Below are 143,114 nucleotides of genomic sequence, written 5' to 3'. Positions count from 1 at the left end.
GCTGACCAATAACAAATGGGAAGGTTTGCTCCGGCAGGTGGGCGGTGCTTGCTTTTGGCTCGACTGACTCATTTTACAGCTAAATACATTAAAATATGTTTAAGAAAACCTTTGAGGCGAGAAACAGGTAATGGTAATAATTCTTATTTGATCAGCGCTGCCTCGTCACTCACACACAACACCAGTGGATCCTCTTCGCTGGTCACCATCTCCAGAGTCTCATCCAGTTTTACAGAGTTCTTCTTATTTTTTCTGGGGTGAAAGAAAATATTTAAAAACAGCAACAAATGTGCGTTTATGTATGAAGATTATCCACAAACAAAACTATGAATTAGCTATTTGATTTAAAGCTGTACCTGAGGCATTGTGTGGCCACACAGCAAAGGACTGCTGAAAGAAGTATCCCAATCAAAAAGGCAATGATGACTTCCAGCCGTGAAACAATGTTTAATATTTCATTGAATTTACCTGAAAATTAAGAGAAACAAGAAAAAATGTCTTTCCAATTCGTTCTGAATGAATATACATGCAATAGTTGTTCCTTCTGACCGCTTGCCCAACTGTTGTCTAAGTACAAAAAGGTCACAGTGAAAATGATATAATGCTGAAGTTTAGTTGAGAACATGTACCCGCTTGTTCCGACGTGTTGGATCTTAGGATGGTGAAGGTTTGTTTTGCTTCCCCATGTCCATTGCTGCTGACACACTCAACGGAAGTGTTGCTGAGGTCTTTTGCAGGTAGGATGACGGTGCTGTTGACTGTGTGGTTTGACACAGATGTAATGACAGAGTACTCTGTGTGTTTCTTCAACAGCGGCCATGTGATGGTGGGTAAAGGAAAGCCTTCAGTGATACACACACAATTCAGGACCTCCGACTGAACCACACAGCCAGAGTTTTTTAAGATCTTTGAAAACACTGTAAAACACAATAAAAGCAGAATCACAAGAAAATTCTGAAACGTGAACATAAACTTCATTTTCAAGATTAGTACAATCTACTTACAAATCACTGTTACTTCAGCGTATGTCGTCACAGTCGTGTTCAGGTGTTGTGCTGTACAGATGTACCGTGCAGAATATTCTGTCTTCACATTCGGGATGACAAGTGTGGCTGATCCAGTGTCGCTCTGCAGGTCAGTAGCGGGTCCGTTGTACAGGTGTGTGTTGGTCCATGTGATATGAGATGGAGGAAAGCTTTCAACACTGCAGGTTAAATTCAGAGCGTCTCCCACCTCAACAGCTGTATTCCCTGTGATTACAATGTTCCTCATATCTGTGAAGCACATGAACACAATATTTGAAGTTTAGATACGATAAAGGTTGAAAACAGATTTAAAGATTGTTGTTCAATTAAAACTATTTAAAAAATGACCACATTATAATACCTCACAATATTTATAGACCATATACATGAATTCTGGGAGTATCTGTCTAATATGTACATCAATGCAAATATAACAAGTCAAGTAGTCCTGATGGAAAAGAAAAGCAGCAGCCATAATGTATGTCTGTAAGACTGTATTAAATATAGTAATACAATAATAAATTCAAAATACAAAAAAATCAGAAAAAGCATACAGCAGTGTATAAAGTATATAATTAATATGAGATATATATAATAAACAAAAAATATAAATTTAAAAGAATTTCTGATTGCGTTTTCTGCAACAGTTTAAAAAGAAAGAAAATGAAATACCACTGGAGGGCGCCACACTCTAAACATTGTGTCTTTAACAGAGAACACAGTTTGTTACATCCTTAACATGTGGCTCCAGTGAGGCTGAGAACCTTCACATTGCCTCCATAGATCCAAGGACTATTTAAAATCATATTAAAGACGGAACATTTCTTCAGCCGTTAAAACAACAACATATATTTGAAGAAAGGAAGGGAATTTGGCAGGTTTATCAAGGTTGCTCTGATACTTACAGTTACCCAAGAAGAAAATACTACAAGAAATGTTCTGAACAGTTGTACAATGTACTTACACACGACCTTTACATCTACAACTTTTCCCATCAGTGTGTTGTTCAGATATTTTGCTGTGCAGATGTACAGTCCAGAATCTTCTTTTGTCACGTTAGAAATGGACAAAAAGGCCAATCCACTTTCTTCCTTCAGGAAGGTCTCAGTGCCGTTCTGCAGATTTGTTTCTGTTCCATTTTGCATGTTTTTGTCAGAAGATTTAGTCCACACGATGAGAGATGGAGGAAAGCTTTCAACACTGCAGGTCAAATTCAGAGTGTCACCCTCCTTCACACTCTTAATCCCATTCATTTTAAGTTCCTTCACATCTGTGAGACACAAGAACACTTGATGTTGTAAAACTCGACACAGATCAGAAAACCATCATTAAAACAAATACACATGCTACTCACAGGTCACATTCAGAGTCAATGTCTCCTCTGCAGTGATGTTGTTTGTGAAGCTGACCTTACAGGTAACGTTGGTGCCGTGGTGTTCAGCTGAAGAGTTAAAGGTCAGAGTTGAGCTGAGTCTCTGTGTGACAGCAGTCAGGTGTTCAGTCTTGAAAGCAGTGAGGTTTCCTGTGATGTGAGAGTCCTTCTCTCCTGCTCCTCTCCACGTCCAGGTGATTTTGGGATCAGATCCAGAACAGAGACCAGGAGCAGTGCAGCTCAGTGTGGTCTGCTGTCCCTCTGCCAGAGGAGGAATCACCACTGTGGGCTTCTGGATCAGACCTAATGGAAGAGCAGGAAGACCACGAATGGAGTCAGGTGAGCAGCCTGAAGGTCCGTCACTTAAATTCAGGCTAAAATAATCAGATACTTTGTTTAACATTTAAACGGGACAATAAGAAGGCGTTCTATCAGGTACTGCTGCAGTTACTACTGGTTGCCCACAGAGGTCGACAAATGCTAAACATTACTTCATGCCCCGTTAAGATTATAAATACACCAAATATGTTGGTGCAGTTCATAGGCACACACATGAACATCTTCACTTTATATATTTGTTGTAGCTCTCCATACCTTTAACAGAGACAGCTGCTTTTGAAAAGAATGTATATCCATCTGTGTTCCCATACAGAACACCTTTAACTCTGAGTCGATATGATCCAGAGTCTGACACAGTGAGGTCGTTGATGATGATGCTGCAGTTCTTCTGACTCACTTCAGGCTCCAACAGTGAAATCCGTCCCATAAACCTGGACTGAATGTTGTTCTTCTTGTTGGTGTGGAATACAATGTCAGAATCGCCACATCTTGATTTCAATGGTTCACATTTGTACCAAACTAAGTGTTGGGGTGTAAAGCCTGAAGTTGTACTGAAAGAACATGGTATCACAACACAGAGTCCAGCCTCTGCTGTTATAACTGCTTCACTAAGAGTCATACAGAATCCATAGTCACAGCGTGTTGTCAACCCCACTGATGCATCTGTTGATGGAAACAGGGGGAAACAGTTTATTCCAATTTTGACAATACACAATGATATAATACAATTAATTTATTAAATGGTGAAGGCTACTACAATGACTGCATTTGTTTTAGAGGCTATAACTGCTGTTTTAACAGATTAATTCACTATCAATCAAGTTTCCAAGTTAGTTATTAGATGCTGTAAGGAATGCTACTAATGAGTTGGTGGAAAAACTGAATGCTTGTAATTCCAGGAAAACATTTATTTAAAGGATCATAGCAAACTATTGTATCTATTTTGTTCATATACTTAATGTTGGCATCATAACAAGATTATAATAAAGATGCATACCCATTTCTGTACTGCTGCCTGTCACAGTGAATAGCAGAATCGCCCAGATGAGAACAAACATCCTGATGTGATGCAGTCAGTCTCTCCCTCCACAGGACAAACTTTACACTGAAAGTGCAGGAAACATAGGAACTGAACCAAAGCAAGCTCAGCAGCTGACATCGTAGATCTTAATACAGTATGTTGCACGTTCAGTTATTCCTTAGTTGCGAGATTAACACACTTTACCCAGAGGTGTGACTACTCTGACATTTCTTATGGTAAAGAAAATTGTGACATCGATTCTCAAAAGAACCTATATACTGCAAGTTAACTTTTCTACAGCTTCACAGCTTTGCCCCCCCCCCCTGAATCATTTACTAACCCTAACCCTGAATGCACCAACTATGATCCCTGAGCTTTCTTTCTTTAGCAGAGTTTACCTTTACTTTGCCAGAAAATCAAGGAATGTGGAAAAGCATTTTTATGATACTAGCTAAGGAAGAATCAGTTAAACAACTTTTGTTTACAGTCCAAAAGGATATTTAAACATGTTTTACCTCTTTCTGTGTCGCTCTCCTGCTCTGTTCTCCCCACAGTGATCTCTGCTGAGCGTTTCTGCTCTGAACTGAGTCTTCTTCTTCTTCTCCCTTTTTCTATTTCTTCCCTCTTTGTGCAACAACAAGATTTCAGGAAGTTTCCCCACATACCCTGAGCAACCTCTTCTGCGACTTACGTGCTTTTGTACATTCATAATCTCATAACACAATATGTTTATCTTATCTAATGAAGAATTTGCACCTTTTACATTGAATGACGATTTTTTTTTTTACAGATCCTCTGCTTGACTGAAGTAATGTGAACATTTTTGAAAAGGGAAGTACAAGTAAAGTTTTTATCTCATTAAAGCCTGAGAAACAGATAAACCACAAGCACTGAACACGACTCATGTTTTTATAACACTTTTTCGGAAACAGATTTCACAAACTACTTCACAATAAAAGTATCAGATTAGCTTCACCCTGGGTGATGTGGTAACCACATTTAATTAAGCAACTACGGAATAACTGAACGTGCAACATACTGTCAGCGGTGAAGCTTCCTTTGTTTCAGTTCATCTGTTTATTGCACTTTCAGTGTAAAGCGAGACTGACTGTCACAAGCATCAAATCAGGATGTTTTTTCTCATCAGGGTGACTCTGCTTTTCATTGTCAGAGGCCACAATGCTGACACAGGTATGCATCTTTATTGTTGTCATGATGCCAACACTAAAGATAATCCTAAAAAAAAATGGTCATCAATAATTTGCCTTGATAAATGTTTTGAGTTGCTTCCACATTTTTCCAGACTGACTTTACCAGTTAATTCCTCACAGCATGTATTGACACTGTCGTATAAGCCTTTCTTCATCATTTAACAAATATCATGCAGAAAATACTGGAGAGCTTGCCAGATACATGGAGGATCGGGATGACTGGAAGCACCTAGAAATATGGTGCATTGGGAAAATCTAAATATTTTCTGTGCCTATTTTTTTCCCACTTTTTGCATTAACAGGTGCATCAGTTTGGAGAAGACCAGACTGTCAACATGGATTCTGTATCACTCTTAGTGAAGGAGAAATAACAGCTGAGGCTGGACTCTCTGTTGTGATACCATGTTCTTTAAATGCTGGTTTTGGCTTGATTCCCCAAAATATAATTTGGTACAAATGTGAACCAATTAAACAAAGATGTGATGATTCGGACATGATATTCCACTCCAACAAGAACAACACGAAAGTTCAGTCTTGGTTCAAAAGACGGATTTCACTGTCGGAGCCTGATGTGAGTCAGTGGAACTGCAGCATCCTCATCAACGACCTCACTGAGTCAGACTCTGGATCATATCAGCTCAGAGTTGATGGTGTTGGGTATCGGAGGATAGAACGAGTCACATTTTCTCCAAGAGCAACTGTCTCTGTTAAAGGTAAAAAAAACTAGATCAAATATTGCTGTAGCTATCATGTGGTTGTCATAAAAAATCTAATTAATGTACATAATACAAATGTTCTTGTGCAGTAAATGTGTAGTTTTAGTAGCTGTTCTTTGTTATTATGTAGCTGGAAATCTATGAGTTCAGTGCAGAGAACAACCGTTTTCATAGCTTGCTAAATTCATGGTGAATAACTTTCACAGTCCTACACCTTCATATAAATGTGGAGACATCACATGGTTTGTTCATTTTACATTTATTTCCTTGACTTACAGGACTTGAAGGAGGATTTTACTTAAGTCTGCAAAGATTTTAAAAATAAATCTGAGACCTTGAGTTAGTTAGTTTTGGCTGGATAATAATTAGAATAATATCTTTTTTGATAGACTTTGACAGAGATTGGATATTGTAATGATATGCTCATATTATGTTAGTTTATACAATTATGTTATCCAAAGCACACTACATTATGAAGTAATGATAGTTCATAAAGGTTTGTTTACTCTCCATTCTTCCCTGGCCTTTGTGAAAATGTACAGGTAGCTCTGAACCTAAGTGGGGTTATATTGCTAATAAAGTGGCAACAAAATGTAAAGCATAACCATTATATTAGAACGTTTATACAATCTACATTATTTCATTTCCTATGGTAGCTCCTGTGCAACATTGTGGTCCTTACAGTGCAGTGCTGCTCTGGGCCCTTGCTGGTGTATCTCTAAGTGTGAACGTCTTCTACACAATCTATGTGATATTCCTTTGGTATGTTACTACCTCAGCATGTTGTGTTTTAATGCATTGGAGACTTTTAGGCAACAATTCATAGCTCATTCTATTTTTAGGAAAGGAAGAAAAAAAGTTAAACCAAATCAAGAGGACAGAACTTACATGTCACTGCAGAAAAACGACAAAACAGAGTATGAAGTTATTGGCCAACCTTTGAACTAACAAATGTCAGCTTTTGCCACGTCTGCACAGTCTTCTGGGATGACTTTCACTGAAGGATTTTTTTGCAATGAAATAAATAAATTGTCCACAAAACAATTGTTTAAGGTCCTATACTCATATTCATTACATTTAATTTACAATAAGCGCAACAACCATGATGACACAAACTGCTAGAACTTTGCAAGTACATTAGCTTTTAATAAGCCATACTGATGTAAGTGCTACATACAGAAATGAGAAAGTATAATTATTTTTTTTTATTGGTCAAGGTGCAGTCAAAACAGGTGGGTTAGCAGTCTGTGATAGGCAAGATAGCAAATAGGTGGGTTTTATTTGAGGGGTATCTGGGTCCCACTCGCAGTGAGGGAGTAGCGAGCCGATTGGCCGATGCAGAGCGAAGTGAGTGAGCTGGGGGGTGTGGTTTGACCATGGCCTGGATGTAGGAAGGGGCTGATCCATTCACAGCACGTTAGGCCAGCACCAGAGTCTTGAAGCAGATTCGGGCAGCCACTGTGAAGGGAGCGGAGGAGCGCTGTAGTGTGGGAGAACTTGGGAAGGTTAAAGATCAGTCGGGCTGCTGCATTCTAGATGAGCTGTAGAGGTCGGATGCCACATGAAGGTAGTCCAGCCAGGAGGAAGCTGCAGTACTCAAGGCGTGAGATGACAAGAGCCTGGATAAGAACCTGCGTTGCCTTCAGAGTCAGCAGGGGACGTATCCTCCTGATGTTGTACAGAGTGTGTATACATTTGTATGAATGTTTGAATGCATCAACAGTTTAACTTCATGAAAGGTAGTAATTATTAAAAGTATTTTGTCATTGAGCACTTTTCAAGCAGGAGGTACAAAACGCTTTGCAGAGTTAGGAAGCCTAAAAGCAATGACATGACCAAATGACCAAATGAATTTTTTTTTTGCTTTATGTTTTCTCTATTTGTTTTGTTTTTTCTTGATGCAATGGATGAGCCCTCCGGGCCACCATATTATACAGCCAATGTGTCTAAGTCAAGATTTTACAATTCTGCAGTCTGCCTTTCTAGCCTCTTTCAATTTAAATTTCTTTGCTAAAATAGTTTTGAACTCGCACCTTATTGTGCAAACAGGGAGTTATCAGAGATACAGACAGAGAATACAGTGATGCTATATAAGGCAATGTTAAAATAAACACTACAGTGACTTTGCTGAGAGCAATATGTTCAGATATTGCACAATATGAACGAGAAAAACACAAAAATATGCAGAAGTGCTTCCTAATAGGCTGCATGCAGTTGAAATAGGGAAATGCTGCAAGCAGATGCTTTCTATTTGAATCTGTTGGTACTCTTCTTCTGTCATAACGTTTTACTACATGAAACACGATTCATTTGACCATCATCACTCAACTCTTACAGCAGATATTATTTAGGAACACAGACCATTTACATTAATGCACATTATGTGCTGTGAGATTTAAGAAGAAGCTGTAGGCCTAACAAACCAAAGTTCAATATTCCATCAATCCATCCATCGTCTACCGCTTATCCGGGATCGGGTCGCGGGGGCAGCAGCTCCAGAAAGGAACCCCAATCTTCCCTTCTCCGGGCCACATCCTCCAGCTCCGACTGGGGGATCCTGAGGCGTTCCCAGGCCAGTGAGGAGATATAATCTCTCCACCGAGTCCTGGGTCTTCCCCGGGGTCTCCTCCAAGCTGGACGTGCCTGGAACACCTCCCTAGGGAGGCGCCCAGGTGGCATCCTTACTAGATGCCCGAACCACCTCAACTGGCTCCTTTCAACGTAAAGGAGCAGCGGCTCTACTCTGACTCTCTCACGGATGGCTGAGCTTCTCACCCTATCTCTAAGGGAGACGCCAGCCACCCGTCTGAGAAAACCCATTTCGGCCGCTTGTACCCGTGATCTCGTTCTTTCGGTCATGACCCAGCCTTCATGACCATAGGTGAGGGTAGGAACGAAGATCGACCGGTATATTGAGAGCTTTGCCTTCTGGCTCAGCTCTCTTTTCGTCACAACGGTGCGGTAAAGTGACTGTAATACCGCCCCCGCTGCTCCGATTCTCCGGCCAATCTCTCGCTCCATCGTCCCCTCACTCGTGAACAAGACCCTGAGGTACTTGAACTCCTTCACTTGGGGTAATGGCTCATTCCCTACCTGGAGTAGGCAATCCACCGGTTTCCTGCTGAGAGACATGGCCTGAGATTTAGAGGTGCTGATCCTCACCCCAAACGCTGCACACTCGGCTGCGAACCGATCCAGTGACTGTTGAAGGTCACAGACCGATGATGCCATAAGGACCACATCATCTACAAAGAGCAGGGATGAGATCCTCAGGTTACCGAACTGCAACCCCTCTCCTCCACGACTACGCCTCGATATCCTATCCATGAAAATCACGAACAGGATTGGTGATAAAGCGCAGCCCTGGCGGAGGCCAACATTCACTGGAAACGAGTCCGACTTACTGCTGAGTATCCGGACACAACTCTCGCTTTGGGCGTACAGGGATTGGATGGCCCTCAAAAGTGACCCCCTCACCCCATACTCCCGCAGCACGTCCCACAGTATCACCCCGGGAGACCCGGTCATACGCCTTCTCCAGATCCACAAAACACATGTAGACCGGATGGGCGTACTCCCAGGCCCCCTCCAGGATCCTTGCAAGAGTAAAGAGTTGGTCTGTTGTTCCACGACCAGGACGGAATCCGCATTGTTCCTCTTCAATCAGAGGTTCGACTACTGGCCGAACCCTCCTTTCCAGTACCTTGGATTAGACTTTATCGGGAGGCTGAGAAGTGTGATACCCCTGTAGTTGGCACACACTCTCTGGTCCCCCTTTTTAAATAGGGGAACCACCACCCCAGTCTGCCAACCCCTAGACACTGTCTCAGATTCCACGCAATGTTGACGAGGTGTGTCAACCAAGACAGCCCCTCAACACCCAAAGCCTTCAGCATTTCTGGACGGATCTCATCAACCCCTGCGGCTTTGCCACTGTGGAGTTGTTTGACTACCTCAGTGACTTCCATCAGGGAAATTGACGATGATCCCCCATCAGCTTCCAGCTCTGCCTCTACCATAGAGGGCGTGTTAGTCGGATTCAGGAGTTCCTCAAAGTGCTCCTTCCACCGGCCGATAACCTTCTCAGTTTAAGTCAGCAGGGTCCTACACTTGCTGTACACAGCTTGGATGGTTCCTCGCTTCCCCTCCTGAGGTGCCGGATGGTTTTCCAGAAGCACCTTGGTGCCGACCGAAAGTCCTTCTCCATAGCTTCTCCGAACTTCTCCCACACCCGGTGCTTTGCCTCCGACACGGCAGAAGCTGCCGCCCTTCTAGTCCTTCAATACCCTGCAACTGTTTCCGGAGTCCTCCCGGATAACATAACCCGGAAGGACTCCTTCTTCAGTTGGACGGCTTCCCTGACCACCGGGGTCCACTACGGTGTTCGAGGGTTACCGCCCCTTGAGGCACCTAAGACCTTGAGACCACAGCTCATTACCGCAGCTTCAGCAATAGAGGTTTTGAACATCGCCCACACAGGTTCAATGCCCCCAACCTCCACAGGGATGGCTGAAAAGCTCCGCCGGAGGTGTGAGTTAAAGATCCCCAGGACAGGGGCTTCCTCCAGACGTCCCAGTTCACCCGCACTACCCGTTTGGGTTTACCAGGTCTGTCCAGAGTCTTCCCCCACCCCTTGATCCAACTCACCACCAGATGGTGATCAGTCGACAGCTCCGCCCCTCTCTTCACCCGAGTGTCCAAAACATGCGGACTTCAGAGATCAGATGATACGATTACAAAATCGATCATTGACCTTTGGCCTAGGGTGCTGTGTTACCACGTGCACTTATGAGCATCCTTATGTTCGAACATGGTGTTTGTTATGGCCATTCCATGACTAGCACAGAAGTCCAACAACAAACGACCGTTCGGGTTTAGATCAGGGAGGCCCTTCCTCCCAATCACGCCTTTCCAGGTGTCTCCATCGTTTCCCACGTGTCTCCCAGCAAGACTACGGAGTCTCTTACTGGAGCCCCCTGCAGGGCTCCATTCAGGGTCTCCAAGAAGGCCGAATACTCAGAATTGCGGTTTTGGGCATCGGCACAAACAACAGTCAGAGTTTTCCCCCCCATAACCCGAAGGCGTAGGGAGGCGACCCTCTCGTCCACTGGGGTAAACTCCAACGTAGCGGCGCTCAGCCGGGGGCTAGTGAGTATCCCCACCCCGGCCCGACGCCTCACACCTTGGGAAACTCCGGAGAAGAATAAAGTCCAACCCCTATCCAGGAGTACGGTTCCAGAGCCAAGACTGTGCGTAGAGGTAAGCCCCACCAGATCCAACTGGTAGCGATCCACCTCCCGCACTAGTTCCGGCTCCTTCCCCCACAGAGAGGTGATGTTCCATGTCCCCAGAGCCAGCCTTTGCTGCCCAGGTCTGGTCCGTCGAGGTCCCTGACCATCACTGCCACCCGTGTGACAGCGCACCCGACCCCAGCGGTTTTTCCCATGAGTGGTGGGCCCACAGGATGGATGGATGGGAGGCACCACGTAGCTTCTTTGGGCTGTGCCCGCTCGGGCTCCGTGGCAAACCCGGCCACCAGGCGCTCGCTGTCGGGCCCTCCCTCTGGGCCTGGCTCCAGACGGGGGCCCCGGGCTTCCTCCGGGCAGGGTCTCTCCTTTCCTTTCCCTTTCTTTCATGAAGTCGTTTTTGAACCATTCTTAGTCTGGTCCCTCGCCTGAGACCAATTTGCCTTGGGAGACCCTACCAGGAGCACTAGGCTCCAGACAACACAGCTCTCAGGTTCATAGGGACACACAAACCTCTCCACCACGATAAGGTGATGGTTCCCAGAGAGGTTTTGTTTTGTTTTTACAATTTCTTTTTTCAAAGGTGCTCCCAGCATATGTTTAAAAAATACTTTATTTTAATTTAAATGTTAGAACCAAGTTCAATATTAATCCAAATCATTCAACGTTAAAGATGCAAATTCTTCATTAGATAAGATACACATATTGTGTTATGAGATTATGAATGTACAAAAGCACATCAGTCGCAAAAGAGGTTGCTCAGGGTATGTGGGGAAACTTCCTGAAATCTTGTTGTTGCACAAAGAGGGAAGAAATAGAAAAAGGGAGAAGAAGAAGAAGAAGAAGAAGAAGAAGACTCAGTTCAGAGCAGAAACGCTCAGCAGAGATCACTGTGGGGAGAACAGAGCAGGAAAGCGACACAGAAAGAGGTAAAACATGTTTAAATATTCTTTTGGACTGTAAACAAAAGTTGTTTAACTGATTCTTCCTTAGCTAGTATCATAAAAATGCTTTTCCACATTCATTGATTTTCTGGCAAAGTAAAGGTAAACTCTGCTGAAGAAAGAAAGCTCAGGGATCATAGTTGGTCCTGTAACAAATAGAGAGATGATGCTGAATAACATGGAGAAACTTACTGCTTGGATTAAACCTGAAGTTACAAGTCTTGGTGTTATCATAGACTCAGACCTAAGCTTTAAATTCCACATAAACAAGGTGACAAAAGCATCATTCTTACACCTTAGAAATATAGCTAAAATCCGACAATTTATAAATCAAAAGGATGCTGAAAAATGAATCCATGCTTTTATCTCAAGCCGACTCGATTACTGTAATGCACTCTTTACCGGCCTCCCAAAAAAATATCTTCAAAAGTAAGCTAAAAACATATATTTTTACTTTAGCCTTTCAATGGTGATATTTTATATCTCTTTACTTTAGCCTTTTAATTGTGATATTTTATATCTCTTTACTTTAGCCTTTTAATAGTGATATTTTATATCTCTTTACTTTAGCCTTTTAATAGTGATATTTTATATCTCTTTACTTTAGCCTTTTAATGGTGATATTTTATGTCTCTTTACTTTAGCCTTTAAATGGTGATATTTCATATCTTTTTATCTTAGTCTTTTAGTGGTGAATTATTACTGGTTTAACATTGAATGTGTAAAGGTAACTAGGATACATTTTCAGAGCTTGAGATCAAATAGACTGTATTACCACGGGAAAAAGAGGAAGTTTTTCTGATAAATGTGAAAGTGAAAGATTAAAGAATATATTGGAGAAAAACTGGCTTTAACCGATAGGTTTCATAAAACTTAACAAACAGGGGTTTGTTTATGAAGCGTGCTTTAACCAAGATTTTGCCAAAAGAATCTGGACTCACGGAGACGTCTGCGTTAAAAGGTCAATAAAGAGGTTGACACTATAAACGTAAATACAAAGACTACCAGGAATGGGTAGCAAACCAGTTGAAAGGGCACAGGGGCCCATTGTTGATCTCATACTTTCAAAATATGGCTCTGATAGTTTAAAACATTTACAAGAATGGTGTGCCAATGTTATTTTATACTATTTTAATTCTGCTATTTTTATAATGGTACTTCAGACTCATTTACATCTACACTGTGATTATTGTACTGTAAATGCTCTTATTCTGTCCTTATACTAATTATTCTGTTTTTGCTGTGAAGCACTTTGGGCTGCAATTCTTGTATGAAAGGTGCTATACAAATAAAGCTTATTATTATTATTATTATTATTAGTTATTATAGGTTAGGGTTAGTAAATGATTCAGGGGGGGCAAAGCTGTGAAGCTGTAGAAAAGTTAACTTGCAGTATATAGGTTCTTTTGAGAACAATTTTCTTTACCATAAGAAATGTCAGAGTAGTCACACCTCTGGGTAAAGTGTGTTAATCTCGCAACTAAGGAATAACTGAACGTGCAACATACTGTATTAAGATCTACGATGTCAGCTACTGAGATTGCTTTGGTTCAGTTCCTATGTTTCCTGCACTTTCAGTGTAAAGTTTGTCCTGTGGAGGGAGAGACTGACTGCATCACATCAGGATGTTTGTTCTCATCTGGGCGATTCTGCTTTTCACTGTGACAGGCAGCAGTACAGAAATGGGTATGCATCTTTATTATAATCTTGTTATGATGCCAACATTAAGTATATGAACAAAATAGATACAATAGTTTGCTATGATCCTTTAAATAAATGTTTTCCTGGAATTACAAGCATTCAGTTTTTCCACCAACTCATTAGTAGCATTCTTTACAGCATCTAATAACTAACTTGGAAACTTGATTGATGGTGAATTAATCTGTTAAAACAGCAGTTATAGCCTCTAAAACAAATGCAGTCATTGTAGTAGCCTTCACCATTTAATAAATTAATTGTATTATATCATTGTGTATTGTCAAAATTGGAATAAACTGTTTCCCCCTGTTTCCATCAACAGATGCATCAGTGGGGTTAACAACACGCTGTGTTAAAGGATTCTGTATCACTCTTAGTGAAGCAGAAATAACAGCAGAGGCTGGACTCTGTGTTGTAATACCATGTTCTTTCAGTACAACTTCAGGCTTTACACCCCAACACTTAGTTTGGTACAAATGTGAACCATTGAAATCAAGATGTGGCGATTCTGACATTGTATTCCACACCAACAAGAAGAACAACATTCAGTCCAGGTTTATGGGACGGATTTCACTGTTGGAGCCTGAAGTGAGTCAGAAGAACTGCAGCATCATCATCAACGACCTCACTGTGTCAGACTCTGGATCATATCAGCTCAGAGTTAATGGTGTTAGGAATGATGGGAACACAGATGGATATGCATTCACTACAAAATCAGCTGTCTCTGTTAAAGGTATGGAGAGCTACAACAAATATATAAAGTGAAGATGTTCATGTGTGTGCCTATGAACTGCACCAACATATTTGGTGTATTTATAATCTTAACGGGGCATGAAGTAATGTTTAGCATTTGTCGACCTCTGTGGGCAACCAGTAGTAACTGCAGCAGTACCTGATAGAACGCCTTCTTATTGTCCCGTTTAAATGTTAAACAAAGTATCTGATTATTTTAGCCTGAATTTAAGTGACGGACCTTCAGGCTGCTCACCTGACTTCCATTCGTGGTCTTCCTGCTCTTCCATTAGGTCTGATCCAGAAGCCCACAGTGGTGATTCCTCCTCTGGCAGAGGGACAGCAGACCACACTGAGCTGCACTGCTCCTGGTCTCTGTTCTGGATCTGATCCCAAAATCACCTGGACGTGGAGAGGAGCAGGAGAGAAGGACTCTCACATCACAGGAAACCTCACTGCTTTCAAGACTGAACACCTGACTGCTGTCACACAGAGACTCAGCTCAACTCTGACCTTTAACTCTTCAGCTGAACACCACGGCACCAACGTTACCTGTAAGGTCAGCTTCACAAACAACATCACTGCAGAGGAGACATTGACTCTGAATGTGACCTGTGAGTAGCATGTGTATTTGTTTTAATGATGGTTTTCTGATCTGTGTCGAGTTTTACAACATCTAGTGTTCTTGTGTCTCACAGATGTGAAGGAACTTAAAATGAATGGGATTAAGAGTGTGAAGGAGGGTGACACTCTGAATTTGACCTGCAGTGTTGAAAGCTTTCCTCCATCTCTCATCGTGTGGACTAAATCTTCTGACAAAAACATGCAAAATGGAACAGAAACAAATCTGCAGAATGGCACAGAGACCTTCCTGAAGGAAGAAAGTGGATTGGCCATTTTGTCCATTTCTAACGTGACAAAAGAAGATTCTGGACTGTACATCTGCACAGCAAAATATCTGAACAACACACTGATGGGAAAAGTTGTAGATGTAAAGGTCGTGTGTAAGTACATTGTACAACTGTTCAGAACATTTCTTGTAGTATTTTCTTCTTGGGTAACTGTAACTATCAGAGCAACCTTCATAAACCTGCCAAATTCCCTTCCTTTCTTCAAATATATGTTGTTGTTTTGACGGCTGAAGAAATGTTCCGTCTTTAATATGATTTTAAATAGTCCTTGGATCTATGGAGGCAATGTGAAGGTTCTCAGCCTCACTGGAGCCACATGTTAAGGATATAATAAACTGTGTTCTCTGTTAAAGACACAATGTTTAGAGTGTGGCGCCCTCCAGTGGTATTTCATTTTCTTTCTTTTTAAACTGTTGCAGAAAACGCAATCAGAAATTCTTTTAAATTTATATTTTGTGTTTATTATATATATCTCATATTAATTATATACTTTATACACTGCTGTATGCTTTTTCAGATTTTTTTGTATTTTGAATTTATTATTGTATTACTATATTTAATACAGTCTTACAGACATACATTATGGCGGCTGCTTTTCTTTTCCATCAGGACTACTTGACTTGTTATATTTGCATTGATGTACATATTAGACAGATACTCCCAGAATTCATGTATATGGTCTATAAATATTGTGAGGTATTATAATGTGGTCATTTTTTAAATAGTTTTAATTGAACAACAATCTTTAAATCTGTTTTCAACCTTTATCGTATCTAAACTTCAAATATTGTGTTCATGTGCTTCACAGATATGAGGAACATTGTAATCACAGGGAATACAGCTGTTGAGGTGGGAGACGCTCTGAATTTAACCTGCAGTGTTGAAAGCTTTCCTCCATCTCATATCACATGGACCAACACACACCTGTACAACGGACCCGCTACTAACCTGCAGAGCAACACTGGATCAGCCACACTTGTCATCCCGAATGTGAAGACAGAATATTCTGCACGGTACATCTGTACAGCACAACACCTGAACACGACTGTGACGACATACGCTGAAGTAACAGTGATTTGTAAGTAGATTGTACTAATCTTGAAAATGAAGTTTATGTTCACGTTTCAGAATTTTCTTGTGATTCTGCTTTTATTGTGTTTTACAGTGTTTTCAAAGATCTTAAAAAACTCTGGCTGTGTGGTTCAGTCGGAGGTCCTGAATTGTGTGTGTATCACTGAAGGCTTTCCTTTACCCACCATCACATGGCCGCTGTTGAAGAAACACACAGAGTACTCTGTCATTACATCTGTGTCAAACCACACAGTCAACAGCACCGTCATCCTACCTGCAAAAGACCTCAGCAACACTTCCGTTGAGTGTGTCAGCAGCAATGGACATGGGGAAGCAAAACAAACCTTCACCATCCTAAGATCCAACACGTCGGAACAAGCGGGTACATGTTCTCAACTAAACTTCAGCATTATATCATTTTCACTGTGACCTTTTTGTACTTAGACAACAGTTGGGCAAGCGGTCAGAAGGAACAACTATTGCATGTATATTAATTCAGAACGACTTGGAAAGACATTTTTTCTTGTTTCTCTTAATTTTCAGGTAAATCCAATGAAATATTAAACATTGTTTCACGGCTGGAAGTCATCATTGCCTTTTTGATTGGGATACTTCTTTCAGCAGTCCTTTGCTGTGTGGCCACACAATGCCTCAGGTACAGCTTTAAATCAAATAGCTAATTCATAGTTTTGTTTGTGGATAATCTTCATACATAAACGCACATTTGTTGCTGTTTTTAAATATTTTCTTTCACCCCAGAAAAAATAAGAAGAACTCTGTAAAACTGGATGAGACTCTGGAGATGGTGACCAGCGAAGAGGATCCACTGGTGTTGTGTGTGAGTGACGAGGCAGCGCTGATCAAATAAGAATTATTACCATTACCTGTTTCTCGCCTCAAAGGTTTTCTTAAACATATTTTAATGTATTTAGCTGTAAAATGAGTCAGTCGAGCCAAAAGCAAGCACCTGCCCACCTGCCGGAGCAAACCTTCCCATTTGTTATTGGTCAGCTCACAGCCAAGCAGCTGATAGGAGCCACTGAGGATGAAGCAGCTGTTGCCGGAAAGCTCAAGCAAGCACAACTTCTGTGCTCTGACTGAACGTACCGGGAGAGAGAGGTGTCGGGACCCTTTGTGTAGCTTTGCAGTGCAATACAGACTGGTCTGATTAACATTAATTTTACTATGATAAAAGCAAATACTACAATCATGAGAAGTCATCTGTTCGAGGCAAAGACACAAAAACTACTTCTGCAAAATTGCATTGTTCATATTTGCCTGTTTAGGCACAATGTTCGCAGCCTCCGCTGTCACTGCAGGGACAATAATCTTTCATCTGCATCGTGTGTTGACATGAACAGTGTTTCTGTTCATCTTTATTCTCTATGCCTTTATAAAAAAAAAAATGTAATTAATGAATGGCATTTTAATGCTATTAAATATGCCTTATCATTAAAAATAAAAAGACTGGTAAAAATAGATTAGAAACGAGAAAGTCTAACTGCTCAGTAATGTCAATATACCAGATACAAATGTCACAATACACAATATTGATGAATGTAGCAGCTGCTGAATGAGTTGTATCATTGACATTGTACCTGACAGATGGATGCTGCTCAAGCAGTGGAAGAGGATCAGACCTACCAAGAGGCAGCTGAATGGAGGAGGCGCTGTGGCAGCAGAGAGAGCAGCCACTGATCTCGATGGTGGACCCAAAGATGTGGAGTACGCTAGCATCAATTTCTCCATGTTGACAAGAAAGAGTCAGAGGGAGGCAGCAAAGAAGCAAGAGACCACAGAGACGGAGTACGCTGAAATTAAGAAAGAGGTAAAAGAGGAAAGAGATGACAATGGAGGAGAGGAAGGTTGTGTGTTGGAGGGCAAAGAGGAGGAGGAGGCGCAACCTTGTGTTCCTAAAGAGGAGGAAGAGGAGGATGTGGCAGTGTACTCCAATGTGAAGGACATAATGGGTGAGATTTGAGCACTGTTGCATAGTGGAGTTGCGCTACGATGAAGTTCTTTGCTCTCATCAGTTGTGATGGATTGAAGTACTGGATTGACACACCTGTGAATGAATGGCGTCCTGTGAGCAGCTGTTTTCTTCAAACGTCACATTCAGCAAGCGCTAAACTGAAGTGACTGAGACGCATCACACCTCGACATGTGGGAGGCTGTGCAAAGCCATTCATTCAGCTCAGGGTGGAATGGAAGAGAATTTCTTACTCAAATGTTTTTGTGCTTTAATGTGTTTACCGTTCATAAACTTTCCAGATAAGTTTGACCCACATCAATGAAAAGTTGACACCGGTATTTTGGGACAACCACCTCTGCTCTGAGTGTTCTTTTGTTTGATACATTTTATTTAACCAGGATAAGCATGGGTCTTAAGTGTCCCTCTGGTCAGCCCAAAGCTCTTTAGAGGCCCACATTTCTCTGCCTCAGGTACAAATGAACCTTCACGTTCACCGTGTAGCAAAGAGGTTTCTCTTTTTCAGCATGCTCTTGGGATGGCAACGCTTTGTTAGACTGCTTTGGACCAGACTGGAATATCTCAACTATGATGGATGTTCGTATACAGACTCAAACCTCAATGTTTTGAATTTCTCCATTCTGTTTTATATATATATTATTATTATGAAGAATTGCTGAATTACAAATTACAGCTCGGTATGCCTTTTCTTTTTTTAGCTTTTCATTTGATCAGTGTTTTCAAACTTATAACACATTTAGCCCGATTTGTCTCTAAAGGCCTGTTAGTGTTCTTTAGTAAGAAGTCATACATTGCTTCCCTTTTTTTAATGTGTTACAGGAATCATCTTGACTCAAGTACTAAAAGTGAACAGTATCTGGCACATGTGTTTGTCTGAATAATGAAATCTTTGAGTGGTCCGTTACCACGAAGCCTTTCTAACTACAGAACCTGTGAACACTGCAGAATGTACCAGAAGTGAGTGTTCAGTATGTGTAACTGATGAGGCCAAAGGTGAAGTCAGTTTATTATCTAGCACCTTGAAGTCTCAACAGGAAGTCATTGGAGAGAATCAAGTGATGCTTTATTAGGCAATGTTTAAGTGAAGAACCACTTCAGGGACTTTTCTGAGAACATAAAGATGTTACAATAAACCATATTGTTAAAAATAGAAGTTCTTTCTAAGATGCTTCATGCAGCTGAAACAGGAACTAAGATTTAAATACTTTTTAGTTGCAGGTTTTTAATGCACTTAATCTTTGATGGAAGTTGTACATAATTAAACTAATGATTAAACTAATGACTTTTACAATGGGCCATCATTATTTAACTGCCGATATTAACAAGTAATACAGACCATTCACATGCATGCACATCACTCTGCACGTAATGTATCATGCCTACAATGTAGAAGGATAGTTTGTACATAGAATGTTTGGTTTCTTACAGTGACACAATTTTCTCAAGCAGCCATATGGTACTTCCCCTTTCTCAGTTGTTCACCCCTTCACAGTCTTGTACCTGATCTAATAAATAAATAAAATAAGACTTGGTTCACTTCACTCTTTAGTATTTAAGTTGCACATTATCAACATGATATATTAAATACACATATGATATTTTGGAGACTTTAGGTCCAAGAGAGGCAGTCTAAGTCAGATCACTTGTAGAGAAGCTTCCTGGAAACTTGATGTAGCGCAAAGAGGGAAGAAAGTGCAAAAGGAGGAAGAGTCAGTTCAGAGCTGAGAGACTCGGCAGAGATCACTGTAGAGAGAAGAGGGAGAGAGAACGAGACAACAAGAGGTAAAACACTTCTCTTTTCTTCTTTTTTATATCAAAATATCAAGATTAAATTCAATGAAATTAAATGAAACTGAAGAAGTCATTCTTCCCTAACTGATTGAAGTTTTGAGACTGCCTCTTTTTACTGGCTTTGAACTAGTGTGTGCATTTAATTGAGATAGTCTGGGGTTGGGGGGTTGTAGAGGAAGCTGCTACAGATAATTGAAGTTCATTTATTCAGCAGCTTTCTGTAACAGATATTACAAAGTCTTTGGAAATGACTTAAACTCACTCAGATCTTAGCCACATTCATCAATGTTACTTCCAACAAACGTGAAGATAAAACATCCTGTATTTAAATCTGAGCCGTCAACCGTGGAGGTGTTTTTGAAAATGTTTTGTACTTCTGCAAGGAAAAGACACCGACTGTCGTAATCATCGAATCAGGATGTTTGTTCTGATCTGGGCGACTCTTCTCTTCTTTATCAGAGGCATCGCTGCTGAAGCAGGTATGCCTCTTCATTATAATGTTAAGATGCCAACAGTAAATATATGAACTAAAATAAATACTTTTACATGATAAACGTCCTCATTAGTAGCATTCCTCACAGCATCTACTGACCTGGAAACTGATGAATATAAATTGTTATGCAAGTGATTATTGTTTATCAAAGATGTTCTGGGTAAAGAAATGTTAAATGCTGAAATGTTGTTTACTCAACGCTGCTGACAACAGCTGTTTGAAAGACAAACGGTCGTCGTATCCTTCCTTCACCATTTATTAAATATCATAGTGTAATGTCATATGTATTGTGTATTTATATATCTCCTGTCCCCGTTTTTGTCTCGCTGTTTCCATCAACAGGTGCATCAGTGGGGTTAACAACACGCTGTGACTATGGATTCTGTATCACTCTTAGTGAAGCAGAAATAACAGCAGAGGCTGGACTCTGTGTTGTGATACCATGTTCTTTCAGTACTACTTCAGGCTTTACACCCCAACACTTAGTTTGGTACAAATGTGAACCATTGAAATCAAAATGTGGCGATTCTGACATTGTATTCCACACCAACAAGAACAACAACAAAACTCAGTCCAGGTTTATGGGACGGATTTCACTGTTGGAGCCTGAAGTGAGTCAGAAGAACTGCAGCATCATCATCAACGACCTCACTGTGTCAGACTCTGGATCATATCGGCTCAGAGTTAATGGTGTTAAGAATGATGGGAACACAGATGGATATACATTCACTTACAAAAGCAGCTGTCTCTGTTAAAGGTATGGAGAGCTACAACAAATATATAAAGTGAAGATGTTCATGTGTGTGCCTATGAACTGCACCAACATATTTGGTGTATTTATAATCTTAACGGGGCATGAAGTAATGTTTAGCATTTGTCGACCTCTGTGGGCAACCAGTAGTAACTGCAGCAGTACCTGATAGAACGCCTTCTTATTGTCCCGTTTAAATGTTAAACAAAGTATTTGATTATTTTAGCCTGAATTTAAGTGACGGACCTTCAGGCTGCTCACCTGACTCCACTTGTGGTCTTCCTGCTCTTCCATTAGGTCTGATCCAGAAGCCCACAGTGGTGATTCCTCCTCTGGCAGAGGGACAGCAGACCACACTGAGCTGCACTGCTCCTGGTCTCTGTTCTGGATCTGATCCCAAAATCACCTGGACGTGGAGAGGAGCAGAAGAGAAGGACTCTCACATCACAGGAAACATCCCTGCTTTCAAGACTGAACACCTGACTGCTGTCACACAGAGACACAGCTCAACTCTGACCTTTAACTCTTCAGCTGAACACCACGGCACCAACGTTACCTGTAAGGTCAGCTTCACAAACAACATCACTGCAGAGGAGACATTGACTCTGAATGTGACCTGTGAGTAACACATACTTTCTTCTCATACATTTATTTTTGAAGTCAGGTAATGTTAAAAAAAATACAATAGATAACTATTACCTTACTGTGTAGATATCATGAGGGTCAGGGTCAGTGAGGGGAAACCTTTGGCTTTTCTTAAATTGACTGGTTTTATGTTCCCTGTTAAATATCTTGTGTCTGGTTGGAGGTCGCAAATTGCATTCGTTATCACATCTTTTTAATGTGACCAATTGTTTACGTCTCAAATGTCATTTGAAGTGATCAGTTTCGCTAAATATCTCTGAGGCGTCTTGCATCTTGTGCCTGGATGGAATCCAAAGCTTGAATTAGTCTTAGTACACTTGCATATCTCCTAAACAAAACAATACACATTTACCTGACTATTAGTCCATGTTGCTAATATTATATTTACTGAGATGTTAAGGATCTGGAAATCAATAGAAGGAAACTGAAGAAGGGTGATGCTGTGAATCTAACCTGCTGTGTTGATAGTTTCCCTGCATCTCTTATCATGTGGACTAAATTTGGCTTCAACAAAAGCCTGCGTGAAAAAAATGAGCCCCAAAAACATGGAGATCCCTTGTGTGTTTGCAGCTTTTCCAAGGATCTTAAATGGCTCTGGATGTGCGCTTCAGTCGGAGGTTCTGACCTGTGTGTGTGTCAGTGAGGGGATTCCTTTACCCACCATCGAATGGCCGCTGTTGGAGACTCGCACTGAATACTCCATCACTACCAATGTGTCAAACCACACAGTCAACATGAGCTTCACTGTATCTGTAAAAGATCACACTACACCACTGTCGAGTGTGTCAGCAGGAGTGATGCTGGACGAGCAGAAGAAAACCTCATGGTCACAGATGTGTCAAAACAAGACGGTAAGTGTTGACAACTGCTTCCTGATTATTACAATATATATATATATATATATATATATATATATATATATATATATATATATATATATATTGACAAGCAGCAGCAGTGATCACAACTGTTCATTTTTCAGAAGATGTGTTCCTCTCCTTTCCGGATCTACTCATTCATTTTTTAATAGCTTTTAAACTGCCACAAGTCATCGTTGCGTTTCTAATTGGGATTCTTCTTTCAACATCCATCTGCTGTTTGGCCAGAAAATGCGAAAGGTACACTTTTTAATTTATTTTTACTTTACTGTGATTGTTTTTGACATCCGTGCATTGCTTTCTTTCTTTCTTTCTTTTTTACATCTTGTTGTTTTTACAAAACAATTGCGATTGCATGTGTGTGTCCCACTGGCCAGCAAATGGCCGCCACACTGAAGTGGAAGCGTAACGACCAGGATTCAATCCCTCAAGCATAGATGTGAATTCCTTATAAGAGAACCTTAAACAATTAATATAAACAAAATTGTCGCCTGGGAAATAGGAAGAACAAAGTAAAAAAATGAATATTAAATAAAATAAATGTTATGATAATGTAAAGTGTGGGCTGAAACATTCTAAACAAAACTATGTTCCTTTTTTAAAGAGTCCTTAATTTCAATAATCCTTATTAATTTGTATTCGTTAACATTTGTTCCTGTTTAATTCATTTTCTCCGCAGAAAGAAACGGAAGAACTCTGAATATTTGGCTCTGCAGATGGAGACTACTCCAGTAGTACCACTGGTATTTATTTTAACACAGCTGGCTATTATATACTAGTTAAATGTTTATTCAATATTTACTGAAATATTAGTCTTGTGACTAATTTTCTTTTGTTCTGCCTTTTTGTTTTTCTTTCATTTAACTTCCTCTTGCAGTAAACTCTGTCAGAGTTCTGTTATTGTGGCACTGTAATGCAGTAGAAGTATACACTCATTTGAGAAGACTGCACTGCACTGTAACTAAAATATAGCAGGCACGATCATTTTAAAGGCTTACAAACAATATATACTCAAGTCTTTTTCGAGCTGAATTTCAAACCTTTATGGCAGATGTCTGGCTTGTATCAGCTGGCAAATGATTAAATATGTCTTGATTCTACCTGACAGATCGATGCTGATCAAGCAGTGAAAAATGAGACCGATGAGGAGGCTCAGGCCGCTTGGCCATCGGCCCCTGACGTGGAACCAAGAGAGGTGGAATACTCTGACATTGACTTCTCCTTGAGGAAAGGGAATAGTCTCACAGCGGCAGAAGATGCACGAGAGTCCACAGACACAGAGTATGCTGAAATTAAAAAGAAAGAAACAAAGGAGGGAGGAGACGATGGAGGAGACGATGGAGGAGACGATGGAGGAGACGATGGTGAAATGATGGAGGGCAATGTAGAGGAGGAGGAGGAGGTGATGGTATGGAAAGATGAAGAGACAAAAATGTGTATATCTGCAGAAGAGCAGGGAGGCGAGGATGTGGCAGTGTACTCCAATGTGAAGGAAATAATGGGTGAGATTTGAGAACTGTTTAGCTTTGAGTCATTTAACGATAACATTCCTTTTATTTTGGGTTTGCCAAGAGGTCAGCTTCTGAATGCTACTGACTCAGGGTTACAATTATTGGTTTACCGTGTGTGTGTGTGTTTGTGTGTGTGTGTGTGTGTGTGTGTGTGTGTGTGTGTGTGTGTGTGTGTGTGTGTGATTTTACTTTTAGAGACAAAAAAAAGCATGCATGCACAATAAAAAAACTAGCTTCATGTAGCAGTTGAGCTTTCCATTACTTTTGGACATTACATTATTATTTGAGAAATGTATGCAGCTGAATAAACTGAAATCTATTGTTTCATTACTATGAAGACGTTGATGTAGGGCTTATTATTATTATTATTATTATTATTATACTGAATATCATTCTTCAAATGTTAGTGTGTTCTCTTTTTGTCTATGATTTCATTGAGCGGTTCTAAATACGTTTATAAGTGCACTTTTTGTGTGTTAAATGCCACTATACTATGTGTAGCTGTGGTTCAGGAGTTTGAGCAACTGGGTCGTCCAGTAATTGTTTTTTTGCTTTGGGTATATATGCTGTTCTTTTTATATGAATGTTTCCAAATATTGTTGCCTCTCTGAGGTGGTATGTCTGTACCCCCAGTGCCGCTTTGTTTGCAGCTCTGGTGATCAGCTTTGCGCACAAATAAAAGATCAATCCTGTAACAGAAAGAGTGTTATTTAAATTGCATTCTGTCACTGGACACACCACTGTGGTGAGGAACATGTGTGTGTGTGAAGACCTTTGATGTAAAAATAAATAAAATTTAAACAAATACTCTCCAGATCGGTACCTGTTTCTATGTAACAAGTAATAGATTACTTCCTATTTGAACATGTCGCAGTACTAAGAGGGAGCCAGGAGTTTCTTGCACAGAAAACACTGTTTGTAGGATTAAGTATAAACTATGAGGTTTCAGTGACAACACACTGACAGATGTTCAGCTCATTAGCTGAAGATGGTCTAGTAGCACAATGTGAAAACAGGAAGTTACCAGAGGCACTGAAAATGCGGTGATGTCATATCAGGACATATATTAATCCTCAGTGACTTTGCTTATAACAGCACCTACAGAAGTTGAACAGTATACAAATACAGAAGTGCAAATAAGAGTTTGAAAATAAAACGTAGGAACATATTTTGCAGGTTTTTGATGCATTTATCAGTTTTAACATGAACATTACTCAACTGGCACTGCATATATGACCCAGTGATATTGACTATTCACTGTCACACACGTCACAGTTTGCAGAGTAGGTATTATGCATTATAACAAGGGAAATAATGATATTGGACCAACAAATATTCACAGTTCAAACTCACGGGCAAATAACAACTGCACAAAGAAAAGACACACTTGGTTGGTTGTTTCTCAGGATGACTAGAACTTTTCACATTCATAAACTTCCTCTTTAAATGTGTTATATCAGTTCACGATCATTAAAAGTGGTACAAAAACCATTGCATGGAATTGTGGTAGTCTGATGAGTGAAGCAATAATACTTTGAATTAGATGTGCTTTGCACAAAGAGGGAAGAGGTGCGGTTCAGAGCACGAGTCCCACAGCTGAGATCACGGTGGAGATGAGAGAGCAGACAACATACTGTATAGACGAGCACATTGCGTTTGCATTTATCTCTAAATGTATTGAAGTGAATGAATAAATTGTTATTTCACATTATTGTCCTCCACCCTGGACATTGTAGAGACCATTGAATGTCAATATGTATTTTTTGGAAGCTGCTGACGGCATTTTCAGTAATAGAAATGAAACATTTTGCACTGATAATAAATGGACCGTTTTACATTTTTTCTTGTCACGCTCCAAAATTGCAGACACAGTACAGTCACAGGTATAAAGTAGCGTGTTAATGCTTTAATAACCTGCCTGACAACCTCAGGGAGACACTGCACCAGCAGTTTGTTACAGTTGAGAAAATCTGAAACAATATGATTGAGTGAATGTTTAAAGCATATATTTGAGCAGGTAAAACTGTAGTTTACTTCCTTAGCTCCTTCCATTAGCATCACAGAGGATCTGTGCACCTTTGACTTACATTTTGAATTCAACTTCACTTACTTTATACTTAACTCACATATCGTGAATGCTTAAGACTGTCTTCTGCTGTCACAGAGACAGAGAGTCATTGTGTGAGAGGATGTGAGCCTAAAATAGCATCTGAAACACCAACCATGCTTTGCATACTGAGTTCCTCTTCAAAGAGAAGGAAGAAAGACTCTGCAGCTTGGCTCCTAAGAATACAGTACACAGGCCGACTGTAAAGCCTTCAACCCTGTGAATATTACTCCGTTCCCCTTTATAGGTAAATCCTTTATAAGGCCTATGTAGTGAAAATCATATAACAATAGCTTTCATAGTAAATGAAAAGAGAAACTTTCTCTTTTCCCCGTGCTTACACAGTCTATTTCTCAGGTTTTTCAAAAATACACTTCCTGCTTTCATACAGTGCGGATGCTTCCCTGCTAGTTCTTGCCTCAAATCTGTCTATAAAATGTAAGAAATTAAAAATACTTGTTTAAGGCTTTGAGTTTCATTTATTCATATACTTATTTGGGCATTTTTGCTTTTATTTTTCGACTGTTGACATTGTTGAGACACGTGAAACGAGAAATAAGGTTTGACATGTAACAAAGGTCCCCAGCTGGAGCTAACCCGGGGACATTGCAGTGATGTGGTATGCACCATAACAATTTAGCAACCAGGGCGCTCCATACGTACGTCATCTTCAACATAGTGAGGATAAAATGAATTTGTAGTGTTAATAAATATGTACTTTTAAGATGCTTCATGGTCATTCTGATGAGTTTTGACCATCCTCTCTTGTCTTGCACTGTAATAATAATAAATACGTTTCCTATTTTTTAAATGAAAACTAAAGCAAATGTAACAAATGATGCTTTATTTATAAAGTGTGTTTGTATGTTTATGTATCTGCTTCTTCTTGTAGGCCTTGAAGAAAATAGACACATACACACAGTGTGCATGAATGTGCTCAAAGGGATTTTGGATTAAAGCTAATCTAACAGGATTACAATGTTCACTAGCTAGACGGACGTCTTTAAATAGACCAACCTGACACTGTTGGTGCTTCAGAGCTGCAGAACAATCAAGATTTGACAACTGAGAACGAATATTTCAACCACAGTTCTGCTTCTCCTCCAGATCTGAAGGTGAGTGTGTGCAGTTGTTGTGATGAACTGAAATGTTGCCTTGTTAAAAAGTCTATATTTGATTGTTTAAAAAACGTGAACAGCAATGCATTTCATGATTTTTACATGGACCTTAGATTGTGATATTGTTTTAGGTTTCCTGTGACACCAGAAATATAAATTCTTTCAGGTTTCTTCTCGGATTATGTTACAAAGTTACTATTGAAAAGCTTTTATGTATTTGTATTGAAGTCCTCATGTCAAGTCTGTATGTCAGATATATACTTCATATGAATATGATGCTATATCTATATTAAATCTTCATCTTTTCACAGATATGGCCGATGTTTTCAGAAGCCTGAACCTCCTTGAGACCCTCAAAGAGTCCATAGAGCACAATAAATTTTCCGACGTCAAGGATGCATTGGAAGATCTCCTGATCAGCAGGATCAACTTGGCTGTGATAGGAGACCGTGGGGAGGAAAAAGCCACTTTCATAAACTCCCTCCTTGGTCTCAGTTCTGGGGACGATGGAGCAGCTCCGTCTCCATCCCCTGTGGCCCCAGAGGAGGTGGCAGGCTACCCTAACCCTAAACACCCTGACTTTCGCCTATGGGATCTACCACCTGTCCCTTCCACCTCTCCGTTTGAACCCGAGGGATACATGGAAAGAGTTAAGTTCCCCCGCTACAATGCCGTCTTCATGACATACACGCAGACGCCCCAGCCCAACAGTGTGGAGGTGTTTCTTGAGGCCCGGTCTCTGCAGCGACAAACAGTGTACTTTATTCTCTTAGCATCAGAAGAAAGCCCAGAAGAAAAGAGGAAAGCAAGTGTGGAAGTACTGAGATCACAGGGGGTGACGCTGCCTAAAGTCTACGTGGTGAGACCCTCCATGCTGGAGAAGTTTGACTTCCCTGGCCTGTTGGAGGACATGGGGAGAGACCTTCCAGAGATCCGAGCCCACGCACTTCTCTTGGCTCTCCCGACGCTTACCTCCACCCTGATCACTCAGAAGAAGGAGGCATTTAAAGCACTAGTTTGGGCAGCTGCCTCGCTATCTGGTGGGGTGTCGGCTATTCCTGTTCCCTTTGTGGCCTCCATGGTGGACTCAAGTGTAGCAGTGCGGATTCTAACCAAAGCACAATTATCTCTCTGCCTGGACGATGAATCGATTGAGCGACTGGCCCGACAGCGAGGCATTGAACCCGCAAGACTCAAAGGGCTGCGGACTTGTGTGCTGTCAGTGGAGGTCACTAAAGGTGAAGTGAAAAAGCGACTGGCGGCGGCAGAAAAGGACGTGAGCATGGTTTCTTCAACGCTGGTGGATATGGCCATGCCCAGACACGCCCGTTCAGTCAGCCGCTCTTTTGCTGCAATGCTGCAAGCCTTAAATGGCGCCATCGATGAAATGGCGGCTGATGCCGAGAAGATAGCGGCAGCTGCTCTTGGGGAGGGGAAGTGAAGTCAAATGTTTGTGTAAGGTTTCCTGTTTATGTGCGGTTTACATTAGGAACACTATTGTACAGAATTTAATGAATCTTTTCACACGTTTTCACATTTCTTTGATGAACCAGAAGTTATGAAGGACACCGTAAATACAGTTTGAGCATCATTTCAAAGTCAAATACTATAAGCTTCTCAGTGCGTGTTAAGAAGACGTCACCCACCCTAAACAGAACTTTTTATCTTTAACAAAAGTATTAAATAGAGGAAGTGAGAGGAAGTTTCGTGCATACTGTAGCGGGCTAGTTGTAGGGGAAACCTAAAAATATATAAAAATATTGTGTTCTCTGGGCTTGCATGATTGGGCATGCAAATTTTACAAGATTTGAGGGTCAACTGTGAAAACTTCCCTTTTTAAATCTTATTCTGACTTTAGGAGGGATGATGTGAGCTACAGATAAGTGGATCCTCTGCGGTAAGAACAAGCTTGTTTGTGTGTCTTTCAATATTACATATTTCCTCTATTTGACTGCCTTGTTTACCTGAAAAGGTCATCTCTGTCTGTAAAGGTTTATCTCAAGTGGTACAATGTCTGTCTAGGCAAATATGATGTTTTGATCTTTCCAGAGGTTTATTTTCTAAGTGAATGGGAAATTAATTAAATTAGACTTTCGCCAACAAAAAGTCATCTTTCCACAAGTATACATTGGCAATTGGAAATGAAGTATATACTGTATAAAAACACTAATAACTTAATATTACGTTTAAAGTTTGGGGGATAAATGACCATATCTGTAAAATAAATGCACTGGACTGTTTGCACTTTATATATACTGTGTGGTGTATGATGGGTCTACTTTGAATGTGTTTGAATGTGATGTTAACAAACAGTTGATGTCAAATAAAGACAATGTTCCTCCAAGTCATATTTTAGCTTTTAAAGGAAAAAGAAACTGAACCTTTATGAACCTGTTTAGACACTTTTCTATCAAGACACTCACAACTACACTGGGGTTTACAACCAAACATGTAGCCTCAATATTTTTGTCTTACAATTTGTTTTTACTGAACATAATGACAAATTATGTTAGTTGTAATAAAATATATCTTATAATTTTACAATGCTGAAGAATTCCCAACAATCTCGAAAAGAGGAAGAAATGCAGAACACTCAAACAACTCAGGAAATGAACAAAAAGAGGAAGAAGATGTTGATTTGGATTGAAATAAATAGCTAAAAAAAAACCTACCCAGTATCAAGGCTAGTAAAATAAATACACTTTTGTTTTGTTTTTCAGATATCAAGCTTTAGTGCCGTGTGAAAATGAATTTTCAGATAGTCGTGTGGTTGATATTTCTGGCGATAATAAAAGGTAGGATTTATTTTACTCAAATATGAGAACAATGTTTGCTTTTCACAACATTAAAGTCACTTCCATGACTTCCTGACTCACACTTGTGCTTTTATCACCACAGATTTTTCTGGTGCCCAAAGGTTCACACTAGGAGCCGGTCAGCTGACAGCTAAAGAGGAGTCCTGCGTTAAAATCAAATGCACAGTCGATGAAAGAGTTGACGTTGTCGGTGCAAACTGGTTTTGGATAAAGAATGCACTCTGGAATGATACGATTTTGACCGGCACTTACATTTACAGTACGGATAACGCAGTGTATCCTGTCAGTCCAGATTTAGCAGGAAGAGTGAAATATATCGGCTCTCCAACTTCAGATTGGAGAATTTATTCTTCAACCAGACAAGAGTGCAGTATATTAATCTGCAACCTGAACAAAAGTGACAGTGGAGACTATTATTTTAGATATATAGGAAAAAAAGAAAAGGAGAAATGGATAACTAAATCACAGAGACTCACAGTTACAGGTAATAGTGAATACTAAAAGATATTTTCATAAAATGACTTGTGCAGAGATGGAGATGGGATTAGTGGAATTAAGATTTAATAATATAATGAATATAAGAAAAACATTTTATTTATTTATTTTTTATATTTTGAGAAACAAATTGTATGAGTTTAAATTAGTTTTATATATATATATATATATATATATATATATATATATATATATATATATATATATATATATATATATATATATGCAGAAAAAGTGTTAATTCCATTACAAATATGTATTTGTAATTAATTGATTATAAATGACTAACACTAGCATTTATGTTTCTATACCTTTACATTTCTGCTGCTATTGTCTCTTTTTCATATTTTCAGAAAATCCATGCCCGATCACTTTTGAGAAACCACCAGTTGTAAAGAATCTGGCTGGATAACACTCACATGCTCCACTTCAAGTTCATGTCCATCAAAACCACAGATTAGAGGTTTGACACAAAGAGCCTCAACACATCAGAAAAGCACCACGAGCAGTTTCTCAGTCAGCTGGCAGGATGATAAGAAGGAGTTTTCATGTCAAACACAATATAACAAAGACCATTATTTGTTTCGGAATATCAGTTTAACTGTCGAATGTAAGTTCATAAAGTTATTTTATTTCATGTCTGCTATTACAGTGGTCATACTTATATAATATGTGATCCAAATGCAAACCAAATGTAGCACCTGCACCAAAGTCTTGGATCCTCTCAGATTGATTGCAAGTCCTTTTAATGCAGGAACTCATCCTGGGAAGTTATTATTGTTTTATGATCACAGATTGTGAAAGGAGAAATTTAACGTAAATTTGAAATGTAAGGTTTTAGAAAAACATACTTAAGCTAACAATACATGTGCTACAACTTGAGTTGCTACTATTTGAAATGCTTGTGGTTTTAAGATCAGATCAGAATTAACTAGAATAATAACTGTCATGTACTTTTTAGTAGTAATAATAAGATAAGAACATTAAGTACATTTTAAGCAGCAGGTCAAAAAAAACACAACTCTTTAGTGGGACTGAAATACAGTCTGATTCTAATCTTCTGCATATTTGATTTCCGTAGACAATCCATCTATGCTTGCTTAAATTGACTGATTTCTCCTGACTTGTATTGAATTGGTTGATACAGATGCTCCCAAGGACACATTGGCTGAAATAAGCCCCAAAAACATTGTGGAAGGAAACTCTGTGACTCTCACTTGCTCCGCCAAAGGAAATCCTGTCCCCACCTTTAGCTGGTTTAAAAATGACGAGGCTGTGGAAGCAACACAGGGAGTGTTGAATATCGTATCAATTGGAGAGTCCCACAATGGAGACTACTGTTGTAAAGCTACAAACATACTTGAGACAAAGACATCTAACCTAGTCATTATTAATGTCACATGTGAGTACTTCTTAGGTTTTTACTTCACTTCATATATTTTTGATGTGTTTGTGATTCACAGTAGTTTTAACACTTTTGGTTTACGGTACAGTCTTCTTAGTGGATTATTGTTGAGTATCACCCAACATAAACATTGAAATCTTCTGTTTCAGATTTGCCTGAAGTTGAGGTGACGTCTCTTGCTTCTGAAGTTAAACAAGGAGATAAAATGAGTTTGACATGTAAAGTGACGAGAAGTAACCCACAACCTAACATCTGCAGCTGGTTTAAAAATGGGATAGCTATTAATCACTGGACATGCCTGTATGTTGTTGAAAGAATCAATCCTGAATACAGTGGCATCTACACATGCGAAGCCACTAACTCTGTGGGTACTGGAAGATCAAAGTCACTTCAAATTAAGGTTAAATGTAAGTTTCACAGCTTCTTGTGCTGCACGTACATCAGATAGTTTATGATGACAGAGAAAAGGAAATAAATCCACAGACTATCTGTCGAAAGCATACTAAAAGTTATTTCTTCATTCCAGACGGCCCGAGGAAGGCAAACATTTCCATCATTAAAAGTGATACAAAAGGGGATTCATTGGTGGTAGTTGGAAAGACCCTTGTATTCCAATGTACCGCTGATGCCAATCCTGCCCCAACGACATACTCTTGGTACCGATACAAGAACAACAAACCGATTGACTTGTCGCCGTGGAGGTTTAACAGAACTAATACAAACCAACTTGTTTTGGACAGAGTACAAAGAGCAGATGAAGCATGTTACATATGCGATGCAGTCAACATCATTAATAGTGGGCAGGCTAGTGATCCGAAGTGCATACAAGTACTGTGTAAGTATTTGTGTTTTGATGAAATTGTTCTGTGATATTTAAGTTTCTCTCATCTTTTACATCCAGTAGACTGTTGTCCACTAGATGTATCGTCCCTTCTTAATTGTATTTCTTTGTCTTTGTATTCTTTGTCTTTTAAAGGTGAGTAGTAAACTTTCTGAGTTAGATGAAAAGATGGAATCAACTTTCTTAGCTGGAGCCAGCGCTTAGCTTAGCCTAGCCTAGCCTAGCCTAGCCTAGCCTAGCCTAGCCTAGCATAAGACTGGAAACAGCTATAAATTTCACCTAAAACATACAAACTAACACATTGTATCTCATTAGTTTAATCCATACATAAACTGTAGTGGAAAAACATCAATTAGCTGTTTTACAGGGAGAAGTTGCCAGGCAGGTCACTGCTCACTGTCAACAAACTGTCCAGCACAGGACCTATCAGCGTTGAGATTCACCTGACGCCGAATCAGAAATCGAGGAAAATAATATTGTAGCCATCTGTGGGCACCCAGAGCTCTTGTGACTTGATAGAGACAGTCAATACAGCTCCGTGAACTGCTCTTGATGATCCCAGACATGACGCCGTTTTCTGACGTATCTGGGGACTTCCACAGCAGATACAGAGCAGCAAAAGTGGTTATTTCAGCCATGGTTGATGATGGTGATGGTGATGGTGATGATGCGGTATTGATCTTTTCATCTAACTCACAAGTTGGAGAATGTCTTAAGTGTTTAATCTTTCAGGATTTTAGTTGACTGCTGATATAATATCATGCAACATATTAAAAAAAAGGATTAAGTCCTTCTGATAATCCGACAGCTGCTTCCTCTCTACAGATGCTCCCGTCAATCCCATACTCACTATGACAGATGAGGTCATAGAAGGTCAGCTGATCACCATCGCATGCACTGTTGAAAGCTTTCCTGCGTCGAAGCTCACCTTGACTCGCAGATCAACTAATCAGTCTTCAGGATGGTCTTTCATTCCCGTAAATGATGGCAACACTCTCCGACACACATTTAACCCAACTTCATCCCACACAGGCTTTTACACCTGCAGCGCCACGAACAGAGAAGGTTCAACGGAAAGCAAACAAAAGATGTTGGTGGTGAAATGTGAGTGATTCAGCGGTGCACTCTTCTTTTTGCTAAACAAATCATCAAAACAATATTTTATTTAATCTCAATATGAAAAAAACAGCAATTAAGTAGATCTTTATCATCGATCATTGTCATTACGTGTCCAGTCTTTAGTGTAGTGGTTCTTATTGTAATGTAATAATAATAATGTTAGTTTTTATACTTTTATATTTTATACTTCTACTCCACTGAATTTATTTTACATACAGTATAGTTACTTTGAAAATATAGATTTTACATACAAAACATATGAACTTAGAAAATATGACGCAGTATTATAGATAAACTACTGAACAGTTTATGAAAGTTCAAACTAGACATTAGACAATACTGCTTACAAAGTATTGCATCTGTAGTAATGATCCAATTGATGAATACTTTTTATTCAATTATTATTCACAACAGTTTAATATAGTTTCAATTAAAGAAATTTGATCTTACTCCGCAGATCGTCCGAAACACGTGACCGTAGAAGCTGAGCCTGACCTTGAAGTAAATGAAAACAAGTCGTTGACGCTGCGTTGCAGTGCCCAGTCCCACCCACCAGTGACCTCCTTCACCTGGATGAAGATGACTGATGGGAAGAGTGGAATCATCTGGACGAATCAGACCATCCCTCTGAAGTCTGTCGGTGTATTTGACAGTGGACTGTACAGATGTTCAGCCCGTAATGAAATTGGAATTGGAGACTCGCCGCAAGCTGAGGTTAAAGTCAAGTGTGAGTAGACTGATGCACTCAGTCAAGTAATAACTATTACTATCTTCCCATGACTTTCTTTGTTCTTGTGGAATAAATTAAAAGCCAAAAACGTTCAATTCTACACACAGTGGTTTTAAATGATCTTTTAATTTGTGCCGTAACTCCTATATAATCTCCGAACACTAAAATATTGAGTAAACTATTTTGTCCTGTTTCATTAATGTCCCTGCTTAGATGCTCCAAAGCAGACAAACATCACCACAGCAGCAGAGCAGCAGCGGCCTGACGGGAAGCGCTCTGTGACCCTGAGCTGCAGCAGTCACAGCTATCCCCCAGTCACACAATACTCATGGTACAAGTTGAATGCTGAAAAAGGGGATGTAAACGTGTACGGGCGTCAGAACTACACCGTGTATTCAGACCAACCCGGAGTCTACTACTGCATCGCAAAAAATGAAATAAATCAAAGATCATCTGACCGAGTCCATCTGTTTGAACGTGAGTGAAGGCTGCATGTGTACTGGATCATATGGGAGACGTGTTGGACGTGTTTTGTTTTTAAATCAGACTTGCCAGAATACATTTCTTTGCTCTGATGAAATCACAGCAGTTTATACTGTATGTGTGGTACTTGTTCACATATCGGTGTCTATATATTGATGCTATGTCTCTTCTAACCACAGGAGGCTTTACGAAGACCAGGATCATCATCCTTTCTCTTTTTACCCTGCTCATCATTTTCTTAATCGTCTTTGTCTACAGGTAAAGTATGAAAACGATTACATTTCACAGATGATTTTGCATGTTTAATTGACATGTTTTATCACTACCGTGTCCGTTTTTGTTTTCAGACACAAGAGGAAGAAATCAACTCAACAAGGAACTACAAACACATGTTTTCTGGTGATGACTCATTTGCAACCTTCTCTGCTTCATTAGTGAACAGATCTAGACAACAATGACGTGTGTGTGTGTGTGTGTGTGTGTGTGTGTGTGTGTGTGTGTGTGTGTTTTAACCAATTCAGGGTTGGTGGAATGGCGTCAGGACGAGGAATCTGATGAATGAGACCAGCGTGGCGGAGGCTTCCAGGAGCAGAGATGACCTCTGGCCAGACCAGCCGCTCCGTCTAAATGCCCAACGATGCCAGCCTGTCTGTCCAGACAGCCCGTAAGACAGACAGCACACACACACACACACACACAGTCCCCACTCAGACAAGGCACACTCTGTAGGACAGAAAAACTAGATGCTGCTGCTCATGCTGGAATCAAAGCATCCATTTAAAATCCTTCAGACGTGAACTGCACAATGAGAGTCTTCCCTGTCACTCATTATAGTCACTACATGTTTTCATTATTGTTGTTCCACAGGGCTGCATCCAACATTAACAGTGTTTACTCTACTGTGAATCTGCCCTCCGGAAAACAAGTGAGTTTCTGCCTATGCTGTCTTTTGACAATTCTTGTTTTGAAAACAGTGTCATGCAAATCACTCAATGTAGTTCACCTGCAGGTGTGTAAGAGGTCTTAACAAATGAACCAATTTAGCTAATTAAGGCCCTTAAAAAGTCTTAAATGCACTTTCTGAGGTATTACATTTTGTAGTTTTCCATATGTACAGGACTGTCTCAGAAAATTAGAATATTGTGATAAAGTTCTTTATTTTCTGTAATGCAATTAAAAAAACAAAAATGTCATGCATTCTGGATTCATTACAAATCAACTGAAATATTGCAAGCCTTTTATTATTTTAATATGGCTGATTATGGCTTACAGCTTAAGAAAACTCAAATATCCTATCTCTAAATATTAGAATATCATGAAAAAGTATACTAGTAGGGTGTTCAACGAATCACTTGAATCGTCTAATTAACTCGAAACACCTGCAAGGGTTTCCTGAGCCTTGAAAAACACTCAGCTTGGTTCAGTAAACTAAATCACAAGTATGGGGAAGACTGCTGATCTGACTGCTGTCCAAAGGACCATCATTGACACCCTCCATCAGGAGGGTAAGACACAAAAAGAAATTTCTCAAAGAGCAAGCTGTGCACAGAGTGCAGTTTCAAAGCACATCCACAAAAAGTCTGTTGGAAGGGGGAAATGTGGCAGGAAACGCTGCACAACCAAGAGAGATGACCGCAGCCTTAACAGCATTGTGAAGAAGAGTCGCTTCCAGAATTTGGGGGAGCTTCAAAGACAGTGGACTGAAGCTGGAGTCCAGGTATCAAAAGCCACTGTTCACAGACGTGTCCGGGAAATGGGCTACAATAGCCGTATTCCCATGGTCAAGCCACTTCTGAACTCAAGACAACGGAAGAAGCGTCTGACTTGGGCTATGGAAAAGAAGCACTGGACAGTTGCAGAGTGGTCCAAAGTCCTCTTTTCAGACGAAAGCAAGTTTTGTATTTCATTTGGAAGTCAAGGCGCCAGAGTCTGGAGAAAGGCTGGAGAGGAGCAAAATCCAAGTTGCTTGAAATCCAGTGTGAAGTTCCCACAGTCAGCGATGGTTTGGGGAGCCATGTCAGCTGCTGGTGTTGGTCCACTGTGTTTCATCAAGCCCAGAGTAAATGCAGCTGTGTACCAAGAGATTTTAGAGCACTACATGCTTCCGTCTGCTGAAAAGCTCTATGGAGATGAGGAATTCATTTTCCAGCATGATCTGGCACCTGCCCACAGTGCCAAAACCACCAGTAACTGGTGTACTGACCATGGCATTACTGTCCTCGATTGGCCTGCCAATTCCCCTGACCTGAACCCCATAGAGAATATGTGGGGTATTGTGAAGAAGAAGCTGAAAGACACCAGACCCAACAATGCTAATGAGCTAAAGGCCGTTATTGAAGCATCCTGGGCATCCATAACACCTCAGCAATGCCACAGGCTGATTGCCTCCATGCCACGCCGCATTGATGCAGTAATCCGTGCAAAAGGATTCCCAACCAAGTACTGAGTGCATTAATGGACATTTTCAAATGTTTGATTTTGTTTTGCTGTTATAAATCTTTTTTTTTACTTGGTCTGAGGAACTATTCTAATTTTTTGAGATAGGATTTTGAGTTTTCTTAAGCTGTAAGCCATAATCAGCAATATTAAAATAATAAAAGGCTTGCAATATTTCAGTTGATTTGTAATGAATCCAGAATGCATGACATTTTTGTTTTTTTAATTGCATTACAGAAAATAAAGAACTTATCACAATATTCTAATTTTCTGAGACAGTCCTGTATATTTGTCCAAAGAGTTTGTATGCTAAAGTTTGCTTGGGTGTAATCTGCATAAAACATTTATAAATATTTCCATTTAAACATTGTTTGTTAATCACATTGAACTGAGTGAGAGAATAAAACAAAACCTCACTTTGAGGGACTTTTTACGAAACATTACACATTTTATTATGCAATGGTATACAATAAATATATATTTTTTTTTTACATATTATATTGGTATAGTATATTAGTATAATCATACTATATTATGTCATATAATATATATTTATGACTTTTTACAAAACCTTTTTATGGCATAGGCTACTATAAAAAGACGCTTGTTGGACATTTCTTATGGCATACTATACTACGATATAGCTTTTAGGACATTTTTATAACATACTAGGACTTTCTTTGGACATTTATTACTTATTAGGGCATTCTATACAATGACATTTGTTTGGACTTTTTATGTTATAAATTACATATTATGGCATACTATAAAAGTATTCTTTCTGACATATTATGCTATGACATTTATTTACGACATCATATAATTTCAGTTTATCTGCATTGGCCTCAGTTGTTTGTGTACTTCTATTTTAGTCAAGCAGATCAAGCTGCTGCTTTGCCCACTGTGATGTAGCTCTGTCCTCCATATTTTTCAGAACAGTGATCATTCAGTATTCAGTATTGTAGAACGATGAATGACCGCACGACCCACAGCTTGCATTTTTTAGGCATGAATGAACCGATTCAGTTTGCTCGTGTACATTCGCTGATGTCTTCTGTCTGTATCTGCTCAGGGTCCTTCTGCACAGAAGCCAATCAGACAGCAAGGTGGACACACAGAAGATGATTCTCTCAACTATGCGTCTTTACACTTTGAAAATAAGCAAAAGTGAGGATATGTTTTTTTTTAATATAATACGAGAACAAGAAAGGAATTATTACATGTAAACGTATGATGGCATTTGTTTTTCTAGAAACAAACGAGCAAAAGCAGAGAGGATGTGTACTCTAAAGTGTCCAAGCAAACGCCACCTAAAAAGGTCAGAAACTTATAAACCACATGTTATTTTCACGTTTCATGTTCAGTTTATTATGTCATCGCATTGTAAGCATTCATGTCTAAAATCATATTAACGGTGGATATATATTGTACTTAAAAGTAAAAAAAAAAGTTGTATCTAGAAAAGAAACATGTCCTGCATAGTACACCTGTGTACATCCATAATACTGCAACAAAGAAGATGTTTCCTGTTGAGAAATACATTTTCTATAACAAGCTAAATTATTTAAATCATCTTCAAGTCCTCCAAGTGTTACTATGAATTTCGCTGTGCATAAAATACAGATACTGTCACTCTGTTGTCCTCGTAGAATGAAGAAAGGCTGGAGGACTACGGAACTTGGGCACAGCTCGCACAGCCGTACGTCCCAAGCCATCAACATACGACACGGCCAACAGTGAGGATGAATACGAGATCATTATTCACAGGTGATATCAAGGCAAAGAGAGCCGGCAGAGACTCGAGCAGCTCTCGATGAAGAGGAGACGCAGTACTCTCACATCAAAACCTGAGTTAAGATACTCTTATCCCACCTTACATGTACAGCCATTTCAGTAATGTTTTAGCGCTTCGCTGAGTGTGTAGTAACAAGTACCAAAGTTGTGAGCTTAATCCAAACCCATGGAAAATAAAATATAAAAACAACACATTTTGTTAAACTCCTGAATTGTAAAAGATGTAAAATGTACATATTTGTGAAATATATTGACATTTGTGAACAGTACAAGATGACATGGCTGTGCAGCAGAGGCTTGTTTCTGAAATATGCATAACACGCTTTCAATTCTGCTCTTATATAACTGCCAACTTAGGTGCAGGAAGAATGTCTGTCTTTGTTTTTTCAAGCAATATCCAATGTACAAAACAAAATCAATTAAAAACAAAAAGTGTGACAAACTCTTTGTAACTGATTCTTTCACTCTGCACAAAGGTTTTAAAATGTTAAATTATTAAAAGACAAGTTAGCATTGAAATATTAAACATAAACAGTAAAAGTCGTGAGTTTAAAAGGGAACATTTACTGTTATGGTAACTACCTACTATACGTAAAATACATTTTATGTTATGTGATTTTGTTTTTCTATGCGGTGACAAAGGTTGAGCTAAAGCTGAAGCACACACGTGTGAAATGACTCTTTAAATAAGGTTTCCTGCAGTGCAGTTTCTCCCTCCACTGCTGCGAACCTTTCGAGCTCAGCTGGACTGACATGGTGAAGTCCTGTATCTGCTGGAAGCCCACAGCCCTGTGCTTCAGATCATTTCCCATAAAGTTAAGCCATCACCTCTTCACAACCTGTCCTATGAGACCGTCTTCCCTTCTCCCAAATGAGCGCCAGCAACGGTCTCTCCTTCCTTTGCATCTCCTCCGTTGCTTCCTCCAGAGTGCAGACGGACCTCAGCGTATTCGGCCGTGTTTGAGGCCAGGCCTCTGATCTCCCCTTCCCCAAGCTTACCCCCCGACTTGGCCTGGAGCTTAGTGAAGTCCACATTGGCGTAGTGGAGAGCGTCTTCCTCAACTACTTCTTTCTCTCCCAGAAAGGCTTTATTGGCATAAATCACATCCACTTTTGAAGAGTTGGTCTACAGGAAAAACAGATTTGCTTTAGTAATGGAGGAGGTAGTACTTCACACTATCAGGCCTGATTAGATACAATAACTCTCCTGGGAAATAAGCCTGTTTGCTGATGAACTAACCTTTTACCTCAACAAAGAAATGTTGGCGACTCGCCAATATTTCTTTGTTGAGATTGCGGATGGTCATAGCCTAATGGTCTGGTGGTATGCCTTCCAAACCAGAAGGTTGTGAGTTCAATACCAGGCTGCCACCATTGAGCCCCTGAACAATGTACTAAACTCCAGGGAGACTGTCCCTGTAGTTAGATACTGATTTTCCTCTTCAAAGAGAAGGAGAAAGACGCTCTGCAGCTTGGCTCCTAAGAATACAGTACACAGGCCGACTGTTAAGCCTTCACCCTGTGAATATTACTACTCCGTTCCCACTTTAGGTTTCAAAAAACTCCCCTTTATAAGGGCTAGGTCGTGCAAAATCATATCAACCAATGCTTTCATAGTCCCAAAGAAGAAACTTCTCTTTTCCCCGTGCGCTTACCGTCTATTTTCTCAGTTTTTCAAAAATACACTTACCTGCTTTTCATACGTGGCGGATGCATTCCCTGCTAGTTCTTGCCTCAAATCTGTCATTAAAATGTAAGAAATAAAAGACTTGTTTAAGAATAGCTTTGATTTTCATTTATTCATATAACTTTTGGGCATTTTTGCTTTTATTTTTCGACTGTTGACATGTTGACACGTGAAACGAGAAATAAGGTTTGACATGTAACAAAGGTCCCCAGCTGGAGCTACACCGGGGACATTGCAGTGATGGTGGTATGCACCATAACATTTAGCAACCAGGGCGCTCCATACGTACGTCATCTTCAACATAGTGAGGATAAAATGAATTTGTAGTGTTAATAAATATGTACTTTTAAGTGCTTCATGGTCATTCTGAGAGTTTGACCATCCTCTCTTGTCTTGCACTGTAATAATAATAAATACTTTCTTTCCTATTTTAAATGAAAACTAAAGCAAATGTAACAAATGATGCTTTATTTATAAAGTGTGTTTGTATGTTTATGTATCTGCTTCTTCTTGTAGGCCTTGAAGAAAATAGACCCATACACACAGTGTGCATGAATGTGCTCAAAGGGATTTGGATTAAAGCTAATCTAACAGATTACCAATAATGTTCACTAGCTAGACGGACGTCTTTAAATAGACCAACCTGACACTGTTGGTGCTCAGAGCTGCAGAACAATCAAGATTTGACAAACTGAGAACGAATTTTCAACCACAGTTCTGCTTCTCCTCCAGATCTGAAGGTGAGTGTGTGCAGTTTGTTGTGATGAACTGAATGTTGCCTTGTTAAAAGTCTATATTTGATTGTTTAAAAAACGTGAACAGCAATGCATTTCATGATTTTTACATGGACCTTAGATTGTGATATTGTTTTAGGTTTCCTGTGACACCAGAAATATAAATTCTTTCAGGTTTCTTCTCGGATTATGTTTACAAAGTTACTATTGAAAAGCTTTTATGTATTTGTATGAGTCCCTCATGTCAAGTCTGTATGTCAGATATATACTTCATATGAATATGATGCATATCTATATTAAATCTTCATCTTTTCACAGTATGGCCGATGTTTCAGAAGCCTGAACCTCCTTGAGACCCTCAAAGAGTCCATAGAGCACAATAAATTTTCCGACGTCAAGGATGCATTGGAAGATCTCTGATCAAGAGGATCAACTTGGCTGTGATAGGAGACCGTGGGGAGGAAAAGCCACTTTCATAAACTCCCCCTTGGTCTCAGTTCTGGGGACGATGGAGCAGCTCCGTCTCCATCCCCTGTGGCCCCAGAGGAGGTGGCAGGCTACCCTAACCCTAACACCCTGACTTCGCCTATGGGATTCTACCACTGTCCCTTCCACCTCTCCGTTTGAACCCGAGGGATACATGGAAAGAGTTAAGTTCCCCCTACAATGCCGTCTTCATGACATACACGAAGACCCCAAGCCCAACAGTGTGGAGGTTTTCTTGAGGCCCGGTCTCTGCCAGCGACAAACAGTGTACTTTATCTCTTAGCATCAGAAGAAAGCCCAGAAGAAAGAGGAAAGCAAGTGTGGAAGTACTAGATTCACAGGGGTTGACGCTGCCTAAAGTCTACGTGGTGAGACCCTCCATGCTGGAGAAGTTTGACTTCCCTGGCCTGTTGGAGACATGGGGAGAGAACCTTCCAGAATCCGAGCCCACGCACTTCTCTTGGCTTCTCCCGACGCTTACCTCCACCCTGATCACTCAGAGAAGGAGCATTTAAAGCACTAGTTGGGCAGCTGCCTCGCTATCTGGTGGGGGTGTCGGCTATTCCTGTTCCCTTTGTGGCCTCCATGGTGGACTCAAGTGTAGCAGTGCGGATTCTAACCAAAGCACAATTATCCTCTCTGCCTGGACGATGATCGATTGAGCGACTGGCCCGACAGCGAGGCATTGAACCCGCAAGACTCAAAGGGTGCGGACTTGTGTGCTGTCAGTGGAGGTCACTAAAGGTGAAGTGAAAAAAGCGACTGGCGGCGCAAGAAAAGGACTGAGCATGGTTTCTTCTAACGCTGGTGGGATATGGCCATGGCCCAGACACGCCCGTTCAGTCGCCGCTCTTTTGCTGCAATGCTGCAAGCCTTAAATGGCGCCATCGATGAAATGGCGGCTGATTGCCGAGAAGATAGCGGCAGCTGCTCTGGTGGAGGGGAAGTGAAGTCAATGTTTGGTGTAAGGTTTCCTGTTTATGTGCGGTTTACATTAGGAACACATATTGTACAGAATTTAATGAATCTTTTCACACGTTTTCACATTTCTTTGATGAACCAGAAGTTATGAAGGACACCGTAAATACAGTTTGAGCATCATTTCAAAGTCAAATACTATAAGCTTCTCGTCGTGTAAAGACCGTCACCCCCCTAAACAGAACTTATCTTTAAACAAAAGTATTAAATAGAGGAATTGAGAGGAAGTTTCGTGCATACTGTAGCGGGCTAGTTGTAGGGGAACCTAAAAATATATAAAAATTTGTGTTCTCTTGGGCTTGCATGATTGGGCATGCAAATTTTACAAGATTTGAGGGTCAACTGTGAAAACTTCCCTTTTTAAATCTTTCTGACTTTAGGAGGGATGATGTGAGCACAGATAAGTGGATCCTCTGCGGTAAGAACAACAAGCTTGTTTGTGTGTCTTTCAATATTCATATTTCCCTATTAACTCCTTTTGACTGCCTGTTTACTGAAAAGGTCATCTCTGTCTGTAAAGGTTTATCTCAAGTGGTTACAATGTCTGTCTAGGCAAATTGATGTTTTGATCCTTCCACAGGTTTATTTTCTAAGTGGAATGGGAAATTAATTAAATTAGACTTTCGCCAACAAAAAGTCATCTTTTCCACAAGTATCATGGCAATTGGAAATGAAGTATATACTGTATAAACACTAATACTTAATATTAACGTTTAAGTTTGGGGATAATGACCATATCTGTAAAATAAATGCACTGGACTGTTTGCACTTTAATATACTGTGTGGTGTTGATGGGTCTACTTTGAATGTTTTTGAATGTGATGTTAACAAACAGTTGATGTCAAATAAAGCCAATGTTCCTCCAAGTCATATTTTAGCTTTTAAAGGAAAAAGAAACTGAACCTTTATGAACCTGTTTAGACACTTTTCTATCAAGACACCACAACTACACTGGGGTTTACCACAAACATGTAGCCTCATATTTTTGTCTTACAATTTGTTTTTACTGAACATAATGACAAATTATGTAGTTGTAATAAAATATATCTTATAATTTTACAATGCTGAAGAATTCCACAATCTCGAAAAGAAGGAAGAAATGCAGAACACTCAAACAACTCAGGAAATGAACAAAAAGAGGAAGAAGATGTTGATTTGGATTGAAATAAATAGCTAAAAAAAAACCTACCCAGTATCAAGGCTAGTAAAATAAATACACTTTGTTTTGTTTTTCAGATATCAAGCTTTAGTGCCGTGTGAAAATAATTTTCACGATAGTCGTGTGGTTGAATTTCTGGCGATAATAAAAGGTAGGATTTATTTACTCAAATATGAGAACAAATGTTTGCTTTCACAACATTAAAGTCACTTTCCATGACTTCCTGACTCACACTTGTCTTTTATCACCACAGATTTTCTGGTGCCCAAGTTCACACTAGGAGCCGGTCAGCTGGACAGCTAAAGAGGAGTCTGCGTTAAAATCAAATTGCACAGTCGCTGAAAGAGTGACGTTGTCGGTGCAAACTGTTTTGGATAAAGAATGCACTCTGGAATGATACGATTTTGACCGGCACTTACATTTACAGTACGGATAACGCATGTATCCTGTCAGTCCAGATTTAGCAGGAAGAGTGAAAATATCGGCTCTCCCAACTTCAATTGGAGAATTTATTCTTCAACACCAACAAGAGTGCAGTATATTAATCTGCAACCTGAACAAAAGTGACAGTGGTAGACTATATTTTTTAGATATATAGGAAAAAAAGAAAAGGAGAAATGGATAAATAAATCACAGAGACTCACAGTTACAGGTAATAGTGAATACTAAAAGATATTTTCATAAAATCTTGTGCAGAGATGGAGATGGATTAGTGGAATAAGATTTATAATATAATGAATATAAAAAAACATTTATTTATTTATTTTTTATTTTGAGAAACAATTGTATGAGTTTTAATTAGTTTTATATATATATATATAATTATATATATATTATATATATATATATATATATATATATATATATATATATATATATATGCAGGAAAAAGTGTTAATTCCATTACAAATATGTATTTGTATTAATTGATTATAATGACTAACACTAGCATTTATGTTTCTATACCTTTACATTTCTGCTGCTATTGTCTCTTTTCATATTTTCAGAAAATCCATGCCCGATCACTTTTGAGAAAACCACCAGTTGTAAAAGAATCTGGCTGGATAACACTCACATGCTCCACTTCAAGTTCATGTCCATCAAAACCACAAATTGAGGTTTGACACAAAGAGCCTCAACACATCAGAAAAGCACCACGAGCAGTTTCTCAGTCAGCTGGCAGGATGATAAGAAGGAGTTTCATGTCAAACACATATACAAAGACCATTATTTGTTTCTAATATCAGTTTAACTGTCGAATGTAAGTTCAAAAGTTATTTTATTCATGTCTGCTATTACAGTGGTCATACTATATATAATGTGATCCAAATGCAAACCAAATGTAGCACCTGCACCAAAGTCTTGGTCCTCTCAGATTGATTGCAAGTCCTTTTAATGCAGGAACTCATCCTGGGAAGTTATTATTGTTTTATGATCACGATTGTGAAAGGAGAATTTAACGTAAATTTGAAATTAGGTTTTTAGAAAAACATACTTAGCTAACAATACATGTGCTACAACTGAGTTTGCTACTATTTGAATGCTTGTGGTTTAAGATCAGATCAGAATTACTAGAATAATAATGTCATGTACTTTTTAGTAGTATAATAAGATAGAACATAAGTACATTTTAACAGCAGTCAAAAAAACACAACTCTTTAGTGGGACTGAAATACAGTCTGATTCTAATCTTCTGCATATTTGATTTCCGAGACAATCCTCTATGCTTGCTTAAATTGACTGTTTTCTCCTGACTTGTTTGAATTGGTTGATACAGATGCTCCCAAGGACACATTGGCTGAAATAACCCCAAAAACATTGTGGAAAAACTCTGTGACACTCACTTGCTCCGCCCCAAAGGAAATCCTGTCCCCACCTTTAGCTGGTTTAAAATGACGAGGCTGTGGAAAGCAACACAGGGATGTTGAATATCGTATCAATGGAGAGTCCCACAATGAGACTACTGTTGTAAGCACAAACATACTTGAGACAAAGACATCTACATAGTCATTATTAATGTCACATGTGAGTATTCTTAGGTTTTTCTACTTCACTTCATATATTTTTGATGTGTTTGTTGATTCACAGTAGTTTTAATACACTTTTGGTTTACGTACAGTCTTCTAGTGGATTATGTTGAGTATCACCAACATAACATTGAAATCTTCTGTTTCAGATTTGCCTGAAGTTGAGGTGACGTCTCTTCTTTGAAGTTAAACAAGGAGATAAAATGAGTTTGACTTAAAGTGACGAGAAGTACCCACAACCTAACATCTGCAGCTGGTTTAAAAATGGGATAGCTATTAATCACTGGACATGGCCTGTATGTGTTTGAAAAATCAATCCTGAATACAGTGGCATCTACCATGCGAAGCCACTAACTCTGTGGGTACTGGAAGATCAAAGTCACTCAATTAAGGTTAAATGTAAGTTTCACAGCTTCTTGTGCTGCACGTACATCAGATAGTTTATGATGACCAGAGAAAAGGAAATAAATCCAAGACTATCTGTCGAAAGCATACTAAAAGTTTTCTTCATTCCAGACGGCCCGAGGAAGGCAACCATTTCCATCATTAAAAGTGATACAAAAGGGGATTCATTGGTGGTAGTTGGAAAAGACCCTTTTATTCCAATGTACCGCTGATGCCAATCTGCCCCAACGACATACTCTTGGTACCGATACAAGAACAACAAACCGATTGACTTGTCCGTCCGTGGAGTTAAAACAGAACTAATACAAACACAACTTGTTTTGGACAGAGTACAAAGAGCAGATGAGCAGTTACATATGCGATGCAGTCAACATCATTAATAGTGGGGCGCTAGTGATCCGAGTGCATACAAGTACTGTGTAAGTATTTGTGTTTTGATGAAATTGTTCTGTATATTTAATTTTCTCTCATCTTTTACATCCAGTAGACTGTTCCACTAGATGTATCGTCCCTTCTTAATTGTATTTCTTTGTCGTTGTATTCTTTGTCTTTTAAAGGTGAGTAGTAAACTTTCTGAGTTAGATGAAAAGATGGAATCAACTTTCTTAGACTGGCCAGCGCTTAGCTTAGCCTAGCCTAGCCTAGCCTAGCCTAGCCTAGCCTAGCCTAGCATAAGACTGGAAACAGCTTAAATTTCACCTAACATACAAACTAACACATTGTATCTCATTAGTTTTAATCCATACATAAACTGTAGTGGAAAAACATCAATTAAGCTGTTTTACAGGAGAAGTTGCCAGGCGTCACTGCTCACTGTCAACAAACTGTCCAGCACAGGACCTATCAGCGTTGAGATTCACCCTGACGCCGAATCAGAAAATCGAGGGAAAAATAATTTGTAGCCATCTGTGGGCACCCAGAGCTCTTGTGACTTGATAGAGACGTCATACAGCTCCGTGAACTGCTCTGATGATCCCAAGACATGACGCCTTGTTCTGACGTATCTGGGGACTTCCACAGCAGATACAGAGCAGCAAAAGTGGTTATTTCATGCCATGGTTGATGATGGTGAGGTGATGGTGATGATGCGGTATTGATCTTTTCATCTAACTCACAAGTTGGAGAATGTCTTAAGTGTTTAACTCTTCAGGATTTTAGTTGACTGCTGATATAATATCATGCAACATATTAAAAAAAGGATTAAGTCCTTCTGATAATCCCGACCAGCTGCTTCCTCTACAGATGCTCGCCCGTCAATCCCATACTCACTATGACAGATGAGGTCATAGAAGGTCAGCTGATCACCATCGCATGCACTGTTGAAAGTTTCCTGCGTCGAAGCTCACCTTGACTCGCAGATCAACTAATCAGTCTTCAGGATGGTCTTTCATTCCCGTAAATGATGGCAACAACTCTCCGACACACATTTAAAAACCCAACTTCATCCACACAGGCTTTTACACCTGCAGCGCCACGAACAGAGAAGGTTCAACGGAAGCAACAAAAGATTGGTGGTGAAATGTGTGATTCAGCGGTGCACTCTTCTTTTGCTAAACAAATCATCAAAACAATTTTTATTTAATCTCAATATAAAAAACAGCAATTAAGTAGATCTTTATCATCGATCATTGTCATTAAGTGTCCAGTCTTTAGTGTAGTGGTTCTTATTGTAATGTAATAATAATAATGTTAGTTTTTATACTTTTCTATTTTATACTTCTACTCCACTGAATTTATTTTACATACAGTTAGTTACTTTGAAAATATAGATGTTTACACATACAAAACATATGAACTTAGAAAATATGACGCAGTATTTAGATAAACTACTGAACAGTTTATGAAAGTTCAAACTAGACCATTAGACAATACTGCTACAAAGTATTGCATCTGTAGTAATGATCCAATTGATGAATACTTTTATTCAATTATTATTCACAACAGTTTAATATTAGTTTCAATTAAAGAAATTTGATCTTACTCCAACGCAGTCGTTCCGAAACACTTGACCGTAGAAGCTGACTGACCTTGAAGTAAATGAAACAAGTCGTTGACGCTGCGTTCCAGTGCCCAGTCCACCCACCCAGTGACCTCCTTCACCTGGATGAAGATGACTGATGGGAAGAGTGGAATCATCTGGACGAATCAGACCATCCCTCTGAAGTCTGTCGGTGTATTTGACAGTGGACTGTACAGATGTTCAGCGCCCGTAATGAAATTGGAATTGGAGACTCGCCGCAAGCTGGTTAAAGTCAAGTGTGAGTAGACTGATGCACTCATCAAGTAATAACTATTACTATCTTCCCCCATGACTTTCTTTGTTCTTGTGGAATAAATTAAAGCCAAAACGTTCAATTCTACACACAGTGGTTTTAAATGATCTTTTAATTTGTGCCGTAACTCCTATAATATCTCACGAACACTAAAATATTGAGTAAACTATTTTGTCCTGTTTCATTAATGTCCCTGCTTAGATGCTCCAAAGCAGACAAACATCACCACAGCAGCAGAGCAGCAGCGGCCTGACGGGAAGCGCTCTGTGACCCTGAGCTGCAGCAGTAACCGCTATCCCCCGTCACACACATACTCATGGTACAAGTTGAATTGCTGAAAAAGGGGATGTAAACGTGTACGGCGTCAGAACTACACGGTATTCAGACCAACCCGGATCTACTACTGCATCGCAAAAATGAAATAAATCAAAGATCATCTGACCGAGTCCATCTGTTTGAACGTGAGTGAAGCTGCATGTGTACTGGATCATATGGGAGACGTGTTGGACGGTTTTGTTTTTTAAATCAGACTTGCCAGAATACATTTCTTTGCTCTGATGAAATCAACAGCAGTTTATACTGTATGTGTGGTACTTGTTCACATATCGGTGTCTATATATTGATGCTATGTCTCTTCTAACCACAGGAGGCTTTACGAAGACAGGATCATCATCCTTTCTCTTTTACCCTGCTCATCATTTTCTTATCGTCTTTGTCTACAGGTAAAGTATGAACCGATTCCATTTCACAGATGATTTGCATGTTTAATTGACATGTTTTTATCATACACTAGTGTCCGTTTTTGTTTCAGACACAAGAGGAAGAAATCAACACTACAAGGAACTACAACACATGTTTTCTGGTGATGACTCATTTGCAAACCTCTTCTGCTTCATTATGAACAGATCTAGGCAACAATGACGTGTGTGGTGTGTGTGTGTGGTGTGTGTGTGTGTGTGGTGTGTGTGTGTTTTTAACCATTCAGGGTGGTGGAATGGCGTCAGGACGAGGAATCTGTTGAATGAGACCAGCGTGGCGGAGGCTTCCAGGACAGAGATGACCTCTGGACCAGACCAGCCGCTCCGTCTAAATGCCCACGATGCTGCCAGCCGTCTGTCAGACACCCGTAAGAACACACACACACACACACACACACACAGTCCCCACTCTGACAAGGCACACTCTGTAGACAAAAAACTATTGCTGCTGCTCATGCTGGAATCAACAGCATCCATTTAAAATCCTTCAGACGTGGAACTGCACAATGAGAGTCTCCCTGTCACTCATTATAGTCACTACAGTTTTCACATTATTGTTGTTCCACAGGGCCTCATCCAACATTAACAGTGTTTACTCTACTTGGAATCTCCCTCCGGAAAACAAGTGAGTTTCTGCCTATGTCTGTCTTTTGACAATTCTTGTTTTGAAAACAGTGTCATGCAAATCACTCAATGTATTCACCTGCAGGTGTGTAAGAGGTCTTACAAATGAACCCAATTTAGCTAATTAAGGCCTTAAAAGTCTTAAATGCACTTTCTGAGGTTTACATTTGTAGTTTTCCATATGTACAGGACTGTCTCAGAAAATTAGAATATTGTGTGATAAAGTTCTTTTTTTCTGTAATGCAATTAAAAAAAAACAAAATGTCATGCATCTGGATTCATTACAATCAACTGAAATATTGCAAGCCTTTTATTATTAATTGGCTGTTATGGCTTACAGCTGTAAGAAAACTCAAATATCCTATCTATAAATATAGAATATCATGAAAAGTATACTAGTAGGGTGTTAACGAATCACTTGAATCGTCTAATTAACTCGAAACCTGCAAGGGTTTCCTGAGCCTTGAAAAAACATCAGCTTGGTTCATTAACTAAATCACAGTATGGGGAAGACTGCTGATCTGACTGCTGTCCAAAGGACCATCATTGACACCCTCCATCAGGAGGGTAAGACACAAAAAGAAATTCTCAAGAGCAAGCTGTGCACAGAGGCAGTTTCAAAGCACATCCACAAAAAGTCTGTTGGAAGGGGGAAATGGCAGGAAACGCTGCACAACCAAGAGAGATGAACCGCAGCCTTAACAGCATGTGAAGAAGAGTCGCTTCCAGAATTTGGGGGAGCTTCAAAGACAGTGGACTGAAGCTGTGAGTCCAGGTATCAAAAGCCACTGTTCACAGACGTGTCCGGGAAATGGGCTACAATAGCCGTATTCCCATGGTCAAGCCACTTCTGAACTCAAGACAACGAGAAGCGTCTGACTTGGGCTATGGAAAAGAAGCACTGACAGTTGCAGAGTGGTCCAAAGTCCTCTTTTCAGACGAAAGCAAGTTTGTATTTCATTTGAAGTCAAGGCGCCAGAGTCTGGAGAAAGCTGAGAGGAGCAAAATCCAAGTTGCTTGCAATCCAGTGTGAAGTTCCCACACGTCACGATGGTTTGGGGAGCCATGTCAGCTGCTGGTGTTGGTCCACTGTGTTTCATCAAGCCCAGAGTAAATGCAGCTGTGTACCAAGAGATTTTAGAGCCTACATGCTTCCGTCTGCTGAAAAGCTCTAGGAGATGAGGATTCATTTTCACATGATCTGGCACCTGCCCACAGTGCCAAACCACCAGTAACTGGTGTACTGACCATGGCATTACTGTCCTCTATGTTGGCCTGCCAATCCCCTGACCTGAACCCCATAGAGAATATGTGGGTATTGTGGAAGAAGAAGACTGAAAGACACCAGGACCCAACATGCCTAATGAGCTAAAGGCCGTTATTGAAGATCCTGGGCATCCATAACACCTCAGCAATGTCCACAGGCTGATTGCCTCCATGCCACGCCGCATTGATGCAGTAATCCCGTGCAAAAGGATTCCCAACCAGTACTGATGCATTAATGGACATTTTCAAATGTTTGATTTGTTTTGCTGTTATAAACTTTTTTTTTACTTGGTCTGAGGAACTATTCTAATTTTGTTGAGATAGGATTTTTGAGTTTTCTAAGCTGTAAGCCTAATCAGCAATATTAAAATAATAAAGGCTTGGCAATATTTCAGTTGATTTGTAATGAATCCAGAATGCATGACATTTTTTGTTTTTAATTGCATTACAGAAAATAAAGAACTTTATCACAATATTCTAATTTTCTGAGACGTCCTGTAGTATTTGTTCCAAAGAGTTTGTCATGTAAAGTTTGCTTGGGTGTAATCTGCATAAACATTTATAAATATTTCCATTTAAACATTGTTTTGTTAATCACATTGAACTGAGTGAGAGAATAAAACAAAACCTCACTTGAGGGGACTTTTTACGAAACATTACACATTTTATTATGCAATGGTATACAATAAATATATATTTTTTTCATATTATATGGTATAGTATATTATATATTCATACTATATTATGTCATATAATATATTATTTATGGACTTTTTACAAAAAACCTTTTTATGCATAGGCTACATAAAAAGACGCTGTTGGACATTTTTATGGCATACTATACTACGATATGCTTTTAGGACATTTTATAACATACTAGGACGTTCTTTGGACATTTATTACTTATTAGGGCATTCTAACAATGACATTTGGGGAATAGTCTCACAGCGGCAGAAGATGCACGAGAGTCCACAGACACAGAGTATGCTGAAATTAAAAAGAAAGAAACAAAGGAGGGAGGAGACGATGGAGGAGACGATGGAGGAGACGATGGTGAAATGATGGAGGGCAATGTAGAGGAGGAGGAGGAGGTGATGGTATGGAAAGATGAAGAGACAAAAATGTGTATATCTGCAGAAGAGCAGGGAGGCGAGGATGTGGCAGTGTACTCCAATGTGAAGGAAATAATGGGTGAGATTTGAGAACTGTTTAGCTTTGAGTCATTTAACGATAACATTCCTTTTATTTTGGGTTTGCCAAGAGGTCAGCTTCTGAATGCTACTGACTCAGGGTTACAATTATTGGTTTACCGTGTGTGTGTGTGTTTGTGTGTGTGTGTGTGTGTGTGTGTGTGTGTGTGTGTGTGTGTGTGTGTGTGTGTGATTTTACTTTTAGAGACAAAAAAAAGCATGCATGCACAATAAAAAAACTAGCTTCATGTAGCAGTTGAGCTTTCCATTACTTTTGGACATTACATTATTATTTGAGAAATGTATGCAGCTGAATAAACTGAAATCTATTGTTTCATTACTATGAAGACGTTGATGTAGGGCTTATTATTATTATTATTATTATTATTATACTGAATATCATTCTTCAAATGTTAGTGTGTTCTCTTTTGTCTATGATTTCATGAGCGGTTTCTAAATACGTTTATAAGTGCACTTTTTGTGTGTTAAATGCCACTATACTATGTGTAGCTGTGGTTCAGGAGTTTGAGCAACTGGGTCGTCCAGTAATTGTTTTTTTGCTTTGGGTATATATGCTGTTCTTTTTATATGAATGTTTCCAAATATTGTTGCCTCTCTGAGGTGGTATGTCTGTACCCCCAGTGCCGCTTTGTTTGCAGCTCTGGTGATCAGCTTTGCGCACAAATAAAGATCAATCCTGTAACAGAAAGAGTGTTATTTAAATTGCATTCTGTCACTGGACACACCACTGTGGTGAGGAACATGTGTGTGTGTGAAGACCTTTGATGTAAAAATAAATAAAATTTAAACAAATACTCTCCAGATCGGTACCTGTTTCTATGTAACAAGTAATAGATTACTTCCTATTTGAACATGTCGCAGTACTAAGAGGGAGCCAGGAGTTTCTTGCACAGAAAACACTGTTTGTAGGATTAAGTATAAACTATGAGGTTTCAGTGACAACACACTGACAGATGTTCAGCTCATTAGCTGAAGATGGTCTAGTAGCACAATGTGAAAACAGGAAGTTACCAGAGGCACTGAAAATGCGGTGATGTCATATCAGGACATATATTAATCCTCAGTGACTTGCTTATAACAGCACCTACAGAAGTTGAACAGTATACAAATACAGAAGTGCAAATAAGAGTTTGAAAATAAAACGTAGGAACATATTTTGCAGGTTTTTGATGCATTTATCAGTTTTAACATGAACATTACTCAACTGGCACTGCATATATGACCCAGTGATATTGACTATTCACTGTCACACACGTCACAGTTTGCAGAGTAGGTATTATGCATTATAACAAGGGAAATAATGATATTGGACCAACAAATATTCACAGTTCAAACTCACGGGCAAATAACAACTGCACAAAGAAAAGACACACTTGGTTGGTTGTTTCTCAGGATGACTAGAACTTTTCACATTCATAAACTTCCTCTTTAAATGTGTTATATCAGTTCACGATCATTAAAAGTGGTACAAAAACCATTGCATGGAATTGTGGTAGTCTGATGAGTGAAGCAATAATACTTTGAATTAGATGTGCTTTGCACAAAGAGGGAAGAGGTGCGGTTCAGAGCACGAGTCCCACAGCTGAGATCACGGTGGAGATGAGAGAGCAGACAACATACTGTATAGACGAGCACATTGCGTTTGCATTTATCTCTAAATGTATTGAAGTGAATGAATAAATTGTTATTTCACATTATTGTCCTCCACCCTGGACATTGTAGAGACCATTGAATGTCAATATGTATTTTTTGGAAGCTGCTGACGGCATTTTCAGTAATAGAAATGAAACATTTTGCACTGATAATAAATGGACCGTTTTACATTTTTTCTTGTCACGCTCCAAAATTGCAGACACAGTACAGTCACAGGTATAAAGTAGCGTGTTAATGCTTTAATAACCTGCCTGACAACCTCAGGGAGACACTGCACCAGCAGTTTGTTACAGTTGAGAAATCTGAAACAATATGATTGAGTGAATGTTTAAAGCATATATTTGAGCAGGTAAAACTGTAGTTTACTTCCTTAGCTCCTTCCATTAGCATCACAGAGGATCTGTGCACCTTTGACTTACATTTTGAATTCAACTTCACTTACTTTATACTTAACTCACATATCGTGAATGCTTAAGACTGTCTTCTGCTGTCACAGAGACAGAGAGTCATTGTGTGAGAGGATGTGAGCCTAAAATAGCATCTGAAACACCAACCATGCTTTGCATACTGAGTTCCTCTTCAAAGAGAAGGAAGAAAGACTCTGCAGCTTGGCTCCTAAGAATACAGTACACAGGCCGACTGTAAAGCCTTCAACCCTGTGAATATTACTCCGTTCCCCTTTATAGGTAAATCCTTTATAAGGCCTATGTAGTGAAAATCATATAACAATAGCTTTCATAGTAAATGAAAAGAGAAACTTTCTCTTTTCCCCGTGCTTACACAGTCTATTTCTCAGGTTTTTCAAAAATACACTTCCTGCTTTCATACAGTGCGGATGCTTCCCTGCTAGTTCTTGCCTCAAATCTGTCTATAAAATGTAAGAAATTAAAAATACTTGTTTAAGGCTTTGAGTTTCATTTATTCATATACTTATTTGGGCATTTTTGCTTTTTATTTTTCGACTGTTGACATTGTTGAGACACGTGAAACGAGAAATAAGGTTTGACATGTAACAAAGGTCCCCAGCTGGAGCTAACCCGGGGACATTGCAGTGATGTGGTATGCACCATAACAATTTAGCAACCAGGGGCGCTCCATACGTACGTCATCTTCAACATAGTGAGGATAAAATGAATTTGTAGTGTTAATAAATATGTACTTTTAAGATGCTTCATGGTCATTCTGATGAGTTTTGACCATCCTCTCTTGTCTTGCACTGTAATAATAATAAATACGTTTCCTATTTTTTAAATGAAAACTAAAGCAAATGTAACAAATGATGCTTTATTTATAAAGTGTGTTTGTATGTTTATGTATCTGCTTCTTCTTGTAGGCCTTGAAGAAAATAGACACATACACACAGTGTGCATGAATGTGCTCAAAGGGATTTTGGATTAAAGCTAATCTAACAGGATTACAATGTTCACTAGCTAGACGGACGTCTTTAAATAGACCAACCTGACACTGTTGGTGCTTCAGAGCTGCAGAACAATCAAGATTTGACAACTGAGAACGAATATTTCAACCACAGTTCTGCTTCTCCTCCAGATCTGAAGGTGAGTGTGTGCAGTTGTTGTGATGAACTGAAATGTTGCCTTGTTAAAAAGTCTATATTTGATTGTTTAAAAAACGTGAACAGCAATGCATTTCATGATTTTTACATGGACCTTAGATTGTGATATTGTTTTAGGTTTCCTGTGACACCAGAAATATAAATTCTTTCAGGTTTCTTCTCGGATTATGTTACAAAGTTACTATTGAAAAGCTTTTATGTATTTGTATTGAAGTCCTCATGTCAAGTCTGTATGTCAGATATATACTTCATATGAATATGATGCTATATCTATATTAAATCTTCATCTTTTCACAGATATGGCCGATGTTTTCAGAAGCCTGAACCTCCTTGAGACCCTCAAAGAGTCCATAGAGCACAATAAATTTTCCGACGTCAAGGATGCATTGGAAGATCTCCTGATCAGCAGGATCAACTTGGCTGTGATAGGAGACCGTGGGGAGGAAAAAGCCACTTTCATAAACTCCCTCCTTGGTCTCAGTTCTGGGGACGATGGAGCAGCTCCGTCTCCATCCCCTGTGGCCCCAGAGGAGGTGGCAGGCTACCCTAACCCTAAACACCCTGACTTTCGCCTATGGGATCTACCACCTGTCCCTTCCACCTCTCCGTTTGAACCCGAGGGATACATGGAAAGAGTTAAGTTCCCCCCGCTACAATGCCGTCTTCATGACATACACGCAGACGCCCCAGCCCAACAGTGTGGAGGTGTTTCTTGAGGCCCGGTCTCTGCAGCGACAAACAGTGTACTTTATTCTCTTAGCATCAGAAGAAAGCCCAGAAGAAAAGAGGAAAGCAAGTGTGGAAGTACTGAGATCACAGGGGGTGACGCTGCCTAAAGTCTACGTGGTGAGACCCTCCATGCTGGAGAAGTTTGACTTCCCTGGCCTGTTGGAGGACATGGGGAGAGACCTTCCAGAGATCCGAGCCCACGCACTTCTCTTGGCTCTCCCGACGCTTACCTCCACCCTGATCACTCAGAAGAAGGAGGCATTTAAAGCACTAGTTTGGGCAGCTGCCTCGCTATCTGGTGGGGTGTCGGCTATTCCTGTTCCCTTTGTGGCCTCCATGGTGGACTCAAGTGTAGCAGTGCGGATTCTAACCAAAGCACAATTATCTCTCTGCCTGGACGATGAATCGATTGAGCGACTGGCCCGACAGCGAGGCATTGAACCCGCAAGACTCAAAGGGCTGCGGACTTGTGTGCTGTCAGTGGAGGTCACTAAAGGTGAAGTGAAAAAGCGACTGGCGGCGGCAGAAAAGGACGTGAGCATGGTTTCTTCAACGCTGGTGGATATGGCCATGCCCAGACACGCCCGTTCAGTCAGCCGCTCTTTTGCTGCAATGCTGCAAGCCTTAAATGGCGCCATCGATGAAATGGCGGCTGATGCCGAGAAGATAGCGGCAGCTGCTCTTGGGGAGGGGAAGTGAAGTCAAATGTTTGTGTAAGGTTTCCTGTTTATGTGCGGTTTACATTAGGAACACTATTGTACAGAATTTAATGAATCTTTTCACACGTTTTCACATTTCTTTGATGAACCAGAAGTTATGAAGGACACCGTAAATACAGTTTGAGCATCATTTCAAAGTCAAATACTATAAGCTTCTCAGTGCGTGTTAAGAAGACGTCACCCACCCTAAACAGAACTTTTTATCTTTAACAAAAGTATTAAATAGAGGAAGTGAGAGGAAGTTTCGTGCATACTGTAGCGGGCTAGTTGTAGGGGAAACCTAAAAATATATAAAAATATTGTGTTCTCTGGGCTTGCATGATTGGGCATGCAAATTTTACAAGATTTGAGGGTCAACTGTGAAAACTTCCCTTTTTAAATCTTATTCTGACTTTAGGAGGGATGATGTGAGCTACAGATAAGTGGATCCTCTGCGGTAAGAACAAGCTTGTTTGTGTGTCTTTCAATATTACATATTTCCTCTATTTGACTGCCTTGTTTACCTGAAAAGGTCATCTCTGTCTGTAAAGGTTTATCTCAAGTGGTACAATGTCTGTCTAGGCAAATATGATGTTTTGATCTTTCCAGAGGTTTATTTTCTAAGTGAATGGGAAATTAATTAAATTAGACTTTCGCCAACAAAAAGTCATCTTTCCACAAGTATACATTGGCAATTGGAAATGAAGTATATACTGTATAAAAACACTAATAACTTAATATTACGTTTAAAGTTTGGGGGATAAATGACCATATCTGTAAAATAAATGCACTGGACTGTTTGCACTTTATATATACTGTGTGGTGTATGATGGGTCTACTTTGAATGTGTTTGAATGTGATGTTAACAAACAGTTGATGTCAAATAAAGACAATGTTCCTCCAAGTCATATTTTAGCTTTTAAAGGAAAAAGAAACTGAACCTTTATGAACCTGTTTAGACACTTTTCTATCAAGACACTCACAACTACACTGGGGTTTACAACCAAACATGTAGCCTCAATATTTTTGTCTTACAATTTGTTTTTACTGAACATAATGACAAATTATGTTAGTTGTAATAAAATATATCTTATAATTTTACAATGCTGAAGAATTCCCAACAATCTCGAAAAGAGGAAGAAATGCAGAACACTCAAACAACTCAGGAAATGAACAAAAAGAGGAAGAAGATGTTGATTTGGATTGAAATAAATAGCTAAAAAAAAACCTACCCAGTATCAAGGCTAGTAAAATAAATACACTTTTGTTTTGTTTTTCAGATATCAAGCTTTAGTGCCGTGTGAAAATGAATTTTCAGATAGTCGTGTGGTTGATATTTCTGGCGATAATAAAAGGTAGGATTTATTTTACTCAAATATGAGAACAATGTTTGCTTTTCACAACATTAAAGTCACTTCCATGACTTCCTGACTCACACTTGTGCTTTTATCACCACAGATTTTTCTGGTGCCCAAAGGTTCACACTAGGAGCCGGTCAGCTGACAGCTAAAGAGGAGTCCTGCGTTAAAATCAAATGCACAGTCGATGAAAGAGTTGACGTTGTCGGTGCAAACTGGTTTTGGATAAAGAATGCACTCTGGAATGATACGATTTTGACCGGCACTTACATTTACAGTACGGATAACGCAGTGTATCCTGTCAGTCCAGATTTAGCAGGAAGAGTGAAATATATCGGCTCTCCAACTTCAGATTGGAGAATTTATTCTTCAACCAGACAAGAGTGCAGTATATTAATCTGCAACCTGAACAAAAGTGACAGTGGAGACTATTATTTTAGATATATAGGAAAAAAAGAAAAGGAGAAATGGATAACTAAATCACAGAGACTCACAGTTACAGGTAATAGTGAATACTAAAAGATATTTTCATAAAATGACTTGTGCAGAGATGGAGATGGGATTAGTGGAATTAAGATTTAATAATATAATGAATATAAGAAAAACATTTTATTTATTTATTTTTTATATTTTGAGAAACAAATTGTATGAGTTTAAATTAGTTTTATATATATATATATATATATATATATATATATATATATATATATATATATATATATATATATATATATATATATGCAGAAAAAGTGTTAATTCCATTACAAATATGTATTTGTAATTAATTGATTATAAATGACTAACACTAGCATTTATGTTTCTATACCTTTACATTTCTGCTGCTATTGTCTCTTTTTCATATTTTCAGAAAATCCATGCCCGATCACTTTTGAGAAACCACCAGTTGTAAAAGAATCTGGCTGGATAACACTCACATGCTCCACTTCAAGTTCATGTCCATCAAAACCACAGATTAGAGGTTTGACACAAAGAGCCTCAACACATCAGAAAAGCACCACGAGCAGTTTCTCAGTCAGCTGGCAGGATGATAAGAAGGAGTTTTCATGTCAAACACAATATAACAAAGACCATTATTTGTTTCGGAATATCAGTTTAACTGTCGAATGTAAGTTCATAAAGTTATTTTATTTCATGTCTGCTATTACAGTGGTCATACTTATATAATATGTGATCCAAATGCAAACCAAATGTAGCACCTGCACCAAAGTCTTGGATCCTCTCAGATTGATTGCAAGTCCTTTTAATGCAGGAACTCATCCTGGGAAGTTATTATTGTTTTATGATCACAGATTGTGAAAGGAGAAATTTAACGTAAATTTGAAATGTAAGGTTTTAGAAAAACATACTTAAGCTAACAATACATGTGCTACAACTTGAGTTGCTACTATTTGAAATGCTTGTGGTTTTAAGATCAGATCAGAATTAACTAGAATAATAACTGTCATGTACTTTTTAGTAGTAATAATAAGATAAGAACATTAAGTACATTTTAAGCAGCAGGTCAAAAAAAACACAACTCTTTAGTGGGACTGAAATACAGTCTGATTCTAATCTTCTGCATATTTGATTTCCGTAGACAATCCATCTATGCTTGCTTAAATTGACTGATTTCTCCTGACTTGTATTGAATTGGTTGATACAGATGCTCCCAAGGACACATTGGCTGAAATAAGCCCCAAAAACATTGTGGAAGGAAACTCTGTGACTCTCACTTGCTCCGCCAAAGGAAATCCTGTCCCCACCTTTAGCTGGTTTAAAAATGACGAGGCTGTGGAAGCAACACAGGGAGTGTTGAATATCGTATCAATTGGAGAGTCCCACAATGGAGACTACTGTTGTAAAGCTACAAACATACTTGAGACAAAGACATCTAACCTAGTCATTATTAATGTCACATGTGAGTACTTCTTAGGTTTTTACTTCACTTCATATATTTTTGATGTGTTTGTGATTCACAGTAGTTTTAACACTTTTGGTTTACGGTACAGTCTTCTTAGTGGATTATTGTTGAGTATCACCCAACATAAACATTGAAATCTTCTGTTTCAGATTTGCCTGAAGTTGAGGTGACGTCTCTTGCTTCTGAAGTTAAACAAGGAGATAAAATGAGTTTGACATGTAAAGTGACGAGAAGTAACCCACAACCTAACATCTGCAGCTGGTTTAAAAATGGGATAGCTATTAATCACTGGACATGCCTGTATGTTGTTGAAAGAATCAATCCTGAATACAGTGGCATCTACACATGCGAAGCCACTAACTCTGTGGGTACTGGAAGATCAAAGTCACTTCAAATTAAGGTTAAATGTAAGTTTCACAGCTTCTTGTGCTGCACGTACATCAGATAGTTTATGATGACAGAGAAAAGGAAATAAATCCACAGACTATCTGTCGAAAGCATACTAAAAGTTATTTCTTCATTCCAGACGGCCCGAGGAAGGCAAACATTTCCATCATTAAAAGTGATACAAAAGGGGATTCATTGGTGGTAGTTGGAAAGACCCTTGTATTCCAATGTACCGCTGATGCCAATCCTGCCCCAACGACATACTCTTGGTACCGATACAAGAACAACAAACCGATTGACTTGTCGCCGTGGAGGTTTAACAGAACTAATACAAACCAACTTGTTTTGGACAGAGTACAAAGAGCAGATGAAGCATGTTACATATGCGATGCAGTCAACATCATTAATAGTGGGCAGGCTAGTGATCCGAAGTGCATACAAGTACTGTGTAAGTATTTGTGTTTTGATGAAATTGTTCTGTGATATTTAAGTTTCTCTCATCTTTTACATCCAGTAGACTGTTGTCCACTAGATGTATCGTCCCTTCTTAATTGTATTTCTTTGTCTTTGTATTCTTTGTCTTTTAAAGGTGAGTAGTAAACTTTCTGAGTTAGATGAAAAGATGGAATCAACTTTCTTAGCTGGAGCCAGCGCTTAGCTTAGCCTAGCCTAGCCTAGCCTAGCCTAGCCTAGCCTAGCCTAGCATAAGACTGGAAACAGCTATAAATTTCACCTAAAACATACAAACTAACACATTGTATCTCATTAGTTTAATCCATACATAAACTGTAGTGGAAAAACATCAATTAGCTGTTTTACAGGGAGAAGTTGCCAGGCAGGTCACTGCTCACTGTCAACAAACTGTCCAGCACAGGACCTATCAGCGTTGAGATTCACCTGACGCCGAATCAGAAATCGAGGAAAATAATATTGTAGCCATCTGTGGGCACCCAGAGCTCTTGTGACTTGATAGAGACAGTCAATACAGCTCCGTGAACTGCTCTTGATGATCCCAGACATGACGCCGTTTTCTGACGTATCTGGGGACTTCCACAGCAGATACAGAGCAGCAAAAGTGGTTATTTCAGCCATGGTTGATGATGGTGATGGTGATGGTGATGATGCGGTATTGATCTTTTCATCTAACTCACAAGTTGGAGAATGTCTTAAGTGTTTAATCTTTCAGGATTTTAGTTGACTGCTGATATAATATCATGCAACATATTAAAAAAAAGGATTAAGTCCTTCTGATAATCCGACAGCTGCTTCCTCTCTACAGATGCTCCCGTCAATCCCATACTCACTATGACAGATGAGGTCATAGAAGGTCAGCTGATCACCATCGCATGCACTGTTGAAAGCTTTCCTGCGTCGAAGCTCACCTTGACTCGCAGATCAACTAATCAGTCTTCAGGATGGTCTTTCATTCCCGTAAATGATGGCAACACTCTCCGACACACATTTAACCCAACTTCATCCCACACAGGCTTTTACACCTGCAGCGCCACGAACAGAGAAGGTTCAACGGAAAGCAAACAAAAGATGTTGGTGGTGAAATGTGAGTGATTCAGCGGTGCACTCTTCTTTTTGCTAAACAAATCATCAAAACAATATTTTATTTAATCTCAATATGAAAAAAACAGCAATTAAGTAGATCTTTATCATCGATCATTGTCATTACGTGTCCAGTCTTTAGTGTAGTGGTTCTTATTGTAATGTAATAATAATAATGTTAGTTTTTATACTTTTATATTTTATACTTCTACTCCACTGAATTTATTTTACATACAGTATAGTTACTTTGAAAATATAGATTTTACATACAAAACATATGAACTTAGAAAATATGACGCAGTATTATAGATAAACTACTGAACAGTTTATGAAAGTTCAAACTAGACATTAGACAATACTGCTTACAAAGTATTGCATCTGTAGTAATGATCCAATTGATGAATACTTTTTATTCAATTATTATTCACAACAGTTTAATATAGTTTCAATTAAAGAAATTTGATCTTACTCCGCAGATCGTCCGAAACACGTGACCGTAGAAGCTGAGCCTGACCTTGAAGTAAATGAAAACAAGTCGTTGACGCTGCGTTGCAGTGCCCAGTCCCACCCACCAGTGACCTCCTTCACCTGGATGAAGATGACTGATGGGAAGAGTGGAATCATCTGGACGAATCAGACCATCCCTCTGAAGTCTGTCGGTGTATTTGACAGTGGACTGTACAGATGTTCAGCCCGTAATGAAATTGGAATTGGAGACTCGCCGCAAGCTGAGGTTAAAGTCAAGTGTGAGTAGACTGATGCACTCAGTCAAGTAATAACTATTACTATCTTCCCATGACTTTCTTTGTTCTTGTGGAATAAATTAAAAGCCAAAAACGTTCAATTCTACACACAGTGGTTTTAAATGATCTTTTAATTTGTGCCGTAACTCCTATATAATCTCCGAACACTAAAATATTGAGTAAACTATTTTGTCCTGTTTCATTAATGTCCCTGCTTAGATGCTCCAAAGCAGACAAACATCACCACAGCAGCAGAGCAGCAGCGGCCTGACGGGAAGCGCTCTGTGACCCTGAGCTGCAGCAGTCACAGCTATCCCCCAGTCACACAATACTCATGGTACAAGTTGAATGCTGAAAAAGGGGATGTAAACGTGTACGGGCGTCAGAACTACACCGTGTATTCAGACCAACCCGGAGTCTACTACTGCATCGCAAAAAATGAAATAAATCAAAGATCATCTGACCGAGTCCATCTGTTTGAACGTGAGTGAAGGCTGCATGTGTACTGGATCATATGGGAGACGTGTTGGACGTGTTTTGTTTTTAAATCAGACTTGCCAGAATACATTTCTTTGCTCTGATGAAATCACAGCAGTTTATACTGTATGTGTGGTACTTGTTCACATATCGGTGTCTATATATTGATGCTATGTCTCTTCTAACCACAGGAGGCTTTACGAAGACCAGGATCATCATCCTTTCTCTTTTTACCCTGCTCATCATTTTCTTAATCGTCTTTGTCTACAGGTAAAGTATGAAAACGATTACATTTCACAGATGATTTTGCATGTTTAATTGACATGTTTTATCACTACCGTGTCCGTTTTTGTTTTCAGACACAAGAGGAAGAAATCAACTCAACAAGGAACTACAAACACATGTTTTCTGGTGATGACTCATTTGCAACCTTCTCTGCTTCATTAGTGAACAGATCTAGACAACAATGACGTGTGTGTGTGTGTGTGTGTGTGTGTGTGTGTGTGTGTGTGTGTGTGTTTTAACCAATTCAGGGTTGGTGGAATGGCGTCAGGACGAGGAATCTGATGAATGAGACCAGCGTGGCGGAGGCTTCCAGGAGCAGAGATGACCTCTGGCCAGACCAGCCGCTCCGTCTAAATGCCCAACGATGCCAGCCTGTCTGTCCAGACAGCCCGTAAGACAGACACACACACACACACACACACACAGTCCCCACTCAGACAAGGCACACTCTGTAGGACAGAAAAACTAGATGCTGCTGCTCATGCTGGAATCAAAGCATCCATTTAAAATCCTTCAGACGTGAACTGCACAATGAGAGTCTTCCCTGTCACTCATTATAGTCACTACATGTTTTCATTATTGTTGTTCCACAGGGCTGCATCCAACATTAACAGTGTTTACTCTACTGTGAATCTGCCCTCCGGAAAACAAGTGAGTTTCTGCCTATGCTGTCTTTTGACAATTCTTGTTTTGAAAACAGTGTCATGCAAATCACTCAATGTAGTTCACCTGCAGGTGTGTAAGAGGTCTTAACAAATGAACCAATTTAGCTAATTAAGGCCCTTAAAAAGTCTTAAATGCACTTTCTGAGGTATTACATTTTGTAGTTTTCCATATGTACAGGACTGTCTCAGAAAATTAGAATATTGTGATAAAGTTCTTTATTTTCTGTAATGCAATTAAAAAAACAAAAATGTCATGCATTCTGGATTCATTACAAATCAACTGAAATATTGCAAGCCTTTTATTATTTTAATATGGCTGATTATGGCTTACAGCTTAAGAAAACTCAAATATCCTATCTCTAAATATTAGAATATCATGAAAAAGTATACTAGTAGGGTGTTCAACGAATCACTTGAATCGTCTAATTAACTCGAAACACCTGCAAGGGTTTCCTGAGCCTTGAAAAACACTCAGCTTGGTTCAGTAAACTAAATCACAAGTATGGGGAAGACTGCTGATCTGACTGCTGTCCAAAGGACCATCATTGACACCCTCCATCAGGAGGGTAAGACACAAAAAGAAATTTCTCAAAGAGCAAGCTGTGCACAGAGTGCAGTTTCAAAGCACATCCACAAAAAGTCTGTTGGAAGGGGGAAATGTGGCAGGAAACGCTGCACAACCAAGAGAGATGACCGCAGCCTTAACAGCATTGTGAAGAAGAGTCGCTTCCAGAATTTGGGGGAGCTTCAAAGACAGTGGACTGAAGCTGGAGTCCAGGTATCAAAAGCCACTGTTCACAGACGTGTCCGGGAAATGGGCTACAATAGCCGTATTCCCATGGTCAAGCCACTTCTGAACTCAAGACAACGGAAGAAGCGTCTGACTTGGGCTATGGAAAAGAAGCACTGGACAGTTGCAGAGTGGTCCAAAGTCCTCTTTTCAGACGAAAGCAAGTTTTGTATTTCATTTGGAAGTCAAGGCGCCAGAGTCTGGAGAAAGGCTGGAGAGGAGCAAAATCCAAGTTGCTTGAAATCCAGTGTGAAGTTCCCACAGTCAGCGATGGTTTGGGGAGCCATGTCAGCTGCTGGTGTTGGTCCACTGTGTTTCATCAAGCCCAGAGTAAATGCAGCTGTGTACCAAGAGATTTTAGAGCACTACATGCTTCCGTCTGCTGAAAAGCTCTATGGAGATGAGGAATTCATTTTCCAGCATGATCTGGCACCTGCCCACAGTGCCAAAACCACCAGTAACTGGTGTACTGACCATGGCATTACTGTCCTCGATTGGCCTGCCAATTCCCCTGACCTGAACCCCATAGAGAATATGTGGGGTATTGTGAAGAAGAAGCTGAAAGACACCAGACCCAACAATGCTAATGAGCTAAAGGCCGTTATTGAAGCATCCTGGGCATCCATAACACCTCAGCAATGCCACAGGCTGATTGCCTCCATGCCACGCCGCATTGATGCAGTAATCCGTGCAAAAGGATTCCCAACCAAGTACTGAGTGCATTAATGGACATTTTCAAATGTTTGATTTTGTTTTGCTGTTATAAATCTTTTTTTTTACTTGGTCTGAGGAACTATTCTAATTTTTTGAGATAGGATTTTTGAGTTTTCTTAAGCTGTAAGCCATAATCAGCAATATTAAAATAATAAAAGGCTTGCAATATTTCAGTTGATTTGTAATGAATCCAGAATGCATGACATTTTTGTTTTTTTAATTGCATTACAGAAAATAAAGAACTTTATCACAATATTCTAATTTTCTGAGACAGTCCTGTATATTTGTCCAAAGAGTTTGTATGCTAAAGTTTGCTTGGGTGTAATCTGCATAAAACATTTATAAATATTTCCATTTAAACATTGTTTGTTAATCACATTGAACTGAGTGAGAGAATAAAAACAAAACCTCACTTTGAGGGACTTTTTACGAAACATTACACATTTTATTATGCAATGGTATACAATAAATATATATTTTTTTTTACATATTATATTGGTATAGTATATTAGTATAATCATACTATATTATGTCATATAATATATATTTATGACTTTTTACAAAACCTTTTTATGGCATAGGCTACTATAAAAAGACGCTTGTTGGACATTTCTTATGGCATACTATACTACGATATAGCTTTTAGGACATTTTTATAACATACTAGGACTTTCTTTGGACATTTATTACTTATTAGGGCATTCTATACAATGACATTTGTTTGGACTTTTTATGTTATAAATTACATATTATGGCATACTATAAAAGTATTCTTTCTGACATATTATGCTATGACATTTATTTACGACATCATATAATTTCAGTTTATCTGCATTGGCCTCAGTTGTTTGTGTACTTCTATTTTAGTCAAGCAGATCAAGCTGCTGCTTTGCCCACTGTGATGTAGCTCTGTCCTCCATATTTTTCAGAACAGTGATCATTCAGTATTCAGTATTGTAGAACGATGAATGACCGCACGACCCACAGCTTGCATTTTTTAGGCATGAATGAACCGATTCAGTTGCTCGTGTACATTCGCTGATGTCTTCTGTCTGTATCTGCTCAGGGTCCTTCTGCACAGAAGCCAATCAGACAGCAAGGTGGACACACAGAAGATGATTCTCTCAACTATGCGTCTTTACACTTTGAAAATAAGCAAAAGTGAGGATATGTTTTTTTTTAATATAATACGAGAACAAGAAAGGAATTATTACATGTAAACGTATGATGGCATTTGTTTTTCTAGAAACAAACGAGCAAAAGCAGAAGAGGATGTGTACTCTAAAGTGTCCAAGCAAACGCCACCTAAAAAGGTCAGAAACTTATAAACCACATTGTTATTTTCACGTTTCATGTTCAGTTTATTATGTCATCGCATTGTAAGCATTCATGTCTAAAATCATATTAACGGTGGATATATATTGTACTTAAAAGTAAAAAAAAAAGTTGTATCTAGAAAAGAAGCATGTCCTGCATAGTACACCTGTGTACATCCATAATACTGCAACAAAGAAGATGTTTCCTGTTGAGAAATACATTTTCTATAACAAGCTAAATTATTTAAATCATCTTCAAGTCCTCCAAGTGTTACTATGAATTTCGCTGTGCATAAAATACAGATACTGTCACTCTGTTGTCCTCGTAGAATGAAGAAAGGCTGGAGGACTACGAGAACTTGGGCACAGCTCGCACAGCCGTACGTCCCAAGCCATCAACATACGACACGGCCAACAGTGAGGATGAATACGAGATCAATTATTCACAGGTGATATTCAAGGCAAAGAGAGCCGGCAGAGACTCGAGCAGCTCTGATGAAGAGGAGACGCAGTACTCTCACATCAAAACCTGAGTTAAGATACTCTTATCCCACCTTACATGTACAGCCATTTCAGTAATGTTTTAGCGCTTCGCTGAGTGTGTAGTAACAAGTACCAAAGTTGTGAGCTTAATCCAAACCCATGGAAAATAAAATATAAAAACAACACATTTTTGTTAAACTCCTGAATTGTAAAAGATGTAAAATGTACATATTTGTGAAATATATTGACATTTGTGAACAGTACAAGATGACATGGCTGTGCAGCAGAGGCTTGTTTCTGAAATATGCATAACACGCTTTCAATTCTGCTCTTATATAACTGCCAACTTAGGTGCAGGAAGAATGTCTGTCTTTGTTTTTTCAAGCAATATCCAATGTACAAAACAAAATCAATTAAAAACAAAAAGTGTGACAAACTCTTTGTAACTGATTCTTTCACTCTGCACAAAGGTTTTAAAATGTTAAATTATTAAAAGACAAGTTAGCATTGAAATATTAAACATAAACAGTAAAAGTCGTGAGTTTAAAAGGGAACATTTACTGTTATGGTAACTACCTACTATACGTAAAATACATTTTATGTTATGTGATTTTGTTTTTCTATGCGGTGACAAAGGTTGAGCTAAAGCTGAAGCACACACGTGTGAAATGACTCTTTAAATAAGGTTTCCTGCAGTGCAGTTTCTCCCTCCACTGCTGCGAACCTTTCGAGCTCAGCTGGACTGACATGGTGAAGTCCTGTATCTGCTGGAAGCCCACAGCCCTGTGCTTCAGATCATTTCCCATAAAGTTAAGCCATCACCTCTTCACAACCTGTCCTATGAGACCGTCTTCCCTTCTCCCAAATGAGCGCCAGCAACGGTCTCTCCTTCCTTTGCATCTCCTCCGTTGCTTCCTCCAGAGTGCAGACGGACCTCAGCGTATTCGGCCGTGTTTGAGGCCAGGCCTCTGATCTCCCCTTCCCCAAGCTTACCCCCCGACTTGGCCTGGAGCTTAGTGAAGTCCACATTGGCGTAGTGGAGAGCGTCTTCCTCAACTACTTCTTTCTCTCCCAGAAAGGCTTTATTGGCATAAATCACATCCACTTTTGAAGAGTTGGTCTACAGGAAAAACAGATTTGCTTTAGTAATGGAGGAGGTAGTACTTCACACTATCAGGCCTGATTAGATACAATAACTCTCCTGGGAAATAAGCCTGTTTGCTGATGAACTAACCTTTTACCTCAACAAAGAAATGTTGGCGACTCGCCAATATTTCTTTGTTGAGATTGCGGATGGTCATAGCCTAATGGTCTGGTGGTATGCCTTCCAAACCAGAAGGTTGTGAGTTCAATACCAGGCTGCCACCATTGAGCCCCTGAACAATGTACTAAACTCCAGGGAGACTGTCCCTGTAGTTAGTTCACTTTAAGTCGCTCTAGATAAGAGCGTCTGCTAAATGATCTGTAATGTAACGAGATACTACGACTTTTTAATGGCACACCATGACTTATTTTAAATTCAATGCTTGCTTGTAAGATGTGTGAAGGTTCTTGTTTTTATGCATCTGTGGGTGTGTGTGCAAAGACATAAACTCACCCCGTTAGTAACTAAAACGTTGGAATGGTCCACCAACTTCTTGTTGGATGAAAGGCTGCCTTTGCCTTTCCTACAACCAACACAATGAATTCCAAAGGTTATATATACAGTCATTAGTCATATTTATTTTTTCATATTTAGCAATATTCTGAGGCAGCCATGGTTTCCCAATTAAATTGATTGCCAGCCGGGTCACCATCCAAGTCACACCCCTGACTTCAGCTTCAAAATGTCCCGGTCACTGTACAGTATTAAAGGTGCTTCTCACCTGTAAAGAATTAGCAGCAGTGGGACACACAGCAGCAGCATCCCCAGTGCTCCCACTGCAGCGCCGATCATAAGAGACAAATCATGGAGGCCTAAAAAAAAAGTCCCCACAAACCACATTAGTCAGTAAAACCAGATTGAGGCAAGTTATGCAAATCGTAAATGCAGAATCCGGCAAATTACTCTACCAAGATGAGTTTCACTGGAGGACACGTTGAATACAAAACTATCAGAGCCCAGTGAGCTGATGCTGCGGCAGACTAGAGAGGGCATGTCGTCGTCCAGACTGTGCAGGGTGATGCGGCTCCTCGTGGCCACGCTCCCCAGGGACACTTGCCTGATCGGGATGGCAGCAGATTGATTGACAGGCTCCCCGGCCAATTCCCAAACCAGGGAGGGAAGTGGGTTCCCCTGGCTGTCGCAGGAACATCGGATCATAGAAAAAACCTTGATGCAGCGGGAAGAAGGCAGGATCTCTGGAGCAACTGAGACAGAGACGGTAATCGGGTGTTTGTACAAACGTGTTAAGGAAAACAAAGGCTTACAATGAATAAAAAAGATACATAAATCTCACATGTGACGTCAATGCTGGCGGGCTCCGAGGATTTAGCTCCGTGGACATTCAGAGCTTCACAGTAATACTGATCCTCGGAGAGTTTGGTCACATTGAAGGTGAAGTCTCGCTCAGAGCCCATCTCCTCCTGTTGTCCTCCAGCCACTCTGAACCAGGTGATGTTGACCGCTGCAGGATTAGCAACGCTTATGCAGGTCAGAGTTACGGAGCTGCCGTCCAGCACCGGATCAGAGGGGTCAACTGAAACGGAAGTGTTCTTGGGGGGATCTGAAAAGATAGTGTTTCTATTAGTCATGTGTCCAGTAAGTCATTTTTAGGTTGATTCACAGCAGGCTTTTTGGGCTGTAGCGATTTGTAAATCTAAGGCGTTTTCTTTTTCGGGGGATTTTGGAGTGAAAACTAGTTTGTTTTCTTTACACTATAACAAAACAACCAGATGTGGTGCCAGAAACCTCACATCTCTTGTAACAACTATAGCACTTGATGAAGGTCTACAATTACAGGAGAACTGTTTAAACGGTTTCTGCTCATGAAGATGATCTAATACACTAGTGGTGGATAATTTACAGAGGCTACAGTACATTTTAATAATGATAAGCAAAAAGGAAAAATAAAAATCATCAAGTACGCAGAGAAAACAAAACGTTTGTGTTTCATAGATAACGTAAAGCAGAGGTTTCCAAAGTGTGAGGTGGGCAGGAAGTGAAACAATATTACAAAAGATGCCATAGAATAGCCTAAATGTGTGTGATTTGATTAAAGAGTGGTACATGCATCTCAGACAACAACCTCTTCATTTTCTGTGGCTGGGAATGACTTCCTAATCAAGACAGAAACCAAACAAAACATCTCCACATAAATGTGGCACACGTGGACATACAACAGAGCTCAGTCATGAACCACTGACATAGAAAGGATTTTGAGGTTGTCACGCAATGCGACAATGCGTTACTGTCCACGCTCCAGACACTGTGGTGTTGCCCTGTGACTGAGTCTTGGCTTCAGATCATGTTTGGGTGACCACAGCTGGATATACAGTAGAGCCACACTCAGTATGTCAACACACTGGAAACATACAGCTTTGTTGTTTGTTCTTAATGTAAATCAATGTCTTTGCTGTGGAAAATCCACTTACGCTGAATGTCCAGCTGAATCCGTGCTGAAGTTTCCTCCCCCAGCTCATTTCTTGCAGCGCAGTGGTAGTCACCGTGGTGGCTCAGGTCGACATCGCTTATAACCAAGCTTGATGCAGACTCCTTGTCCTCTTCGTCATCTTTGTACCAGGTGTAGTTGGTCACAGGTGGGTTGGCCCGGCTCCTACAGAGCAGAGAGACAAAGCTGCCCTCCAGTATTGGACCTTTAGGGTCGACGATTACTGTGGTTTCCTTGGGAGGAACTGTAAAAACAAACACACGTATGGTACAGGCTATGTTGCTGGTCAATATTCGTCATCTGTGCGCCTGTTTCACTCTGACTTACATTGTACGTCTATCTGAGTGATGGACGAGTTCTGGGTTCCATATTTGTTGCAGACTTTGCAGTAAAACTGCCTGTCGATGTCTGAGACCGTAGTTGAAAACATGTTTGTGGAACCCACGGCTGTCACCTGATCTCCATCCACTTTGTACCAGGTGTAGCTGTCCACAGCTGGATTTGCGTTGGCGTTGCAGGTCAGAGTCACTGAGCTGCCCTCTTTTACAGAACCAGAGTAGCTGACTGATGTGTTATTTGGGGGATCTGGAAGAGATTTTTGAAGGTGCTGGTAGGCAGATTATGTTTCCTTTTGGACGGAGCCAGGCTAGTTTTTCCCCCTTGTTCTATTCTTTGTGCTAAGCTAACCAGCTGCTGGATGTAGTTTCATATTTAACAGACAAATCTTCTCATCTAGCTCTTGGCAATGTCAAATACCTCTTTAACATAAACGACATGCCACTTCGGCATGTTCCACACATGTGAACCGCTTTGTAATAATGAAAGCTTTAAAGTTGTAACTGCTTAGGTTATTAATGTTAATAATAGTATGTATCAAGGAATAATGAATCAGTAATACGCCTTACCAACCTTTGGGTTGCCAGAGCAAGAAAAATCCCTTTGCCGTCAATAAACTCTAGTAAGTCAGCAAGTAAACGGCTTTAAATATAAGAGATAATATGGGTTAATAATGGGTTTGGTGTCACCCGCTTTCTAATGAGTAATCAAGTCTGCAGTTGTAAATCTATTAATAAATACATTTTGATTCCCTAGAGTCCCTGATTGAGGTAAATGATCTAACAACCAACACAACAACAAGACAAAAAAGATGGCCAGAAACATACTCACAGAGAACATAGAGGGTCAAAGAGTTTTCATACAGAAGGTCACTGTTGCCAGCTCGGGTGTAGAGAGCGGTGCACGAGAGCTTCTGTCCATTGTGGAGGTAAGACGCGGTGAAGTTCATAACAGAGGTCAGAGATTTACTTTCTATGATCTCCTCGATGTCACCTAAAGCGGGGCTCCAAGTCAGAGCTGGGGGAAGAACGGGACACGGAGCTACAGCCGAGCAGCTCAAGGCCACTGGAGTCCCTTCTTCTACCTCCAGCGTGGACGGAGTTATGGTGGGTTTGGGCAGTGAATCTGAGGAGCAAAAACAACAAGGAAATAGTAAAAGAGATACCAAAAGATGTGAGTTTTAAGTTCAAGAATAACAGGACATGACACAAACTTTGAGTGGTGATAAGGACGCTCGTTGGAAAGTTGAACTTCAGATTGTTGTCACACTGAAGTCTGAAGTAATAGTCGTCATAATGGGACGACGGCAGGTTGTTGAAGATGGTGGTGCAGTCCTTCTCGCGCAGGAGCCCCGTTACGTTTCCTTGCACGATGTTTGAGCTTGCGAGTTCTCCGGCGAGGTTGGAATCAAACACCTGCGTTCGACTCCAGCCTCTCTTCCAAATGGCTCGACAGGAATCATCCAGGCTTTGATCCCAATGTGAGGGAAAGCTAAAAGTGCAGGGGACCATCACACAGGATCCACTTAGTCCGTCTACTCTCTGAGGCATGAAGGTTGCCCAGTCTTGGCATAAGCTGCCTGCAGCAAAACAATGGCAACACAATCAATATCAGCCAAGGTTAACACAAATGTAAGTGTAAAAGTGTCATTATTAAAAGGGAAAACTAAACCACCCGAAACAGCACACACACCCACAAAATTAAACGTTACCACAAAAAGCTTATTTTGCATTATTAGACATCCAGAAAGCATTCAAGTGTATGCACCTTGAAGTAGACCGCATACGAGGAAAACCTTTACAGCACCTGTCATGCTTTTCTGTCAGGTTGATAATCCTAGAGGAACCAGATACACACAAAATAATCTGTTAATTCATATTTCTCACTTGACGAATACAATATGAATAGACAGGGCACTGGGGAATTCTATTTAGTTGATTGTAACACAAAGTAAATTATTGTTACTTAACTTCCTGTGGCTTTAGATTTGCGTTACTGAAAGTATATCCCAGCGTTTGTATCGTTTCAAGCTTTTAATATGGATCATATTATCATGTGATTGTGATCTTATTCCCGTTTGCTTCCACATATTATCAGTGGAAAGAAGCACAGTAATAGTTCTGCAAAACTAGTTAATGCAATAGTTTAAAAATAACTTTCTTTTTTAAACAACAAATATTTTTGATTATTTTAATACATACTGCAATACTTCTTGAATACAATTCTAAATGCTTTATATTTATTTAAAGTATTATTCCACTTTGATAAAAGCCAGCGGTGCTTCTTTACTGTTAAATGTTTTGCATAGGTTCTGCAAAACTGTATTGTGGAAAGTAACGAGAAACTAAAACCATCAGAACAATTGCAGAGATGAAGAATAACACGAAGACAATAAGAGAAACTTTAGCTCATGATAAATACTTAACTAATGTACTAAGTCAACGGTTTAAGTACGTTTGTGAAAAAGAAATAAGTATTTATTCCTAAACAAAACTACTGAATAAACTAACAAGATAAGTCTGACATTTCACAGCTTGCAATAGTTTACTTTTTATTTAGTCTTACCTTACGGCCAACAATGTTTTTATTTTCTGGGGGGGAAAAACACATTTTAGATTTAAATTACATTAACGTGTAATGTAATGTAAAAGATTTAAATACACAACTCCTGACTTCTTTGTCAAGTATATACACAGTACTGATCTATGTTTTTGAAATTGACAAAGAAACAAATAAAAAGGTTTTTACCAGCATGGAAGGGTCAGTGGTAACAATCCAACAGCCGAGTCCCGTCAGAGTGGTGGTGTGTGAGGATGAACGCTCTTTAAACATTTGCCTGGGGTGTGGCATTCAGCACAACAAGGTTTTGATTCTCTCTCTGTACACTACAGTAATACAAATCTGCTCAATTAGTTTCTCAGGGAATAACACCACCATCTCCTCTCAATGGAATTGAAAAAATAAAATAGAAATGTGCAGTGAGCTGTTGATATAATAACAAATTAATACAAATAAATGCCTAATGTCGCCGCAATCAATTCCTCAATTGTTTCAACAGAACATTTGGCAATTGGAAATAAAGAGGAAGTGAAAATAATCAAAAATAATCACGTTTTTATGGTTGGATTCTTCCTCAAGAATTTAATCGCAGTGGGATATGTTACAACACTCTGTAAGCTGATTTTAAAAACACAAGTTCAAGGAGCTGCGTGAATGACAGAAAAGGTTCCAGTGGTTGAGTTTCTGAGGCCTGAGGTCGAAGCCTAATACACACAGACTCTTATTTGTTTCAGTAAGCATCTCTAAAGAGTAGGACATTTGCTCACAGGCTCCACATTTGGTGCAGATAAATATATATTACAACTTACTACATAATTACATTGTATTCAGTCGGCAGTCATCATTAAAACCACACAATCTTTCAAGTAAACATCATCAAAACACCAACTTTCTAGCAGGAAGGAATTTGCATCGTGTGTCAATAAGTGTCAACCAGCTTATCATTGAACTGGTGTTGCAATGTGCGCACTGCGTTGCAAGGAAATAGTCGAAAGTAGTTAAGATACTCAAGTGTTGATGATTTCATGCACCCCGCTCACATATTTGTTGGAAATAAGAAACTAGAGTAAATAAGTGCGTTTTGGGAAATGTTATGTAAAGTGCTACAACAAATACTCCTGTAGAACATAACGTCTCTATGGGATGTGTGTAATCTCTCTGAAGTAAGTGTAATAAGATCAATAAAAACCAGTAACAAGGAATGGGCACAGGACCAATGACTAGTAATTGTTGAAATATTGTAAAAAGTGACGAAGAAGAAGCACAACACGAAGAAAATGGTGCAGAATGGACATTATGCAAGACCATAGACTGTATATATATCTATCTATATATAGATATATAGATATATAGATAGATATATATATTGGGTCTATGTGCACGACCCAAAGCGTGACATTGCAACCGATCTAAATTGAAATCTATCAAGACTGCATGATGAAAAAAAAAAAAAAGAAGTTTACTTTTGTGTGCCCGTTATTTTGTAATGTTGCCAATAAAGATTTAAATTGAAAAAAAAGAGAAAATTTGAGCAAATTTATTTTTTATGAATAAACATTTAATAGTGCATTCGTGACAGTGTGTGCCTTCATTTATTTGCAAATCAAACCCATATAAACTTCCAAATAACTTAATTCATAAAAATGGAATTTATGAAAACAAACACAGGATATGGAAACACCTGACAATATAAAACAATCCAACACAAAACAAAAACATTATCACGGCACGAAGGAAGACCTGTCTGACAGCATAATAAGGTACATGTATTGGATTGCCTTACAGCAACAGGTGTTGCTAGTATCGTGTTCACCCCCTGTTGTAGTTTGTTGTAGTGTTGTGTACACCAGTCCTGTAATGCTGGGCTCAGACCAGCAGGGGGAGGTCAGGCTCAAAGAGTGAAACCTCCCAGTAACAGACTCCCAGTGTGCAGATTGATGCGTTAAGCCGTTTATGGTTTGCAGCTGGTTCAGCGGTGAACCTCTGCCGCCACTCAGCATCAAGTAACAGTTTCCCCCGGTGCGTTCAAGCACATCTTGACTTCACCTCGTCGTCTCGCACACTTTACCCACAGATCCATGAGTCCAGGTACAGAATCAGCTCCAGTCCCTCAGACAGGGGGACAATGACTCAGGGAATTGTCCGCTCAGTAGCTTCACTTGAGGGTTTTACAGTCAGGTATGCAAGAGGTCAATAACGGCTGTGTTCGTCTGTTGCGGTGACGATGACATCCATCCAAATCCGCATGGATACCGGATTGGTGGCCACCAGAAAGAAAAGCCGGTCGTACGTCTTCACACAGAACGTCAGATTGGGCCGTGGAGACTGAAGAGCAGAGACAGACAGTAACAATGTGATGAGTCAGGATGAAGATGAAGCTTTTTCAAGATGTCACTTAGCTCACTGTGGAGATGTTGCCTTCTTCCACGTGTAACCCACAAGTTATTAAAAATAAACAACTTTGATCAGACAGATAAGAGAAGTCTTTTGTTGCAATAGTTCATTTCAAGCTTTTTTTACATTTTTATTGCTGCTCTCACAGTTCTGTCATCACTTTTCTCAGAAACAGAAGAACTTCTGTGTGAAAGAATTCTTCGCATGCGCATGTTGTTTTATATACAACATCTAATCTGCTGTAGTTTATTTATTCACTTGAATGTATATATATATATTATATTATTATATATATATATATATATATATATATATATATATATATATATATATAAAAAGGAGTTGCATTCAAGTGAATAAATAAACTACAGCAGATTAGATGTTGTATATAAAACAACATGCGCATGCGTGGCGCGGTTTCTATTTGTGTGTGTGTGTCAGCTGCAAAGCCCCGCCCTTCGCAAAACGGAGCGAAGGAGAGAATGTGAATGCGCAAAGTAGACAGTACAAACTGAAACGTGCACATAAATTAGATCAATAGCATAAGCGTTTAATTTGGCAGCGGATAAACACTGATTACAGTGGGGTCAGGCCCACACAAGATCACAAGATCAATATGAGATGTTGTAAAATGATTAATGAGGCAGAAACGACAAGAAAAACAAGTTCTGCGAGACATATATTCATTTTGTTTGATGTTTTCTTGAGAAACATCGACTAATGTTACCTCTTTGGGCTTCAAATTGTTTTCTAAATGAAACCATAAAATAAGTTTAGAGGGAAAATGTGTTTTTAACAATGTATAAGATTTCATAAATCTTCATTTTAAGAGTAACTAGTCAACTGTACAACACTTCACTCAAATGTACTTCTGAGTTACTTTCCACAACTGCACTTGTCCCGCAGGTTTTGTCGTTTTACTTAAATGATAAAAATGATAAAAACGGCCCATGTTGACATGTAAACATATAAATGACAGAGTTTCTCGTGGTAATTGTTAAGTAATTGTAAACCTGCAGTGTCATGTGACACTTTTTTCAAGAGCTTGCCAGCAGCTAATAAAGCTCTACTCAGCAGTACTAGTTACCCGACACCAGCCTTTGATTTCTAATACAGTAATTGCAAAGATCGACTGGGTCATAAATCTCATGCAAGTCTGCCGAGTCTAGAATCCGTCCAATGACCCCATTTGGAGAAGGAGCAATCTCAAATCATTAAAACAAATTTAATTTATGTGAATACAGCACTGAAGACAAACAAAATCCCCCGATCACATGAGATCCAAATGTAATTCTAGTCCAGCTGAAAAAGTGCTCGAACTTACAACATTAAAAAGGTCAAAGTTGCGACCTCGACAGAAGATATGTCCCGAGTTATATGTACAACAATACGGCCTTTACTGTAGATGCAAAGCCCAGAGATTCAGCCGAATGAAAAACACTCCATAGACTTTGAAAGAGTCAGCTGGTGCGTTGGTGTATAAGAACTCACAGAAGTGGCTGTTCGTAGATGGTCAAGGTAAACTTCTTCTATGGCCTGGAAGTAGATGACTCCCTTTAGCTTCCTCTCGTCACAGTCTGCAGAAAATGGAGAAGAAACTTAGGAAAAATGTGGCGACAACATACTCGTGGCATAATCCTTATTACGCAACTGCATTGTGAATTTAAAAGTGATTTATTATCATCTTAAGTCGTCGTTCTTTTGACTGCATGACGTAGTCGAGTGTATGTAAGCATTTTTAAACTGCTTTCTAAGATGTTTTCTCTTAATGTAAACCGTTTCTGGGGAAAAAATGCAATAGTACAGCAGAATAAGTAGAGGATAAATAATGTTATTGATGCAATATCATTTTACAACTTCTTTGAGTGATCGAGTGCGACACACATTCATGCAAACGAGCAGTCAGTATGTACACACACACACACACACACACACACACACACACACACAACACTCTCCCAGCCAGTCTAACCTGTGTAGTAGGCTAGTCGTTTGTGATCCATGTCAAACAGAAACCATCTCTTCTTCCAGGTCTTCACCCTCCCCCCTCGTTTGGTAAGGAAGCCTGCGCAGCGTCGAGGCGTCAGGCGCAGGTCCGTGCAGCCGGTCACTCCGTGACCCAGAGACTCCACGTGGGCACGGAGGTCAAAGTTGGGAGAGAGGAAGAGGGGCAGGCTGTGCTGCTGGAGGGCCTTCTGCGATCAGATGATAAAAAACATTTTAATTGGATGGGATCCTAACACTGGACAAAGATATTCATTGAGCATCTCTTGTAGATGTGTGTCCGCTTTACTTTGTCCTGGTCCCACACGCTGCACTCATGGTTATAAAAGCAATGGACTGTATACTAAAGATCTGACGGGTGTAATATTTCTGTGATATTACCAGTTTCAAAAACATATTTGGAAATTGATTAGGGTTGAAGAAAAACAGAAACATGTTGACTATACAGCTGCATTATGGGAAATGTAGGATCCAGTGTTTTAGGGTCTTAGCATCTATTTTTAAATTGTGGTGACGTGCTTTTGGATTTCTGGATTGTTTTTGTTAATTTCTTTTGTTGAATGTTTGTGTTTCATGGTTTTTTTCTTGGGACCATGTTGAAAAAAAGGGTTTTCACAATTCTTCTTTTGGATATTCTTGTTTCTTTGTCTGATAATACATAAATAAAAATCAATCAATCAATGCATTGTATAAACAAGATTTTGACCATGTCCATGTTTACCACCACATTGTCATTTCATACGTACCTCTGGGGAGTTTGGAGGAGAACTGGGCTCTGGTTGCTCCTTCGTTTCTGGCTCTGGCCTTTGCGGTGTCTCTGGCTCCTCTGCTTCAGTCTTGGGAGAGTTCAGCTCTTTCTTCCTTCTTTCCTCCAAAAGCAAACGCTGTCGCTCTTCCTGTGTGCACACATGTATCATTGAAAATCATTAGCCATCATACAAAATAATGTAATGACCCCTTTCAGTGTATGGATACTATGATGCTGCTCCAACAGAGTTGTATTTACGATGGATTCCTTGACATGTGCCACTGAAAGTTCCCATTTCTAGTTTCATACTCCACAAGATCGCACAATGGTCACACATTTTTCAATGCTGCAAACAGCTGTTTTCTTGGACCATCATGTGCAAGCAGAGTGGGTGTCAGTGATCAGACAGCCTAGTCTAATGCAGTGTGTGGCGGGGTGATTAGAGGTGTCAGCGAGTGTTTCCCACGGCAGGTGACTCACCCTCTCTCTGAGCAGCCTCTCTCTCTGCGCCTTGGCTTCCCTCAGTTTCTTCTCGATCTCCACGAGATCCGACAGAGACGGGCTGTGAGAGGAAGAGGAGGATTCATCAATTAAAATCAGAATAACTGCATCGGCCATATACAGTAAAAGTATAAAATACAAATAACCCTGAATGTGTAGAAGGGTGTGAAATCCTGGCTTTGCGCTCCATTTACCCTTATTAACACAATACACCACACTTTACTGTTGCTGCTGCTGGTTGTGAATATAGACACTCCGAGTGTCCAGAGCCAAAGTCCTTGTTTATATTATTTGTTCCCGTGCCAAACTTTTTAAAATTCCTAAAACGATTATTTTGGTTAGTCTAATTTTGTATTTCATGATTCCTATCCGTATTTATAACATTGTACTTACCAAGATAAGATCTGGGAATGTGTAAATTGTGCTAAAAAGATACCAGATGAGACGACCAGTCACATGATCATACAGGGTTCTTTATCCCACTACAACGTATGACTGACATGTCCTGTGTGCTCACCTTTAGTTTCACCTCCAAATAAAGTGCTTTAGATAATCTGAGTCTTAATCTTAGTTAACGCTATAACAATTACAATGTTATCATAACCAATGCTGGCCAAACACTACGAAACTAAGACCCAATATTGAAAAACTGGAATGATCTTTTATGGTTACCACACACACACACACACACACACACACACACACACACACACACCTTGTGAGCCAAGGTACGAACAATAAAAAACACCCTACTGTTGCATGTTAATGCTTAAGAAGTACATACACTTCCAAAAGCACTCTCTTTAAAAAGAGTGCTCATTAGACGAGCAGTGAAGTAGCTGACCTGGCAGCGCGGGAGCTTGTTGTACTGTTGCACGGAGTGAGCAACCCGCCGCCGTTGCTGCTCACAGGTCTGTGCCCGTTGCTGAGCCTATGGGAGGGGATGGGAGAAGTGAAAGCCCCCGGGCTCTGGCTGTCTGGAAGCGTCCTCACCAACCCTGAAAGAGGAAGGCGATGGAGAAAGACACACAAGAACAACATGCATCGGTCAGCACGAATAACTTTTTATAAGATGTGGCGTGAGAGAATTTGTGTAAGTGGTGGCGGTGTATCAAGATGATGAATCGCATTAGAGCGAGAATTTTCAGTTACAGCTTTCAAGAACAAACTAATTAAGGAGAAGGACACCTGGCAAGACTTGACATGACCTTGTAGCTCAGGCTACTGGGATATTAGATGACAGAGATTAAGTATATAGGATCTTCTCCGTCTCATCCGGTCTATACAGGAAAATCCTGCTTTCTACCAACGTAATGAAAACCTGCCGACTCCCCCGACACACCTTTGATTTGACTAAAAGGGAGGGAACTGAACAAACAGTCAGACAAAATGACGACGTGAGTGCAGGGAAAGAGTCTTCTATTGTTCGATATCACGGTGCTCTTACCTTAAGCAATCAGGAGCACAATAGAAAACAGAATGAGGGCTGGTAGTAGCTCACCCTGTGCCGACATCGGCCTGTCGTTGAACTTGTTGTTGCGATGCGAGCTCCGTCTTCTGGGTAAACTGGCAGATTCTTTGCATGGTTCCTACAAAATAAAATCAAAGCAGTGTAAACTGTGTGAGCTAACGCGATTAGCGGACTCTAAAATGTGAATATTCGCTGGTTTTCTTGGCTTTTGTTTGACATCTTCTAGCCTAAACGATTGTTAGCTTTGTTGAGAAAATAAAAGACGGATTAATCGATATTGAAAATAACTATTAGTTGTGGATACACACTGTATCCATGGTGACAGGCTGCATACCTGAGGAGGCTTGTGAACCGTCAGAGGAGAAAGTGACATCATGCAAGGGGCTGAACCGGTGATGTTCGACCAATCGGTGAGCGGCTTCTTCTCTTTGAGAACCTGTAGGACCAGATTAAATTTAATTTGAAATTCAGTAACGTATCTGTGATTAAAAAGGAACAAATACGAATAGTTTAAATGAACTGCAGCGGCAGGGAACATGACAAACGCGGTGTTTAACATCTGGCTGAGAATGAAAACTCTCCAAGAAGGATCGTAATGAGTTAAAGGATTATCATCGCCTCTCTATCTTTCACTCTAACCCTCCCTCCCTGCTTGACTCACAAACACATGAGCAATTCAGTCGCCACATGCAGTCCACGGTTTAACCCTTATCTGTCTCTTTCGCTACTCTACACACGTACATGCCCGCGGGAAATGTGTGGACAGTGAAGATTTATACAGTTACTAATCCGTGGGTATTGTTTTTACATCTGCGTCTTGTTACAACAATGAGATCCAATTGGACTACACAAGGTTATTTCCCATCAGACACAACAAGCTCTCAGCATTAAAGTTCGCCACACGTGTCAGAAGTAATCCACATCCTGCACGCAGTCATATTGTAGTCATACACACTTGGTTATGACACCGTCTTGTCCCTCTCTCCTCCTCTGTACCGCCACTCCCTTCTATCCTCCCTCCAGCTGTTCCCATTCTCTCCTTTAGACGAGCGGATGAACTAAACACATTACGGCAGTTTTATGACAAACACAATTTCAACGCCCGGCAGTTGTGCAGATCGATTAAAGTGTTCTTGGGCTTACCGCTTGTTAAAAAGGATGTGGAACTTCTCCCAGCTTGCCTTCTCTCCCACTCACACATGCATCCACACACACGCTCACATGTCCACACACATTCACAAAAGCAGCACCCTCCCTTACATTGCTTACTCCTCCCTCTATTCGTTTCCTTCCCTCCCTCCCTCTCACACGCTCCCTCTCTCTCCATGTCCGATTTGATTTGTTTCCTCGTTCAGATCTTCTCTCCTACTCATTTTAACTGGTGCTGTCATAAGTCTGATCAAAGACAAACCACTGGCTGTGTGATAAAGTCACAGCACAGATTAATTAGTGAGTAAATCTCAGACTTTGGAGCGGCAAGTATTCATAATAAACTCTGATAAGACAAGACAGGGTTGGCTGTGAAATGTACTCAAACTATTCTTTATTTACAATATATTAAAAGGGAATAAGTGATTTCGGACACCGCATTTGTAAATCTAAAAACCTGGGCTGTGTCCGTAATCACTTGTAAACCCATTTGCTACGGGAATTTGTAAGGTCAGCATACGTGTACAAATGTTATACTTTGAATTCAAATAAACTTGTCAAACAAGGAAATAGGGTTTGATTTCTACGGTCGCCATCGTTGGTAATATGCACAGGTTCCCTTCTTCAAATGCCGTTTCCACTCAAACATCAAAGACAGAGTAATGAACAAATGCAGCAAGATTGAATTATTCCTCTTTGTTGTCAAGTAGCAGAAGTTAGTTCATAATATCATAAATCCCTCTTACCGTTTGACTGGTGTGGACGAGGTCTCTCCTCTCTTTCCTCAAGGCGTTCAGCTCCCTCTCCTTCTCCCTCTCCATCTCCCTCAGCTGTCTCTGTAACTGCTGGACTCGCTCCTGAAAATTAGAAACATAATTTCCATCAGCGTGGACTGCCACATGGTTTCTCCTTCTCAAAAACAAAAAAAAATGGCATCTGCTGCATCTGACTGGCCCTAAGTGTACTTAATCTTTTCATTATGTTGTGGTGTAATGTTGGGTAAACATCCCTCATGTCAGAGCGAACGCGGAGTCTCCAGCAGAGTGGATCTCCTCAGCCGAAGCAAATCAAACATCTATTTTGCCAGTTAACGAGAGGCACGAGAGGAACACGTGACAGCAGGACTTAGAGCGTAATTTAAAAGAAACGATGGGCTGATATTAAAATCAGCAGCAAATGTGACACAGTGAGAGAGACAGACAGAGGGTATAGAGCTGAGCGATGCAGCCGAGTCAACTACCATCCCTCTCACACAATCCCTCCCTTCTTCTCTCACTCTTCCTCTTGCATACTCCAGCTAATTGAGGAACAATTCGATATTATTTCCCTCCTCTAGTCTATTTTCATATGTTCTTTTTGGAATCTGACTTGTGAATGGAAAAAAACTGCCATTTTTAAACGTCCTGTCAGAATGTAAACAAAGATCAAACGTCAAAAGATTTACAGCTGCTTTCACTTGCCTTCAGAAAAACTTGGAAACAGTTGAGGCTTCAGAAATAACTTAAATACAGAAGATTCGAGACACGTTTTACTGACTTTTTCTCCTCACACGAGAGAATGACCACCAGAGGATGAATCCCTCTGACTTTAGGCATCCCCCGACAAAGTTTTTAATGTGTAATACTTTGCTTTATGTTTTAATACCTGCAAAACTAATGACAATCCCATCAGTCTCAGCTGTACTGCAAGTGTGTTGCGCTAACTAGCAAATGTTTGCATGCAAAGATAAGATGGCGAACACGGTAAACGTCATACCTGCTAAACCTCAGTTAGCATCGTCATTGTGAGCCTGTTAGCATGCTGGTGTTAGCATTTAGCACAAAGCACCACCGTGTTTGAACAGCTGGTAACACAGAAGCTGTTGGGGAAGAGCATGTGAACGTCTCTGAAACATATGTTCAGGTCAAAACATCACTATCCAAGGAAAGTACTCGGGCACCAACGTCTCAACAGTTGGTTCCTCGCTGCATGTTGTACATTTAGGATTCATTACGCCAAGTGCAGACATGTTTCAAGCCTCTTCAAATTATCGTTTAAATCCAAATCTGAAGAGTTTTACTGTCTCCCACTTTGCTCCATTTCTTGACTCTCTCCATCACATGGCTGCAGAATGAATAGTTTAACAATGACAATCATTATCTGGGCTTCCACAGTGAATCAGATTAATTGGGTGGTAAACTGTCTCTCTGCATTTAGAGGGCCTGTCCTGGTGCGTCCAAACAAGCCCGCTCTATTCAAAACTGTCTGGCCAATCACACGCTTCCCAGAAACAGGTTATTAACAAGTATTAAAAGGTGAATGCTTTGGATAAAAACATTTTTACTTGAGTGATCTGGTGGCAATTGTTATTGTCTTTAATTGTTTTGTATTTAATCTGAAAGACATGTCAAGAATATTTCTTCATGTCAACATTTAAAATCAACCTGTAAATAATAAGAGCAGTTTTACTATTGTATTCTTAACATAAAAAATGATCTCGATTCCAATGTTGAGCAATAATAATCCTGATTATCATTTTAGCCATAACAAAGTAGCCTTGCGCAAGATTTGTTTCAAATCCCCTCATGTGTTTTATCGTTCCATCTTCTCCAATGTTGTCACTGCTCTGCTTTCCTTTAGTCTTGCTCCTTTGATTTCTCTCATGGTGGCCTCTGATGTAATTAAGCTTACTGTACAGAGTCATGTGACGCTGGTCAGGGTGACGCTGGTCAGGGTGACGCTGGTCAGGGTGACGCTGGTCAGAGTGAGGTAAAGGTTCATGCTCGTGTCACGATTTAACGGGGGCGGCAAGTCTTAACCTGCAATGACAACTATGGACTTTGACTTGAGGACAGTGTGTATATGTGGATACTGCTTTAACGTGGTAGTGACGCCTTCAGGGCCAATAAGCCAATAATGATGATTTTCACTGTGCTAGAGGGCAAAAAATAGAATCTGAAGATTTATAGCTTTGTTTATCAATGCCAACAACTCTGTGATTATTGAAGGCGGCGCTCAGATGTGTGGCTTTAAAGCTCACTTTCTGGTCTGCAGCCTCCTTATTTTAACTCTGAAAAGAGAAGATTCATTCTCGCAATTGGAGGATGGTGCAAAACAACTTTTACTCAAGTCACAAAAGAAAGAAAAGAAAGCAGCCTCATTAAAGTAAAAGGTTTGTCTGCACCGGGACGAGACCACAAACAAGCGAGCGGAACGCCGATGCGACGTGACGTTTGCGGTGACAGCGTCCACGCGACAATGAAGCGACTGTCTATACCGGTTCCACCTGGTCCGAGCATTTCAAAGTGTCAAGCAGCAGTCAAACTCTCTGTGCAGGGTGTAGTCTTCCTTTGATATACACGAGTATTGATGATATAAAGTATCTATCTAGCTACTGTATGATTGACACTTAAGGATTACACAATAAATAAACGATAAAATCAAAGAACAATGTGATACAATAGGAAAATAAAGATAATGATAAAAGTAAAAAAACAAAATAAAATATTTTATAGCATTGTATGCGTGCTTAAGGGGTAGATACCATAACAGGAACACCTTAAAATGTACAATAATTTAAAAAACAAAAGCACTACATCTCTGACAAAGTCTAAAAAGAACTTTGTAGAGCTTGATGGTTCTGAAGTCTTTGCAGGGCCACTGTGTTAGACTTATTAGATTGTGGGGTGTTGTTCCTGCACAAGTCTGACGTCACAAGTGTGTATTGTAGGGAGGTTTGTGTGAAGTTAAGTCCCATATCAGCCTGCGGGGGTAAACACCGACAGGAAGCACATGACACACAGATAAGCTGTAAACCCGTATAACACGTCAGGGGCAGCTGAGAAATTCACGGAAACATTCCTCCTCTTTCTTCCAACACGTCGTTGTTTACCTGTCCAGTGTTGATCGCGTGCTGCTGACGCGAGATTTCCTTCTCCATCTTCGCTTCACTCTCCGCCTCCCTCTCTTCGTCCACCGTGCTCTCATCCTCCTCATCGATGCCGCTCTCCTGCTCCAGAACACGAAACTCCCAGTCCTCAAAGGACCGAACTGCCGCTTCCATCGCCTCTTTCTCCTGCAGGACAGAGCATTTAGTCAATACGACCCGTTTTAAACATTTTGTAAAGTAGGTTACTTTGGATAACACATTAAAAACTCTAATGGTAATAAACAGCACTCAGATTTTGATGACCAACACTTGATATGTTACTTATTTTGTGGTTATTTAACCTCAGTTACACTTATCTGAGAATATATTGTTGCTAAAGTCCTTTTATAAAGTACAATGCTGTAACATTTTGTTTTCATATTCCAATGTGCTATACCTACATTTAAGAATATTATAAATAATAAAGTTAATTCATTCCAAAAAATCATAATATTATGTTCATATTAAGAAAATAGGACTTTTTTATTTTTATACCAAATGCTTCAATACAAAAATAAACCTGAAGACCAACAGTCAAAACATGTTCAGTTTATAAAAGTGCAGGTGAAAGTGAAACCTTGTGCAGCCTCATCGTCTCATAACTGATACACCTGCGCTCTTCTTGAACAGTGTGTCTTCTGTTTCATATTTTATGTGGTGCAGTTTGTGACAAACTAGTTTCTAAAAAAAAAATTGTTCCCAATAAATGTGGCATGTCGTAACATAAAGTAACAACCTGCTGCTGGGCTGCACCGAACCTGCCGTTAAACACTAAAACAAAGAGGTCTCACAACTTGTTCTGTCACATTCACAAAGACAAATAAACATCCCGAGGACTGCGCGTGTGTGGTGTGTGTGTGTGTGTGTGTGTGTGTGTGTGTGTGTGTGTGTGTGTGTGTGTGTGTGTGTGTGTGTGTGTGTGGTCTGAAACATTGACACATCAGGTCTAACAGGTACTGAACAATCACACTTTGTGCTACCAAAGACCACATTATGTAGAGGAGTCAGAACCGATGCTTTCATTTGGATAGCAGCCATCTTTGATTCGACGTTCTTCCTTAATAAATACATTTAGCAAGATAATATACTCCACATGACACAGAGACAGAAGTGCATTGATTAAAAAAACTAAACTAACTAAAGGGGTGCATGTGTGGAAGGGGCCAGTCTCGACTAGTTCTGTGGATGTTTTTAAAAGCAGATATGAATATGCTTGAGACATCATTCATTCATCGCAAAAGAAATTACTTTAGTTTGCTTGATTGATGAAGAGGCTGTGTGCGGCGCAGCCACTCACCTGCTGCAGCTGCAGTGTTAGCTGTTCCCTCTGGCTCTCTGGCTGACAGGGGATCAGTTTCTCCTTCTCCTCACACCTCCCCCTCAGTTCCTCCACCCTGCGTCTTTCCTCCTCCAGACTCTCTCGCTCCTGCGGTGACAGGCAGTGAAGCAAGAGTACACTCATCAACTAACTTTTCAAAAGCAAAACGAAAAAGAATATTTCAAAAGAGAAGAAATGAATACAACAACAAGGTCATTTCACAACCAGGTTGCAGAGTTTGTTCTGAATTACCACAGACCACGACCGAGCACACACACACACACGTGTGTGGAATTCCTTTAGTCTTTACACTACTAGTCTGTCGCTCATGAATTAAGCAACATATGTACACTCCTGTAACCAAACATTATTAATTGTATTGCATCATACCTTTTGTCTGTCGGTTGGTCTGTGCTTCTCCTTCCGTCTGACCTCCTGCTGGAGAGCCTGCAGCTTCTGCGTGTGTCTGTGCAGCTGAGTCTTCTCCGTCTGCAGCTCTCCCTGCAGCAGAGCGATCTCCAGCTGCAGCTGAAAGCACAGGAGACGCCGCTGAGCTGAATCATATTGACCACAGCTCGAGTAAGTCAGCGATATGCATTCCTTAACCGTGACTGTGTTGAGGTTTGCTGAAGTCTGCACATTTAAATCTCCAAGCCATCTCCAGAGACATAATGGTAATGTCTTTGTTGTTAAGTTGTTGCAATAATCATGATGAGTTCAAAGAACCCTTAATGAAACAGATGGAGATTTATAGGAGCGGAAATCCTAAAGAAATATGTTTTTTTATGCATTCTGGGATTCATAGATTTATCTGCAGATTATTTTCTTATTAATTCCTCGATGTCTAAAAGTCTATAAAACGTCAAAGAATTGGGAAAAAAAGCAGAACTCAAGGTGAGATCTGTCTAAAACCCACAGATATTAATTTAACTACTGGTTTATGTTATGGAAAATTAAACAATTGAACTGTATCATTTCAGGATTTTGAAAATGCTTCAATAAAAATACATAATGACAAATTAACTAATCGTTTCATCTTCAAGTCCTCCGGTAGTCTGCTACACATTGTGCGGCAAATTGGACTAAATCAGTTGTATTCCTCAAATGTGATGAGACAATCGTCTGACATGCTCACTTCAATCTTAAGTTCCTCCTTCTGTTGGTCGATCTCTGTGATTCGCTGTTGGAGCATTGAGGGGGACGGCAGGACCCTCAGTGAGCCCAGCTCCAGCTTTTTAATGCATGACTGACAGAAAGGAGGAGGGGGGGGGGGGAAGTAGCAAAGTGACAACATGCACGTTTTAAAACAGTCTCATAATGTGGGATGAATCATTGGTTGAACTCTATGGAGTGAGAGGCTTCTTTCTTAACGCAGGATCTGCAGGAGGATTTCATCATCAGCAGCTTCATCTCACTCACTTACCCTCTCACTCTCCGTGCTGCTACTCTCCGTGTCAGACTCCGCCCCCGAGGAAGAGGGGCTATGACCTCCGGCCACTCTGGTGATCCATGGCGGCCGCAGCCCCTGCTGCCACGGGCTCCTGCTGCTCTCCATGTTATGTTGGGGCATTTCTAAAAAAGGGGCAGATACAGGGGGAGGGCAAGTAATGAGGGCTACTTACTTTAGTGAATATTGTGGTAATCTAATCTGCTGCACGGTTGAAGGCGTATCAGGGATCAGGTGACAGTTCGCAGAGGGGATTTCACAGGTGAGTAGAACTGCATAAGCACTTTAAAAACACAGAAATCCCCCAGTGGTGGAGTAAACACCTTACAGTAGATGAAAGACAGTTAAAGACAGTGCAGAGTTCAGGATGAGGGCGATAGTTTGTGGATGTGTGTCAGGGACTCTCACCTCGTGAAGGACTCTGGTGTGTGTGTGTGTGTGTGTGTGTGTGTGTGTGTGTGTGTGTGTGTGTGTGTGTGTGTGGGCACAAGAGGGATAAATGACTTTCTGTTGGAGGCCTTGGATGAGCATCAGCAACGAGATGAACAATCAGTGAAACACTACGAGGAGAAAACGCCTACGAAAATGTCGGATGGCACAAGAATATACTTTGAAGTACTTTCATGTTGTACTTTTTTGTTCCGTCCGTCTCATTCATGTGCATTTACTACAGCAAATATCATTGTAGAGCGTTTACATTGTTCTACATCAAAGTGCTTCTCAACATTTGGGAATATGTCACCCTAACCTTCATTATCCCGGCCTCTTTATTCTATTTGGCCCTTTAGTCCTCGACTGTATGGTCTCTCTTTACACGCACACATGCACGGACCAAAACCAATTTGTGGGAAAATACTTTTGACTCCTATTGTCCAACCTTTTCCCACCATCTCCCTTCGCCCTCTGTGCCCTCCCTCTCTCCTTGTATCCAGACCTTATTAGGCTGCAGGGAATGCAGGCGGAGTGAAAGCCCAGAGATAAATATACAGCTCGAGATATGAGTGAGGGCTTCCAAACAACGACTGACACACTGACATGGAGAGAAGGGAGGAGAGGGGGGGGAGGCATGTACAGACAGAGGAGAGAGGAAACAGCAGCAAGTGGAGTGTTAAATGTCAAAGGTCAGCGTCTTGTATGCTTAAAATATGAATATTTCTCATCATGAGGATATTTCTAGGGCGTAAATCTAACTCCACCAGTCTGTAATCACAGGTGAAGAATCATGTTTACTTGTTGATCATTAATATCTATAAACAAGGGTTCAGGTGAGAAAAGGTTAACCCTGAACCTATCAAATGAGCGTGACACGATTGTGAAATATCTCCCTTCATAAGGCTATAATGGGCTTTGTGGTGGGACTATAATAATAAAGAACATATCGGATCTTCTCTGATCCTATTGAGGCTATTATAGAAATAGATGTGCCCGATGTGGCCAACCGAGTAGTCCTTTTTGCTTTCACAGATTTTCAAAGTAAAATACCCAGATGATTTCTATAAAAAAGGAGAAGTTCAGTTTAAACTGAATAAGAATTAAGATTCTCCTCACACACACACAAAAGTTGTATTTTTTGGGATATCTTCCAACTTATTTTGGCCGATTGCCGATATATGCACATATAGAATTAACAATATTATGCCTACTGTTATCGTGATGGCCCACTTAGGTTACATGTAAAAGATGTTACATTTGTTTTTATGTAACATATTGGAAAAGAATTCTCAAGTTTGTTTCTGGTCGATATTTATTTTAAAGCCCGTATCCGCCAATAGCGATGACGTGCCGATATCATCCTGCATCACCACTGTATATTACTGTATTGCGACCTTCTGCTGTCCAGTAAAAGCCGGCAACTTCTGGTAGAAACAAGGCAAAGAGAGCTGCACACGAGTTACATTATTATCCAAACAAACATCAGTGCAAGCGTTTCCCATCTGACCTCCAGTTAAAGTCCACTCTGATACACTATCAACACCGGGGGAGGCGAAAGAGAGAGGCGAAAGAGAGAGGCATTCAGGAGTAAAGTCCATGCTTTCATGTTAACACAGTGGTTAGTCAAATGCACCAAACAAAAGGCTAAACAAACACAATGCGCTGACAAAACACGAGAGAAGTGAGGCAGCAGGAGACAGTAAGAAAGGAAACGACTATGGATAAAAATAAGCACAAGATGAAAAAAAGAGGAGGAAAAGTTCAGCAGTGGGTGTCAGATCAAAGAACAATACGCAGTTTTGTGCCCAAAATAATTGGACTCGATTGAGGGAGGGGAGCGCCTCTGGAGAATAAGATAGCAGAGATGGAGTGAGCAGACTGTGCATGCGTTTGTCCGTTTGTTTATGTGTATGGCTTATGTAATGACTAGAGGTAACACGAGACACAACTCTATACTCTCAAACTGAAACCTAGAAGACTTCAGGACTCTGCATCAGTCTGCAATGATGGTTATCAACCACAGATCAGCAAATACCGGCAACAGCTGACTCACCATAAACACACACACACACGCAACACAGTCAGAGCAGTGTGGGAGAGTTATGCATGTTCAACAACACAGCAGAATGTTTCCTGTGTCATATTGTCTCACCATGTGCTCAAATCAGCAAAGTCTTATCACTCTCTCTTTCACACTGAGGTTTCAGCCTTCTCATATCTCAAATACTCCAGATGGACGTTTGTGTCCTGCTGCATGAGAGAAGTGAACACAAGACCATCACTTGGATTAATGGTACATTTCAAAGCTGCTGCTTCATCTATTTTAAACGTTTGTTGATAGCAAAGATACTGATCCCACTTTCTACAGAGACAGTGGATTGTATCAAGAACATCTAGCTGCCATGTTGCTGAACTCTAAGAACCACATACAGTAAATTATCACTCACTCACACACACACACACACACACACACACACACACACACACACACACACACACACACACACACACACACACACACACACACACACACACACACACACACACACACACACACACACACACACACACACACACACACACACACACACACACACACACACACACACCTCGTAGTGTTTCACTGATTGTTCCTTTCGTTACTGATGCTCATCAAAGGCCTCCAACAGAAAGTCATTTATCCCTCTTGTGCACACACACACACACACACACACACACACTTGTCTGTGAAAAGTATTAATAGTACAAAATGCTTTTTAGATACAAGTTAACATCAATGAATGAAGAGGAACTAGAGTTTACATCCATGTCTGTGCAAAGTATCACTTTATCGTATTAGAGATTTGTGTGAAATTGTCATAATTAGCATATACATTTATGACTTTGACAACATCTGATCTGTTCATCCTTGAGTCCAAGTGGACATTTGTGCCAAATTTGAAGAAATTCCATCAAGGTGTTCCTGAGATATCACGCTCACGAGAACGGGACAGACCCTGTTTGTCAGCATGTTAGACCTGGTCCTGAGCATATCTAAAGTTTGACTAATCTGCTCCTGAAACTGTAAACAGCATATACTGCAGCTCCTACATGATGAACACAACACACAATAACACTCTGAAATTACCCCGTGCTTGTCAGGACCCCTCGTTGGTGAGCGGCTGAAAGGAAAAGTGGGGGTAAGCATTGTGTACACACAACTATGAAGTCAACACTGACAACAGCTATATTCCACCAGCAACACACAGGGCAAAAGAGCTCTGACGGTGGCACGCTAGGTGTGGATGCGAGTGCTGCTTACAGCCTGTCCCGATGCGTTTAACACCAGGGCAGCGTGGGGGAAACATGTCACACATGGAGCATGTGAGCAACACTTCCCTCTAAAGAGGGGGGCAATGTACGTTACATCCACAGGCCGAGTTTAGACGTCAATCCGCTCTCAGTTCATTCAAATCGATGACAAAAATGACAATTTATTACAGTTTTTTAGTAAAATCGAATAATAAAATAATGTGGCAACTGGTAGGTTTGAGTGACACCGATGAACTGACCAAGCTTTGAAAGGGTCAGGGACTAACCTCTGGGTTACTGTGCACTGCCGTGTACACAGTAGACAGGTGATGTGGGTTGGTGTTGTGGGCTGAAGCCTAATTTTCCATTAAATCTTGCACACTGTCGATCACTTGTACTCGCTTTATTTACGACACGCCATCAGGTAAAACTGATACGGATGTTACAGACTTAATATCGTGAGTACAGGTGATGTTTTTGGTTCTCTCTCAGTCAGAATTTATGATCCTTTTTTTAAGTATTGCAATTAAATAAATGTTGCACTGAACAAAAACAGAGCCTCTTCTGGTTGCAGACGTTGGAAAGACTGGAAAATAAAATATTAAAACTCTACCTAACCCGACGCAAATATTTTGAGAGGATTAACCAATTGTGAAATCAGTCATGCACAACACAATATACATTCACTGCATTGTACTGTACTGTACGAGTGCTGCATGGCTTTAAACACCGTGGAATGGCACAGACCGCAGACCCATCCCAGGGGCATCTACACGCAACATGACAAAATGCTTCTTCAGTTACTGTAAGTGGTCTCTCATCTGCAGAAGACATCAAATCAAAACCAGCTATTAAGCTTTGTGAACTAGGAAGCCACGTAATCTTTTTAAAAGGCCACAATTACAGGCTGTGGCTTCAATCAAACAGAGCAAATCTAGTCTTTAAAACTCTATTCAGTACCAGGCCTGACATCATAGCATCAGTATCTTGTGCACACAATGAGTCCAGAGAGCATTTTCCTATTATTATTAGTCAAAATTGAGACACTGAAGTAACTTTGTTGTCACTTCCTCACACTGGTCCTGCTAAACTTTCTCTCTAACCAAAGAAATAACACAAAGTCTTGCTATCGTTTTTAGAAGAATGAAGTTTGGTGGGAAACTCTACAGAACACCAACTGGTTTCTGCTGGATTGTATGAAAAGGTCAAATAATGTCAGCAACAGCTACGCCTCTATATGTGTGCATGTGTAGGTTTCGTCCACCCATGTATGTCTAAATGTTGCATTAATTATCCTTCCTTAAAGCAGATACAAACTGACATTTTTATGGACCTGTGTTTACACTCGGGCAAAGAGCACGCTGTGCTTTGACAAATGAAATGCTGTGGACTACCGAGCAGCGACCTCTGGACCTGCTGCATGTGGCTCCTGCTGGCTCGGAGCCAAGGACCAGGAAGCTGTCGTCACAGTTCAAGTTTGTGAGCAGAAAAAGCAGGTGGGAGGAGCAAGTTCAGGCTGTCACTGTGAGGAAAACCCTGCCTGACACCTGGGGGGGGGGGGGGGGGGGGGGCAACATATAGGACAAGAAAACTCAATGCACATGCAAGAAAAGACTGACAACATAAAAGTTTTGTGGAGTATTCTATGATTCCTGTGGAAAATTAGCCGACGAGCTGATGTCAGTATGAAATGACTACATTTGCAGCGTAGAAGGTTTTTCAGCAATTTCAATAATCAGTTGTGCATATCAAAGTATGGTGGCTCCAGCACCACTAGTAGAAAGGCCTGGGAATTGTTAAACTTAAAATGTTAAAGCTAGTGCCAACACGAGGCCCAAGTTCCGTTATCAATAACAAAATACTTGTATTTATTTTTAAACACCATGCTTTGCGGGATATAAACTATTTTTTTTAAAGCCAACTTTCTCACGAGCAGCCATACAAGAGCTTTGCTTAAATAAAATCTAAAAAGTAGTAATTTAAAACAGGTACCATCAAATCGAAGAAATAAGTAAACATGATTTGATGCCAGCTTCCTGTAGAGTTTCTGATAATCTGGACAAATCTAATTTTGGTCTATACAAAAAAAAAATTGGGATTCGATATCCTTCTACTTACGAGCAGCCTCAATTGACCAGAATGCAATGCTGCCTCAGCACATATTGCACTAAAGGGTGTAAATCAACATGTTGTCCAACAGCTGTCAACATTCTAACTCTTAAAACTACATGCAACAAGTTCAGCAGGTCAGATGTAGGAGACTAGCTGGAAAAAAGTATGTAAAAAAATGAAAATGTCAAAGCTTTGTTACAAATGTTCTCCTGCAATGTTGAGCTAAACAATTATAGATGTATTATTCATCCAAAGCAATAAATAGGAAAAATAAATGTCTTGGTTCCATCTTCTCTAATGTGAGGATCATCATTGAATATCTTTTTTGTTTTGGATCGGTTGGACTAGAAAAATCAACCATCAAAAACCAATTTGAAGATTTGACTATGCATGGGCAGTGAGACACTGATGGGCATTGTGCGACATTTTATAGATCAAATTAATAATCCAAAAAATAATTAATACATGAATTAAGTCATGGGTTACTTGGAGACTTTAATAGAATGGTTTCTGTTATTAGAAACACCTGTGGTTTACCATGACAAGGGAAATATCTGCTATAAAAAAGGACTATGGTTGCAGCTCTACTGACATGCACTGAATATCACTGAGAGCATGTCTAACTGCAGGTTCTAATTAGGACTACACATTATAAATATCACTGATGGAAATAACAAATGCCGAAAGGAAAGTATACTGTGAGAAAATCTCTCAGCTCTTCAAATCTTGCTACTGCGCGTGTGTGTGTGTGTGTATGCGTGCGTGTGTAACTCCTGGCATTAGTACTGGTTCAACTGCACCCACAAGAGATTCCTTTGGCCTGAGAACATCTCTGGGAATTGTGATGCAAGAAAAGAGTGATCCATTAATGACAGCCTAGGACACAGGGCTCAGACACAGATTTGTCCGAAGGTGCGTGCGTGCGTGCGTGCGTGTGTAAGACGGACAATAACTAAAAAGGCAGAACTCTCCAGACAGCAAACCCTCCCAACCCAAGGCAATCTCTCCTCACAATCCCCCCTGAACCTACACTCCCACCCACTGTTTACCCTGTGCGTGCTGATGGAGGGATAAAAGGCGAGATATCTCAGGGTCCTTGTAAACAAAAGGCACATTTATGTAACCTAGAGTTATTGTCATGGGACAAAGTTAGACAGAGAAACAGCAGTTTTAGCTCAGAGAAAGTTACTGGGACTATTTGCACAGATAAGGAATACATGAGGTTAATTAATTAGGTGTGTATTTTGTCCAAAAGGCAGGACATAAACTTAATTTGGTATGAATCAGTTTTCTATTTTACAATAAAAGCCACATTATTAGTTTCAAGCGAGAAGTTAGTTTTTCTTTGTGAATGCATTCAACATCAGGAAGCTGTATTCATTTCTCTGTTGTTATAAATGCAGAGGGATTAAAAGTATATGTGATGTAGTCTACAGAGGGTCTCCTAACTTTCCCATGTCAGGAACACATTAATGTCAGAGCTACCATTTGAGCATCTCGCGTGGGCAGTATTATTTACAAAAGGAACCGCACGAGCTTTCAGCAAGTTGTTTGAAAGAAGAATAAACCTTTTCTGCGGGCTTATTAAACAACATATATTAAAGTAAATAGCAGTTCTTACCCAGGAAAGCGAGCTCCAGCCTCACGACAAGAGTTGCGGGTCCTCCAATTCATAACATAGTGTCAAAGCCGGGACGAAGTTGATGAGAGGAAACGCGAAAAAAAACTTCAGCAAACTTTTAAAGCGCTTTCTCTTTCAGACACAAGTCAGGACAGTGTTAAGTTTCCTCTATCTCACCGACTGTTTGCTGTGTGGCTGACAGCCTCGTTATCTCCCCTTGTTCTGCTGTTTTTCGGTATCTTAACCTGGTTTGAATCAATCCCTCCCTCCCAGGAGAAAACAGAAATGACAGCGCAGTGTGAGCTGCTGTCGGCGTCAACAGGTGAGGTTGAACTGAAGCACGCGGAGGAGGGCGACGAAGGAGGCGGGGGCCGACTAATAAAAGTGTTTTGTGTTGTAGGCATTAATTAAAAAAAAGCCCCATTTCCCTTTAGTGCGAGGTCACCTCACTGTCGGTTCCTGTGCTGTACAGACAAACTGTTGAGAGTTCAAGTCCCGCACCGAAATGGGATTTCTATTCTGGGAACTGACGGGGCTTTCTCATTGTGGAGTGGCTCAGCTAAAGAGTCATCCAGGCATGTTGCCAGTACACTGTGAAGTAAAAGGCCACTTAAATACTTTTCCTGACAAGCTCCCATGGGAGTGTTTTAATATTATATAGTATTAATTATAATAGAGTAGGGCAGCTTTAATTAAGGTCTAATTGTTTCACATTTTAAAGAGAACAAAAGTCATTTGGTCCAATCGTGTGCTGAAGAAGTGACCACATGTGGAGAAGGAGGGCATGTTAGGGATGTTACCTGCTTTTAATATCAGTGGTGGAAGTAAATGTAGCAATACATAAATACTTTTACAATAGTAGTAAAGTTTATTTGTATAAAGCTTTTCCAAAGCAATGTTTAAAAGGTGCTTTACAGCGTAAAAAAACAATAACATAATCCTTAAAGTGTCAATCATAAAGCAAATAAGTAAAACATGACAAACAAGTAAAATTCATACATCTAAAATGTTACTTAAATACAAAATATATGTAATGTACTAAACACACATTATGCAGAATGGCCCCTTTCAGAATACTGTATTATATTATAGAATTATAATTATTATGAATGTCTCTTTAATGTTGCATCTGGTAGAGGTGGGGTATTTTTAACTACTTTACTGCTGGGTGAGCTTCCTTTGGACCTGATTCTCTCAGACTTTCTCACAAAATATGTGTGGAAGACGATAAGAGTTTGATGCGAATATGAATTTGAATTGTTTCTCAATTATCAGCGTGTTTTTGAAACTTCCACTGGGGGCGCCAATGTTGGACATTTCCAAATTCTACACACAACTCCCTATCGGAGTTTTCAATTATTGTTGCTCATTTTCACATCTGCAAAATATGGTTCAGCATTGCTTTGTGGAGTCGTTTGCATAAAATGTAGTTAAAGCTTCCGACCTCCAAGCATTCCAGGTGCACGATGCCAAACAGTAAACAGAAACCATGGCTGCCCGTGACAAACTGATGTTTCTTTGGCAAGGCTACACATAGTTGAAGTTGTGCAGAGAAGATAACTCTGAGATTGTTTCCTGTAAACAGCTACCTAATAATTGGCAACATAGTTTGACATCAGTTTACACGCAGAACCGGTTTTACTATATGATAGTATATATTATGTTAATGAAATACAGGCGATTTACATTGCACATTGCCTTTTAGGCGATGGTTTAACATTTTCAATGTGTACTTCCAGCAGTTGTGTGACGTCAGATAACTGCTTCTTCATGAAGTCAGGGTAGGTGGATGGGAACTCTACTTTTTCTTGTAGGAGGGTTAGACATTTTCCAGTTTCGAGTTTGCTGGAGCGCAGCAATAGTGGATACATTTATACACTCAGAGTTTAGACACTCAAATAAAATGGTGGAGGGTAAAATGTAGTGCTCTGTATAGAAGATGTGGAGTGACTTCAGACACAGCTGTAATTCAAATCACCTGCGTGGGTTTACCTCAGGTGTACAGGGCTTCAGACATGTAGGCTTCTTAAAAAACAAAACAATTGACAAAGAGTACACTTTGAGTGTTGCTTCTTCTGTGTGTGCACACTGGTAATTCGACAGATGTCACTGAAGCATGTTTCCAAATGGAGGGAAAGGTTCTCCCCTCACACAGATGCTATTTTAGTGTATGTGCAACACAGGAACATTACAGTGCTAACACATGCACCGTTCACTGTAAGGCCACTCACCAAGTCCTCAGAGAAAAACCTTGATAGCAATAGAGATAAAAAAAACATATTACGACCTTCCTACTCACTACTATGAGAAGTCCCGTGACCTAAATGAATGAGGGTATGTACACATATGTGTAACAGTGTAAGTCCCTCCAGCAGTCTTATATTGATCCCAGTGGATTAAAATACCATAAAGTATTACAGTCACTGTAAACTCACTATTGTGTGACAAAGCAACGTGATTTCCTGTGGCCAACTGTAAACTTATTTAGTTTTTCCTTCAGGGTCTGTTGTGCAGAATCTGCTCTTCACTCTGAGGGCTTTATCGGCCTGACTGGCCTCTTTACAGCCCTTTCTGAATGAGCTGCTAGTGTAATAGATTCTCTCCAGTGACATGTGGACGGTGTGAGAGAGAATGGGCAGCACGTTCATGGTGGCACAGTGTAAGTGGGCTGAGGCAGACACTGAAAGAGGGCTGGCAGATGGGTGACACAGACTGGGTGAAAGGACAGCTGGCACCTTCGCTTCCCAGCGGCAAAACAGGATCGAGACAATAGGACCATTTTACGTGGAAACCACGTGTCTCTAAAACAACATATATTCAGCTTGATGGCAACAACGGTCACACGCCTCCTGTTTTTGAATGTTAAAGAAACAATGCAGGTGTCTGTCGGTGAGGACACTAAGGTGAGGCAGAGGCTGTCTAAATCATGTTGTTCGTCTCAAGTGCTGACAGAGACAGCTGGTAGACGGTGTGTGTTGACAGTATTAACTTGCATGTGACCAGCCGACACCCACCGACTGATAACCTTTCTCCAGCCTACACTTTCTTTTATTCTTAAACAAGTCTTATTTTATTTAAAACAAGGTTGCCTTGTGTCTTTGGAGGAGTTTAATACTTTGCAGGCATTTCACTTTCAAAACATCCAAGATACCCATGTAATGACCCATCGTAGTAACACTAACAAGTGTAGCTGAAAGGAACTGGATTGGGTTAAATGCAGCTGACCGATATACTGTGTATCAGGACAATATTGGCCTTTTATCAATAGGGATGCACTGATCCAAGTCTCCTCTCCTGATGCCAGTACCTCAACTCTGCAGACAGCATCTGTGTACCTCACTGTGCAATATGGAAATAAATATTTGCCCCGTTTGTCTGAATTAACAAGACTATTATCTCATAATTAGCTTCCGTCGTGTAAAACTATAATTAAATAATAACGGTTACTGACAGGACTCAGTTTTTTCTTTTTTTACATTGTCAAATGACTGTATTTAATGAGGCTTGGTCACATCATGGCTAATACTGGATCTGCTTCATAAGGTCAGTCACTGCGATGCAGCGTGAGAACAATCCTCCCTATGATGGAGGATCCTCCCCGAACCATTACTACAAAATAAGACATGAAATCCATAATTACACGATTGAATGCTCTTCTAAACTAATCTATTCTAGAGTGTCTCTGGTTGTTTTACTTGGTAGGTTATGGTAGTCAAGAACTCTTCATCCATCCAAAGGAATTTGAGCTGCAGTGGAGCTTTATAGTTTCCTGTAATGGCCTGAAAGTTAAAGGGGTAGTACTCCAGCGGTTTAATATCGTACGTCCATAAAAGGTGAGGGACAAAGTTTAGATAGGGGGAAAAAAGCAGAGGGAGATACCCTGACTTTAGTCCCTAAAATGATGTTGGTGTCTACATTTCACATATTAAAACTCAAAGCATCTTTACCCTCTGCGGTTGGTTAACAGTGGACTGCTCCTTTAAATCCTGGCAAAGGAGGAGATATTTTTAGATTCACTTGAAAACAGCTCAATAGAAACATTTTGATACTGGCCCTTAAAAACTCAGTCGACCATCATACAGCATACGGCGTACAGCATGTGAGTCAGAGGCCGACACTCCCAAACAAACCTGTCTTACTGGCTGATGAGCTGTTAAATACAGGCTGTGCACCGCATGTACAAAACATCTGGAAACACACATGCAGACTTCACTGTTGATACTTGTCATGGATGCTCTTCTTTATATGTTACTGAGATAATGATACACATTTCAACAGACACCCTTTGTCTGTTAGATATCTAGAGGAACAGATGAGAGCCCAAACGCATGGCAATGGCATGTTGTCAATGGAAACTTGGCCCTCAGAGTTTCTGAATGCAAATAGCGAAGTTTCAATTTCCTGCTATGCAAAAAGGCTGCGAGAGTGTGTGTGTGTGTGTGTGTGTGTGTGTGTGTGTGTGTGTGTGTGAGGCCTTGGCTAATGGTGTCCAGAATCACTGGAAAGGCCATGTGGAAGAACTCAATTGTCCCAGTTAAGCATTCATGAATACTAAACCAAACCTTGAATGGAACATTCTTATCTGAGCTTTCCTTCTCGTAGATTTCCTGCCTGATACACAACACAGCTGAAGAGAGTAAGTCACATTACAAATTTAATCAAAATACAAAAATAATAATAGTGATTTTTCCTCATGTACAGATATTTAGCAAAATAGAACTGATGCATTTTTATTTTAAGCATTATCACAACGATGTCAGTAGCTGCACACTAAATGGCGATAACTATTCAAATATACATCTTTAGATTTATATAAATACACGCAATAAAGCACTTTATGTTAAATAGTTATTGGTTAATCCTGCTCAGATTTAAACATTTTAATGTTTATCAATTTGCCATGTGGAAAAACTGCAGTCAAATGCCTTGTATGTGTACACATACTCGGTCAATAAAGCCGATTGTGGTTCTATGATGTAGTTGATTTGATTAAAATCCTCCCTTCTGCAGGACATTCAGACTCCGTGTACTCCACACACCAGATTAGCAGGCACTGAAATATCTGCAAAGGAATAAAAACAAAACTGTTTTCAGAAATAGAAGTATGTATGGTGACAAATAAGATGTTTCAATGCGAGTGCGAGTCTGCGCACTGAGGTGTTAAAAGCACGGATGGAAGTTGAATATTTTGTTTATTTTTTTATACCTTATTTTCTTCGGCTTGGGGAGATTCAGGTTGTTCATGATGCTCACAAACTCTTCCAAGCTCTTGGTCAAGCGCGGGTTAAACTTGCGCTCCTCGCCGACTGTAGACACCGTCTGACCTGATACACAAAGACAGATACAGGGGTGTGCTGACCGGTATCTACTGAAGGTACTGACTATAGTACCTCTTACAATCTCACTCCAAAACATCCAAACTATCTCTTTAAGTAAGATGCAGGGCTTTTACTTGTAACTGAGTATTTTTACAAAGTCTTATTGTTGTGAGAGTCATGTCTTAAAAGCTTGACCTGTTTGCACTTGAATGTGTACTCTTGTAACAACATGTGCATCACATCAGTATTGGTTGCTATGGGTTGGAATATACTGGCAACATCTTTCTAACACTACGCTGGTGCTTACAAATGTGTGTATTTGCATCACCAGTTTTTACAACAGTGACTCCATGAGATAGGGTCTAAACATTCAGATGTGTGGTTCTTCAGCCAACCTAAGTAGTCATGTGCTGGGTAGATGAGGCATTGGTCAGGCAGAGTGAAGATCTTCTGATGGACGGAGTCATAGAGCTTCTTAGCGCTGCCTGAATTAGAGACAACATTTTGCAAAGATGAGACCAATGTTGAAAGAAAACAGATACAATACTGCCCTCTTGTGTTCATCTAGCAGCATTACAAAAATAATGAGTTTATCTTTCAGACAGTGCGTTAGGAAAAACAATTGCATTTGATGAGATTATTAGGATAAAGTGCACGTCTACCCTGCTGGAAGTCTGTCCTGCCACAGCCTCGGATGAGCAGGGCGTCCCCAGTGAAAGCCATGCTCTGATCCGCTGACACCAGCGCCATACAGCCGTCAGTGTGTCCTGGTGTGTCTCTCACTGTGAGGTACTACAGGGGGGGGGGGGGGGAGTTTATTTTATGAAGCAATTTCAAATAGAAAGGTCCAGGACTTTACAAAGCAACAGAGTATAGTATTATAATGTTCTTCTTACATGTTTCCCAAAGGGGATCTTGTCTCCCTCTGACAGGAGGATGTCTGCAGAGGCGCCACTGAATTTGGAGATTGCACTCTTCAGCCCAACCAATCTTTTCTTCATCAGCCCAGTGCTTGTGATGTGATCCGCATGGCAGTGGGTGTTTACTATGAGAAAAGAAAATAATATGGTTAACCATAGGGTTTGGCAAAATAAGATCAATAATACCAAGTATACAAGTTTGTGGTATACATTATTTTTTTCTTTACTTAACATAGCGATAGGGCATTTAGCCTTGGCAGAGGTCGGCGTTCTCCGAGTACCCTTATGGTTTTATATGTAATTTTGCAAACATTTTCCATATTGTGTAACATAGAGCAATAATAGAAAATATTATTAATATTGTGATACTGAATCAAGACATATTGCCCAGCCTTAGGAGTCTTTTGACATGAGTAACACAGAGTCTAAAGTGTACAATGAGTCTGGCTTAATCTGAAAGATTTTACCTACAGCTAACTGGGACAAATGATCCGGCTGTGGCTCAGGAGGTAGAGTCGTCGGCCACCTGTTGGAGGTGGTTTGATGCCCTGCGGTCAACATTTATCACTATGACCAAGGCGCCTTGTAGGGTGAATGCTGATGTGTGTTGTAAAGCATTTTGAGTGATCGCAAAGATTGGAAAAGCCTTATAGAAACGCAGTCCATTTATCAACCTTGAGTCCACCTCCACAATATAGCTCATAGGATGATGTGTAGTACATACATAAAAAATAAAAGACAGGTTTGTATTGCACAATGACAAAGATGACTAAATCTGTTTAATAACACCATATCTTAGCCCAGCTTCAGGAAGTTAAGATACCTGCCACTTTTAGATTGAGCCCCAGTTCATGTATGAGCATCAGGTCCCTGTCAATAGTCTCCAGCACAGGATCGATGAGGACCGCCTCCTTGGTCTCTGTGTCTGCCAGCAGGTATGTGTAAGTGCTGCTCTCCGACTCGAACAGCTGAACAAATGAAACAAGTGAGGGCGCAGGAGTGACTCAGCAATAAATTACAGAAGGAGCCAGTGGTGGAATTTAAAGTACATTTACTCAAGTACTGTATTTAAGTACAAATACAAAATACTTGCACTTTACTTGAGCTATTTTACACTTTTACTCCACTACATCTCAGAGGGAATAGAATATGATGCATTATTAAACTACCCAACAGTATATAAAAGTTCATACATGATATTAAAACGCTGACACATACTTAGTACATGTTACTGATAATACGTCCATGCATTTACTAAAGTTAGGTTATGAATGCAGGACTTTTACTTGTATGTTCACAGTGTGGTAAATACTTCCTCTATCACTATCTGGAGCTTTTGAACGTTTCACATTCCTGTAAAAAAAAAGTGTAGACTGCATAAAAAGCCAGTAAGAGGAACTTGAGTTGAGATTGTTTAGTCAACTGCTGCATCCAAGGTCAATAATAAACAACTCAACCCTGCATGTCCTCTGCTGTAACGCTACACCAGGCTGGACAGGACGCACTGCACGTCCACTGTTATCATGTTACAGCCATTACGTTACATTATATTACAGTGCAGTCCATCGGGTTTGCAACGTTATTGCAAAAATATTGCGCAAATTGAGCTAAACTACTAGCAAGATCCACAGAGATGAATCCGAGAACTTAGTTTGGCTCAATTTAAACAAATGACTTCTTTGAATGTAACTTAACAGTAAGATAATTAAGCTAACGGCTAGCTAACTCCGCCTAGCTCCCTTCCTTTAGCTAAGTATTTACAAACATTGCATTAAAACGTTTTTCTTGATTAAAAAAAACAACCTTAATTGAAGCAAAACAACGTGTGTTCATATGAACGTACTTGTCTGAAGAGCAGTCCGTCTGTCAGCGCCATCCTGGAGCAGTATGATCTGCTGGTAGCTCGTAGCGGCTCAACGCCAGAACTTACGCCGGGACAGAAGCGCCTGCTCTCGGCCGCTGCGTAACTCAAGCCCTCGGTGTTTGCTGTGAGGCGAAGCGAGAGAGCCAGAGCCCGTTGAACTGGTTTCACTCTGCTTATTACCGAGCACATGATTATTTCCAGATGCACAACCAGATAACTATCTCAAGTAGGAGGCTGTAGCAGTCTTATCCTCGAGCTTATGGGAATTAATGTCAAATTTCTTCCAAGAAAACTCTCAGTTCAGAGTCGTTTGAAAGCCTGACTGTCACCTTGGATGAACCCAGTGGTGCTGCATTGTCACTAACTTTTACAGCAGCTGTAACTGGTGCCATATACCAATTTGTATGTTATTGAGTAATGTGGGTTATTCCTCTACAGTCCAGCAGGACAACTACCTCCTCCACGCTTAAGAGGGTCAGCCTTTAGTCTTTGGTCATTTCTGTCTGTTGTAGTGCACGAGCATCCCCCCCCCCCCCATGCGCGCTCATAAAGGCACGCACACACCCACCCACACCAGCGTCGACCGCAGAAGTGGCGTACGTGACTGTTGACATCTACCTTTATCAGGAAGTCTCATGGCACTCAAAATAAAGCTGGTTTATTTATGTGTCTCAGGACCCTGGTCACATGGTATGGAGCGCAAACATACTTTAGTTAAACATTTGTACTAATTATTCTTAAAAATCCAAAAATCAACTGTAAAGCATAACAAAGAAAAACAAGTTTGTGGAAAGGTTTTTCCTCATCAACATGGCTATGTAGTATACTGCCCAACTGATACTGTGATTTTGTGACCAATACCAATATTGATGTTTGTGAGTTGATAACTGAAACTAGCAATAATAATAATAAATGTAATTTATAAAGCGGCTTTTCAAGACCTCAAAGTCGCTTTACAATAGTAGGGGAAGTGGGGGGAGGTGTTAGGACGAGGGAAGAAAGGGAAAGAGAAAAGGAAAAGGAAAACCACAGTAGCATAGTAACCATATGCTACTCTCACTCTGTTTACACCTCTGTTTATATATATGTATTACTTCTCAGTATGCCTATACCTTTACTACATTCCTCTTAACATTCAGTTCATCCATTTGAAACACTGTCTACCACAAATGTGTATTACTTTATTATACTTTTTTTTAATGTATATATATATTTTAGCCCTTTACTCTATTTTAACTTGCACTATATTAGGTCTATGTCTTAGATTCTTATATTGCTTTTACTTGCATGACACGACTGCTTTGTTTGTTTGCTTGTTTTGTTATAAACTCATGACATAGCCAAACATTGTAGGTAAGGATCCCTTAAATGTGTTAATTGTTTTGAAGAATTGTGTCAGAGATGTGTACTGAGTGGGATACTTTCTAAGCTCATTTATTATTTCATTAACAAAATTAACCGATACAGCTGATTTGCTTTTTTTTTATTGTCAATTGCCTCAGTTATAAGAGTCAGGTTCTTGTGAGGTGTTGGTCGTGGCTGTCATGATCTCCAATTCTTCTGGTTTGTCCTGTGGAAAAAAATAGAAAAGTGAAAACGCAGCATCAACCTAAAATATATTTCTATATATTTCCATGAAAAATATGTATTTAATATAAATGTATTGTGTACCTTAATCCAGCAAGACATACACATTATCCTCTATCAATATATGTCTTACTGAGCCAATAAATGTATTTACTGTCCCTTCTGTTTATTAATATGTAGCCCCATGAGGGGATGCAGTTGTCGCCCTATTTCCTGCTTTATGAGAGCACACACACATGATATATAGTCAAATTGCGGAGTTCATGATTCAAAATAATAAGTTAATAATAATAACAATAGATTTTGGGCACAGCTCATCATTGCCCAGTCTGACATAATTTCCATAAAAACAATTGAGAGCAGCAAATAAACAGTCCAATGTATTTGACACAGCTATAACTAAACTGTAAAACCACTAAACAAAGCTGGACTGACTGTGATCATGACACATTCATACAGTGAGAGACAGTACTTTATACACCACCTCTATATATATTTTAACCCAGTCGATCAGATGGGTTACTCTGCTGTAGACGCCCGGTTTATTGCGTCGTCCACAGCCCTCTCCCCAGCTCACAACCCCAGCCAGCCTCCAGTCCCCACTGGCTGTCTCACACACCAGGGGTCCACCACTGTCCCCCTTAAAACAGGACCAAATCAAACATCAAACACTTTTAAACAATGTTTGCACACTTAACGATGACTGAACTGATGCAAGTTTGGCTTTGGGCCATCTGTTGTAAAGTTAAAAGATTTTCTTCCTAAACCTGTATCAGGTAGGTTTGTTCAGTAAGGAGATTTTATAGCACTGGGTGTATACCTGACAGGAGTCCACACCTCCGTCCATGGTGCCAGCACAAATCATTCGAGGAGTAAGGTAAATGCCGTAGACGCTTGGGTGGGAGCAGACTGGTTGAGATATTACTTTGACCTGAGCTTGCCTTAGCTCATCTGACACAAAGCCTGATGTGAGCAGGAAGAAGAGAAAAGGAGAATGTTAAGACTAGGCTGGGATGTGAGTGTATGAATCAAAGGGAGGTAAAGAAAATACCTTTTAGTTTGAGTAAAATCACTTAAACACACAATAGGCCTCGCAGCACCCTCATAAACAAAGCAGCTGCTTCAGGCCTTGTTGCTGCAAGGGCAAATTACAAGGATGAAGTCTGCTGAATCATTTTCTGTCATTATTTGAAGTTTCTTTTTATTTATCTTTTTATCAGATCTTCTGCTGTGCAAGAAGGAAATTGTACTTATAGTGGCAATAGACAACTTCCCCCCCGCCCCTAGTGTTTCCATTTATTGTTGTCGGCGCTGCATGTCACAAAGACAACCAGATCGCTTTCCGCTTTCCTCACAGCCTACAACTAGCGTCCATTTGAGAGACTTATACAGTCCATTTGGAAAAAAGCAAGAAATATATTCAAATATATTATATTATAATTTATTCCCAATGCAGCTCAGAGTAATCACAGTCACATACATAGACATAAGCACAAAACCTTAGGGGAATGATTGGGCGGGGATGTTGCCGATATGTAAGTGAATGAATTACGTCATCTGGCGACTTGTAGCGATTTTTGGAGCTAGCGCTAGCTACATTTATTGGAAACATAGTTTGCAACACTGCACAGGACTCAATGCATTTTGTTTCCACGGCTTTGTGCCGTAAATCGAGAGATCATACCCGGTGGTAGAAGCATTTGCAAAGTGAAATGGAGGCTTACAGAGAACCAATCTTATCGCTGATGGTGTCATTATCCTATAGCCATTACATTGTGCAAATAACATTAACTTCAGAATGATACGTTTAGGCTAAAATTGCCACCTTAAAATACATCTCTTAAAATTATACAGTGGGTTTTTTTCACTTAACTGATTCAATTGTTAGTTGACTGTTGCTCCTAATGTTTGTAAAGGTATTGTTTCAATTCTTTGGGGGAAATTATTGAATGAGTTCTAGCTGAAATTGTTACAGGTGCCATTTTTGGGAGGGCCCAAAGGCTTTGGGTCAGCCATGACGACCTTTGGATATCAGATGAGAGCTTTCTTTGACACTCAAGAGTAAATCATTACAGTGAAAAAATACAAAACAAATAGCACAATCAAAGGGTTTGTGTCAGTGTAACACACCTCCTTCATGAATATATCCCCAGCCTGTGATCCAACAGGCCGCTCCAGGAGGAAAGGACTCGCTCGGACTGGGTAAACAGACCGGTCGCACCCCACCTACAAACAGCACACAGTAATCAGATTGTAACATAATCTTGCATTTATAAGCAGAGTTATAAAGACATAAAGGTTATCATAGGACGGTTATAATAGTGATAGTTATAAAGAAGTGTGCATCTGCAGGAGGGAGCTGTTGCAGCGATGTTGGCACTGAAGGACAGCTGGTCGTTCAGTGTCACACCCAGATTCCTTGCAGTCCGAGTCGGGGAAACAATCGAGGTGCCGATGTTGATAATAAGGTCTTGAATGGGAGAGCCCTTTCCTGGAAGGAAAAGCAGTTCAGTCTTGTCGAGGTTGAGCTTCAAGTGGAGTGCAGACGTCCACTGAGAGATATCAGCCTGACAAGCAGAGATGTGTGCGGCCATCTGGGTTTCGGACCAGGGTTAAGACAGAATCAGTTGAGGCCATGAGAGCGAATGACAGAGCCAAGTGGATTGCTGTACAGATAAAAGAGGAAGGGAGTAAGGACGGACCCCTGAGGAACCTCAGTGGTGAACTGACAGGGTTCTGACACAGATCCTCTCCAAGTTACCCTGTAAGTGTGGTCTTTGAGGAGTTGAGCAGGGAGAGACCAGAGCCTGAGACTCCCAGTTCTTGGAGGGTGTAGAGGAGGATCTGGTGGTTCACTGTGTCAAACGCAGCAGAAAGGTCCAGAAGGATGACAACAGAGGAGAGGGAGGCTGCTCTAGTAGTGGGAAGTTCCTCAGTGACAGCGAGGAGAGCCGTCTCAGTTGAGTGGCCGGCCTTGAAAGCAGATTGGTGCGGATCGAGAAGGTTGTTCTGGTGAAGGTAAGACGAGAGTTGATTAAAGACTGCACGCTCAAGTGTTTTGGAAAGAAAAGAAAGAAGAGAGACAGGTCTGTAGTTGTTCACTTCAGAGGGGTCGAGTGAGGGTTTCTTTAGGAGAGGTGTCACTCTTGCTTCTTTAAGAGTGTTTGGAGAGGAAGCAGTTGTTAAGGAAGTGTTAATGAGATAGATGAGAAAAGGGAGAAGGTCAGGAGCAACAGACTGGAGAAGGTGAGAGGGGCTAGGTGGTGGTGCGGGAAGAGGTAATGACGGTAAGAACTTCATTCGGAGAGAGGGGGGAGAAAGAAGTTAGAGTGGGGGGAAGTGTTGTGGCTGATAAACATGTGATGTCAGTTGGGAAGTAGGGAAATGAAGCACCTATGTCATCTATGTTTTTTTACAAAGTAGTTGACAAAGTGGATTGGTAGAAGGGAGGAAGGAGGTGGGGGATGGAGAAGGGTGGAGAAGATAGATAGATAAAAGTCGAGAGGTCACGGTGATGTTGTGAGCATGTGCGACGCCTGTGAAGACACATGAACAGGAATGGAAAGTATTCACGTATTTGAATAAGGAGAGGGAAGAGCAAGCAGAACGAGAAACTTAGCCCAGTTAATGTTGGCTTTAGTTCTCACTTATCCTCCCACGAAGACTCCTTTGTCTTCCTGAGTCTTCGTCCAATGAGGCTGCCGCGCCGAAGAAATGTTTTCTGTTTTTTGTTTTTGACAGATCTCACCTTAATCAGGATATTTGCCCAAGAACAGCAGTTAACAAATACAGTTAAGCAGAGAAACCTATTAAAAAGCAAATATACTTCTCACAGTCTAGCAGTAAGATCCCTCCAGAGTCATTAATAGCCCTTTTTCAGTAGCTTTTAACTACAAAACACAAATTCAAGACATCATTTTAATTTAAAAACATTTCTTGCCAGTGAAGCCTATTTTAGAATGTGATTCTATACAAGTAAAGGGCAATTAGCCTCCAGTATTTAAGAAGTTTATGAAAGTTTCTGCCCAGCCCTGCCGACAGATGTCCCCTCATCTTACCGTTCATGTCCATGTCAGTGACGGTGCGCAGCAGGCCCACGTCATAGTCATTGTTGTATCTGTTAAAACGAGGGTGGTAGAGGACCTGCAGTGCTCTGTAACGCTTTCCCAGAGAGCTGTCTGCTATGCTGACTGTGTCCACCAACACCAGCCAGTCAGCCACTACAAGCATGTTGTTCCTGCAGAAACAGCAGTGAGACACAGAGGTTCATAGTCTGAGCTCAAGTTAAGTGGCCCCAGTGTGCAACGATCAATGCCGGTCTTTATACTGCGAGAGACTGTTCAACTCTGCTGGATCTGCTTTTCCTCTGAAGATGTGTGGTCTTGTTATTTATACTGCTGATTGTTAGATGACAATTGCAGTCGGCCAATATAAATAACTAAAGTCAACTAAAATGCTTAAAATGTCAGTGCACTGATTTCCCAAAGTTAAGAATTAGATGTTCAAGGCTTATAGAGAGCCTCATACAGAACTGTGATGTTCAAGAAACTCTATCCTTTGTGCAAAATGCGTTGGTGGGGGAATTTAATTACCCTCAATCTCTTGACTTAATAAGATCTGAACATGTTCTTGGATCTGACTAATTTGTTCTTGAGTTCAGCCCTCCCTACTGAGGACTGTAGACACGCAGACAGGATGTAGCACTACCTGGTTCCCTCTAACTTTGAGCTTCCACATCTTTCATTCTTTCATTCCCCTTGTCCAACCTCTTACTCAACAAAGCAGTGAGCTGCAGTGATGACCCAGCGAGGGGAGATGATGGCACCTCCACAGACGTGTCTCCCTCTCCATTGCATGCTGACCTGCCAGACCCACTTCTCCTTGGCCGCCAGCGTCCCCCCAACAATACGCCGGCCATCGCTGAAGAGAACTGGGCAATCTGGGTGTGAGAAGATGGAAAGAGGAGGGATGTATGCAAAGTGAAAAAGAGCCAAAGACAAAAGATACACGGTCTACAAAGATAGTTGAATTCAGTAAAAGTATATTAGTCGTTTAATATACTATAGTGAATGATTGTGGCAACGTTCCAGTAATGCCCCTTCCATGATTAGACGATTAAAACTTTTGGCCATAACTGCCAGACAGATGAAGGATGTGTAATAATCCAATGTCCAAAATGGATTTAATAATACAATCCCCACAGCACTTAACCAGTGTATAATATATATATATGTATTTTTTACCTGCAGTGATGTTCTCTGTCTGGTTTACTGGATTCTTAGACAGAAAAGGCAGTTTAGTTGGGACACTGCAGTTTCCCTTCACACCACAGAGAGGAGGCGATTCCCCTAACTCAGAGGGGAATACCAGGAACTTAACTGATTTCAAGAGAGAAGAAAAAAAAAGTGAAAAAGCAAAATTAACCCGAATATTAAAGATTTAAATCACAGAATTGTCACAGAATTCAAATTATTGAAAGTCCCAATACACACATTCCCTTTCCACATTTTTTTAAATTACCACCGACTCTATAAATAGAAGATAATATAAGAACTGCGCAAATTATTCAACCTTTAATTCATTCAAAATTCAAGAGACCACTTGAGCGCGAGGACATATTAACTGGCATATTGAATGTGTAAAACCCAATAATTTGGATTTCCTCATCATTTAATTTTGAAATGAGAGGAACAGTAGGTTACCTAAGAGAGCAGAGGTGATGACCAGTTTGAGGACGAGGATAGGGAAGCTCACAATCAGTAGCAGCTCTCGAGACGAACAGGCTTCAGGCTCTGAATCTATAAATAGACAAATAAATACATATTGAAACCATATAGGCCTTGAATCAAGATCGGGCTTTTGATTCAGCACTATTGTGTTGCAGCATTGATGTATTCTTTTTGGCCTCTATCAACTCCTGAGGGAAATATAAGTAAATTTATGGATCGGACAGTTTAACAATGAGTTGACACTCACTTTAAAGCTTCATAAAGCCGAGGGGAGCTGAAGACTAAGTACCACTTTAAATGATTTTATAATTTGGAAAGGTTCATGATAATAGAGATTAAACATAATTTACACATACAAGCACACCTACACTATAAAACTGCATCAAATATATAAATACACAGCGCAAAAATGTATAAATAACACTAATCACAGATGAAGTGAACGCCTGACAGAAAAGGTGTTTTGTGAAGTAAATTTTCAAAACAACAGACTGAGCTGATCAGTCTGGCGTTTAGAGGCAAGCTAGGTATCATCAAAAGTCTCCGTTCAGAGGACCTGGGTGAATTGAGGACAGAGCGCATCCATAAGAGGTAGAGTATGAGCTGCATGCGATGCCTTGTAGGTAAAGAATGTTTTAATCAATTTTACACTTGACTGACAGCCACCTGAGGCGGATGAGCGCTGATGTAACGTAGAAACTCCCACTAGTTATTCATAAAAGCCTCTCGGCAGCATCTGGGAGGTCATTTATGCTTCTATACATCCTTTCTTTGCATAGCTTATATCAGTTTGATGCTCCATCCATTATGTGACATATTGTATAATATGAATACAGCCTATAACAATATACACCAAACTATCTATGGAAATAGAGGATAAGCTAATAAGCTGCGTTTATCCTCCACTTCGTGCCTGAAGACATATGAGAGACAATGAGATGAAAGCCTTTCATTTTGTTATCTTTTTAAATCTTGAAGCGATAAACAGACCGGATTAGGGCAGAGTTTGAAGAAGAAGAAAGACGCTAAGAACTGCTTAACATGCCGCGTGGTATGTGTCAATCATTATCATTACATCGATCGAACTGTCCACATGGCTGACAAGGTATAGGTAAAAAGCACAATTAAAGTGACATGATGCACTTGAGAGGGTTAATCAATATCATAGGTCAGAGAATGGACCTCTGGGAAATGATAAAACATTTTCACCAGCAGAAAATCAATCGTGTTTCTTTTTGTTAGATGTGATGTAATCCAATCGAGGGTGGTTTCGAGAAATGAGTCGTTTATACTGTGACCAATGATATCAAAGGACGTTTTGAGGTTGAATAGCAATAAAATAGATTGCACGCCAGCCCTCTCCCACAATATGATGTTATTACTAAGGCTATAAACAGCTTCCGCAGCACTGTTTCTGGTGAACTCTGAGAAATGTTATTGTATCTATCTTGTCTAAGAGCTGATATGAAACCACTATGAAAGTAAGGGGAATTGGATGGTGTTGTTATTTTGTGGAAGCAATGGGTCAAGGCTGCCTTCTCAGGACGCCCTGTAAAATAGCTCACATGAAGAAATCATTTCCTAAAGGGGGAGAACAGTGCACAGTGTGAACACTCCTACGGGGGCAGTAGCAATGATTTATAGCGCTTGTATAGGAGAAACTGTATCGATAGGATCTGGACAGGACATGGAGCAGAAATGTCTTTGAAGAACTGGCAAGGCAGATAATCAGTGTATTATATAGTAAGCAGTGAAATCTGTGGGCCATATCTTTGCTGTTTATTATTGTGACTATAAAGGATAAAACTTTAAATGCTGCATTTCCACTGCATGGTACGTCACGGCTTCACTCGACTCGCTCTTTTTTTTGTTTTGCGTTAGCAAAAGTTGTGGATGGTACCTGGTACTTTTGTTATTACCTGAGCCGATGCTAGAAGGTGGAGTTCAAACACTGCAGACCACTGATTGGTCAGAGAGAACCGTCACACGGGACATCCTGCACAAACCTGCAATTTCTTTATTAATCAATACTGTTCTCTCTACTCGGACGCTCACAAAACTACGCCTGACACGTTACGTTTAAGTAAGGCTCTATCATGATATAGGTACTTTTATATCTCGATAACGATATATATATATAACGATATAGCGTAGGTTTTACCTTGTGGTTATTACATATAAACTTTTTATTTATTGCATTACAAGAAAACATGCTATATCGTGAGAATGCCACGTACACTGAGGGGGTACAAAAAGTACCAAAAGTCAATCATGTCAGTCGAGGGGTGGTGGCCTAGTGGTAAGGTTGTGAGTTCAATACCAGGGCTGCCACCATTGTGCCCCTGAGCAAGGCACTTAACCCTGAGTTGCTCCAGGGAGACTGTCCCTGTTGTTAGTTCACTGTAAGTCGCCTAAATGACCTGTAATGTAATGTGTCAAATTGAGCAGAGCCTTGCCATGCAGTGGAAACGTACAGGAGAACCTGAGAGTGTGTTTAATGTAATGTTGTGTTCAACCTCATAACAGAAATAAGTGTGACAAAATGTCAATAAGTTCCTTTAAGAATTAAGAAATTAAACTAATAGTGGAAAGATATCCACATACATTTTTACCATTTGTACAAATTGTGTTCTGAGTGGGAGAAAGAAAGCCAGGTTCCAACAATTTATGGAAAGCTTTCTAGGAATGAGTGGAGGCTTTTATAGCAGCAGATTTACGCCAATGGATTTTAAATGTGTCACTCATACGTGCTTTGTGTTTTAATCGCGTGGTTTGGGATTGTGTTGGTTCAAAGCAGAGATCATGAAAACTCCACATTGAACCAACACCCTTAATTATTTGCATACCTTGCTCTTCATCAGGGAGATCTTTGGGTAACATGAGACCTATTGATCCCTCCTCCAGCGGGCCTCCATCTGACACTTTCCTCTGCCCAACTTCCTGGGAATTATCACTACAAGGGAGTGGTGAAGGCAGGCTTTTTTGATCTTGGGCCTCTGGGGAACCAAAGGGAGAAGATGAAGTTTCTTGAAGCCGAGGCTCTGATGTTACCTCATAAAAAGATGGAGGCTCTGGGTGCAAGTTTCCATTAACTGGGGGTTTATAGTGAGGCACGAGCGTGAGGACTGTAGAAGGGACCAGAGACGACACTCTCAAAACCTCACGACTGGTTGGACTTTGAAAAGATGTGGATGACCAGAGCTCAAGGGAGGCATAGATTGACGCAACAACTGGCTGCTGAGCATCAGAAGTGCTGCCTGTTTGGACCTCCAAGTCCATACTTGTAAAGTCGCTAGTGGCTGTCATGACATGCAAAGCCTGTTTAACGTTAGGGTTCATGTTCTTTAGCGTGATAGTGTATAGCTTGTGGGGTCTGATTAGCAGCATAAATGTGTTGGGCTGGATAGGATCTGCTGGATTTCAGACATGGTTGAGCTGAGGGGAGGGACACGGACATGGAAGGAAACACTGAAACCTCAGCTGAGTCCTGCAACAGAAACAAAAGTGATCATCATGAGCTAGCTTCTGCGAGTAACTTTAAGTTAAGAGTGTTGACATTCTTCAACGTGACATTTTACACGTGGCAGGTACATTTTATAAGGTTGCATTACTCAAAAAAGAGTTTTGTGAATTTTTTTTTTTTTTGGAATTAAATACAAGTGCAGAATTATACTGAATGTCCCAAAAGATATAAGCATGTAATTCATGAGGAATGGCAAAATAAGGCCGCAAAATAAGGCCACAAAATAAGTACTCTGGTCAGAACTTTGCGTTATATTACTGAAGCTGTTTTAACCTCCATCGATTACCAATAACTGCAAGAAAGGACATCTGTGATTGAACACATTTGTCAATACACTACACCCACCATTACATCTCATCTGTGTACTCCAAACGTGTTTCCCGAGCTCTCACCTGAACATCCGGCGTACAGATTTGTCAGCCTCATTTGTATGCGCTGGACTCTTCATCCGAGTGTTTCTCCTCCACACCTATTAAACAAGGATTATACCACAGTGGGGAAAAGGAATGCATCGCTGCCGCACCGCCAGTGACAAGACACCGAAGATGCCCGCCTGCTCTGGTGCATCTTTAATCCAGAGATATGTGCTCCGTTACTGTGAATCCATCATGTCCAAATGACACAAGGTTCAGCAGTGTGTCACCTCTTCTCTTGTGATTCTACCGCTCTACTCCTCCTCCTCCTCCTCCTCAGTTACCACTTAATCCCGTCATTGTCACCTCCTTCATCATTTTCCTCCTTCTCCTTCCAGTCTACTCTTCTTCCCTCTTCAACTTAATCTTTCTCCTCTGGTCAGAGCAGGCGAGGCAAAACTGTCAGGTCAGTAACGGATACGTGCACTCTTGTCATTGGGCGTCTATGAAATATGCATGGGGATAATTGTGAGCTTGGGTCAGAGTTTAACAACAGAGGGTAATGTACACCACCCCAATGAGTTGCTCCCACTCACAAGTACTGAGGTGCATAATGGCAGCACGGACAGACATTCATTCATAGAGTGAAGGAGTTGAATTTCTCAGTTGAAAGATATGTATCCAATAATCATACCCCTATTATGAATCTGAAGAGGCGTAATTGTGTGTACCAGTGTGTGTATGCGTGAATGCGTATCTGTGTCCAGTCTACTCAAGAGTATTTTGTTCGTCCTATCACGTTACTGCCCTCAGACAGTGCGAGGTGCTGGAAGCTCAGTAATAGTGTTACTCAGTATATTTTAGGTTACACTGCAGGGTTCACTTCAAAGACCAAACATGGCGGAGGAGGAGACATGACTGCATCATCTGCGGGCGGGTATGTCACCGCGTCTGCTGTATGAAGAACATGGTGCAAAACAAATTGACAAAATTTCCCTAAAAAAAAGCAACTAAAAAGAACTGAGAGTTTACCATAACATTAATATGTCAAAACAAATACCTATCATTTAAGTAAACAACAACAAACAGAAAGGTGAAATGTCACAAATACATACAAAAAAGAATATCACATTATAAAACAAACACATTCTGAAGGATATAAAAACAAAACAAAACATAAATTTCACTAAATAAAGAAGGAAATCGGCTCGGTGAGGCTTTAAGCTAAATGCAAATGTCTGCATGCTAACATGATGATGTTTAGCAGGTTTAATGTTGATTTAACATTTGCTTATTAGCACAAAGTAAAGCTGAGGCTGATGGGAATATTATTAGTTATTTAATACAGGTATCTGGTCATGAATAAATCAAATGGACACATTTAAAGTTTGACCTGACGATGGCGCGAGAGGAAAAGTTCAAGGATGACCAAAGTTACAGCAATTAATCCTGACGGGAACATGAATGTTCATAGCCATGTTCTTGGCAACATTTCAGTAAAAATAAAAAAAATAAAGTAAACTAGAGGAAAAGTCAGAGGATCACCAAAACCAAAATAATTCATCCTCTGGGGAACATGAATGTCCATACAAAATGTAATGGCAATCCATGCAATAGTTGTTTGAGATATTTCAGTCTGAACCAAAGTGGTGGACGGACCAACTGAAAGACCGACATCGCCATATGGCGCTCCATAGAGCCATATGGCGCTCCATAGAGCCATATGACACTCCATAGAGCCATATGGTGCTCCATAGCTCCATAGAGCCAAATGGCGCTCCATAGAGCCATATGACGCTCCATAGAGCCATATGGCGCTCCATAGAGCCATATGGTGCTCCATAGAGCCATATAGTGCTCCATAGAGCCATATGACGCTCCATAGAGCTATATGACGCTCCATAGAGCCATATGGTGCTCCATAGAGCCATATGGCGCTCCTTAGCTCCATAGAGCCATATAGTGCTCCATAGAGCCATATGGCGCTCCATAGAGCCATATGACGCTCCATAGAGCCATATGACGCTCCATAGAGCCATATAGCGCACCATAGAGCCAAATGGCGCTCTATAGAGCCATATGACGCTCCATAGAGCCATATGACGCTCCATAGAGCTATATGGCGCTCCATAGAGCCATATGGCGCTCCATAGAGCTATATGACGCTCCATAGAGCCATATGGCGCTCCTTAGCTCCATAGAGCCATATAGTGCTCCATAGAGCCATATGGCGCTCCATAGAGCCATATAGTGCTCCATAGAGCCATATGGCGCTCCATAGAGCCATATAGTACTCCATAGAGCCATATGGCACTCCATAGAGCCATATGACGCTCCATAGAGCTATATGACGCTCCATAGAGCCATATGGCGCTCCTTAGCTCCATAGAGCCATATAGTGCTCCATAGAGCCATATAGTGCTCCATAGAGCCATATGACGCTCCATAGAGCCATATGACGCTCCATAGAGCCATATAGCGCACCATAGAGCCAAATGGCGCTCCATAGAGCCATATGACGCTCCATAGAGCCATATGACGCTCCATAGAGCTATATGGCGCTCCATAGAGCCATATGGCGCTCCATAGAGCCATATGACGCTCCATAGAGCCATATGACACTCCATAGAGCTATATGACGCTCCATAGAGCCATATGGCGCTCCTTAGCGCCATAGAGCCATATAGTGCTCCATAGAGCCATATAGTGCTCCATAGACCCATATGGCGCTCCATAGAGCCATATGACGCTCCATAGAGCTATATGACGCTCCATAGAGCTATATGACGCTCCATAGAGCCATATGGCGCTCCTTAGCTCCATAGAGCCATATGGCGCTCCTTAGCTCCATAGAGCCATATAGTGCTCCATAGAGCCATATGGTGCTCCATAGAACCATATGACGCTCCATAGAACCATATGACGCTCCATAGAGCCATATGGTGCTCCATAGAACCATATGACGCTCCATAGAGCCATATGGCGCTCCAGCTCCATAGCAAAGCGTAAAAACAAAACAATAACAGCAAACAAACAACTGCACACACATTACAAACTACTCTTCTCTTTTGTAAATGCTCTGGTTTTATTCAGCTGTGCAAAATGTCACTCGTCTTCTATTTTCTTGCAGTCACAATGTTCTCACTCTTCCTAAACTGTTTCCTGAGCTGCCGTCGTGTTATTTCTGTTAGTTACTCTGTCAAAGGTTTTCTTTCCCCTGTCTCACATAAATTATCTATACTATAGTTACACAAAACATTCCTTATAAAAGTATTGCTTGCTTATTGATAATGTGAGCATGGAGTTGCACCCTCCCCATCTGCACATGACACTGACTGAATGAATGAATAAATAAAGCATGCAGGCTTCATTTGCTCCCATATTGGTGTCAGAGTCCTTGTTTACTCCAATCAGACAGACTGGCAACTCACATCAATCTGAACTCCACAGATACGTACAGCTCTGGCAGTTTCCTCTCAGTTTGGCATCAGAAAGAGAGAAGGGCCTCTAGTTCGGCTTCTCCACAGCAGCCCTCGAGGTGCAGCAGCATTTGCAACTTAATAGCATTTGCTTCATCCTGTGCAGCATGGCACATCACAGGGTTTCACTGACAGGACAGCAATGTTACTGTCAGGAAGATGTCAGTCACACACAGTGAAACCAAACATTCATATCTTTTTCTATGACTTTCTGGCACTTCAAATGTGTTGTAACTGTATGATTTGGCTGATGATACTTAATGCAATAATACAAGTTGTAGGTTTTCCTCGCAACCTTTCATATCTGTTAGCTAGAAATGCTTCTATATTCCTATAATGGCTAAGCTACGTGTCTCATGGCTCCAGCTTCATATTTAATATATGAGCGTTGTAACAATCTTTAAAATGAATTTGTTTGGATCACAGACTGTGTTTTCTATTACAGTATCACAGCCAACTTTGTGGATGTGGTTTTAGTTATGAATGTTAAGGTAATCAACAAAGAAGAATAATGTATTTCAGGGGCGCAGGTGTCAAATCATCTTTTAAATATTCAGCACAACTTTCCTAAACTTTTTGGTAAATGATATGTAACAACACGCATGCCTGCACACTCCATTTTCCAATCTCAGTGTAAACAACACGGGAAAAGCCCGTGGCGAGAATTTTCACCTTATTGATAGAAGGAATGCAGCCTTTAAATAAAACAAGGCTCATTCAAAATCCCCAGTGTGCACACGGAGCTCTGTCTGAATACTAACTGCTAAAATGTGTGCAATACCTGCGTTACTTTACAGTCACAGGGGCTCTGAGTGCTTTTTTTACTACCTCCGTGCCGCCGCAGAGGGCGAGTAAAATGCACGTTACAATCCTATAAAAAAATGATTTGTAAATTACTTGTATTTTATATCTACTTGCGCTTTCATTCAAGCATTGAACTCATTTTTCTTTGCAGATATGCATGTTTATTTATTCCATTCTAGTTATTTCATTTTATGTTATCAGAAATACAATGTATTATGAGCATCTTGGGTTAAAAAAAAAAAAAGGAAATCCTTTGGGATGAATAAAATAAAGCAAAGTTAACAAAATAAGCAAAGAAATTAAATGTTTATTACCGTCAGTGGTTTGTACAATACTTGCAACCCCTCCTCTAAACCAGTAAAATAATTATTTACAAAATGTTTATATGTATGCTTATTTAAAGCAAAAGAGTACACATGGATTTATTAGAAAGCTCTCAGTCTGCTCAATCACAGAATAAATTATTCTGCCTTGATGTAACTTTAGTGGGTTTTCAAAAAGTATATAAAAACAAGATGATTGAGCCTTGGGCAAAAAAAAACTTTTGTACTGGGCAAAGTTATCTTCTCTTTCGCCTCGACTTGTTCCAGTCCTCTAAAGACGAGCACATGCAAACAAATAACAAGATGCCGTTTGTCAAGATTACAAGAAAATACAAGAGCCAAAGTCTGACACAAATCCAGTTTTGGAAAAGCAGTCACGTCTCAGGGAGTCTTTGAGTCACTGTGCAGAGATCAGTCCTCACATATTCCCCTTTCAGACTGTATGTACACAGCACAGTGCATATCTTCTCTTCCATAAATATCTTCAGCGCTGTCTGGGTTCTTGTAGCTGTCTTTTACATGTCACACACTCTCTTTTTATGATCGTCTATTGCCTGTTTTCATTCCCTCTACGCCATGTTTTCTGTCTTTCTTCATTCTTCTCCGAGCTGCTGGTTACATGTCTCTCATCTAAAATTTTCCAGGAAGCTTGTACTTAACTCATCAATTAGTCCAATCCATTTCCCCCCCCCCCCCTCCCCCTTCCTGTGTATCAACACTGACGACAACTTCTTTCCCTCGCCTCTGATCTCGAACCAATGTTTTTTTTTTATCTCGACAGTCAACGCTTCGCATCTCTCCAGCTCTCAGCAGTGCAGGATCTTGATGAAGGCTTTGCGAAACTCAATGTTGAAAGTGGTGTAGATGACGGGATTGACGGCGCTGTTGAGGTATCCCAGCCAGGTGACGCCGCTGTACAGTGAGGGTGAGATACAGCAGCTGCTGCAGTGGGCCTTCAGCACGTGGGTCAGAAAGAAAGGCAGCCAGCAGATGATGAACACACCTTGGAAACAGCAACAGGAAGTGGATCAGAGGAGGCAATTAATGAAATATCCCGCCAACTGCTGCATTTGTATTTCGCACAGAACCATGAAACTGCTGAAACAATAAATACAAAAGTGAAAAACGTGATGATCTTAACGAGCACAGCTTACACGAGGCCTCTGGTAATAGAAATGAGTTAAAATAGGTAAAAAAGAAAAAGACCTCTGAAACTAAAGTGATTACGTATCAAAAGTTATTTTATAATCAGATTAGAATTTAAGAATAGAATAGAAGGCCCACACACACACACACACACACACACTGAGTATGTGTACATGTTCTAAAGACGTCATCCATCAGTCTGCACTATCCTCCGCTCACCGAGCACAATAGCGAGCATCTGTGTCGCCTTCCGCTCCTTCTGCTGTGACAGCCTGCCTCTCACCCTCTCCTTGGTGATTCCCCATTTCTCTCTCCCGCTGCTGCGCTCCCTCCATCCCTCGCGGCCCCTCATGCCGTCTTCGAGGGTGGGGGGGCGAGGCATCAGGGTCGATCGCGTCACAGTCGAGGGAAGAACCGGCGCTGGTCCAACCGAGATGGCCAGAGAGATCCTGGCCCGTCCCGAGTGGGAGGAGGTTTGGAGAGCAGGAGGAGGAGGCAGGTTCTGCTCGGTCTGCGGCAGGAACTGACCCGGCTCCACTTCGAGGGGGTGAACCACCGCCTCCTTCACCAGGGTCTGACACACAGAGAGGGAGGAAGGAGGGTGGTGAGGGAGGTAAGCGACAAAAACAAAGGAGATTTGTGGATGTAAGCAGGAGAAGGGATAACAGGAAGCCAGCAGAGCATCACCGCAGAGGCAGCAGGTTGTGTGACACAGACAGGAAAGTGACAGTGAGGAGTGAGAGGCCATTGGTGAATGAGAGACTCACCACTTTCTTGCGCTGTGGGCCTGCGGTGGCGGGCCTCAGGATCAGGGTGCACAACTTCACATCCTCTGGTTGTGTACACTTATTCTGAAAGGGAAAGACGGCAGCATATCAGATATAGTCTTTGGAGAAGCCCAATGATGGCAAAACATTTAAGAGATAAATAGTTGTATTGGTTAAAATACATTGGTTGTATTAAAGGTCCCTTAATACATCTGTGATAATGTATTGATCGATGTATTGATTAGAGCACATGGAGCACATACACTGTAAAAGAGGACAGCAGTTAAAAGACAACATATCCCAGTGTATACTCTTCCTTTTCTTACTGACCTAGTAAACAGAGTTGCTCATTTTGCTAGTAACTCTGCCCTACTTGAAATATCGAATTGGTGACTTTTAATATGTCTTACTGTGGTAATAACTACCTCATATTATCGTTTTAGTACCAACGACCCGTGACATCAGAAGCTTCTTTGCCGTCAAACATTGTTCAAAACCACATAACTTTATTTTGAATTCTAGAGGAGAACCCAAAGTTTTTAATAACACCTAATATGTCAAGCTGGATCGAGACATGTTTGACAGAATTGTGCAGAGTTGATACAGATTTGTTGATGGAGTGTGCCAGAGGTTTTAAAATATGGATGATGGAAAAGGAAACCATCAAATAAAAGCAGATTTGGAAACTTTTGAACTGATATTTCTGCACATGGAAGTTATGGACTTCATCTCAACTTTTTTGGTGGTACAATCAATGTTGGTGCAGGCCAGTGGGTCAACATCTATCAATGCCACAATTTGCTGGAAGAGAAAAGGGAAAACACAGACAACAAGTCTGTAAAAATGAACGGCTTAAGAATCATCAAAACTTGTTTTTAAGTTGACGTCCAAATACGTGTGTTTACCTTCCTGTGTCGATGACCTTCCCCCGCCTCAGCCCCGCCTTGCGTGAGCACGCCGTGTCTGTGCCGGGGCGCGGTGCGTCTGCCTCGCTTGCGCAGCACCACGCAGATCTGCGCGTACACCAGCAACGTTACGATGAAGGGGACGTAGAAGGAGGCCACAGATGAGTACACCACGAAGGCCGGATCGGCAAAGCTGCATGTGGTTCGTTCCCGGCTGGCTGATGCAGAGAGGACAAAAAGGGAAATGCAAAGAATTAATATTGTACAAAACCTTTCAGAGACCGTTTCAAGATGTCACTGTCCAGTTTCTGCTTGTTTTAATCCAACATATATTAAAGGAATAGTTTAGATAATAATAGTTACATTTGAATTACAAGAACAAGACCACTCAAAGATTATTGAGTATCTTTATTGAGCTGTAGAACATGTCACATCATCTTCATCAGCAGATGAAGTTGTCATGAAATCATTTATTTGACTTTTTCTTCATGTTGGGATAAAAACTGACATCTTTATCTGCTGTTTACAAGGTCAGGAGTGAACTTTGAACCTCATGGCGAGTCAATAAAGTGCAAAGAAATATAATTATAAAATATAATTCCATGAAATTGGAATCTGCTGATGAAGACGATGTGATCTGTTCGAAGGCTCCAGAAACGCTGCTAATTGGACCGCGTGCTGAGATTGTTTGAGTTTCAACAAACACACGTTTGAGTTCCAATGCAATTAAAAAATGTTGAAGTACAAACACTGGCGGAGGAACTGAATGGAAATCTACTCAAGAAGAACCTTTGGAACAGTTTGTTGTAATCTTCGAGCAGCCTGAAAATCTTTATTTTAAATCTTCAGTAACTGAGGCTGTCTCACATAACTTCTTGTTTTCTGCTTATTCTCAGGAAGTTTGCTTCCAGTTCAATGCGAGCAGCAGCTGCCTTTATTTAGACAGAGGTTAGCAGCCGAGCATTTTCACTCCTGCTCCTTTTGTGAGATGAAATCGAGGATTATGTGAGTCCACAGACGTCACCTGTCATCCCCTCGATGGGAACAACATCTGGGAAAAGGACTGAATGCTCTGTTTATCTGCGCTTATGGATATTTAAGTATAAAGTCTGCTGACTGAGTGATGTTAAGGTCTGTTGACGGCGCAGACGTTTGGGATTTTCTTACAATATCATCAAAGACAGGGACAGATGGATCAAGATATTGCAGAGACTGTGTGTGCGTAAGTGTGTGTGCTGCTCTATTTGTGAGTTAAATTACACCTCAGAGAACGATGACACTTCTGAGAATACTGTTAAATTAAGAAAACATCCGTGAACAGCTGGACCCAACCATGAAGGACCCAAACTTCCATTTCCAAATTAGCATAAATTAAAATAAAATACTTCTGGTGCCTTAACCTACATCTGACAGCCTACATGTGAAACACGCCTCAATAACTGCAGTGTTGTGAAGTGTGGCTGGATGAATGGGTTTGTTCCTTAAAAGGAGATCACAGCTCAGGCTATTAACTTTTCTCTTGAACTAGTTTTTAGATCAAACCTTCACTTGTCCCACCGCTTGATGGGAACAGTGCCGTCTCTAAATCAGTGGATTGTGGTGAAAAATATAACAGAAATATATAAGGTTCAGAATATTACTTCATCTCTGGGGAACTATGACTCGTGATTGTGTGCTGTTGAGAAATGGCACAACTCTCCTGACAGTGATGACTGTAGAGTGTAGCCGCAGACAATTCATCACTACCTCATCAAGCTTCCTGCACCGCCTATGTCGTGAGGACATGGGAATGAATTTCCGCTGTGCCACTTTATTGAGTGACCGAGCACTAAGGCTGCGATCTAATAGTGTTTTTCTGCTTAGGAAGGTTCCTAACTGAGTGAAGTGATGCGGAAATAAGTGGCAGCCATGATAAGAGCTGGACGAATGCAAAGGAAAGGTGCTTCAATGCTCTCCTGTAGCATAGGGTACACTGGTCCATCCGAACAACACCTAAACTAGTGAGTTGAGAGGAGGGAGCTGATGTAGCTGTTACCAGTGTTGTTCAGTCCAAACAGCAAAGGGCAGGAGATCGCAAAAGAGAGGAACCACACCACAGCAATCATCACCGCCACCCTCCTCCTGGAACTGTATCTGGTGTTGTAGAGCATCGGCATGGCCACCGCTGTGTATCTGCAATAGTACACACACACACACACACACACACACACACACACACACACACACACACACACACACAGATGCATAAAGCACACAGAAAATAGTGGTGCCTGCATCTGAACACATTTGCCACCACACTGTAAACACATTAATGCTTCTTCCGGCTTCATTATCCCATCATCATGTTCACGTATTTTAAAGTAAACTCAGGCACTTGATACAGAACACAGACAAACTAAATATCAGTTTCCCCCTTAAACTGACAAAAGTTGTCACTGCCCACAAGTACACAAAACACCCACGCACACACACACACACACACACACACACACACACACCTGCCAGTAAGTCAAAAATATTAGAGTCGTCTGCTTTAAGGGCAAGCTTGTGCAGTCTTCTTCAGCGAGCCAAACACAGAGTGTTTGTTGCTTTTGTGTTGGGGTCATAAGTCAGCATAACGCCGAGTTTTCCACGCCGCCCTAGAGTCGTTTGCAGCGCAGTCAAAACGAGGGCATCCTCCCACACAGAGTGGCCGTCCCTGACCTGTCGAGTGGAAACCCTCCAGCGGACTGCGCGGATCCCACTCGTTGAGATGGGTAAAAATATTTCCGGTTCATTATGAAACTGTTGCTGGCCTACGTTCAGGTAATTAAATGGGAAACACTGCTCCTTGTTGTTTGCAAGGGTCGCGCAGCGGAGACGCAGAGTTTGATGTCATGACGCATGAGTTATTGCAACGCAGAAAAACATTAAAAAAAGAATTGATAACCTCGGACATATTGGACGTAGAAACACTAAATATGATGTACTATATTTGAGTTTATGCTAATGTATCCATTTGCTTTTTATCACCCACACTAGGATGAATATGTATACATTTAGACCCTTAGAAGTGAGCGCCCTCACATTAAAGTTGTCAGCACTTTAACCTTGTAGTCACTGTTTCATTTTAAACAGCTGGGGCATGAAGCCAAGACAACTTTCTAACTGTGTATTTTATCGTCTACAGCTTTGACAATGCAATTAGACTCTAACCTCAGTTATTGCACCGAATTACTGGTCAACGTGTCACTTTGTCAGAGTAATTAGGGCGCAGCTGCAGACGGCCCCCCGGACCCTTGAAGAGGGTGTCAGGTGCAACACCAAAACATCCAACACAGTCTCCTTGAGCCACGAAGGACAAATTGCAACAGCAGAGGACATTGATGCAATGGAAGCATGTCACTTCCTGCTGAAAGACAAACAGATGAGTCTGTGGGGCTGTTGTCCTGCTGCTCTGTGACAGCTGTATGATGGATGCATCTTTTAATTCTTCATTGGACGTGTGTGTGTGTGTGTTTTATTATTGCAGGCACGTGTGTTGCCAGCTCTTTCTTTAGACCAACCTGCACCATTCAAGATCATGGGGAGAGTACAAAGATAATAAATTACATATTGATTCGCTGTCATCTTTTGTTCGGTCTTCGTTCTGGATAAAAAATCTCAATGAAATGATTCGTCATGACTAACTTCTTCGTTTTCTCAAATTGTAAGAACAGAGAGAAAGACAATGAGAGAGTGTGTTTGTTATAAGTTCAGAAATATAAAAGGAGAGAATAAAAGAAAAGAGGAAAAACAATCCAGTAAACACAGCGTACTAATGTAAAGTAAGAAGGAAGAATCCACCTGTCGATGCTGATGGCACAGAGGTTGAGGATGCTGGCGGTGCACATCATGACGTCCAGGGTGAGGAGGATGTCACAGTGGATGAGACTGAAGCGCCACTCTCCCACCACCTCCAACAAAACAAATACAAACTGACATGAATACACGTTTACTTCCATTTTTAAACTTCTTTAGCGGATACAATTAATTATTATTATTATTATTCAAGCTGGATCACCAACAGGTGTTTAATATTTAATTACATGTTTGGTCTTTACTGTAGGCCATAATGATTTATTTCTGAAGTTTCACTATCACAATTAAAATAAATGTGTTTACGGTAACACAAAAAATATATTTAGTAATAAGTATTTTGCACTCTGACATTAAATATTCATAGTCTGTAAGAAGGTTTTTGTAATTCCCAGTCACCTAAGGACTGAATTCAAGTTTTCTTTTTTTATTCTGGAGCTGAAAAACAATTTGTAAAAGTAATTAGAACGTATTAGTACTAAATAATCAATTACTTAATCAGCAACATCTTGATAATTGATAAACCAGTTGAGTCATTTCTTCAAAAAGATTAAACATTTGCTGATTCCATCTTGTAAAACCGATAACGTTCTGTTCTCATTTGTCTTATATGACAGTAAACTAGTTATCTGTGGGTTTCAGTCTGTTTGTTGGATGTAATGGGAAATAATGAATATGTGCCCTCAGCCTCTGGGAGATTGTGAGTTGCAGCGTAAGTAGAGACTATAAAAGCTGCAGGAATGATGCAGGACGCAACATTAATGTTGCAGGCACAGGAAAGGTTCATTATAATGAGGGCAGAAAGCAGTTAGCATCGTTATTGCGGGAATAAATTGAATATATAAAAAAATCTGACAGGCTTTTTATTATTGAAATCAACCTTGCATGTAATTGCATTGTCTTCCTGTAACCATGGGCCTCAAAGCAGAGTGTCGAACACAAAGGTCTTCAGGTGTGCTCGTCTTTCTCTCACCTCAACTTCTCAAAGCTGTGTGGTTTGTCACGAAGCTGTAAGTTGACTGGCAGTAACTTCATCTGCAACTATTCTGATCACTGTTTTTCAAGATTTGCTGCTTTTCTTTGTCTAATATGATAAACTGAACATCGTTCTGACATCACAAGTCAATGCCCATCACAAGGAGAACATTGATCGGTGATGAAAATAATTATACGTCGCAGCCTTGGCCGGTTACATATTGTTTTGTTAAAGCATTAAATTGACATATGCAATAATATCTGTTCTGTAATTGCTGCTCTGAAAGATGACGTGCCTGCATCTGAATTGTATGTATTGCAAACACACTCCACAGCATTGTTATCTGCAATAAGTTCCCACTGCATCAAGCTGAGTGTGTGTGTTACACAATAAATCAATAGCACACACACCCACCTCCAGGTAGACGCCCCAGGGCATGACCAGCGTGGCCAGCAGCAGGTCGGACACAGCCAGCGAGACGATGAGGTAGTTGGTGGTGGTTTGCAGAGCTCGCTCCCGCGACACCGCCACGCACACCAGCACATTACCGAACACCACGCAGAAGATCAGGAGCACCAGCAGCACCGCGTAGAAGTTGTACGGAGGAGAGGAGGCTGACGGAGAGCTGGTGCAGTTGGAGGACGTCAGCGAGGAGGAAGTGGGGAAGGATACGGGGGAGTATGAAGGGTCATGGGTGACAAAGTGGGAGAAATTGTGCTCAAATGAAGAGAGAGGGAAGGAGGGAGGGGAGGTCTCTTCTGACACGTTGAGCGAAGTCATGGTCTTGCTCCTGTGGACATGGTTGGGCTGAACATTGACGACATATACAGAGGAAGAGAAACATAATGACCCCGGGAGCCAGCGTTTCACAATAGTCTGACATCAGAGAGAGATACAACAAAATGTTACTGTGACACCAAGGCTGAACATGTGTCTTTGGTCTCATCTCAGAGAGAGAGACAATTTAGCAGGGCAGCTCACAGGACACGCTTACAAACAATACCTCCCTTATACACACTAAAAAAACAAAAAAAGTATCCAAATGAGCGGTTTACATAAAGTTATTGTGATGGTCATTAATCTTAAACACGCTATGAGCTTATCGTTAAAAAAAAACCTTTTAGAGCTCCGTTAAATTTTCCATTCACCCCACACTCAATAAATGTATACGCTAAAAGATTTTTGTTTTTCACTAATTGTGTTTGTTATATTTGTAGACAGTACGCAGATCTGTTCTTTCTCTAGATGTAACATGAGCCTCTCGTTAGGTGTTGTAGAATACTTTAGGCTGATCTCTCTGTAATTTAAAGGCACCTTCGGGTCCTCAATTTGGGATTTTGGGATTGGATTTAAAATAGATTTATGCCATATAGATGGTATTTCGCCAAATTAAAAACAAGTTTTAAATAATTAACACAAAATATCAAACAAGTGTTCACTGAAACAGAGGTAATAGATCTCCAGATCTCTACAGGGTCCTTTTGGCCCCTGGAGGTCATAAAGGTTGACTCAAATTCATTCCTAGCTTAAATTAACTTTATGTAAAGTACAAACAAGGTGGTTTCAAAAACAAAGTTCTTCCTTGAGCAAGATTGTATGTGTTCACCTGTTGTCTGGACAGTAAAGATTTGCTTTCTTAAAAAAAAAAGTAAAAAGTTCACCAAAAGGTATCGTTTGTATCTTTCGATAACTAACAAATGTCCTTCCACATAAAATCCAATTAAAAGAAAACATTTAAACTCATGTGTTGTTTATGTCCATGTTTACTACGGACGTATAAAGAGAGCCAGATACGGTACAACCAATCACAGTACTGCAACAACAAAATCCTCTACAGCCCAAAAAGCATTTTCCCCGTCGACCACCGTTATAACATTTTGGAGTCTCGTGTCCAAATCTTAAAACACATCCATGATGTTTATTTGCAAGCGGTCTTGTTCTTCACTGCCTTGTTGCTACGACTCTTAATGTGCGTCGGTGACACAGCAGTCCTCCTGACCAATAGAAACGCAGCTGTTCTACAGTGTATTTATCCACATGTTGGGGGGGGGGGGAAATGGCAGTTTGTTCATTCATATGGACCGACACAATATATCAGACCACAAGGGAAGAAAGATTTGTGGTGTCTCTTTGAGATGCCGCATTAACCTGATAAAGATTTTTCCCAGTAAAATAAGGCACAGAAACAGTGTAATCCAAGAATCCATAAATCATCTGCAGAAAGAGGCAAACTCCTGCCTAAAACCCACCATTAGTAACCAGCTGCTGAAGGCTGGTGTGCTTCTGCAGAGAGGAGACATGATGAGGATATATGAGAACTTTTCTCCCCTTGTCTTATCTCTCCATCCCTATGCTCTGACACCAACAACCAGGCTGTATAACAGCATGCAAAGATCCGCATGCAATATTTATCAGTGACAGGAAGTTTAAGCGGACTACTGACTTGGAATATCTCTCTTGTGTGAACTTTCCTGTCAGTCCAAAGGTCATGAATATATTCAGTGAGGATGTTGTTACCTTAACACCATCCACATCTCACATACTCTTCCTCTGTCCCTAACCTGTGATCTGCATCGCTAACAGATGTCCAAGATGAGCCGAACAAATCAATAATCCATCTCAACCTGTTGAGCTCGCACCACTGGCCAAAGCACCAGACACTATCCCTCTCAGCACATGTATTGATTTTACTCGTTAGATGCCGATTTGATTATACAGACATCATTGTAGAGGTCAATCCAATCGCTACAGGAGGCGGCAGCGTGTGGGACTGAAGGGGAGGGCGGGCGCTCATCTGCAGAAGCTCGTTTCAAGCCAAGAAGTGCGTCCGCTGAAGTGCCTTCAGTGAATTGTTGGGCGGCAAATGTTGAACTAGAAAGCACTGAGAAGTTCTGCTGAGGCGGCATTATCTTATGAATGTATTATTTTAGTGATAGAAAAGGATAACACAATGTTAATATGGATCTGCACGAATCTAGATAATCACAGGATACATAGCCAAATATTTTAAGTGTAGTCATTCATGAGAAAACAGAAAAAGTGTTGCATTATGAAAAATCTGCACTAAAACTGAAAAGTCGATTAGTCGATGATGAAATCAGCAAGAATGGATTTTAGGTTCGAGTCATTTTTGATGCAGCTTTTGTCTAATATCTAATATTTTTGGGTTTTGGTCGGACAAAAGAAGACATTGAGGATAGGCATTCTTTTGTAATTTATAGAGAAAATTATTTAATACGAAAATAATTAACAGATTCTTCGATGATGGAGATTATAAAGAGTTTCAGCCCCGAAACTGAATCAAGGAAGGAGCCGTTAGCCAATAACAGACTGCAGTGCTGTGCTTCAATAAAACTTAAGGTCAGCGTTACCCGCAGAGTAGAAGATGAAGTACATTATGTACTGTGGCTTACCGTGCCCTTAAAATGAAATTGTTTTTTTTTATATCAAACTAAAAGAAGAAGAAAAGACATGTATAGCTAATATTTGTATTACGACTGATGTGATCACAACACAAGAGTTCTAGTTATAGGTTAAATTAACGAAGTGAGTGGTTTGACCATGGACTGGATGTAGGAAGGGGCTGATCCATTCACAGCACGGTAGGCCGGCATCAGAGTCTTGAAGCAGATTATGGGCAGCCCCTGGTAGCCAGTGAAGGGAGCGGAGCAGCGCTGTAGTGTGGGAGAACTCGGGTTAAAGACCAGTCGGGCTGCTGCATTCTGGATGAGCTGTAGAGGTCGGACGGCACATTTTAGGTTTTAGGTTGTAGAAAGTCCTCTTTACAAATAAATTTTATTTTGTATGAAGGGTTTTTCTTCATTCACTGAGAACAAAACGCAGACAGAGACAAAGAGACCTCTGAGCAGCCGATCAGTAAGAATAAAAAGAAATCAGCAGTCATTGGTAAAAGAAACTGACGCATCACAGTTTAAACCTCGTCAATCTAAACACTGAGAAGACAGCAGACCGATTCCCAAACTATCTAGAGCCCACTTTCACCGTAGTGGTTCAATAACGATCAGATCACTTGTGCTTTTCTGGACTGGAAAATCAATTATTCCTCTTCTTTTGGGACAAAACCTATTTGGAATGTAATTAATACAGTTTTTTATATCTGTTAAAAAACCGCCATTGTTGAAGTAAAGAATAATATAACAGCTGACTCCACAGTTTGAACGGTAGTGTAGTTTTGCTGACAACGTCATGTCTGTCTTGCAGTGAAACTGCAACTGGAGTAAGCAAACTGTAAAGTCCAAAGGCTGAAGAAGAAGAAGAAGAAGAAGAAGCAGAATAAGAGCGAGCAGCAGCTGTGAGTGATGGTCAGAGGTGACACATCAAGGTGCCGGTGAAAATCTAAGATGATACTTTGAACTGCTGAGTAGATGTACGGACTCAAACTGTCTCATCGCAACAATAATGACCTCAGAATAAAAAACACGAGACAGTAGTGGTCGTGATAAAAACAACTAAATGCCCTTCAAGTGTGTCTCACGTCTGAACAAATAGATGTTACATCATTAAATAACCTTTGAAAAAAGGTACATATTTAAAATAAGGTGAAGAATAATGATTCCTCCTCATGACATGCTTTTAAAACGTCGTCGGTTGTGCTCGTTTTCATCTTTCATCCCATACGAGAAAGCTGCTAATGTTTGTCAAACCTACTGAAATGACTGGACGAGTCCTCTAAAACACATTAATTCTGTTGAAGGAAACAATAACAACTCATTGAAGTAAATGCCAAGGCTCAAATTTAGTGATATTGTCCTTAAAAATGGATTTACTAAACTCAACTTTGGCTTTTTTCAATCATGACTAAGAAAATCAAAACTTTAAGTCCCTCTCCATTCAAACACGTGTTATGCTTATTACTTCACTTGGATGTCTGACCTTCACTGTGCAGAATGATGAGACACTAAGAGACTGTTTTCACATTCATCTGATGAAGGAGGAACGTTTCTCTGCCCTGAATATGTTTTCTGGTTTAGTGTGAGGACTTGTCGTTAAGTTTAAAAGCATATTTCATCTGAGTGACACCGAAGCCTCGCTTCACCTCCAAATAACACCGCAGCTTTCATATCAAATAATTTCCACTGAAAGCAAAGATGCAATCAGTTTTCTTCTGATTGCTTGATAACGTACTTTCAATCTACATACATTTCCCTTACTCCCATACGTGCATGGATAAGGAAAAGAAAGTTGTTGAGTCGTGTGGATGATGAGCGACGCTCCCGAGCAGTGCCAAGACTCCAGAACTTTTGTGTGATGAGCCTAATGTGTTCAAATGTAATTGTACAAAAGTTTCTCAGTGAGGTAATGTGGTGGAAAATCAGAGAATGGCGGTTGGCTGGAAGCTTGTCCAATTTCTTTTTTGCCACCAACGAAGCGTTGCGCTAATGAAGGCTTTTTTACTCGACTAACCTTGATCCAAGTACAAGTTCCCCAATCCAACCAAGCTTATTTAAACTTAATTGTTGCATAGCAGCTAAGGAACAGCTAACAAAAGAAGTATCCAATGTGTGCTAAATGACCCTGTCCACGATATTTCAGAGCTCATTCATTAAAGTTTCAAGATCCATCCATCCATCGTCTACCGCTTATCCGGCGACAGCAGCTCCAGTAAGGAACCCCAGACTTCCCTTCTCCGGGCCACATCCTCAAGCTCCGACTGGGGGATCCTGAGGCGTTCCCAGGCCAGTGAGGAGATATAATCTCTCCACCGAGTCCTGGGTCTTCCCCGGGGTCTCCTCCCAGCTGGACGTGCCTGGAACACCTCCCTAGGGAGGCGCCCAGGTGTCATCCTTACCAGATGCCCGAACCACCTCAACTGGCTCCTTTCAACGTAAAGGAGCAGCGGCTCTACTCCGAGTCTCTCCCGGATGGCTGAACTTCTCACACTATCTCTAAGGGAGACGCCAGCCACCCGTCTGAGAAAACACATTTTGGCCGCTTGTACCTGCGAACTCGTTCTTTCAAGTTTCAAGATGTTTTGTCAAAACAACAGGCGAAAAAGTGAGACAGGGTCCAGATGTTTTCCAAACTACAAAGTGATTAAAGCAGCTATTCTGATGCAACTCCTTCGGCGCTGGCGGTCATTATAACCTTAATTTACTTCGTACAGATTCACAATTATTATGAGAAAAGCGAAGTCTAATTTGAGTGTGAGCTACAGAGAGACATAACATCACTCAGGGACACACGCAGGGAGATAAACAATGGAGTGATTAAACAAGGTTGAAGTTGTATTTCAGAATAAACCAGAAGAGATGATGTGATACAAACATGCAATATAAAAAAAGAAACAAATATTCTTCTACTCATTTTTAATTAAAGAAATCTAAAATATAATAAAAATCCCTGAGCTTTCTAATGATGAATCTCTCTCTGTATAGCAATATTTAGTGCTGCTGCAGCAGTTATTACTCTTGATGTTATGAGTTAATTTTGCTCTTCACATTAAGACCCTCCAGTCCATCATCTATTATTCTGTCACACACATTTAAAAAATGCATGTATGGTCTCGTTGGGTTTACAACCACATCGTGCACTCCTGAACAAAACACATGTATGCAAATAAGTCTTTTAAATTGAAGAAATGCTGTACACTGGCCCTAATTAAAAATATGATATGATATTCATAACAAGATTTCAGGTTTTCTTTATTATTAAAACCTGGAACGGACACATTTGTAATCTCTTTTTGTGTAACTACATTATATTTTCCTTATTTTATTTAATTATAAACTGATTCCTTCAATCCGCCAGCCTTCAGTCCTCCATCTTTTTGTCTACCTCTCCCTGTCTAATCTCCTGTTTCTCTCCCTCTGTAGCTCCTCTCTGGAGACACTTGACAGGTCTATTACATCCTTGGCCTCATCTGCCCCCAACACCGCTGGAAAAAAAACTGAACACAAGACTCCTTCAAATTTTACCCCAGCTCCACTCAGGCTATGAGCTGGCCTGTAATAAATCTTTTATTTCTTTCACTGAGCGGCAGGAATGAGTCGTGGCCACTGGGAATGATGTGGATGTTCAGCTGCAGTATAATCAGCTCTCTGCTGAGTTTGGGGTTAGAAATTATTCACTGTTAGCTCAGTATTCTCAACCCCAGTTTCTACTCGTAATCACTCCCAGAACCCCTCATGCTCCCATTTTCACTCGTTTTCAAAAGAGCAGCGAGTGACTTTTTGTGAAGAAATAAAACAGGGCTGTGTATAAGTAAATATATATATATATATATATATATATATATGTGTGTGTGTGTATGTAAAACAACAAGGCTGTATATGTAAAATAACAGGGTTGTATATGTAAAATAACAGGGTTGTATGTAAAACAACAAGGCTGTATATGTAAAATAACAGGGTTGTATATGTAAAATAACAGGGTTGTATATGTAAAATAACAAGGTTGTATGTAAAACAACAAGGCTGTATATGTAAAACAACAGGGCTGTATATGTAAAATAACAGGGTTGTATATGTAAAATAACAGGGTTGTATATGTAAAACAACAGGGTTGTATATGTAAAATAACAGGGTTGTATGTGTAAAACAACAGGGCTGTATATGTAAAACAACAGGGCTGTATGTGTAAAACAACAGGGTTGTATGTGTAAAACAACAGGGCTGTATATGTAAAACAACAGGGCTGTATATGTAAAACAACAGGGTTGTATGTGTAAAACAACAGGGCTGTATGTGTAAAACAACAGGGCTGTATGTGTAAAATAACAGGGCTGTATATGTAAAACAACAGGGTTGTATATGTAAAACAACAGGGTTGTATATGTAAAATAACAGGGTTGTATATGTAAAATAACAAGGTTGTATATGTAAAACAACAGGGTTGTATGTGTAAAACAACAGGGTTGTATATGTAAAATAACAGGGCTGTATATGTAAAATAACAGGGTTGTATATGCAAAATAACAGGGCTGTATATGTAAAACAACAGGGTTGTATATGTAAAATAACAGGGTTGTATATGCAAAATAACAGGGTTGTATATGCAAAATAACAGGGTTGTATGTGTAAAACAACAGGGTTGTATGTGTAAAACAACAGGGTTGTATATGCAAAATAACAGGGTTGTATGTGTAAAACAACAGGGTTGTATATGTAAAATAACAGGGTTGTATATGCAAAATAACAGGGTTGTATATGCAAAATAACAGGGCTGTATATGTAAAACAACAGGGTTGTATATGTAAAATAACAGGGTTGTATATGTAAAACAACAGGGTTGTATGTGTAAAACAACAGGGTTGTATGTGTAAAATAACAGGGCTGTATATGTAAAATAACAGGGTTGTATATGCAAAATAACAGGGTTGTATATGTAAACTAACAGGGCTGTATATGTAAAACAACAGGGTTGTATATGTAAAATAACAGGGCTTTGTATATGTAAAACAACAGGGTTGTATGTGTAAAACAACAGGGTTGTATGTGTAAAACAACAGGGTTGTATATGTAAAATAACAGGGTTGTATATGCAAAATAACAGGGTTGTATATGTAAAATAACAGGGTTGTATATGTAAAACAACAGGGCTGTATATGCAAAATAACAGGGTTGTATATGTAAAATAACAGGGTTGTATATGTAAAATAACAGGGCTGTATATGTAAAATAACAGGGTTGTATATGTAAAATAACAGGGTTGTATATGTAAAATAACAGGGTTGTATATGTAAAATAACAGGGTTGTATATGTAAAATAACAGGGTTGTATATGTAAAATAACAGGGTTGTATATGTAAAATAACAGGGTTGTATATGTAAAATAACAGGGTTGTATATGTAGTATATGTAAAATAACAGGGTTGTATATGTAAAATAACAGGGTTGTATATGTAGTATATGTAAAATAACAGGGTTGTATATGTAAAATAACATGATTGTATATGTAGTATATGTAAAATAACAGGGTTGTATATGTAGTATATGTAAAATAACAGGGTTGTATATGTAGTATATGTAAAATAACAGGGTTGTATATGTAAAATAACAGGGTCATATTTTTCCCCTAAAAGATGACAATGAACCTGTTTTTAGAGAAATCAATGAAGCAATGAGAAAAAGTGACGTCTCTTTGTAGCCAAATTATTTTCTCTTGTGGCAAGACAGAGCTTTGGACCACGAGCAGCTACAGCTGGTTAATTATGTTTCCCCCCCCATGCTGCTCTAAAACTGGAGCCTACATATGCTAATATACAGTCAATCAGCAGCCTGTGCAGAGCCATGGAACCACTTATAATGAAAGTACTTGTGCTGTCATTTGTGATCCCTCATACTACACCTATTTGACTTCTAGTGTTCGCGCCTGAGAAGGTGAGACAACAGGAGAAGTCTCACCGCCACATCATTCAACTAAACTGAGTGAAGAGAAGGTGGATTCTTTCTTCTACGTCTGTCAATAAAAAGATCAGGTAAGATATTGAGACTGACGATAATCAATAGGACATTAGCTCCCTTTAATTAGACACAGAGGAACGGAGACAGAGAGTGAGTGAGGATGCACTGTGGGACATGATAAATGCTTTCTTTTTGAATAACTTGTAAAACAAAAAGCAGCAGAATCTCTTCCCGATCGGTCGCTCAATATGGAAGGAATCCTTTGAACACCGAGTCTACAGAAGAAGACCTCCACCCGGGCGACGCTCTGAATCAACCACACATATGTTTTATTCAAGAAGACATTTTTGCATGGCCTTCATCTTTTATTTAAAATGAGAGACTCTGCAGCTTTCGGAAGTCAGTTCCAAGTGATGTGTGCCTGATGTGCGCAGACTTCAAATTAAATCACCACAGGAATTAAACTAACACCGTTGAGGAAAAAGTGATTTAGTGCGGTGTGTATGGTAATAGGAAGATCACAGCAAAGCCATTGTAATCAAAATGAGCACTTGAAGTCAGAATTTGTCACATAACAAAAGATGCTAGAAACATTTAAAAGGTCATCATTAGGGTTGACTGCTACTTACACACTTAACCACATGTCTAAATGTCCAATAAGTTAATTCTTTGCTTTTAAATCTCACATTTTCAGTCGACTGAATTGCATTATCTTTCAAACACAATGACACTTTGCAGCCTTTTGGCCACCAGAGGGTATCACAAATGAGAACTTCTCTAAAAGGCATCCAATTATGGTTTCTTAGATCCAAGTGGAGGCAAGATGATTTATTTGTATCATTATGTTGGAGCCTCAGTGGAAAACTATGGTACACTATCCTCAAAATAAAAATATAGCAATGTGGACGTGTGTGCATAAAGGGAGTAGTGCAAACATTTGAAATATCTCTACAGGAACAAATCAAGGCAAGTAATGACATTTTAACTTTCAAGGTGAAATACATTTCTTAGAAGTTTTGTTTCATGGGACTAAAAATTAATATTATGACCAACATATTTTAGCAGAAAAACAAGGTGCGCTACTCATCTTCACCTCCTTTTGTATTATGTGTGAATGATCATTTTATATCAAATATGTCATAGTTATGTATGTACAGGCTACTTCAGTTGTTTTCATCTATGGTTTAATTGTATAGGGATTTATTTTCTATGTTTTGGTAATCAGTTTTGGTTGGTTTGAGCCTGTAACCAATATTTCATCTATTATACAAATATTTTTCATGGTCTATAATTTGTGTCAGTGACATGTTTTATAAACTATAAATGGTATCTTCATAACATTTGTATTTGTTTTTAAACAGAGTGCCTCTCTGTTGTCCCTATAGGCTACATATGACCTATTTTAGTGTCAAGTATTTAAACCAAAATCAATATTTTTGCTCCAGAAACTTCTCAATCCTTCCACTAACACCACGGGGGGAAAATCCCAACAAATCCCTTCATTAAAACGTTTAAAAGTCACAGCAACAAGTTCCCCACGGACAGAATAATGAGCAAAGAGTTTAATCCAAATAGACTCCCACGTAGCAATAAAACTCGGCTTTTCAACCTCTTTTTTTAAAGCGTTTAAATCACTTACCCTCTCCCGGCAGAGCTGCTCACATACAGGTCCTCTCAGGAACAACACCGGGCGACAAATTGGCTGCCAGGCTGCAGCCTCCCATCCCACAATTTACGGCCGAATGTCCCACCTTGACCTCAGGCGGTGCGTCGGTGCACGGTCCACTCCGCACGCACAAACATTAACTCGTTAAGTCCCCGCTCCTCAGTCATATAGTTCCCCTCCTCTACCTTGCCGGCGGCAGAGACGGGGGTCAGCGCGGCGGGAGGCTGACACGCGAGCCACGGAGGAGGAGGAGGAGGAGGAGGAGGAGGAGGAAGGATGGAGACAGTTGGAGGAGACTGAAGGAGGAGGAGGTTTCAGGCAGAGTTTTGGTTGTTTTTACCTAAAGAAAAAATCACCAGGGCAGAGCTGCTGTCGCGGCAGAAATGCTGTTACGCTATTGGCTGAGATGAAGCCAGTTATTGTTTCACGTTTAGGACCTATGCATAAAAAGGAATAGTTCAACATTTAGGGAAATTCTAATTCGATCAAAAAATCCATGAACGGTAACACATTTCTCATCCAGTTGAAACTCTGCACTACAATGTCTAACATTTCCTTTAACAGGCATCAATAAACAATAATACTGCCACTTCCAAAAATCAACAACAACAAAATAATAGTGGAAAGAAACAGGACTTTCTAGAGTTTTAGAGGAAAGAAAACCTATATAACCTACTGTAGGCCTAGGTAGCCTCACATAGAGACAGTGATCAATTAGGCTAGTAGGTACAATGCCAATTACCTTAAACTAACTTACTCCACTGTTTAACTCCCCCTAGTGTTTCCTAGTGGTATTATTGTGCTGCTGTTGCAAAGACAACAGGATCACTTTCCATTTTCCGCATAGCAAGCAACTAGCAACTGCCAACAACACGGGACACACTGCATTTCGTTTTTCCACAGTTAGTTTGGGATACTAGCCTATAGCTGCAAAGAACTTGGTGACTGGGGATCGATACTGCGAATAATGGTTGACGCACTTCCTTAAAGCCGTAAATCAAGCTTTAATTTTCCCGGGAGATCGTACGCAATGGCGGACAGAATTTCATATTGAAAGCAAAGCTTAAAGGGAACCAATCTAAACGCTGATGGTGTCATTATTCTATAGTCATTACATAGTGCAATCAATTACTTCAAAATTACTTAAAGCAAAACATGTGTCTATTGCCACTTTAAAAATGTCCACTGGGTGATTTTTTTCTTTTAGTCTTTACCTTTAATGTGACTCAAATGTACTGCTCACAAGACCCACAAGAAGAGTTTTATGACCGAAGTTAACTTTAATATGAAGCCATAAGCAGAACATCTTAAGGCTATAAAGCCCTTTGGAGCTAAAGTGTTAAAAATGAGCTAAAAATGTGGAAACTCAAAGTTCAAGTTTTGATTTTCATTTGGTATTTGAGTTCTTGTTTTGTTTTGTTTGTGCAGATTTTGTGTTTTCAGATTCATTATTCATATCTTTTACAGTTTCAAAATCTTATTTCTTTCAGTTTCAGATATTTTTTTTTAGATTCAGACCTTTGGCCCTGAAGAGTTGAAATGTGAGTGACAGCAAAACAAAGAAGGCTGAAGACAATCATGTTGCCTTCAGGAAACGTAGGTCCCGCGAGAAATATGATTCAACACTTTCTGTATACACCATAAAAAAAGGCAGTACAAGTTCCATTAAGCACTTTACTAATACCAATAACAGTATAAGAGCAATAAACGATGACAGAGTGTGCAGTTCAACAGTCACACTTTAGGGAAAGACGTTTCCCACTTCCACATAGCTCTGTGAACGCAGCGTAGTATTCTCATGGCGCTTGTGATGGCGTCCACTGCACCAGGGCAGACCGCTCGCTATTTTTTAATACGATGAGTAAAGAATCCACTCTCTACTCAGCAGGACACGACCTCTCAGCTGACACGCATGCATGCACACACACGCACGCGCACACACACAGGCTGTTTCACCGGCAGTTTATGGAAAGGTGTCATCGCTCTCTCGCTGGCTGTTTTATAGATCCAACCCAGATATTTGTAAAATAATATTCAACCTGAAAAAACTTTTTATAAACAGATTTTAAATTCGAATATATCATTGTATTTTTCAATCAAAACTTTTGGCCCGGATTTAGTTCCATTAAGTCCTAACCTGGTATTAATGCTCTGATGCAATATTTTGTGACATGTGTTATACATTTTTCATTTACTGTGATGGTAATTCTTTTAATGGCAAAAATCTAAAAAAGAAAGAAAAGCTCCAGAGATTGTTTTGCCACATGGAGTTGGACAGAAAAACTGTCACAGCTGTCATAATTGACAATAAATCATAACGAAATCTCAGCGGCACAGTCCTGCAAGATGGTGATGCTTACCGTGACTGATAACTGGGACCGAAGGGAAAACCTGAATGAAAAATAAGAAACTGATCAAAATATAAATGATCTTCAACAAGAGAACAAAGCAGTCGAATGAATGAGCAGGAAATGTCGACCCGACTACACAGAACACATCTACTGATGTCTTTAATATCGCTTTGACTACTAAACACAGATGTGGGGAATAATAATGAGCTCAGGTTCTGTAATTATGCACATTTTTAAGGTACTACACAGATTCTGATTAATACAAAATATAAGCAACAACTAAATGATGCATTATTATATATTAAACTACCCAGCAGTATATAAATAAGTTAAAATGAGCTTCACCTATACCAGCTGCAACAATAAAGTGATATACATTAATACCTCAATAATTACAATATATATATTATACTGATAATACTTGCATAATACTACATACTTAAAGTATATTATGATACGAATTCTTTAGTACTTTTACTAAAGTCATTTATTTCTGGAGATCCGAGTACTTCTTCCACCACTGGTAAATAAAGTGTGGAAAATGTCCAACCTCCAGCGAGTGATCAACACGAGGCAAACAATCTTAAACAAACTAATCTACGACGACTACTACTACAGGGAATGTGCTTGATTCTTTCATTCTCAGAAACCCATCATTTCAAACACTCCATTGTCCTCTGC

The 143,114-nt window shown here is 40.3% G+C and overlaps 10 protein-coding genes and 2 pseudogenes across 14 annotated transcripts in view; 7 read left to right on the top strand and 5 right to left on the bottom strand.

The window, feature by feature from the left end:
* The window catches only part of LOC115021065 (myelin-associated glycoprotein-like), a 6,843-nt gene extending 2,498 nt beyond the window's left edge, over positions 1-4,345 (bottom strand). Inside the window, exons 1-9 of the mRNA XM_029451195.1 lie at positions 4,273-4,345; positions 3,734-3,841; positions 2,992-3,399; positions 2,380-2,700; positions 1,990-2,295; positions 1,005-1,274; positions 630-917; positions 357-468; positions 174-252 (exon numbers count right to left, since the gene is read on the bottom strand). Of these exons, the coding sequence (XP_029307055.1) occupies positions 174-252; positions 357-468; positions 630-917; positions 1,005-1,274; positions 1,990-2,295; positions 2,380-2,700; positions 2,992-3,399; positions 3,734-3,794 (1,845 nt within the window). The 5' untranslated portion in view covers positions 3,795-3,841; positions 4,273-4,345. The remainder of the gene's footprint in view (positions 1-173; positions 253-356; positions 469-629; positions 918-1,004; positions 1,275-1,989; positions 2,296-2,379; positions 2,701-2,991; positions 3,400-3,733; positions 3,842-4,272) is intronic.
* A 7,414-nt stretch (positions 4,346-11,759) lies between these two features.
* LOC115021470 (sialic acid-binding Ig-like lectin 10) lies at positions 11,760-17,765 on the top strand. Its single transcript, XM_029451959.1, has 10 exons — positions 11,760-11,859; positions 13,453-13,560; positions 13,895-14,305; positions 14,598-14,918; positions 15,003-15,308; positions 16,024-16,293; positions 16,381-16,668; positions 16,830-16,941; positions 17,046-17,124; positions 17,298-17,765. The coding sequence occupies exons 2-10, from the start codon at positions 13,500-13,502 to the stop codon at positions 17,385-17,387; spliced, it is 1,938 nt and encodes a 645-aa protein (XP_029307819.1). The 5' UTR covers positions 11,760-11,859; positions 13,453-13,499; the 3' UTR covers positions 17,388-17,765.
* Positions 17,766-18,340: 575 nt separating this feature from the next.
* Positions 18,341-23,074, top strand: LOC115020996 (sialic acid-binding Ig-like lectin 14). The gene is made up of 6 exons (XM_029451109.1): positions 18,341-20,058; positions 20,451-20,546; positions 20,903-21,310; positions 21,609-21,929; positions 22,527-22,807; positions 22,939-23,074. Exons 2-6 carry the CDS (start codon positions 20,486-20,488, stop codon positions 22,981-22,983), a joined length of 1,116 nt encoding a protein of 371 aa, XP_029306969.1. The 5' UTR covers positions 18,341-20,058; positions 20,451-20,485; the 3' UTR covers positions 22,984-23,074.
* A 4,423-nt stretch (positions 23,075-27,497) lies between these two features.
* On the top strand, positions 27,498-29,274 carry LOC115021803 (interferon-inducible GTPase 5-like). The gene is made up of 2 exons (XM_029452477.1): positions 27,498-27,567; positions 27,882-29,274. The coding sequence occupies exon 2, from the start codon at positions 27,884-27,886 to the stop codon at positions 29,009-29,011; it is 1,128 nt and encodes a 375-aa protein (XP_029308337.1). The 5' UTR covers positions 27,498-27,567; positions 27,882-27,883; the 3' UTR covers positions 29,012-29,274.
* A 153-nt stretch (positions 29,275-29,427) lies between these two features.
* LOC115020995 (B-cell receptor CD22-like) lies at positions 29,428-39,635 on the top strand. Its single transcript, XM_029451108.1, is given in 19 exon segments — positions 29,428-29,467; positions 30,123-30,176; positions 30,291-30,365; positions 30,469-30,870; positions 31,235-31,279; positions 31,282-31,491; positions 32,029-32,283; positions 32,436-32,693; positions 32,813-33,121; positions 33,953-34,231; positions 34,704-34,973; positions 35,190-35,453; positions 35,639-35,717; positions 35,807-35,858; positions 35,981-36,123; positions 36,327-36,384; positions 38,968-39,062; positions 39,148-39,213; positions 39,545-39,635. Coding segments are annotated over 17 exon segments (2,925 nt in total). The 5' UTR covers positions 29,428-29,467; positions 30,123-30,176; positions 30,291-30,316.
* A 1,380-nt stretch (positions 39,636-41,015) lies between these two features.
* On the top strand, positions 41,016-43,546 carry LOC115020994 (interferon-inducible GTPase 5-like; annotated as a pseudogene).
* A 12,890-nt stretch (positions 43,547-56,436) lies between these two features.
* On the top strand, positions 56,437-58,190 carry LOC115021804 (interferon-inducible GTPase 5-like; annotated as a pseudogene).
* Positions 58,191-58,338: 148 nt separating this feature from the next.
* LOC115021800 (B-cell receptor CD22-like) lies at positions 58,339-88,198 on the top strand. Of its 3 annotated transcripts, XM_029452473.1 has the most exons (18): positions 58,368-58,407; positions 59,063-59,116; positions 59,231-59,305; positions 59,409-59,810; positions 60,177-60,434; positions 60,972-61,226; positions 61,379-61,636; positions 61,756-62,064; positions 62,896-63,174; positions 63,647-63,916; positions 64,133-64,396; positions 64,582-64,660; positions 64,750-64,801; positions 64,924-65,066; positions 65,269-65,326; positions 67,911-68,005; positions 68,091-68,157; positions 68,490-69,080. In XM_029452473.1, exons 3-18 carry the CDS (start codon positions 59,257-59,259, stop codon positions 68,691-68,693), a joined length of 3,042 nt encoding a protein of 1,013 aa, XP_029308333.1. In that variant the 5' UTR covers positions 58,368-58,407; positions 59,063-59,116; positions 59,231-59,256; the 3' UTR covers positions 68,694-69,080. The 3 variants fall into 3 exon arrangements, 2 of the variants coding, with proteins under 2 accessions (XP_029308332.1, XP_029308333.1); XM_029452472.1 differs by lacking the exon at positions 59,063-59,116 and having other exon boundaries at positions 58,340-58,407; XR_003833756.1 differs by lacking the exons at positions 59,063-59,116; positions 64,924-65,066; positions 65,269-65,326; ... (1 more) ...; positions 68,091-68,157; positions 68,490-69,080 and adding an exon at positions 88,152-88,198 and having other exon boundaries at positions 58,339-58,407; positions 64,750-64,909.
* LOC115021801 (myelin-associated glycoprotein-like) lies at positions 69,073-74,406 on the bottom strand. Its single transcript, XM_029452474.1, has 10 exons — positions 74,337-74,406; positions 73,783-74,148; positions 73,401-73,694; positions 72,561-72,818; positions 72,217-72,477; positions 71,082-71,348; positions 70,696-70,992; positions 70,509-70,599; positions 70,241-70,310; positions 69,073-69,763 (listed from the first exon to the last, which is right to left on the bottom strand). The coding sequence occupies exons 1-10, from the start codon at positions 74,380-74,382 to the stop codon at positions 69,482-69,484; spliced, it is 2,232 nt and encodes a 743-aa protein (XP_029308334.1). The 5' UTR covers positions 74,383-74,406; the 3' UTR covers positions 69,073-69,481.
* On the bottom strand, positions 76,651-98,071 carry phldb3 (pleckstrin homology-like domain, family B, member 3). Its single transcript, XM_029452475.1, has 15 exons — positions 97,524-98,071; positions 90,044-90,192; positions 89,756-89,866; positions 89,011-89,148; positions 88,600-88,728; positions 87,267-87,449; positions 84,142-84,252; positions 82,581-82,682; positions 82,277-82,364; positions 81,620-81,773; positions 80,755-80,836; positions 80,273-80,422; positions 79,495-79,717; positions 79,014-79,099; positions 76,651-77,453 (listed from the first exon to the last, which is right to left on the bottom strand). Exons 2-15 carry the CDS (start codon positions 90,188-90,190, stop codon positions 77,319-77,321), a joined length of 1,839 nt encoding a protein of 612 aa, XP_029308335.1. The 5' UTR covers positions 90,191-90,192; positions 97,524-98,071; the 3' UTR covers positions 76,651-77,318.
* A 4,093-nt stretch (positions 98,072-102,164) lies between these two features.
* On the bottom strand, positions 102,165-106,209 carry ethe1 (ETHE1 persulfide dioxygenase). Its single transcript, XM_029452571.1, has 7 exons — positions 105,605-106,209; positions 104,585-104,729; positions 103,738-103,886; positions 103,504-103,633; positions 103,237-103,326; positions 102,731-102,847; positions 102,165-102,585 (listed from the first exon to the last, which is right to left on the bottom strand). The coding sequence occupies exons 1-7, from the start codon at positions 105,812-105,814 to the stop codon at positions 102,539-102,541; spliced, it is 888 nt and encodes a 295-aa protein (XP_029308431.1). The 5' UTR covers positions 105,815-106,209; the 3' UTR covers positions 102,165-102,538.
* A 15,943-nt stretch (positions 106,210-122,152) lies between these two features.
* Positions 122,153-140,187, bottom strand: drd2l (dopamine receptor D2 like). Of its 3 annotated transcripts, none has more exons than XM_029451559.1 (9): positions 140,056-140,187; positions 129,469-129,861; positions 128,067-128,176; positions 126,277-126,413; positions 124,242-124,459; positions 124,072-124,137; positions 123,337-123,420; positions 122,789-123,143; positions 122,153-122,426 (listed from the first exon to the last, which is right to left on the bottom strand). In XM_029451559.1, the coding sequence occupies exons 2-9, from the start codon at positions 129,832-129,834 to the stop codon at positions 122,230-122,232; spliced, it is 1,533 nt and encodes a 510-aa protein (XP_029307419.1). In that variant the 5' UTR covers positions 129,835-129,861; positions 140,056-140,187; the 3' UTR covers positions 122,153-122,229. The 3 variants fall into 3 exon arrangements, with proteins under 3 accessions (XP_029307419.1, XP_029307420.1, XP_029307421.1); XM_029451561.1 differs by having other exon boundaries at positions 122,242-122,426; positions 122,853-123,143; XM_029451560.1 differs by lacking the exon at positions 124,072-124,137.
* Between the last annotated feature and the right edge of the window lie 2,927 nt (positions 140,188-143,114).

Source organism: Cottoperca gobio, chromosome 16 (genome assembly GCF_900634415.1).
Source record: "Cottoperca gobio chromosome 16, fCotGob3.1, whole genome shotgun sequence".
Taxonomy (NCBI): Eukaryota; Metazoa; Chordata; class Actinopteri; order Perciformes; family Bovichtidae; genus Cottoperca; species Cottoperca gobio.
This window is presented reverse-complemented; position numbering and strand designations above follow the sequence as displayed.

Bases quoted from the DNA above. Each gene is read 5' to 3' on its own strand.
- LOC115021470 (XM_029451959.1), top strand. From the start codon at position 13,500: ATGTTTGTTCTCATCTGGGCGATTCTGCTTTTCACTGTGACAGGCAGC. The intron at 14,306-14,597 runs GTATGGAGAGCT...CTCTTCCATTAG, and splicing joins ATCAGCTGTCTCTGTTAAAG to GTCTGATCCAGAAGCCCACA. The intron at 14,919-15,002 runs GTGAGTAGCATG...TGTGTCTCACAG, and splicing joins ATTGACTCTGAATGTGACCT to ATGTGAAGGAACTTAAAATG.
- drd2l (XM_029451559.1), bottom strand. From the start codon at position 129,834: ATGACTTCGCTCAACGTGTCAGAAGAGACCTCCCCTCCCTCCTTCCCT. The intron at 126,414-128,066 runs GTGGATTCTTCC...GTACTATTGCAG, and splicing joins TGTGCCATCAGCATCGACAG to ATACACAGCGGTGGCCATGC. The intron at 122,427-122,788 runs GTGAGCGGAGGA...GCTGTTTCCAAG, and splicing joins GATGCTCGCTATTGTGCTCG to GTGTGTTCATCATCTGCTGG.
- LOC115021800 (XM_029452472.1), top strand. From the start codon at position 59,257: ATGAATTTTCAGATAGTCGTGTGGTTGATATTTCTGGCGATAATAAAA. The intron at 61,227-61,378 runs GTGAGTACTTCT...CTTCTGTTTCAG, and splicing joins AGTCATTATTAATGTCACAT to ATTTGCCTGAAGTTGAGGTG. The intron at 68,006-68,090 runs GTGAGGATATGT...TTGTTTTTCTAG, and splicing joins CACTTTGAAAATAAGCAAAA to AAACAAACGAGCAAAAGCAG.
- ethe1 (XM_029452571.1), bottom strand. From the start codon at position 105,814: ATGTGCTCGGTAATAAGCAGAGTGAAACCAGTTCAACGGGCTCTGGCT. The intron at 103,887-104,584 runs GTATCTTAACTT...CTTTTCTCATAG, and splicing joins GCTCAATCTAAAAGTGGCAG to TAAACACCCACTGCCATGCG. The intron at 102,586-102,730 runs GGTATAAAAAAA...ATTCCTTTGCAG, and splicing joins CCCCAAGCCGAAGAAAATAA to ATATTTCAGTGCCTGCTAAT.
- LOC115021801 (XM_029452474.1), bottom strand. From the start codon at position 74,382: ATGACAGGTGCTGTAAAGGTTTTCCTCGTATGCGGTCTACTTCAAG. The intron at 72,478-72,560 runs GTAAGTCAGAGT...TTGTTTTTACAG, and splicing joins CACTCAGATAGACGTACAAT to TTCCTCCCAAGGAAACCACA. The intron at 71,349-72,216 runs GTAAGTGGATTT...CTATCTTTTCAG, and splicing joins GATTCAGCTGGACATTCAGC to ATCCCCCCAAGAACACTTCC.
- phldb3 (XM_029452475.1), bottom strand. From the start codon at position 90,190: ATGCCCCAACATAACATGGAGAGCAGCAGGAGCCCGTGGCAGCAGGGG. The intron at 88,729-89,010 runs GTATGATGCAAT...CTGTCACCGCAG, and splicing joins GACCAACCGACAGACAAAAG to GAGCGAGAGAGTCTGGAGGA. The intron at 77,454-79,013 runs GTGAGTTCTTAT...TCTGCTCTTCAG, and splicing joins ATCTACGAACAGCCACTTCT to TCTCCACGGCCCAATCTGAC.
- LOC115020996 (XM_029451109.1), top strand. From the start codon at position 20,486: ATGTTTGTTCTGATCTGGGCGACTCTTCTCTTCTTTATCAGAGGCATC. The intron at 21,311-21,608 runs GTTAAAGGTATG...CTCTTCCATTAG, and splicing joins TTACAAAAGCAGCTGTCTCT to GTCTGATCCAGAAGCCCACA. The intron at 21,930-22,526 runs GTGAGTAACACA...GTGTGTTTGCAG, and splicing joins ATTGACTCTGAATGTGACCT to CTTTTCCAAGGATCTTAAAT.
- LOC115021803 (XM_029452477.1), top strand. From the start codon at position 27,884: ATGGCCGATGTTTTCAGAAGCCTGAACCTCCTTGAGACCCTCAAAGAG.